The 121,896-nt window shown below is 45.9% G+C and overlaps 4 protein-coding genes across 5 annotated transcripts; 2 read left to right on the top strand and 2 right to left on the bottom strand.

Annotated features, from left to right (window-relative positions):
* Positions 1–205: 205 nt before the first annotated feature.
* On the bottom strand, positions 206–4,350 carry LOC119430961 (nardilysin). Its single transcript, XM_037698430.2, has one exon. It carries the CDS (start codon positions 3,953–3,955, stop codon positions 392–394), a length of 3,564 nt encoding a protein of 1,187 aa, XP_037554358.1. The 5' UTR covers positions 3,956–4,350; the 3' UTR covers positions 206–391.
* Positions 4,351–13,376: 9,026 nt separating this feature from the next.
* Positions 13,377–38,309, top strand: LOC119430997 (protein IMPACT-B). 2 transcript variants are annotated; one of them, XR_007467692.1, is made up of 10 exons: positions 13,377–13,672; positions 13,786–13,908; positions 13,970–14,022; positions 14,296–14,358; positions 16,319–16,482; positions 29,723–29,826; positions 31,582–31,655; positions 31,737–31,830; positions 32,903–33,172; positions 37,935–38,309. XR_007467692.1 is itself a non-coding variant. In XM_037698469.2 (9 exons), the coding sequence occupies exons 1-9, from the start codon at positions 13,634–13,636 to the stop codon at positions 33,098–33,100; spliced, it is 912 nt and encodes a 303-aa protein (XP_037554397.1). In that variant the 5' UTR covers positions 13,377–13,633; the 3' UTR covers positions 33,101–38,309. The 2 variants fall into 2 exon arrangements, 1 of the variants encoding a protein (XP_037554397.1); XM_037698469.2 differs by having other exon boundaries at positions 32,903–38,309.
* Positions 38,310–43,284: 4,975 nt separating this feature from the next.
* LOC119431008 (NAD-dependent protein deacylase sirtuin-5, mitochondrial-like) lies at positions 43,285–62,957 on the bottom strand. The gene is given in 10 exon segments (XM_049670086.1): positions 43,285–44,470; positions 51,672–51,787; positions 52,543–52,660; positions 54,042–54,061; positions 54,063–54,096; positions 56,454–56,541; positions 57,415–57,541; positions 61,542–61,640; positions 62,357–62,591; positions 62,828–62,957. Coding segments are annotated over 9 exon segments (891 nt in total). The 5' UTR covers position 62,591; positions 62,828–62,957; the 3' UTR covers positions 43,285–44,415.
* Positions 62,958–68,390: 5,433 nt separating this feature from the next.
* On the top strand, positions 68,391–114,840 carry LOC119430988 (glutamate receptor ionotropic, delta-2). Its single transcript, XM_049664233.1, has 8 exons — positions 68,391–68,468; positions 106,629–106,729; positions 108,236–108,326; positions 108,411–108,572; positions 108,821–108,974; positions 111,460–111,677; positions 113,329–113,612; positions 114,606–114,840. Exons 1-8 carry the CDS (start codon positions 68,391–68,393, stop codon positions 114,838–114,840), a joined length of 1,323 nt encoding a protein of 440 aa, XP_049520190.1.
* The last annotated feature ends 7,056 nt before the right edge of the window (positions 114,841–121,896 follow it).

Genomic DNA, 121,896 nt, shown 5'->3' with positions numbered 1-121,896 from the left:
GCTAACGCTACAAAATCACCTTCCAAACTCATTTATTATTTTACTATCATAATGTGTCCTCTCAGAGGAATAACAAACCAGGAAATTTCAGACTGAAACACTGAGCCACAGGGTTAAATCTTCAGGACTTCACAAGGCAAAGTCCAGAAGAGCACCACTTTATCATATAGCAGAAGCGACTATATTATGCAATGCTCACAGCCAACATGGTTTAGAAAGTTCAAAGCTTTTATTTAAAAATAACTGCACTGGCAGGCATACATTAATGCAAGAAACGAAGTTTGGAGCATTGCATGGTTGACATTTTAAGGCAATACTTCCACACATTAAGCAACACTTGCAGTACAGAACTGTGCAAGTGGCAGGCCAAGTGGTGTGTAGCAAGTGAGCTTCAGGACCTAACCCTACAAACAGGGTACGCAGGTAGCCCTTGTTTGAAGACTGTTATGTCATTTACATACACCGATTCTTGTTTTTCGACCACTGACTCAAGGAACTGCAAAGCATAGGTCAAATCTTCACTGCTGATTTCTTCAGTGCTGTTCTGATCCCGAGGGCGCTTGGGGTGCTTCCAGGGGTGCACATTGTGCATGTGCTCAATGCATCGTTGGTAGGAAAGTGTTTTGCCCTCAGCAGAGGTGTTGTGGATGTCACCAGTGGTGGACGCTGGAGTTTGAGAGGGTGGATATCCAATAGGCTTGGACTCTGCAATAGCTGCCTCTCCGTAGCCAACAATTTGAATTGAGAGTTTTCGCCGATGTGGCTCTCCAGGGTGCTTGAAAGGGAGGAACAGTTTGCAGCATTCTTTGAATTCCTCCAATGTCAACGCTTTCAGGAAGTCAATTTCTCGCTGTAGACGATCAAACAGGTAGTCAAAGGAAACTATCTCTCCCCAGTATCTGTCAGATTCTTCTTGAAGGTACAGGTCAGAACAGCTTTTCTGTTTCACTAGTGATGAAACTTGCGTAGCAAACTCTTCTTGGGTGAGCTCAGCAATTTTTTTTGCAAACATAGAGAGGAAGAGCTCAATTTGTTCATCGACATATGAGCAAGTAAACTTCTCAGCAGAGCAGCACACACCAACTGTGAATCCAACAATACCATTAGTATTCCTGTTCGAACAGTTAACATCGTATCCAAGCTGTGACTTGGTTCTCAGGATGTCAAAGCAAGGTTCCTCCATGAAATCAATCATAAGCTCTGCAAGTGTATGCTGCTTAACAGTACCAGGCCCAAGTTGGTAGTAGTTCACAATCATCGAATTGTGGTCTGCAATGTTAAAGGAGGCAACTCTGCAATAATGACTGCCAAGTGGAACTTGCATCACTCTAGACTCTGGGATCATGCATGCGGGAAGAGGGGTACAATTAAGTTTTTTCACAACAAGTTCAGCCAGGGCAATGGCTTCAGAAGCCGTAAAGTTTCCATGAGCAAGGCCTTCAACAAAAAGCTGTTTCCTGAACTGCTCCACAAAACTGAGCAGCGAAGACACAGTAACATCCTTGATGATCATTCGCTTCTCTATGTTTGACCAGTGGCACTGCTGAAGAACAGAGAAACGAGTGTCTGTGCAGAGGTGCGATGGCTTCATGAACAAATTGTAGTAACGCTTGTGCAGATGCTTTTTGAGGTTTTCAAAGAGCTGTTGCTTCACTTCAAAGGCAGCTAGATGGTGCAAAATAACATCAAAGAGCACTGGCACTTTCTCATTGAAGCCCACAACTCTTATAATGAGACCATTCTCATTCACTGATATTGTGAAGTCAAGGGATGCACACACAGCAGCATTAGTTTCCTGACTCATGTTCTGGAGCAAAGTGTCACAAAGGATGTCCATAAGGACAGCATTTTCAGCAGACACATACATGACAGGTGATATCAGCTGAAAGTACACACAAGCTTTAGGCACATTGAATTTCGTGTCCTTCTTGTACCACAGGCGAAATCGCCGATCTTCATGTAGCTTGACCGGCAGTTCTGATTGGTGCTCATTCTCTTCCTTCAAGGTGAAGTCAGAGGCAATGTACTTGTTTCGTTGAGGGATCTCAAAATATGGATCAGGTACAAGGTTGGACCATGCTGAAAGCCACTCTAGCGGAACTTCCTGGGTGCAGTACGGTGTCTCAAGGTATGGCTCTTTCTTGGTGCAGATGCCTTGTTTTTGGTAGCGGCAGGAGATGATCATGATGTTGGCCTTGCAGGGGATAAGTTGGTCCAGGCACTTTTGAATTAAGGCAGGGTCATACTCAAACAGGCACGTTTCACCATCTAGATAGTGCTTTGGTGGGTAGAGCTGCATGTTAGCACAAAGTCGTTCAACGTAGTCCAATGGACTTTCCTCTTCACACCAGCGAAAGTTGTTGTCAGCAACTAATTGGATTTCATCAAAGATACTCTTGACAGGGCCTGTTTTCTTCACCATAGCTAAGAAGGAAAAGACAGCTGTGATCACCTCCTCAACATTTTTGAGCCCTTCTTCAGTCAAGGAGATTGTGATGTTAAACAAGGAGCAAATGGTGTTATGATGAAATCCAGTTCCCTCATTTCCTGCAACAAGGCCAAGGGCCCAGGATCTGTCCCTCAGATAGGCCAGAATGCTACCATTTCCTTCATGCCCCACAACGTAAGAAATGTATTCCAGAGGCTTTGTTCTATACTCATGAAGCAGGGATGGCAATGCCCAAGTGAGTGAGACATTGTTCACTTTCTTAACAGGCTGCACCTTATACAGCTTGGCAAACTGCTCCAATGGGAATGGCTCACAAGAGAGAAGGCTTGAGAGTTCAGGCATAGGTTTACGTACTGGAATTGCAGAAAATATCTCTCTGACCATGCGTTCCAGCTCATCCAGGGAATGCCTTGATTGCACAGCAAGGGTCATAAGTGCTGGGCTGTAATGCTGTTCAAAGAATGTGCGCAATGCAGCGTGGACATCTATGCCATCCTTCTCTGGCAGTTTCTTCAAGGAAGCTGTGTTGCCCCACATGAACTTCCTCATAGGGTGTTTTTCGCGGGCAACGCTACCAAGTAACTGCTGAAGACGACAGGAATCGGAAGGAAGCACCAGCTGAAATTCATTGTCAATGGCTTCCAACTCTCTTTCCATGCTCTCCTTCCTCATAAGCGGTGAGACAAAAAAATTGGCAAATATGTCCATAGCTCGGTGCAAATGCTTCTGGTGCACTTCCATCTTGTAAACTGTTCTCTCACATTCGGTGTAAGCATTGTCGCTACCTCCATGCTTGTTCAGAAAAGCATCGAAGAAATTCTCACGTGGGTACTTGTCACTGCCCATGAAGACCATGTGCTCAAGAAAGTGTGCAAGCCCTTGCAGATGCTCCGGTTCATGGAAGCTTCCAACGCCAACGCAGAGGGCGGCCGCTGCCATTTTTTCTTTCCTCACGTTGCCGTGCTGCTTGCTATCCGCACGGGAATGGTGTCCTGTCTCGATATCACTTTCAGGTTCACTCTCGCTTCCACCATGGACACTTATATCGTCCTCACTCATGCTCTCCTCACAAGTGCCGTCTGAAAACGGTCGATCCATCGACTGAGGTCGGCTCGAGGACCCAGAGGCAAGTTCGGTGTTTGTCTCGAGGTGCTCCTCCTGCGGACTTTTCGAGCGTGGAACATCTTCGCATTTGGCAGAGCTGAGGTAGTTTGCTATAGAAGATGCAATGCTGATCTTCGGAAGCGAGGACACATGTGTTTCCTCACCAAAATTCACTTCCGGTAGTTCTTCTGCTCCAGCAAGGCAGTCGTGGCTTCCTTTCTTTGAGCTAGCAGGTGACGACATGGACTGCCGTGACGAAGAAGAATGTCTAGACGAGGAACAGGACAACGGAGACAGTGGATGCGACTTGTGATCGGACACCAGCAGCGCGGTGAGACCATTTTCCAGCGTAATCACCCTGTACTGCCTAGCATCGTTCGGTGACTTGACAATGTCTTCCATCGTAACACGCCCACAGTCTATTTCCGCAAGGTATTCCAAGAAGCAAATATGTCTGCTTGGACGATCTTTTAGCACGCAATGTTCACGCACATATCGAAAGAGCAATGTTGCACGGTCAGCAAGAGTTTTCCAAATGGCACAACGTCGCAGTGCTGTCGAAAAAGCGAGAGACAGTTCCACATCGGGTCATAAGCTTGAACAGCGCATCGATTCTTCACTTACGAATCATGCCCACAATCACAGTTCACGCGTTCATAACACGGTGTTCTCTAGATCGAAGAAAAACTGCATATTCTGCTTTTTGACGAATACATACGGCGAGCCGGCAGTTGAATGGTTGAATGCTACCATAGAACACCACGACCCGCGAGCCAAGCTGGCCGGCTCCTTGGCTCGCGCTATGAATACTTGCGTTGGCTCTTGCTGGATGCTTACCACCTCAGATTGGCTCGAAGCTACGCAGCTGCCATGTCCAAAATCTTTCGGCTCCCGCAACCTTTTCCGCCACATGCAGCCAGCGAAATTATGGCCTTTAAGATTCGCGATTGTTACTCAGAGGGGGCCGTCGCTGTGACGTGGATTTGAAAAACACATGTTGCTGCTAAACTCTAGCAGATGTATTGTCTGTTTCTGTTAATCAAGCACACATTACATGAAACAAATTAATAACGTAGTTTAATGACATCGTCGACAAACCGCACCGGTGCGTCATTTGATCCAATCACCACCAGGTGCCATTTACTTCCAAATCCACAAAGCTATCTAAAAACCAAATCCGTGATGTATGTCCGTGATATATGACCGAACATCATTAGCTGCATTTCTAATTTGCTTTGTCTATCACTCATATTACTGCTATCCGCAACACAGCTAGGCTAGATAGAGGCAACTGAGATGTTCTGTTGCTCAGGTACACCAGTTACTCAGGTACACCAAACGTCTTGGGCAGCTCGATTTCGAAGCATTCAGCGATACACTCGGACTATTACCCGAAATCTATCTCTAACAAAGGACTTTTCTCTAGCAAAATTGTTCATATTAATAAGACAATAATTTCCATCATCAAAAATTCACCGACAATTACGATACTCGATCCCTATTGCGAATTTTGAGCGCAGCTGTTTAGGTGTTTTGAATTCGCGATATAATGTGGCAAATAATTTCATTCTGAACGACAGGGTCCTCTCGGTGGTGGCGCCGAGCTCTGTTAGGGCAGTTCGATCGTTTAGCAGCAGCGGCAGACGAAGCATTTCCACCGGTTGCGTCACCCATTGTGCAGAAATAAAACGTGAACGCGGCAACCTGTGGCTCGCGCGGAGAGCATTCTCTAGCGGCGACGGCACTGGCGAAATGCGTATGCGCAGTGGGTCCATGCCCACGCCAGCCGTTTGTTTCCATATCAGGTGTCGGTGGACGCGCTGGCCGCATGCGTGGAGCACTTCTGCGGCACTCTGCTTTCCTCCTCACCCTTTCGCCATACTCGCCTCCTCCGTTTTCCTCCTCTCCTCCGCTTTCCTCCTCGCGCTCTTATCACAGTCTCTTATCCCCCGCTGCGCTCCGCGTTCGCTCTTTCATGCTTCGCTTTGTTCGTTCGATCAACACCGACGCTCAACGCAGGAACGGGGGCATAAGAGTGTAAAAAAGACATACGACTAATAGCGATGCGAGAACAATTACTACTACATTCGGGTGTTCTTACAAGATCTGAAGGCAAAGCTTGCCATAGGGGGTCTCGAGTCGTGCCAAAACCACGATCTCATTATGAGGCACACCGTAGTGGGGGTCTCCAGATTAATTTTGACCACCTGGAGTTCTTTAACGTGCACCGAATGCACGACCCACGGGCGTTTGTCTCCAGATTAATTTTGACCACCTGGAGTTCTTTAACGTGCACCGAATGCACGACCCACGGGCGTTTTTGCATTTCGCCCCCTTCGAAATGCAGCCGCCACAGCCGGGATATTGATCCCAAGACCTCGTGCTTCGTGCAAAGCCAAAGCTACTAAGCGCCACGTCGGGTTTAATATAGAAGTTCTTACGCTAGAACTGTTCATAATGGCCAGGTGCTAGCGCATCGCAATGTTGGACATATTAGCAAAGGCAACCAGCCAATGGTAAACAGCTCTTATGAAGCATTGTAAATTTGGCACCTGACCACTCCTTCCAGAAACGTCCAGGTGAGCTCCTCAGGCCAATGGACGATCATACCTTGGCATGTGGTTAAAAGATTTGTTACATAACAGCTGCAGTAAGCGTGTTTGTAGTCTGTTGACTAAGTAGGTTTGTAGTTCTATTTATTACGCACATTTAATGAGCGATGCGCTCGTTAAGTGTACAAAAAACCTCGACTTATTTTCGATGCTTTTTTTTTTAATTATAGATTTGGGACACTAAAGGCAGCAATTTCATCTGACAAAGCACTCTTTCAGAACTCTGTTTTCATTTTTTTAATGTTAATAGGTTAACTATTCGAATAGAAAGAGATATGTAGATAGAAAAGCTTTATTGGTGTAGTGAGTATTTTTGATGAGTCACGATGGTTGGGCCGTTGGCCGATGTACGTATTGCTCTCACCGCCCAGTCCGTGAGCCATTTCTGGCAATTCATATCCGGGTTGAGCACGGTGGCCTCCCATTGTGCCGTGGATCTGTTGTTAGGTGTCATATCTTTGAGTTCGAGATTGTGTGTGCAGGACCCCAGCGTGTGGAGTAAATCTCTCATGCGGCTGCAGTGCGGGTATTGTGGTGTTGGATAAATGCCTGGGTAATACGTGTAGGGTTACGGGGACCAAGAGTGTGTTTGTGTGGAGCTGTTGGAGTAAAAGCTGGTGAGTGAGGGGTGAGGAGCCGGGAATCTACTCCTGCCAAGACGAAGCTCGCGCAGGATCTCTCTGTAGGTCGTGCGCAGTGAAGGGGGTGAAGGGGATCGGTGCTCCCCGGGTCCGGGGGGCTAACGCGTGCTATCGCGGGCTAACGTGTACAAAGCGACGTGTTCCCCCCGGTCTGTCCTTCAGCTAGGACCCGGAAACAATATTATCCGCACCGCTTCAGGCGGATGTTTCGCGATTATGCGAAGGGCCTGGCGACATACCCTGCCTCAGATAAAATTTCGGCAAGCCTCTTGGGAATCTTTCATTATTATTGCCCGAGAGGGGCAGAGATGGCTAGGGCGATGGCCACCTCTGCCGCGCAAGTTGGATCAGTGGTTTTGACGGATGCCATTGCTTCTTGTCTAACGTTGGACGAGCAGGAGCTGCTGTGGTTACGCCATTTTGGGGGCCGGCAGCATGCCCACGTAGATTGTGGTGGGGTGGGGGCTCCACGTACGTTCTCGATAGGTATTGGGCTCTACGTGTTCTACGAGCTTGATCATATATTCCAGATGCATGTCTCTGGGGAAGGAACGAACATTGTTGTGTTGTCTTATTTCCTTGAGAATGTCGAGTCGATCTTGCTATGCGGTCAGGGGAGTGATATCCATTAGTCTTAAGATACAGCCTGTTTCCGTTCTCATGAGGTGCACCTGTTACGCGACTCTCGCGCTTCTACGAGTTATCTTGTGGTATTGTGTATTCCCAGGGCCATGAGGCGCTCATTGGATATATGGACAACAGGAGACCCAAGGAAAGCTTGAAGCATTTACGGAGAGCTCGACCTAATCTGTCCTCCTCCTGCAAGGTTGCAAACCGAAGGTTGCTGAGATATTCGCCATTGATTCTCACTCCTAAGCCTTCCCAGTCAAAGAGCTTCAATACTTCTAAGCATGCAGTGAATAGCATTGGAGAGATTGTGTCTCCTTGCCTGACCCCTTTCTTGATAGGTAACTTTCTACTTTTTTTGTGGTGACCCAAGGTTGCTGTGCAATCGTGCAATCCTTGTAGATATTTGCCAATATATTCACGTATGCATCCTGTACTCCTTGGTTGTGTAATGCTTCTATGACTGCTGGTATCTCTACTGAATCAAATGCTTTTTCATAATCTATGAAAGCCATATAGAGAGGTTGATTATACTCTGCAGATTTCTCTATTACCTAGTTGATGACATGCATATGATCCATCGTAGAATATCCCTTTCTGAAGTCAGCCTGTTCTCTTCGTTGGCTGAAGTCAAGTGTTGCCCTGATTCGATTTGAAATTACCTTGGTGAATATTTTATACAGTATTGAAAGCAAGCTAATGGGTCTATAATTCTTCAATTCTTTAACGTCTCCCTTCTTATGGATGAGTATAATGTTGGCATTCTTCCAACTTTCTGGTACACTTGAAGTCGTGAGGCATTGCGTATAAAGGGCTGCAAGCTTTTCAAGTATATCTCCTCCATCCTTGATTAAATCGATTGTTATTCCATCTTCTCCAGCAGCTTTTATTAATATTAGAGTGAAATTAGAGCTAAGTATTAGAGTAAATTAGAGCTAAATATTAGAGTGAAAATAAAATTATATTCCAGCCTCCTTGCAATAAACTGTCTATAAAAAGCAATATATGCTATTTTCTAAAACTCTCCTAGGCCTAGTATGAAGCCCCAGCCTTAAGAGACCATACTTTTCCCACTTTCTGGGGGCAAGGAACAATACCGTGATTGGATATTGAGAAACTGAAAATATATATTGAAAAATAGGAGATTAAACTCTATAATCTGCATACATTTGATCAAGTTAGCTTGATACATGTATTGCATTGTGCTGTATCTTCCTGTGTGTTCACAGGCAGTGACATCACAGAGCTCTACATAAGTGTCTATCAATAAATATAAGGGGCTTTTTGCATGCCTCCAGGAAACGGAGTATATAGACAAGTGGTCATTTTGTACTGGTGGCTTGTGGCAACATGGAATAGCTCTTCCCATATTTCGCAATTAACAAACCAGGCTTGAGTTTTGTAGTCCAAGATTGGTTGTTGCTCGATCAATTCCAGAAATTTTAAGATACCAATTTTAAAATGTCAGCACCGCTTCCTTTCTTCCTGCAACCCTGATTATCAATGCACAAGGTTAGATTTGAAGCATACAGCAACGAAATGATATTATAAATGTTGTGTAATGAATATTTTATACAGTAATTTAAAAGTTAAAATGTCCTGTGATCTGGGGCTGTATTCCCAAAGCTTTTCTCTAGCAATTGTCATATCTGCCATTGGCTGGGCACCTTCACAAATAATATGCATCAAGATTGGCTGAAATATGCTATTAAAAAAAATTCTATCACATTTTGTTTGTGAACAAGGGCCCTGAAATGTAAGGAAAAAAAATTAAATTATGGGGTTTACGTGCCAGAACCACCATCTCATTATGAGGCATGCCGTAGTGGAGGACTCCAGATTAATTTGGACCACATGGGATTCTTTAACGTGCACCTAAATCTAAGTACACAGGCGTTTTCTGCATTTCGCGCCCATTGAAATGTGGCCGCCATGGCCGGACCTCGTGCTTAGCAGCCCAACACCATAGCCACCAGTAGCACTAGAACCCGGAATTCCTCCGCTCCCTTGTCGGTGCGCCACTGATAGCCACTAAGCAACCACGGCGGGTCAGCAAAAAAATTTGTCCCTCACATGCTGACAGGACCGGTCCTCGTTTCTCATAGTGGTTGTTACTGTTTTTACCGATTAACAGCTAGTTCTAAATTTTTGTGATGTGCACTTTGAATGTGGTGTGTGCATTAAGTGCACAGCCAGAAATATATATATTTCCTCACAGGAGAACAAATTGTGTAAGTTAATTGTGCATATGCCGTGGCAATATTTAAACTAAAGCGTCTGCATACTTCTCATTTCAGTCGCGCCGTATATGTAGGAGTCTACCACAAAAAAAAAAAAAAAAAAAAAAAAAAGAGAGAGAGAGAGAGAGAGAATGCTGCCTCTTAACACCTCATCTGCAAATATTACCAGCAACCACTTGTGTCACAGTGATGAGCTGCACCATAAAGCAGGTTACATCAGCAATCTTGACATGCAGCTTGGCGGTAGTGATCCAAAAGCATATAGCCGTAATATTTTCTGGAAACCAGTACTTCAATTACCAATATGGCTACCATGATTTCAAGCATACGGCCAGTCTCATTTGTTATGGTTCTACAATTTGTCCCCCTCGCTTTGGTGCCAGTCAACAAACAGTGAAATGCCTGACAGCGGCGGTTTACCTATCGGCACGCGGGTAAATCATGTATGCTGAGCCTTCAGACTTCACTGACTTGCTACCACAGAACACCCATATTGCTACTTCTTAAACTTCGCGCACTTAAAACAACACGCAAGTTGACTGGGTTCGAGTTAGAGTGTACTAGAATATGGTCGAGTGGGACGAGCGGCTGGGGCGGCGCATGCTTTGCAGTGAGGCGCCCGATGTGGAAAAATACTGTGGCGGCGCTGCGATCGAACTGGATTGGGCCGCATCAAGGTCGCGCCGTTGGAAACTGCTGGCGATACTGCTCGGCAGGGTCAATCGCACTACTTCGCGCACTGGTATTTGCGTTCAGACCTCTCAAATGGTGTTCATAATCGAATATGACATGTATATATGTCTTAAGAACAAATGCCTTTCTTTCTCTTCATTTTATTTTTTAATGCCGCTCGGTGATTGCCCGTGCATTGCGGCCGCAGTGTCGGCTTTCATTCTACGATGTTATTGTACGGTTCCCTTTGGAGAACAAATATTTTTCTCGTTCTTCAAGCAGCATGTATCTCTCGTGTGTATTGTTCCGCATATAGTTTTCCATCAGTAGGTATTGCGGAACGCAAACGGAGAAACATATGTAACCTTTCTGCTTGCCGCTTCAAACAAGTAAAGCATATCTGCCCCATCCGGCACCTTGTACTCAGATTTCTTTCTTCTTTTGGGGGTTTTTTACGTGCCAAAACCAGTTCTGATTATAAGGCATGCCGTAGTGCAGGGCTCCGGATTAATTTTGACCACCTGGGGTTCATTAACTCATTAACGTCCACTACAACGCAAGCACACGGGCTTCTTGCATTTCGCCTCCATCGAAATGCGGCCGCCGCGGCCGGGATTCGATTCCGCGGACTCGTCCTCAGCAGCGCAACGCCTTAGCTAACTGAGCCCCCGCGGCGGGTACTCAGATTTACGGGAAGCATTGTTATTGAAAAAAAAAAAAAAACAGCAGCGCAACATTCTATTCAAGTTTCCGCCTTACTCGCGTAACAGAAGCAATGGGTACGGGGTCATTTATCGCGGTCGGTGTCATTCTTGTGTCATTCTGGAAATTCATTTCAAGTGGATGCGTTTTGCAACCTCACCGGCTACAATTCGTAAATTGCAATATGTGTCGTAAAGTAATTAACTAAGAAGTTCATTAATCAATTTTGTTAATAAGTTGAATAGGTGTTTCGATTCTCGTGCTACTAATGTCCGCCTCTTCGAATAACCCAGCTCATCAATGAGAATTGTGCTAACTGCCACAGGAGATTTTTAAAAATCCCCTAAACCTTAATTTCGAACACTCGGTATAGTGGATATACGGCGTTGCGCTGCTAAACTGGAGCTCGCGGGTTCAATCCGTCGCGGAATTCGATAGGAACAAATGGAAAACACTCGTGTACTTCTATTTAGGTGCACGTTAAAAAGCCCCAGGTGGGGAAATCTAAACCGGGTGCCTCATACTCATATCGTGGTTTTGCCACGTAAAACCCAGAAATTTGTTTGAACTAAAAAAAAAACAAAGACAGGTGGCTGCGTTCTTCGTCTTTCTGCTTGGAGTGTAAACAAAATAAATTATTCTCGAGTCTGATTTCCGAGAAAAACATGTTACGCTTATCCTATATTTCATACATAAATGTAATGCCATTCCCAAATGTCTGTCCGCTCAACTAAGCAGCTTGTATATTATAAACGGCTGCTTTCAGTTATTCGACGCACTATCATAACGACAATAATGAAGCAATTAGAGAAACGGCATACCTCACATATACGTACAGATATGTGTAGATCTGCTGCGTTCGTTCAAGAACATAAGTGTGGTACCACATGGGGCACCCAGTTTTAATGGGTTTCAAAGATGGTGAGACTGTCAAAAAAAAAGTTTTCCTTGCCTGAATCAAGTTAGCAGATTTACAGGCTGCCCCAAAACGGGGCATTTATATTGAATGACAGCTTATTACACTTATTAGCAGGGATTATTAGCAGCTTATTAGCCGGACTTATTAACACCCCTGCGTTAATTTTCTCAGGAACTGCGCCTCTGCGCAACAGCCACAACTCTCCGGCAGCACAATCATTCGGAATAACAGTCTGCACTTGCATCGGTCTCTCACCTTTGAGACTGCAATAGTGCGGTTATGCGTTACATTCGTACGGAAACGACTGTTCGGCGTCGTACAGCATATCAATAACACTTTATATATATATATATATATATATATATATATATATATATACCCGCCGGGGTGGCTTAGTCAGCTAAGGCGTTGCGCTGCTGAGCACGAGATCGCGGGATCGAATCCCGGCCCCGGCGGCCGCATTTCGATGGAGGCGACATGCAAAAACGCCCGTGTGCTTCCGTTGTAGTGCACGTTAAAGAGTTTTATGTGCAGTATTCACTAATACGCGTGTTTCGTATGCAAACGTGCACGGTCGGGAGTTCTCACTGTACCATTTGTACCAGTCTCAATGTACCCTTTGATTTAATTACGTAGAAATACATCGGTCATTCTTCGCGCCACGCAGCTAATAAACCTGGTTTATTTCACTTTATTATTGTTTTCTTCGATCATTGTTCCTGATCAATATCCACCGACAAGAAGCGCGCGTAAAATGACACGCTATCAATAATAAAATTTTCGTACGCAGCTTCATGTTGCAGAGATGCCAGTTGCTTTTAGAAGACAGTGTTAAAAACAATGGTTCACTTGACTGAAACTACCTTTGGTACCCGCCGTCAAGAGTCATGAGCGCACCAAAGCAACTAAAACATAAAAACAAATGTACTACACAGACGTTCTGCGAGAAAAACTGGGCGCCGCCAGCGTCCGCGTAGCGAACGCGCGCTCGCTTGCAGACGACGCGCTTGACAACGACAGCAAAACTGAAGACGACGCGTTGTATAATCCATGCCTCAAATATATATGTTTGGCAAGATGGTGTAAACATAAATTTGCAGTTGAAATAAAGCACTATTTTAAGAGCGTACTATGCGCAATCGGCCTCGGCGCCCGCAGCGAAAGTGCGTTGAATATGCCGCGGAGCGCGTCTCCGCCCCAATCCAGTTCGCTCGCAGCGCCCTCGCAAAATTTTTCCACACGCGGCGCCTCAGCGGGAGAGCGCCGTTCGGCCCACTCGACCATTATCTAGTACACTCTAGTTCGAGTGTGTCACCTCTACGTCTCGCGCATGCGCAGCGACTACAGAGCCTCGGTGGCGATGTCACAGGCGATGTGGCCGGATGTGGCGATGTTCAGAGCAGTTGGTGGTGGGGGGTGTGGGGGTTCAGGCAGTTTAGGTGTTGCTATGCGCTTGCGCACGCACGGCTCAGCGCGGCAACATCTATAGTTTCAGTTTTGTGCTGCGGTGTTCGTGTGTCGAGGTTCACTAGTTCCATCCAAAGCGACAGCTGTATGGACCTCGAGGTATGCAGTAAAAATTGTTGCGAAAGATAACAGCAGTAACAGTGCGTGCTGTCAGTCACTTGTTACATCGGCGCGATTGCTTTCTGGACAAGTCGCACGGCATGGATCATGTGGCCGCAGCAGATAACGTTTCGTCTCAAGTAAGTTGCTTAATGGCAGTATCAAGCGATGCCAACGCATCGCGGTATTCATGCCGAAGCGTTATTATTGAGCAGCTCAAGTGTATATCTTCATTGGTTTTGTGTTACTTCAGGCTGACGAAATAGAGGCGCTGAGTGCAATATATCAAGACGACTGGAAGGTGGAAGATGCTGCAAATCGCGTCTACAAAATTGTATTGTGCAGCGAATCCTCCGGCGACAAGCTGAGTTTTCAGGTAGTTTGCGACCCTAAGCGCATATGGTGGTCATTGTCTTGATAACTCTGACAAATTTCAGGTTACACTGCCACCTGAGTACCCGTCGGAAGCACCGCCGTTTTACGAGATAAGGTAAGTACATGATATTGTACCAAAGCTTCTGACTGTTAATATGTGAACTTGTCGTTGCAGCTAACATTTAGGGTATTGTCAGTTGCTGGCATATGTGCATGTTGCGCGAAAACAATTTGCTGGGAAATGCCTACACTATTCTTAATTTTGAGCAGAGAGTGTATATAGGCACTCCTTTAGCGTGCCCGATGTCATGTAATTATTATCTGTGGATGCCCCCCCCCCCCCCTTTTTTTTTCCTCTTCATTCTTTTTTCTTTTTTTTCTTTTTTAGCGCGCCATGGATGACCCAGGAGAGGAAAGCAAGGCTCTTGGCTGCCCTGGATGACCATTTTTAGTATGTCACACTTGACATACTGTTGTCAAGTGCAGTTACATGGCATCATAAATTCTGAATCAACTGAAATATAGGATGGATAGGTGGGCCAGTTGGTATTGCATTATTAGAAAAGTTACAGTGCAAGAAAGCCACTGGACGAAGGAAAGGAACACACACCACGTGAACTGAATGAACTGTTACTTTTTGAGCATGAGTTGCACAATATTGTGCTGAGAGTGTTCCAAAGCACAGTAAGTTTTGGAATTACATGTATTTATTTGAATTTGTTGAGGTGTACATTCATGTTCATTTTCAAAACAAGACACAACGGGAACCAAGAACCGGCCCCAGTACTTGCATTACTAGAATTATGCACTTGATGTATCAAGGCACTGTTAATTTACTCACAACTCGGGCGTTCTACAGGGTCGTTGAGATAAATCCAGAGCTTTTTCACATTCAACCTGGCAGCATTGTAGTGAAGTTACTGGAGGAAATTTGACTTGTGCTGAAATGTCATTCAACGACGAACCACAGAACAATAAGCAAGTCCTACCTCACTGAACAATAAAGCACAAATACTACAGGAGGGTGGTGATATTTGGATTGGTTCACACCGGGAGGATGTGTAAGCAAATGACCGCATTGTTTGGCTACAAGAAAACTCAAGGGAATTCAACATACAGGAAGATTCTGTGTTTGACTGTGACTGAGTCAAACACAGAAAGTAAATAGATTGCGAAAGAACAGCAGAATTCTGCCAAGAATTGAAGCAAACAATTAACCAAGACCTTGGGCTCAGTACGATGGGGGCGAAATGCAGAAAACACCCATGTACCTAGGTTTAAGTGCACGTTAAAGAAACCAAGGTGGTCCAAATTATTCCGGAGTCCCCCACTATGGCATGCCTCATAATCATATGGTGGTTTTGGCACGTAAAACCCCATAAAAAACAAAAGCAATGGCCATGGCGAGGTCCAGAATAAGTTTAGCAGTGCTTGAAGACCTGCAGTACGCAGCTTTTGTACTGAGAAACTGCCATCTGTTAACCGAGAACGAGCTTGACAGGAAGCTGGAGGTTTAGGTTTTCCTGAATGACCTGAAGGAACACCAGCGTTAGCTTCCCTATGTTCTCGGATGAGAACTGCTGTCAAAGCAGGATGGTGAACCGTCAACATGATTGCTGGGTATGCCAGAATGTGACTTGCGTACCCACAGTCACGTATACCAAGTTTTCCTCCTCTGTGGTGGAGCTGTTTGTGGTGAGCAGTGAGGGTGACTTCTGATGGCTATGCCAATATAGTGGAGACAGTTGTGAAACCCTGGATGGACAAAGTGGCTGCTGAAAGAAATGTGTTCCAGCAGGACTGGGCTCTGGTACACAAAAGCAAGGAAGACACAATTGTGGCTTTGTGACGACGTGCCCTACCACTGGTCTCCCAATTTGTGCCCCCCCCCCCCCCATCCCCCCCTCCTGCACCGACTGCAATCCATTCAACTACTATGTGTAGGGTGTCGTTGAGGCAAAGGTCAATGCAGAATGCCACAATACCAAGAACGCCCTCAAGGCGTCCATAAAGCAGGGGTTGATGAACCTGGACAGAGAGGGGGTGAAGCATATCTGCAGTCGTATATAAGGTCTAGATGTGAGAAGTTTGTGGCAGCTTACGAATATTTCTTACTCTATACAAAATTCTTTATTATCTCATTTATTTTGCCTTTCTAATTTGGATGTTCTTTTTTGCTTAGTAAATATTCCTGATTTACCTCAACGACTGTTGCAAGTTTTATTAGGGTTAGGGTATGTGCCTCTGGCTCACAGCAAGTGCATTTTTTTTGTAAGACTGGCTGTGTGTGCTTTCTGCATGATGAATAGGCTGCTGTTCAATACAATTAATTTTCTATTTATATTTGCTTCCTTAGCATGCATTTGTGATGTTTGGCAAGCATAAATTACAACACACATATCTTATTGCAGTAATCATCTGGGTGAAAACATCCTTTACGACTGGATTGAGATTGCTCGCAAAGCACTTGATGAAGATGCTACAGAGTCCGAATCACTAGCTGTCAGCGATGATGAAGCGCCTGAAGTGGTGGAACCCTTTGACCAGCTGACACTGGAATCTGATCAATCTTCAGGTAAAGTGCAATGTTTTACAAGATGGGGACTACAGATTTTGAACTGGCATTATTGGGGCTAAAACTTACAAAAGAGGGGGAGCAAGCTTGCATGAAATGATAAATCACATTTTTTATATATAACATCTTAGCACTGCACTTAGTTCCACCAATATCTCTGCTATCAGTAAGTCCTTGTTGCAGTACTGAAATGTGTTGGACTGCCGCACTTCTGCGGTGAATAAACCTCTCCCTCCTCCGATGTAAACTCGTGGCACTTCTTACACTTAACGCTTCTTGAAGGTAATCCGGGTGATGTGCTGAAGACATTGGGACTGATGGAGTGGACTGCCTCACTAGTGTGGTAACCAGGTGGCTCCTGCCACTGACATGAACCCGTAACACTTCAGTCTGCATCAACTGCTGGCCAAGCTACAACTGCTGGCACAGCCAAAAATTATCTACCCCTTACTAACACTAGCCACTCGGCGCCAGAAAGTCAACATCTCAGTAGCCGCAAAGGACGTGCGATGGTGCTATGGAGGCGGCAGGAATAAGGGACGGGGGGAAGCAGTAGCACATAAAAGGCAAGGAAATGTGGCTACGGTTGGCTGTCAGGTGCAGCTTCTCAACATTTTGTTTGAGTTTAAGAATAACCACACTTGCTGGACAGTGTCGGTCGGAAAGATTATCGAAAGCAAGTTATCCTGAACATGTGCAGGGCCGGTATTTTGTAGCGATGCCTTTCCAGTGCTAATGCCTTTTCGCGCTTATCGCGCTTTGTCAGTGGTCAGAGCGACGGTCCACTCGCGTTATCAATGGGATCAGCCGGCCGTGAGCGGTGGATGATAAGACTAGTATAGAATAAGTCATAAGGCATCGCTACAAAATACCGGCCCTGGGGCTCCTTAAAAAACTGACGAGACAGCCAGAATCACGCACAGAGACTCTAGTAATAAGAAAGCTGTTATACCATATATTCACGTGGTGTCCCATAATCTAAAGAGAATAGCACAAAGGTAGCGAGTATCAGTTGTTTTCTCTGCCCCCCAAGAACTGTCTTTATTGTGCAGGCTGAGTTAGTCCGACAGTGATTGTAATGACCAAAAAGAATGTTCAAAGAAGCACAGAACTGTTTTTCAAGATTGCATTGAAGGTGTAGTCTACAAGATTCCTTTAAGGTGTGGTAAGCAGTAGGTGGGACAGACTGGGCTGATGTGTCAACGAAGGATTCAGGGAGCATAATAACAACGTAAGAAAGGGCGAGGAAGGCTTTCTTGCATTACACTGTGACAAGTTTGCATGTCAGCCACTATTCAACGAAGCCGAAGTAATCAAACATTAAAGCAAGCATGTGCGTGAAATAATAGAAGCCGAAATTATTCATAGATTAAACGAGCTGTGTGTTAGCTTTATTATCATCATCATCAGCCTATATTTATGTCCACTGCAGGACGAAGGCCTCTCCCTGCGATCTCCAATTACCCCTGTCTTGCACTAGCTGATTCCAATTTGCGCCTGCAAATTTCCAAACTTCATCACCCCACCTAGTTTTCTGCCGTCCTCTACTGTGCTTCCCTTCTCTTGCTATCCATTCTGTAACTCTAATGGTCCACCGGTTAGCCATCCTATGCATTACATGGCCTGCCCAGCTCCATTTCTTCCTCTTCTTTATAAAGAACTTCAATTCCTCAGATCAAGCTCTAGACACTGATGATAATGTGTTAGGCTACAGACATGTGCAGTTTGGATGTTGTTCATGAGCATGTATATGTGTACTGCACTGCCCAGTAAAGTTGTAAGTTCAGTGCCTTGGTGTCATCTTTCTTTGGTTGTTGCTAATGCACTGTTTTATTTTCGTAATCGTGCATTTTGTTTCTGCATTGCTTCTAAAATGTTGTCGTTGTTTCACTTCTAATAATTTGCATTACTTTTTTTGCTGACAGAGAGCGGTAACCAGAATTTAACCATCGGTTCTTTAAAAATATTTGGTTAGTTTCAATGTTCGAAAATACCGAATAGTTCGTTTTCCCATATGAATATTAAATGTGTAATGTTCAGTTCGAATATTCGCCCACCCCCATTAGAGTATTGGTAGAAAAAAATCTGCGAAGAGATCGATAGAGCTGGGGTCGTTACAGGCGTGGGTAACTGTGCAATTTAGAGATACAGCTTTTGTTGAGGAGAGATTGGCAAAAATGCAAGACTGCTAAGATGTAGTAAAACATGATTAGCTCAAGCAGGCTGGATGACTGTTTGTTAAAGGCGATGCCGATAGAAATCGTCTACCTCTTAGAACCGCAGGGTGCGCAAGAATGCCAGATGTTTGTGCAAACCATTCCTGGTTGCCTTACCCACTATTTGTGCTGGGGCCCCTTGAAAGGGAGCAATAGTCTCAACTAGAGCACTGCACGGGCCCGGGCCGGCCCGAAAGCCCGGGCCGGGCCGTCTGAAGCGTTTGTCGGCGGGCTCGGGCCGGGCCCGGGCTTAAAGCCACGGGCCCGGGCCGGGCTCGGGCTTGAGGCCACGGGCCCGGGCCAGACTCGGGCCCCCTCATTGAAGGGCCTAAGTAGGCCTTCGAGCACACGCGACCGTTATGCATTGCATGGTTCAGTGCATTCTGTGCCAAGCTGAAGTGACACGTGCAAGATGACTGTCATCATCATCATCAGCCTATATTTATGTCCACTGTAGGACGAAGGCCTCTCCCTGCGATCTCCAATTAACCCTGCCTTGCGCTAGCTGATTCCAACTTGCACCTGCGAATTTCCTAACTTCATCACCCCATCTAGTTTTCTGCCGTCCTGGACTGTGCTTCCCTTCTCTTGGTATCTATTCTGTAGCTCTAATGGTCCATCGGTTATCCATCCTACGCATTACATGGACGGCCCAGCTCCATTTTTTCCGCTTAATGTCAACTAGAATATAGGTTATCCCCGTTTGTTCTCAGATCCACACCGCTCTCTTGACTGTATATCTTATCACATGACTATATCTTATCAAAGAAAATAGTAAAACAGATGAAGTTCTCGTTTTTAACAGCGGAGCTGTTTCAGCCGGGCCTAATGTGTCCGCCGAATCCAAAAATGTGGGCCGATCCTGGCAGCAGTGCAGAAAGGGTTCAAGCGCAATGGCACATACACCTGTGAACTAGCAAAGCTGAGCCATGATAAGTCTAGCTAAGAATGGTGGGGACTAATTGCCTATAGATAGGCAATTGATAGCCAATCAATAGCTAGTCGATAATCGATCAATAATCAATAAGTTCCCGAAAATGCTGGGGATGACTTGGTAGTGCTTAGCCTAGCCGAAATACGTGGCCAATACCTTACGATAGCCAATCGACAGCCAATCAATAGCTAATTGATAATGAATCAATAATCAATCAATTCGGATAACTTGGTAGTGCTTAACCTATCCCAAATACGTGGCCAATATCTTGCAATAGACAATTGATAGCCAATCAATAGCTAATCGATAATCAATGAATAATAAATAAATTACGGGAAATGCTGGGGATGACTTGGTAGTGCTTAGTCTAGCCCAAAAGCCAGGACTAGCTAGGTGCCCATCATCTCCGCTGTCTCTTTAGCATTGCCCCGCCAGTGCAAGCTACGCTAATTTTTTTTCTTTTCCGCAAAAACAAACATTGTTTCCGCGTAAGGAAAAATAAATTATACAAAGAACCACTCCTCAAACCATTTCCATGTTACCACTTTTGTGATCGCACTATTACCAGTGTCGATACTATGGCATTATTTTAGCGCTAAGGCCAGTTACTTTTGTGCTTCAATGTATAAAACAGCGTTTTCCTCTAAAAGTTAACTGGAACGCCCATGCATTTCGTCGGACACTGAAAATTATAATTTTAAACCTGGTTCAGTCCTGAGAATTCGTTCCAAGTGGATACGCCTTGCGAACTCAGTGGCTATAATTCGTAGATTGAATGATGTGCCGTAAAAATTTAATTAAAAAGTTAATTCGCATAATTATATTAAATATTCAATTAGGCGTTTTGACCATCCATTAGGCCATCCATGTCAGAATTAGCTTGGAACTACATAAAACAATTAGCCTCCTTAGAGCGTCTTCGCAATAATGCGAACACAAGAAATCCTGAGATATGGTCAATTCCATACTTCAGAACACTCTACAGTAAAAGCTCGTTAATTCGAATTTCGCGGGGACGCCCAGTGAGTTCGAATTAAACCGAAGTTCGAACTAACGAAATTCATTGAAAAAACAGCAGGAATTGAGACCGGGTTGTTGGAAAATCACTCAAAATATTTACTTGCGAAAATAATCCGTGATCACTGTCTGTTTCTCTTCTTTGAATGCGATCGCCATAGCCTTGTTTTCCAACGCGCGAACGTGGCAGAAAGCATCCTCTGCGTCTTCCTCGAAGCTGAAGAATAAACGCGCGACACGCATAGCCTCCATTAGTTCCAAAGCTGAGGGCCGCGTGGGTGCATCATTCTCTTCGTCATCCGCACCTACATCGACGACGGGCGCTTCTCCACCAGTCACCTGCACGATGATATCATCGTCGGTGATTGTGCCGCAGACCGCTGCACAGCGATCTGCATCGACGTAGTCGTCGAAGGTCACGTCCTCCAGCGCATCCCGCAATCCGGCAGGAATGACCACGGCCTCGCACTCGTTGGGCTCGCAAGCTGTGCCCTCATTGGTCACACAAAAGCCACTGTGGCGGAAGCAATTGGCAACAGTTGTTGCCGTGACCTGATCCCAGGCCCGCACCAACATATGCAAGGCTGTGAGCAGCGTCACATCGTAGCGACACGGCACCGAACGACTTCGTAGCTCTGACGTACACGAGGCCTAGCGACTGAATGTGCGGCACACAAAGGACACGGAGACTACGCAGACACGTCCGGCACGAACCACCACACGATGCGAAGAGCGAGCGCAATGACGACAGTGGATGGATGGATGGATGGATGGATGAGGCTGAACCCTTTAAATCGGGCGGTGGCATACGCCACCTAGCCATGACTATTAACATAATTTGTACTTTGTGGTGGGTGAAATTTCACCCCTGCCTTGATTTTATCCACCAATCAGATAACCTCTGTTTGGTTATTTCTACCCGCTTAAAGTCTATTTTGCCTTCACTGTCCCTAAACCCCAATGCTTTGAAAAAATCAGCCCCGTTGCCTTGCACTGTAGGGTTAAGCCCTTTACAGAAAAGTATGAGGTGTTCAGCCGTTTCCTCTTCTTCTCCACACGCACAGCACAACGTGTCTATGCCTTGGTACCTGACTCGGTACATCTTAGTCCACAATACTCCCGTCCTGGCTTCAAACAACAAAGAGCTTCCCCTAGAATTATCGTAGATATTTTCTTTGGCAATTTCTTGCTTGAAAGTTCGGTATGTTCCCAGTGCTGATTTCGTCTGCATCCCCGTTTTCCACAGACCCCTCTCTGTTTCCTTAACCTTTTTCTTAACCGCTGTTTCCTGGTTTGCACCCCTCCTGCAGTCCAAATATTTGATTGACAGTTTTCTGGTCAGCTTCCTCCATTTTGTATCAACATTCCTCATGTACAAATAACTGAAAACTCTCCTTGCCCACCGCTTTTCTGCCATCTCTCTCAATCGCTCCTCAAATTCTATCTTGCTGCTGGCTTCCCTGCCCTCGAATGACATCCATCCCATGTCACCCTGTACCCCCTGATTTGGTGTATTTCCGTGTGCTCCCAGAGCCAGTCTACCTACCCCTCGCTGCTTAGCTTCCAACCTTGCTCGAACCTCTGATCTCATGCACAGGACCGCATTGCCGAAAGTCAAACTAGGGACCATCACCCCTTTCCAAATCCCTCTCACCACTTCGTACCTATTGTAATTCCACAGTGCCCTATTTTTCATCACAGCTGCATTTCTGCTACCTTTAGCCGTCACATATTTTTCATGTTCCGTTAGGTACTCAGCCCCATTGTTTATCCACACTCCAAGATATTTGTACTTATCCACCATCTCTAGCGTAACCTCCTGTATCCTATGCTCGCTGCCCTGATTATCATTAAAAGTCATGACTGCCGATTTTTCTTTACTAAACTTCAAACCTAAGCTATCTCCCTCTTTACCACAGATGTCCATTAATCTCTGCAAGTCTTCCTTGCTGTCAGCCATAAGTACAATGCAGTAGCGCACCCAGGATCTCTGCCAGGGGGGGGTTGACAGTTTGCCAATACCATCTAAACAGCACTAATTTCGATTTCTTCACGGGAAATTGTCAAAAAAATGGGCTTTTTGCGAGTGTGCAGACAATTGCGCGTCTTACATCTTAGTTGCAGTACTCAAATGCGTAAGGAAAGAAAAGGGGTTAAACAAAAGGGGGGGTTTAGTCGGCCTCAGGGGGGGGTTCCAACCCCCGAATCCCCCCCCCGTCGGTGCGCCACTGGTACAATGTCATCCGCATACATCAGTCCTGGTAATGACTGTTTAATCCATTCTCCTTGCTTGAAATAGGAAAGGTTGAAGCCAAGTCCGCTCCTCTCTAATTTTTTCTCTAATCCTTGTAAATACAGCATGAACAACAGAGGTGACAGAGGGCACCCCTGCCTAAGCCCCTGCTGTATCTCTATAGGCCCAGATACTTTGTTTTCCCATTTTATAAGCACCTTGTTACTTTTATAGATATCTTTTATAAGATTTCTTACTCCATCTTCCACCTCTAGAGTGCCCAGTATGTCCCACAAATCCTTTTGGATTACACTGTCATAGGCTCCCTTGATATCCAGAAAGGCAAGCCATAGGGGCCTGTGCTCCTTTTCTGCTATTTCAATACACTGTGTCAATGAGAACAGATTATCTTCTAACCTTCTTTGCTTTCATAACCCATTTTGTAGCTCCCCCAGCTCCTCCTCGCTCTCCACCCATGCCTGCAGTCTGTCCTTTATAATCTGCATCACCACCCTGTAAACCACTGACGTCACTGTTATGGGACGGTAGTTGTTTATGTCGACTTTGTCCCCCTTTCCCTTATATATCATGCTCATCCTGCTCAGTCTCCACCCGTCGGGGGCTTTACCGTCCATTATCATTTTGCTCACTGCCTCTCTTAATGCTTTCTTGGTGAAGTGACGCAGTGACGCCGCTGCGCTCGCGCCATCTATCGTTGAGCCTTGAAAGCTTGCGGCGGCAGTATCAAATACCACCACGCAGCGGCGCGCAGTTCGAATTATCGATAGAGGAGCCGATGCGCGCGTGAACTAACGAGTTGGTTAACCCATATACGCCTATACTATATTGTGGCCGGACCATGACCATCAGTTCGAATTAACCCGAAAGTTCGAATTAATGAGGTGCGAATTAATGAGCTTTCGCTGTATAAGCATCAGTCGTTAATACATTACCTACCATTCACTTTGAACAGATACAAAAATGGCGGTAATTTCAGTAAGAAAGAACTCAGCTGACACTCTGGTCGCTTGTAATGTATCTGATGTGATTATTATTCTGCCTTTGTGTATGGTTCTGAGTATATATTGTAAATCCTGTTTCGTTTTCTTAGTAAATGTTTATCTTGTAAAATTCAGTCTCATGCTATGTTGTATAGCTGGTGTTGCATTGTTTTGTATAGCTAGTATTGTTATTGTAGTGTTGTTTAAAATGCATTCTGTTAAAACTTTTTCCAATTCTGTTAACTTGCCGTGACGCAAATATTGTTTGTCTTTCCGTTCATAGCTATTTCGTCTATGAGGAATTCCAGCGATACCTGGAAATATATGTGAATTATTGTGCATGTGTACACACTGTTTGCTGTACTTTTGCCTTGCCTGGTCTTATGGGTCACATCAAGCTACATATGTAGCTTTTAGTCCAAAAAGACCGTCCAGCATGTAAACTGGACAATAAATCGATTTGATTTGATTGATTTCGTCGGACACTTTGAAAATTATTAACTCGAAACTGGTTTAGTCCTGAGAATTCGTTCCAAGTGGATACGCCTTGCGAACTCGGCTGCTATAATTCGTAGATTGAAAGATGTGCCATAAAAGTAATAATTAAAACGTTAATTAGCGTAATTATGGTAATTCTTCAATTAGGCGTTTTGATTTCTCGTGGAAGTAATGGTTGCGACTCATCGAGTAGTTTAGATCAAGGATTATAACTGTGCTATCTGCCACAAGCAATCTTTAAAAATTTGGTTCAGCTAAAATGAAACGCCCTGTATATTTGCAAGCTAAATGACATATCATAGAACCATATCGTACAAATCAAGGTAAGTGCATGCGCACCACCAGAAAAATAGTAGCACAGGCAATAGGCCGGATTACTGATGTTCCCGTGGGAGAAACAAAGATTTCGGCCTTTTATTGCTCATATGCTGCAGCTGATTAAACCTCGAGAAGGTGAGGCTGACAGATACGGTACAATCCGTAAGTAAAAAAAAAAGAATTTTTTTCTTGCAGGCCGGGCCTGGTCATGCACACGCGGGCCCTAGCTAAGCTTAGTAATGAACGCCCGGGCCCGGGCTTGGAACCACGGACCCGGGCCGGTCTCGGTCATGTACGCCCGGGCCGAAAAATCAGGCCCATGCAGTGCTCTAGTCTCAACCTTGTACTCGGGAACTGCTGCCTCGAAGTGCAAAATGCCACGAAGCCACAAAAGCAAAGAAGAAAACAGAAAGCAGCAGGTTTTTACTGTGAGAGCTCCGAGTTTCACATAAGATTGTAGTGTGTGGGCAAGAGTTCTTGGGGTCAGCATAGCTTTGCTGAGAAGCCAACCTAGAGAAGTGTGGAAAAGATCCATTTGGGTCCTTTTGCTATAAATATCAGCCTGTGGCAACAGTCTGCAAAACACCAGACGCAGTAGTGGTGCCCAGATTTGTATGTGCTTAGTGTCCCTGTATATGCTCCCCAAGAATATACAAGGACAGTATACATGCCAGCATAGGCTGGTAAAATGATAGAACTCGTTCAGGCTCTCCAAAATTTTACTCAGCTGGGCTCACTCAGACTAAGAATTATCAAAATTTTACTCAACCGCACTCATTTGTACTCGGGCTCACCATAGTTCTACTCGACCGGGCTTACTCGGACTCACTCATCAGACTCGGGCTAATCTACTTGGCCTGGCTTCCACTCGCTGAGGCTTTCTCGTGAATTCATGCATCAAATTATTGAAGACCTTCATACGAGACTAATATGCGACAGGTTACACATGTGAAAACATTCATGAAGTACGCACAAGAGTCTTAAACATACAAGAAAGATCTTTATTTCCTTTGCATCGCAATGTCTTGTAAGAAACAAGTATGATGCGTGATCTTAGCAATGCTTCAAGTATTTCGTTTAAGGATAGTATGGGCTAGATGGATCTTTAAAAGAATATGGAAATTCTTATTTGTGTGTTTGTGCATGTGGAGCGCCCACGTGCTCTTGTTTGAGTGGCGCGGGTGTGTTTTAGGCAGCTAAGGATAGAAATGTGTCCTTTCTCGTTCTTTGTGGTATGAAGGCCTGCCTCGTGAACAAAAGTGGACGCTGTTGGAATTGTGCACAAAGAAAACTTTACATAATGCCATCTCTTAACTACAATTCATGATATCACTGCAGATGTTCTGGCTCGCTGTTCTGATTTTTGAGTTGTCGGACATCGCGCTGGGCGCTGAGAATTTTGTAAGTTCTGTTCGGTCCTCAGAATCAACAATAGCTTTGTCCATGACACTACGTGCCATAAGTGCAGATGTGCAGTTCCAGCTATCCTACTGCTGACATCCACATGTGCTGTCCATGCTGAACATGCTGTCCACTTGTGCCGTCCATACTGAACGCAAACACCAAACACTGTGGAAGGGAAACGGCTGGGAGGGAGCGTCACGTGACCATCTTGAAGCCTAGTCATAAAAGTATATAGGAAAGGCTCATGGGAAATAAGCCTTCACCATGTGATGTGCAAGCAATAATTCCTAGCCGCTGAGTGCACAGAGTGAACGGGAGAGAGTAGATTGGAGAGCGTGTGGTGAGGGTCGATTGTGATGAAGGTGCCACTAACAGCTACCACGTACCAAACAGTGTCTTGAAAACGTCAGGCAACTTTGGAGGGCCTACAGGGCCTACTCCGCAAGAGTCATGGCGCAGATAGGCCCCGGAGGCAATGTAATGTGGCGGCGACAGAGGAGGCTAAAGTTTCCTTGCCACCATAGTACTTGTAGTTCTCGGCAGATACTTGAACATGGCAGGAAGGCCCTATGCCATGTTTATCCCCTTTGCCTCTTCGCCAACTAAAGTTTTGCGAGAACAGTGGTGGACAACTCGCAGGAGTGGATATTCAGTGACTATACATTCCCCCAGTTTGAGGTGCTGGAGGCATAAAAAGGTTGTCTCAGTGTGAACGGCATGTTTCTTTTTTTTCTTCTTCGTCTTGAAAGCTTGCATTTATTAACACACACCAGGTATGCAAAATTCTGTTATGCATTATTTTTCTGTTCGTGGTGGGAAACATGCAAGGGCATGTATTGTCTCTCCAAAGGTCCCATTAATATGCATTAATATTTGAGCATGACATTCCCAAATTACGACACTTTGCGTAAGAAGCAGCTGTGCTCATGTGTTTACATTACGCCAGTGCCTCAACTGAGAAAATAATCTGTGTGCATATTGCAGTGTGATACACCGTCATGCGCTGAAATTTTCTTAACGATGTTTATTTGCTGGAACGAATATGTTTTTAGAATGGTTAATATCACAGAAGCTACACAGCGCTTGAAGTTGGTAAGCTTTAGGGCATATTCGACTGCTTGTTTCCGAGCGCTCTGATAGTAACAACAAAGATGTATTATGTGGTTTTTGTTACATTGTGCTTGTTTTCATGTTGATTTGTTAAAACAACCTTTAAAGGGCCCCTACACCACCTTGAGGTCAAAATTTGTTATATAGTGGCAGTTGTATACGAGTCTACAACGAACATGCAGTCTCAAAAATGTTTGAAAATTATGCCGTAAAAGCAGAGTTACAGGTATTTAATGGTCAAGAATGCAGACCGCCACTTGGTTCTCCCTCTCCTTCGCGTATCTCCCCTAGAGCTGCCTTTTATCCTCGCCATCTACTCTTCTATATCGCACGTGGACACTACACCATTACCAACATCACGCGCATTTTTTTTTTTTTTTCAATGTTTTTTCTCCTTTCTTTTTTTGTGCTATTGTTTCAAAACACCGTCCGCATCCGGTTACGACGACTCCAACTTAAATTTTTTTGCCTACGCACAATAGACCCTATGTTGTGGATGATATGCGTTCACTGCCTGTTTTGTTTAAAATATGTTGTTAGAGGCCCAACAACCCACTGCACAAATAGAATAGAAGAACTGCAAGCAAACAAGGAGGCCTGCCGGCGCTTTGCCAGACTTGCAACATGATACTGTATCGCCGTGTTTTGCATGTACATCACCGGTTGCCGCATAGCTGTGCTGCGTTCGCCAAAGATGATTGTCATGGCACGGTGTACACGATGCACATGTTTATTTGAAATGTGTAACAAAATTTCAGAGGTTGTTTAGGGGCCCTTTAGGATGCGCAGGAATGTTTGGAAATGACCAGTCGAATGTGAGATTTATGGGGGGGGGGGAACACACACACACACTACTATATATAGCAACAGGCAAATCACAGAAACTGCTCTTTCCTGTCCTGTCGTTTCTTCATATATTTTCTCTTCTTTCACAGCATAACCGAATCCACGGTGGCATAAATGCATCAGTGCCGCATTCCAGTCTTGAAAACTCAGTTGTGCAGTGTAAATGGACAGGACACAAAGGAACATAAATGACGTAGGCGGGTGCTGAATTCCAACTATTTTCTAACTCTATTCAGTTTTCAAGAGCAATGTACAAACTAGCCCATGAACGAATTCTTTTTGCCACATTCCATGCCTTGTTACCTTTCTCTAAATTTTTACAAGATACACTAGTAGCCACAGCAGTCTTTCAATAAGTCGAATAAACCTACAAACATTAATTTCTTGCCTTTCTGTTTGGCTCATTGACTATTACTGAACACACATTCTTGCGGCCGAGTTCGTTTCAATAAACAGCTCCTATCTTAATACATGGGAATGGATAAACAGATTTTCTTGTCAGCCACAGCACCAATTTTGATGAAATATGACGTACTTAAAAAAAAAAAGTAAATATCTAGTGACTGCAGCAAGCAGATTAGGCCGTCCGTTTTTCTAGGAAAGTTCTTGAAAATCACAAAATGTCAAGAAAAAAAAAAAAAACACTAGGAGATTTACAGTTCTAACTCGGCAATCAAAAATATCCCATTTCTCTAAACAGAGCCTAATTACACATCTAAAGCACACCAAATTGATTTATTGTACACTGCTCTCAAATATATCACTATTTGCAAGGACTATTGCAAAACCCTCACAAACATTGTAACAATTTCACGTAAGCTGTAAATTTCAGATGCGCGTGGCACAAAGGCTGGTGTAAGAAAGGGGCTCGAGTGTAACAAAGGGGTCTTGGGTGTAACAAAGGGGCCCAGCACTCAAAACTAGCCATAGTGATGCCCGCGCTATGCAAGAAAGCAGTAGCTTTGCAAATGTGAAGATGGGTAAGTTCCTATTGTACAGGAAGCGTTTGTTTCTACTCATTGCAGCAGGCACCTAGTTTGTTTACTCCACTCTTTAAGCTTGCGAAGCAAGGGTTGTCAGGTCAGGGAGCATGCAGAAGCCTCCTCATACAAGTGTCTCGCCTGCATATGCTTGCTTAGTCACGTTCCACGTTTCACTAGGGGTTTTCCTGAGCTTAACGCAGAACTTAATGTTCACTCTTTGCTCACAATCAGCATCCATTTTGTCACCTTAACTAATGCGACAACAACCCGACCAATGTGTTGCTAAGCGCCGTCATGCCACCTAGTAAGTTTGCGCGGAAACATGGCCAAGGTCATGTCAAGTAAGAAAACATACCAGCTAGCATAAAACAACTTTTGTTCCTTTTTAGTATTGCAAACTCGGAAATAAAAAAAAAAAATTGTCCTGGAACTTTTCTGACAAAGGTTTAACTCGGTTTGGTGTTGAAAGCAGCATGCCTGTTAAATTGCAAAAGCTTTTGCTGCAGCAATCTTGCTAGTGCATTCCACTAAAAAAACAGTAGCTTCAATAATCAAAACTAAGCAGATCAAAGTGATCAAATTGCAGGCTGTTAACATAGCTTATGTTCTTACTGGTGACAGCAGTAAAATGAGATTGTTACCTAAATCTGCATGCTTTTGATCGACTGCTTTGATTTCAGCCTTAGATCTCAGAGATGGCTTGAATATCTTCCACGGTGGAACACTCGAGGATCGTAGAAGTGTATTCCAAGGTCATCTTGCTGAAGTTCACAGCGTGAGAGAGGTGTGTGTTGTGCTAGTTCACAAATTTGTTTGGCATATCTCAATGAAAATTTGCTTCGTGTTGGTTTTAGGGAAAAAATCCTCATAGTTTGTCGCAATTTCTGTTTGTAGTGTGGCTCGTGCTTTGTGTTATGTATGATTTTCCTCAATTTGCTTCATGTTCTACACATGTTATGTATGACTACACGAACAATTTTCCCAAAACTAAAAATTATTATCAGCTTCTGTGCAAGTCAGTGTGCATGGTACTGACACTTTTATATTTTCATTGTTGTTCAGCTGTAACAGTGGGGGTTGACCTAAGTCAGCGATCGCTTATGCTGGTATATTACAGGGTGTTGCAGCTTACGTGGACCAATCTTAAAAAAAAAAAAAGGATCATTTTGCGTGAACGAAACTATGTAAATATTGTTTACAGTTAAGTTGAGAAGCTGCCAGTAATATTTTTGAATTACCTAAGTCATTAATTACTGTGTTAATTCACAAGAATCCAATCAATGACTTGTAGAGAGCTATAAAAACATCAAACTGGCAGCTTTTCAGAAAAATACGACTAGCGTGCTTAATTCTTCCAGCTGAAGAAGTAAGGCCTCAAAATGTGAAAAATACCGTGTGATTATGCACCCGCCTGCATTAAAAAGCAACACCCTCAAACAGACTCACTGGGTTCAGAAGGTATTGCAAAAGATATTGTAACACAAAAGAGAACTGCGCGTGCACTCTTCTATTACATGCCAATTAATAACTGGTGCTCGTTCCGTACCAATACCAAGGCAACATGCTGTCTCGGGAGGGGCGTAACAGATTAAGCTTTAACTCTACCTCTTTTTGTGTGTGTGTGAGAGAGGTTTCGCAGTGAGCCTGCTTGAGTGTGCTGCTTTCTGATGCAGGTGGACGCATTATCAGTCATTGTATTTTTCATGTTTCGAGGGCTAGTTGCACCTTGTTGAAAAGGTGCCAGTTTAATGTTTCTAATAACTGTCTACAACTTCTGAAATAATGTTTTGTCAATTAGGGCAGTAGCTAACCAGTCAGATAATCAATTCTAATTAACCAAACGAATGTAAGCAAAAAAAAAAAAATTGCTAGCGGCTTAACAACTATTTCACAGGCTTTCACTAGTTGCCAGAAAATGTAAACACACAGTGTGTACCTTGCTGGAAACATCTAGCTTACTTTGACCTGTCTTGCAATTCCGTAGAATTACCTAATTTACCACTGTTGGAACAATTAAAATGTTAGATAATTACTTTTAATTAAATAATCGGCTGTCAGACACAAAAATATGGCTGGCAGTTTCTCAACAGCAGTCCAAAAACATCCACTTGGTCTTACTCAGGTATAATAATTTGTGCTTTTTTTAAAACTCTGTACATGATACTTGGGACACCCTGTATGCTTAGGGCTTGTGTGTGCTATAGTTGGCATCGGGATGTTTCTCAGTATACTTCTCGCGGAAGCTTCCTGTAGTACTTTTGTTCCTTTAAAGTACTAACATGCTTTTATGCATGTTGCATACTACTGTCTTGTTCCGGCTGATTTGTTTTCGTCATTTAATTGCTTAGTTAACTGCAGCCTGGTTGCTCAAAAGACTTGAGTCATGCAAGTTGGAGACCAAGTATACTATTTTAAATGTTAATGTTAGGTTGTGTGAAAAAGTTAGTCAACTTGGTTGTTCTTTTTTATTCCCCCACATTGCTTTATTATTTTTCTACCCATAAAAACTTGCAATGGTATGCCTGTTCTTCATTCAAAGGTTGAACAAGTTTTGGATGAGTTGAAGACAAACAAAAAAATTGCAGAAGCCACACACAACATTTGGGCATATCGGTATGCTGATTCATCATTTCACAATATTAGGGAGGACATATGGCTATTCACAAAATGTTATTGCAGCCATTTCTTTTCTAGCCTTCTTCAAACAGAGCCACGCACTGTGCTCTGCAAGGACTCCGAGGATGATGGGGAAACATATGCAGGAAATCGCCTTCTTCATCTTTTAGATGTAAGTTCAGCTTACAGCTCCAGCAAGTAAGGCTTGTGCACAAGGGGAACTAAAAGTAAATGGAACAGTTTCTGATGCTATGGTGCGCTCAATACCCTAGAATTCAGGTGACATATAGCTCATGTGCAAGTGCTCAAGTAATTTAGATTTGTCTATTGCTGTTTCTGTGTTTTGAACAATTCATATGCCATCACAGTTACGTCACTAGAATGCCATGTTTCATTTACTTTTGTTTCCATCTGTGTGGCAGCATGACCTAAAGTGATGCTTGTATGCACTGACATGGAGGTTGAAACTAAGTTTAATGTAAAATCTCATTTGCATTTCTTAAGTGGCTTGGTAAAGCCATTTCACATTCTATGTTCCTGTAGTATGTGCTGTTCCTTGTCTGCACCAAAGCAATGTTCGATTATCCCCATCCAAGCTTACTGTGCACTGTTATTGCAATTAAATGCATATTGCCACATGTGCATCACGTGGTGATGCTGTTCCATTTGACTACTAAAGAATTCCGGCAGAACCCATCTCACAATCGATGTCGACACTAATGTGAATGCCATTAAATCGATATAACGACACACCAAATTGCCAACGCCGAAATGTGTATGCAGCCGGGCTCCTCTCTCGTTTCCCAGAAAACGCTGCGCCATCTAGCGATGTTGTCACAAAGTCCATGCTCGATTCCGTCAAGCACTGGAGAAAGTTTATAAAGTATTTTTTTTTTTTGTCACTGAAGAGCAGCACATGTGTAGTGGCACATACCCAGTTACCTAAATTGTTCTGACGGTTGGTTTCAAACCCTGTTCCCTCAGCACAGCAGCCCGATGCGCTACTCCATTAGACTATGGACTGCCTAGCTAGTGCCCCAAGTTGCTGGGAAAATGATTAGACACAGACAGACGGACGGACGGACACACACACACATACCTGCAAAATTCGTGAAGTACCTTAAGAATGTTAATCACATTAAAACTGTTGCATATAGCTTTGCATCACTGTTGTTGGTCTAGCTTTTTAAAATTCTCCTCCTGCCCGTCCTCAAAAGAGCTAATGCTTGTTCCTGCTCTTTCAGATTCTCGACGTGACAAATGTTCTCATAGTTGTCACTCGCTGGTATGGAGGAATTCACCTCGGTCCAGATCGCTTTAAGCACATCAACAAAGTGGCCAGAGATCTCCTTGAGCGACGGGGCTACATCAAAAAGGTGCCAACACCAGATTCCAAAACCAAAGGAGGAAAGCACAAGAGAACAAAGAGCAAGAAAATGTGACCGGCATACTTGGAACGCAGGCTTCTAATCAGTGCCAGGCACTGCCACTGCCATAGTTTGACACTAGAAAAGGCTAGGTAATTATGTGCCAGTGGTGATTGAAATACTCTAGAGAGATTTTCATTCTAGAGTCCAGTAATGCTTGTGCCCATATCAAAGGCTGCTATAAGCAGTGTTGCTGAGAAGGGCTCAAGACAGATTTCTTGCAATATGCATAAGTAGTGTGACTTGTCCTGTTTTTCTACTTAGCCAGTTTGTAACATACAAGCCGTGGCATTTAATTAGGATTTTATTGGGTACTTTTTACCAAATATTTTAAGGTGTTACCTATCGTAATCATGAAATGAGACGTGTAAGTGCCTGTGTTTTTTGTTAGTTTCATACGTGAGCAATTTACTATGCAGCGCTAGCATCACTGAATCTACATTGTTTTACTGCAATTTCTTTCTGCAAGTAATTTGCAAGTGTAGTCTCAGCCGTTGCCATATTGCACGTGGCGCACAATTTATCTTTGACTGTCAGTCTTTCAGCACATGTGAGCCTCGTATGTGCTGCATAGTGGTATTGAGCACTGCTTCAATTGTGGCAGAGCCACAGCTTGTCACAAGAAAGTTGTGTTGGTGCTGTGAATAAGTTGTGTGCAGTCAATATGTAGATCTCAAATATCTTGGAACAGTGCTATAAGTCTAAATGATTTTAAAATTGAGTGCAGTGAAAAGGCATAGAAGAAAAGCAGTTAATGCAGCAGACTTAAAGTTGGGAAAGGGAAAACTGAAAGCATGTTTTGATAACAGCACATTTGTAGAGTATTTTTGTCTTGTAGAAAGTTAATTTCTCTACAAGGGCTTTCACAACAGTTGCTTGCAGTATTGTCTGTGACCTAGTCCTGTAAGGCATGGTTTCTGAGGTGGTAAACTTCACACTCCACATCACATGGTAATGTGGTATAGTCTGAGAGCCTAGCATTATTATTATGATGCTTGTTGGCGGCAAGTAATTTGCACTGCAAAAGTTCCAAAGTCATTTGTTTAGTTACCGTCAGTAGAGAATAGCGTTTTTATTGATGCAGAGAATATTTTTATTTGTTGCTTTTAAATGTTTCCAAATGAGTCTGTGATGTTACTTGTTGACTGTTTACATTATACAATATTGCAAAGCATTCGTCCCTGTGCTTCAATGCCTAGTTGTCTTGCCCTATGCCACCCTTTCTTGACACTGCAGCTTCAAGTACTCGGGGAGAGAGACAAATATAAACAAACGAAAAGAAATTTATGTAATAGCTTCTTTGTCAGTATGCATTTTGTGGCTAACTTACTGTCTGTACATCTCTATCTTTCATTTAGGCTGTCAGTCCAAAGTGTCAGTAATTAAAAATAGCTTTAACGGCTTATAGCAGTGGCTGTAACTTTCGACCACAAACTACAAATGGCTCACTTTTCCAGTGCGCAGCAGTGGAACATGTACTAGCTCTGAAGAGAGCAACTTACTCCTTTAGTGTGGTTAAAGCTGAGCGAGATATGGGGTCCTATAATGTAAAGCTATTCCATTCCGATGTTATTCTAATTTTGTGACACCCAAATTTACTTTAACAATGCAAGCACTGGGCAGTGACCTGCAGCATTGTTTGAACCCAATCAAACGCTCTCCTCGGTTATAGGAGGGCACGTTTGATTGCTGTTCAAAGCGAATAGCTATCTTGACAGGTTTTTCTTATCTGATTGGCTGACAAGAGGCGAGGAGCATGCAGAAGTAGAGCGGGTTTGGTGGGGGCGAGCTAGTGCAGGTGGAAGTAGATAACCGCTAAGGAGAGTGGTGCAATAGGTTCCCTTTCCCTTGCTTAGCTTGTGGTGGCTGGTAGAAAGTCACGGCGGCATGCAACAGGGAGTTAATAATGATGCTAAAACGGGTACTCAGCACAGAAAAGTTGGCAGCGTGATGTCATATATGTAAAAGGACTTAACATTATATTGCCATGCAAAAGTATTTATTACACGTAAACAAATCCATTCACGTCGGCAGCTCTGCATAGCCAGTGCGACAGCGATCGGTGCATCTTCTGTCCCTTTCGGAGCAGGGCACTCTCCAGCTATTCTGAACAAATTTTAGTTTTCTTCGGCATATTAATGCATCTTTAGTGTGTACATGTAACTTCGATGAGAGTTTTCGTGGTTTTGCAATGTCACGTGGCAGAGCCCGAAAACATTTTGATAGACAGGCGGAGTGGGCGTGGAAAAAAAGTTTGGCCAATTGTGGAGGGCTAATGGCAAAAATGGAATAGAAACAGATTGGAGTAGCTTTACATTATAGTGCCCATGGTATTGTTAGTTTTTAAGGTGTGTATGTTGGCGTTGACTTTGACGAAACTGCGCCGTGACGAAAAATGGCCAATGCCACAAGAAATGCTCGGATTGACGTTGAATTTCTCAGGGAGGTTCCTGCAAACAAAGTAAATTAGTGACTTTGAAAAGAAAATTTGGTACATTTTGTTCTGGATGGGAATCGAACCCGGGCCTCTGGGGTGCAAGACGAGCACGCTTCCCTGAAGCCACGGCTGCTCCAAGGTTCTGGCTTAATAAAGGTGTGCCTAGTGCATGCGTGATTGCACACACCACGTCGCAGCCATCTCGCTGACTAAAGGTGTGGCCTAGTGCTTACACTAACATGCTGCACTTGGGTACTATGTTAAGGGTTCACATATGTGGCGTTCAGGAGGTCGCCTTAGTGCCACACGTGTACTTGCCATTGCGGCTCCTTATGTCTTGCAAGAAGTCTAGCCCCGATTGTATAACTTCATGTATTACCAAATGTACAGCAGACTTTTGCCTTCTTGTGTTATGAGTGTAACACCTGCTGAACTTTGTTTCGGTAGCCTGTCAATCCTATGGTCGGGATTTTTACAGAAGTGGGTGTACAATACAGACAATATACAGGCACAAGCATTGTACTCGATATATAAAGAAAAAAAAGTTATGTTGCAGTGTGCTCAAGTCAAATGACCCAATTTGAAATACATAATCAGTCAGTCTCAACTTTGCTGTAAAACAAAATTTTATTTGCCCAAAATATTTCATTGTGCTGATCTGAACTTATAAAGGGGGCACTTAAATACAATCTTGAAATGTTTATTTACTTACAGTAAAGCACATTCAACATTGTATTTGTGCTCATATAACCATTCCAAGTCCAGCCTAACCTATTCTGCCATGACTGTCAAGACTATATGATGGCTTGGAAGGGGTAACGATGGGCTGATATTTGAGAAGCTCCATCTACAAAGCCACAGGTCCAGTTCCCATGCATGTTCTCTCTTACTTGCCATTCTTATTGTGCTACATACCTCCCCCTCTGCAGCATTCTCCAGACTTCCTTCGTGCTATACTCATGTTGCCTTCTCTACACTGCTTTGAGTAAGTGGATGTTCGGACTGTAAAAAGCGCCGGATCCACAAATTTCGCCGTTAGCACCTTCAGCAAAACAAGTTGTGCTTATAGGTAATCTACCTACCTGTGAGTCCTTCCAATACAAATTATCTGACATCCAACTATGGTAGAGGTACTAAGCTTGTCCTGCCGTATTAGTGAATGGGTACCTATATGTTTAGACTTTTAAACGAGATTAAGGGAAATTAACTATGCGACAGTCAGATACAGTTAAGAAATGGCCACAAAAAATATTGATGGAATTTCTTGTAATTACGTACTGCCTTAAACTCAGCTTGCGTAAAGCCATGGTCTTTGTTGTTGTAGTAACTGCCTGCCTAATGGCCACACACCTACTTGGATTGGGTAAAAGTTATCCAAAAATTCCATAGTGGCGCGGCCACCCCTTCCAAGCTGCATCCAGGATCCCGATTCCCAAGTAGGTATCGTGCAGCGATTTCTCAATCACCATCAAAGCTACAGGAGAGAAGCCAAACTCCTGCATCACCCTCCTCTACCATTTATCTCGCAAGTCATTTGCAGCACTGTGCAAGCTGCACGACTTCTTGCCAATGGGAAGACTGAATGCCCCTCAAGATGTGTTCATCTGCGCCGTGTCGTCTGCTCACCGCCACAGTAATTCGCGGCATACAAAGTGCATACGCAAAGCTGCTAACATCTCGCGTATCGCTACAACATATCATGTACCAAGCAAAAATAAAACTCTCTATCCCACCAATAATTGGACTGTTATGCCTGGAACTATATTCCGCTGCACAAGGATAATACCTGTGCATGCTTCGTACCTTCGGCAGTACTGCAAATGACTTGCAAAATGGAGTATAGGTACCCCACCCTACTTCCCAGTCTCTTCAGGTGGAGGAAAAATACTCCAGAGCAGAAGTATCCTTTGAAAAGACCTAATAAAGACGTTTTCATATACTTGCCCAATGGGTTGAAATTTGTTATTTAAGGCACTACATGCCCACGGTTCTCTTCAGCTGATACAAGTGTTAAGCACTCATCAGTAGTTGTGATGGCAAGCAAATGTCACGACTCTTCCAGCCCTTATAAGGTGAAAGATATTTCAAACTGGTGCATGCACAAAATGGCATGCACCTTTTTGTTAGTAGCACTTGTAGCAATCTCACATTGTACAACTTAAGAGTACACCACCAAATTGTTGCAAGTTTGTTGTGTCTTGCTTAAACTTTCTTCACTTGGTACACTGCTGCAGAGCTAAGACAAGTGCTTATTTTTATTCAGGTACAGTGCACCTTATGCAGCCTCGCATTCCCTATTGCAGAAGTGATTTTGGAAGAGAATTAGATTTCTTGCACATGGATCATATTTCAGTTGAAAGCCTTGCTTTTGAAATTTATATCTCAATTTAACAGTTATTGTGTGCATTGCAGCAAATGCCAGGACACTGGGATGTTGTACCTCCACAGTGGTCATAAGGCCATCAAGTGTTTTGGTGCCATTGGGCAGATAGTCATTCTAATGAAAGCTGCATTTGAGAACCATGAAGCTTGTAGAAAGTTTGTCAGTTTCAATTGCTTGGGGAGAGCATACTTTGGAACACTTTTACTACACCCTGTACTTGGTGTTTTGTAGTAGACTGCACGCTTTTCCTGTTGTGAATTTTCTAACTGTGTGGAGTTCAACTCCTGCGACTTTGTATTGTCCATCATGCTTGTCAAGTCTTGTGGGTTGTGTAATGGTGCTTGTACTTTTAATATGTGCATGTGCCTTTTGAGTATATAAATACACAAAATTGGAACTACCCAGTGATTCCTTGCTTTCTGTGTGTCGCCACTGCAGACTATTGACGTTTGCCACTTTTTAACAATGCTGTAATTTTATAGCGACTGTACTTCCATTGCGAGCCACCCGCACAGGATGGTGTTTGTGTCCATCCTTGCGGTAAGGTTACAAGTGGTGTTCGATTATCAGTTAAAATGAAGGGTATTACACAGCAAACTTCTTCACCCGCCACCAGGTTGCACCATGGTGCATTTAAAGCTCCAGAGTGCCACATAACGGCTTCACTTGTAGCCCATTGTGCAAATTTGAGATGTAAAACCCTGTAAATTAAAATAGGGATGTGCAAATATTTAACAGGCAAAATATATGGCATTTCTCAAGATTTAATCCAAAGTAAGACGAAGGATGTGACAGACAATAATTTGCATACAAAACTACGTAGAAACATGGACTCTGAGAAAAATTTACGCACATTGTGGTTGTCTGCTATCCACTTGCTTGCTGTCTGCTAGCAGATGTACTCAATTATACTGCTGCAAACTTCATATTCCTGCTAAGGCACTAGTTACTAGAGCAGTCCATCCTATGCACAGTAACTTACTTTGACTTGTGAGCAATATGTAATATATACACACACCCCGAGTGCAGTGGAGCATATGCTTTTTTTTCCTTAACCTAGGTATGTAGATACACTTTAGTGTTGTCACATCAAACTTCGGGTTCCATAGAAGTACCATAAAGTTTTGTCAGCTGTAGATGTTACTTGGAGCTTCATGTCCACCTAGGTACAGATAAGGCAACACACTTTCAAGGGAATGTCATTAAGGGGGGACGTGGCTTTGAAAACCAACTTCCCGATTTCTTCATGGATTTTGATGAAAGTTGGCACAAATGTTTAGAATGTCTCCCTGATACTTCCATAAAAGTTTCAGAGTGATACCTTGAGAACATTTTATTGAGCAGAATTTTTCTATATTGAACTTTCTGGAGGGCCTGGGGAGCTTAAAAAACATGATGGAAGGCTCGTTGAGTATTGAATGCATAGCTCAATGCGTGCTGGAGGTCGTGACAGTCTTACTTTTTTTTTTTCGCAACACAAATTTTTTAGATAGTCATTTTTGAAGTTACCTTCGCACCAAGCACACTTTCCGAGTGAACGAATAGCCACACCATAATTTATAAAAGTCAAGATAAAAATGCGAGACTGTCTCGACCTGCACTGTAGTCCAAGGAACCTGACAAAAAAAACAGAATCAAAATAGGCCAAACGGTAACGAAGAAATCAGCTCCAGAAACTGAGCAGAAAGGCGAAAAAACAGTTTTGAGAAAATGGCTCTCAAAGTTTCCCCTTCTCTTCAGGTCTCTAAAATGCACCAAATTTGTAATCTTTGATGTGTTTTGTGATGTGGGGCTTCTTGGACATGTGGCCTCTGGTCTGCTGTGCCTTTGTTCTGTGTTTTTCATGTTTGTATGGCATTCTTTACTGCTGCTCTACAAAGAGCATGGTGTCTGGGTTTCAAACCAAGTGAGGTGCAGAACTATGTGGGCATAAATATACAGTAGTTCTAGTGTTGTACCTGCAGACTGCCTCATTGATAGCAGTCTCTAGTACAGTCAGTGAGGCATTGTTTTCTTTTGGTAGAATCGACCATGTTACTGAATTTTTGGATCATCTTCCATTGACAATGGCTATGGATGTTAGGAGAGCCACTGATAGATAGGCAGCAATGCAGCTGCTAGGTGCTTCCCAGCCTGTACTTTTGTATGATGCCTCACTTCTGCAGCCAGGTGTCTGTGCAAGCCCAAGTGGCCTAGTGAACAGAGCTCATGATGAGGTTCTTTTTATGAAGGGGTGGTATGATTGGTACGAGATATCGTGGCAATACGATAATACAGTCGGCGCGCGATGTGCTAAGTCGCGGGTCTGAGGTGCCGATGTGCGAAATGCCTGGTCGCGGGTCCAAAGAATAGACGCTCGGTGAGCTCAATCTCGCAGTCCGGGGTGCCGACGCGCGAAATGTCTGGCCGCGGGCTCGAGGAGTCGACGCTCGAGGTGCCGATGCGCGAAGTGCCTAGCCGCGGGTCCGAGGAGTCGACACTCGATGAGCGATGTGCCGACGCGCGAAATGCCTAGCCGCGGGCTCGAGGAGTCGACGCTCGATTAGATTAGCCGCGCAGTCCGAGGTGCCGACGCGCGAAATTGCCTGGCCGCGGGTTCGGGGAGTCGACGCTCGCGATGCCGACGCGCGAAGTGCCTAGCCGCGGGTCCGAGGTGTCGACTCTCGATGAGCGATGTGCCGACGCGCGAAATGCGTAGCCGCGGGCTCGAGGAGTCGACGCTCGATGTGCTTATTTGCGCAGTCGGAGGCGCCGATGCACGAAATGCTTAGGCAAGGATCCGAGAAGTCCGCGCGCGATGTGCTTGATCGCCGAGTCGGAGGCGCCTACGCGCGAAAGGCTTAGCCTCGTGTCCGAGGATTCCGTGCCCGAAGCTTGGTCGCGAAGTCCGCGTCGCCGATGCTCGGATTGCCTAGCCGCGGGTCTGAGACGTCCACAAAAAGCGGGATCGGCCACGCTACTGCGATGTCCGCATAGCGCCCGCTTTAACACTCGTCGAGAGTACGGAAACTGTCCGGAGCTCGCGAGGAGACCGCAACAAGCGGAGCAGACGACGCCGTCGCGGAGCGAGCACCGGACCAATGGCGAACCGCGCTGGAGTCACGTGGCGGGCGCGGCCAATCGGTGGCTCCGGCGAGACCTTCAATCATTGGCTTTTTGTGTGCTCGTTTCTGTATGGAGGAGATAGCTGAAGCGGCAAATTTGAAGACGGAGAATGCGCTTTCCAACGAGATAGGTAGCAGGTAAGTTAAGCAGTACTAGTTTGAGAAATTAGCTTAATACTATTTGGTGTAATGTGCCAAGTATAACACCAATTAAAATGCTGTTTACATCAGTCTGGAGAACAAATATTTCAGAATTGTTCATTTTACAATTACTTGAGCCATCTGCAAAAAAAAATATGCAATGAATGTTATAAGGCAAAGAAATCGTTAATATAAATCTGGAATAAAGGTATGGATCCCTGAGGAACACCAGAGTCTACTGTGCCCTCGGGAGAATTGCTGCTGCACTTGTTTTTAAATGTTGATTCTCAATGTAAGCTCATGTTAAAAATGTCCTACCTAGTACAATGAATGGAACTAAATGGTGCTGCCACATTAATGTGTGCAATGATCGCAATGCTTTCCACAGCGGCCGAAATATCATTTTTGCTACATCTCTGAAATTTGCAGCATTGTCACGTTTTCACTGGGCAATTGTAATGTGCCAGTTCATTTTCTCGTATTTAAATCTTTTTATTAAACTTGAATACATGACAATATTTTTTTTGCCATTATTGTACTGGAAAGAGCCGCAGCTTTGTAGCACTTTTTAACTAAACCTTAAGTATTTTTCACAGTCTAACAGAAGCTGCACAGTCAGGTTCCTCTGTATTTGAATGAGCACTAAGTGGTCAACTTCTCTTGAATGAAATGTACAATTTTCCTCAATCCACGCAAGTGACGAAGCACGAGACTTGTACAAATTGGCAAAGTCCACACGTTGCACTGCAAGTGCAAAATGTAAGTATCGTATCCAATTTTAAAACTTTCAATGCTTGCGTAACCACACTGCAAGTGCACAAAACTCAATGGGGCCCCAAACTTTGGAGCGCCTATTCCAAGATTACTTTAATAATGCCCATCTTTATTGGGACAAAAGTAAAATTAAGCTACAGTTAAACCTGGATATAACGAAATTGACAAATTCCCGAAAAACTTCGTTATAAAGAGGATTTCGTTATATGCAGGTTCAGCGTGAAAATTCGAAAAAGAAGCGCTTACTGTATTTACTCGATTCTAACGCACCCTCGATTGTAACGCGCACCCGTTTTCCGTTTTCGTCGAAGCACTCATCCTTGGAATGTCACACCAGGCACTGGATGCGTGAACGCATGTCGTTTCGCACAAGCGCGTGGCGTCGAAAACGAAGAGCGAGCGACACGGTGGCGTCGTAGCGTCGTATAGTGTCACCTAGTGTCAGGTTAGTGAAGTGAAGCGCAGAGACTTGCGCAGTAACCAAAGAGTGGCGCTGCCAGCACGTTGAAATTTCCTTTGGCAACATCAACTGGAAAAGGAGAGTGCCGGCTTGGCAGGCTAGGCCAGCTGCAGCAAGCGGTGGGATCAGGTTTGAATGAAGGGAGGGGGGAAAGGTCACGGCCGCGGCGGCAAGATCGCCGGCTCGAGGGATGCAGGCCTGCGCGCGCACGCACGCACACGTGCGCTCGCTCTCGCCTCACAGTCGCTGTCAATTCAAGCGCACCAAGCGCGACGCTGCCGCTTCGCATTCCATCGCGGCGGAGAAGGTGCTTCTGGTTGCTGCTCGCGCAAAAATGTCAAAATTTGGGGCGAAATCTCTAGGTTGTCGGCAGGGAAAATTTGTTATTTCGAGGGGGTCTCCCGCTGCCACTTCGTTACATAGAGGTCTCAAATACATGTGCTTCTATGGAGTAACGGCGGGGAATAGAAAAACTTCGTTATATCCAGGAATTCGTTATATGGAGGTTTGTTATAAGCAGGTTTAACTGTATTACCACATTATCTATGCATGAAAGGTTTTTAAAGCATACCTAAAAGAAAAATAACAAATCAGAGAACAAGTTTTACAAAGAGTACTATATTTTATTTCGACAATTGGTGACAAAGAGTAGGCAACACTTTCATCTGCATCTGTTGGCAGACGAAATTTAGTGAAAAAAAATACTTCAGCATTCTTAAAAAAAAAAATAATTATCTGAACATTATCTGTATATGTGACAAAGAATGACACCAGCATGTTTGGAGGACAGACAATGCCTAAAAGAAAATACAAAGAGACCATGTCTACATATACCCAGTTTATGAATAGTAATTTTTTTTCGACTACTGCAGATAACATCTACATGTTTCAAGGACAGATGATGTCTGAATAAAAAATGCCACGAGAAAGCTGCAATCATGTTTACTTCATCTCCACATGGCTGTAAAAAGTACAGGTATCAAAAGCATTACATGTCTCATTCATTTTATACCCACTTTCATAAAACATTTCACAATCTTGTACATGTTCAATGGTGATATTACACTCCATTAGCTTCATTAACCTGGAATGAGTGCTGAGATTGCACTGCTTTTGACAATAGCATAGGCTGTATTAGCCTACTTGCCAAAGAATCCAGTACTAACTTTCAAAAACATAATGAAGACATACTATAACTTGCAGCAATGCCTCTGCCACGCTTATGCTATGTAACAAGTTCTGTTTGCTCATGTGTGCAAGACATGCACTAGTGAAGTGCACCGTGGCTATCCCAGTTAAAAAGGGGAAAAACAAAATAGGGTCTACTGGGAAAGTTAAAATGGCGCAATTTCTTTGTATTCCAAGTGAGGACAGTGATACCACTGCAAGAAGTAATGTGTAGAAAAATAAGTATCAGCATTAACTGCAGTGCACATAAAATAAAAGCTAGAAATGTCAATATGACTAAGTTTGGCCCGTTAGATGAAACAACAGAGAGAGACTAGGTACAAAAGTAAGATTAGCCGAGCATTACAATGCCCTCTCCTGCTATATGGAAATGTATCTTAACAAATGCAATCTATTGTGTACCACACCAACAGGCATTGCAAATTGAATGCTTCCAACATATTGACACAAAAGTGTGTGTGTTGCATAAGCCTGGCCTACAAGTAAGGATATGCCAGCAACACAAAGCTGTATGACCTTACTTGCAAACAATCTGTGAGACATCATAGCAGCTCTGAGCACTAGTATTAATGTAAAATAAACATGCAAAGACCTTCAGGTGTACACTTCTCAAGCTCTAACTTGCCACACAAATCTTAACCACTGCTTTACCTCACTAGAGTAGCTGCCATTCTGAAAACCACAAGTCCTTAACAAGCGTCACAGTAAACTTGCAACTTCCACCTTCAAGCTTCGTTCATGTGCTCATGCGTGAACTTCACAGTACAGACAGTCCAGCACCATGTGTGCTTGCATTAGCTTTGAGAGTGCTGTGTCCATCTCCTGTAAAGACTTAAATAAACTTTACAAAGCCAGAGCCTTGGGTAGTGTAGTGCCACAGGGCCCATCAAAATGAAACCTGGAAGAGAAGACAAATCATTGAATAAAAAACTAGGCAGTAGCCTTGCAAAAGCTCCCTACTGATTGGAGGTCATAACCCGATATTATGTTAGTCACAATATGTTTTTTAGCTTTTTACAGCAAAGTCTATTATGAAACACTTCTTTAAACTGACATGGCCAACAGTACATGCCTTATTTAAAGGGGCCCTGAACCACTTTTTATTGAACTGGAGAAAGACATTTGAAGTGGAAATAGGCTATTTCAGAAATACTTTGCCACAAAAAATACTTCAATGCGTTCAGCAGAAGCGGAGTTATTGGCAATCAAACACTGCCTCCGCTGTGCTCCCGTTCCTTCTTCAATGCCTTGCACTGCGAAGGCTACGGCGAGGTGGGGCGTGGCCACAATGCTCCGCCTTCTAAATGTCACCGTGGCATGCAGTTCAAATTTCATTTTGGATGTTAACATAGAGGGCACGACAAGTGCACAGAAAAGGGTAAGGATCGTGGCTTCTGTTGAAACGAGAGCGTTTGAGAGAAAGATGACTTCGCGCTCCGCTTGCAAGCTCCACGCACTGTGTACAACAGCACAACTTGGCTGAGATGTTCACAGCAGCGTATGCTACTCACGGACTCTGTTATTTCACCAAGCCCGAGGGGTGGTTCAGGGCCCCTTTAAGTGAACTATTATAAAATGGCAACCATGGGTAATCATCCATAGACGACACTTGCTCATGTTAAGTTTGCAGAATCAGGAGCTAGCATGAGTATACAAAAAAAAAAAAAAAACATTTAAAGAAATAATTTTGGGCTTTAGAACATTAGAAAAATTGGCAATTTTACCTGAAGGCAAAGCATTGAAAGCGATAGCAAGGTTTAGCGTTGCGCTCTCACTCCCTCGCACGGTGCACTAACAATATCCAGAAGTGGCACTGAAAGATGCAGTACGCAAGAAAACTACTGCTGCACAGCAGTAACGGCACCCTTCTAGAAACCAGGCGTGTCACAACACTGGCACGATAATGAATGTGGAGAGTGACGTTACAAGCATAGCATCTTTATGGTGTACAAGTTGAAGAAAAACCATTGGCATTTAGTATCAGTGCCCAATGAAAGCATCACACAGATTTAGCTCGATGTTCACCTATCTGTTCTGTTCCGACCAGTGTATGCACCACAGTGTGGTATGCCAGCAGTGGAAGCCAGGAAATTCCGACTTTATGCGCCGCGAGCACGTGCCCGCCCTCCCGGTGTTTTTGCAGCTAAGAGCACGTTGACGCGAGCACCGGCACGAAGCTGAATTCACTCGGTGCTGCTGCCGCGCTGACTCACTCCAGCGTTTTGACAGCGAGTTTCCAGTCTCGAGTAAGATGCGCTCATGCTTGCTTGTGCGCGCGTGACACCATACTTGTTAATTTAGTCAGTGTACCTATGTTTACAAGTTTATACGGCTGATAAAACTACTATCCTTACTTTATATAGCTGTCCACTAATTTGCTATTGCAATCGATGTTTCACCTCTCGGGCAAAACTGCGACTTTTTTTGTTTCCATCCTTTGTATCCAATTTGCCATCTCTGTTTCTCTCACTTTCTCTTTGATGACTCCAGGTTGTCTATTTACACTTTTAATTGCCCTGTACTTGGTTTTCAACTTTCTTGACCTCTTCCTCCAGTCTGTATCCACACTTTTGAGGTGGAGATGTTTGTGCGCTTTATCCGTCCATTTGTTTCATCCATAACCCCCCCGAGTCTTTCTTCAAAACTAATTCTGCTCTGCATATACAGTCGCTCAGCGCCACATGACCGCCTTATCACGCTCCACGCTGGGTATGTGTGTCCGCTTATGCCAATATTTGCCCGTGCTGTGTTGGTTGGTGTTGCATCATACATCTGTTTTGCCAGTTAATGATAAAATATCTCCTTCAAAGTAGACAAAAATCAACATCACAGCTAGAGGTAAGAACGACAATAGCGCAGCAGCAGCAGCGCTATGTTAATGAGCCCAGAACATCCACAGCATGTCGTTCATTTGGCAAGATCTCTTGCGCTGCAGAACGATCATAAGTCATGTTAATGCTAATGCTTCACATGCTAATGTGAAGATAACTTGTAATTGAAATCGAAACACCCCATCACGTCAGCAGTTGCAAGTATCACTCATCGCAGTGTCATAGAAGTGGTTTCTCATATTACCAAGTTTTTATTGCGATTACAGATACACTCCAAGTGAATTTCCACCATTGCCGTTATGTTCTGTGTAAAGTCCAAGTGCAATAAGATCTTATCGCATACCTGCCAAGTTCGGAGAAACTGCATGTGGGAGATCTTCCGACCAGGGGGGGGGGGAGGTCAGTTGGTTACACCCCCCCCCTTTTCCACCGTCGCTATTTTCAAGTACTGCCAGCAGAACTTCCAGCAGAATGCCACCACAATGAGCACAGGAACATCAAGGTCTCACTTTTGTAAGCATTTCGTTGTTGCTAATGAAATTCTCGGGTCTTACGTCCCACAACCACCACCTGATTATGAGGCACGCCGTACTGGGGAACTCCGGATTAATTTTGACCACCTGGGGTTTTACAACGTGCACCCAATGGACGGCACACGGCCATTTTTGCATTTCACCGCCAAAGAAATGCGGCCGCCATGGCCTAGATTTGATCCCGCGAACTCGTGCTTAGCAGCGCAATGCTAAAGCCACTAAGCAACCACGGCGGGTGTTCAACAATTCTTTAGATAATCTTTGATTGTAAGAAATTAAATTTCTTTCACATTTTGCGAGGATGGCATTTCCCAGCGTCTTAGACGAGTGACACGTGGACAAGCGGCACTGCGTCCTCGTATGTTTCACGATGTTAAATTGCCACTCGCACTCTGCATTGCTCTGTGGTATCGACAAAATACCCAGCATCACTTCGGCTGAGCACTACATAAAAAGCACCTTAAGATACTTTTTTTGCGCTAGCGCTCCTTGCTTTTAAAGCCATGACTGACCATAGGCCTACGCAATGCCAGGGCAGCTGACACCGAGAACGATGGAGAGTCTAGTGTTGCTAGTTGCGGAAGGCTGTATTCGCTGGCTAGCTTAATGGGACTAGGGCTACTATGGCACCCAACAACCCCGTCAGCGTAAGGAGCGGCTCTGCGGTTAACGAAATAGCGCATGTATAGGGTTTCCCTACTACTTTCTTAACAATGTTTTGCGCGATTAACTTCTAACTGGGTGAGACTGGATTGGTTTTTTTTTTTACCAATGTGGCCTGACAAAGCGTTGGACGTGGGAATGGGACACAACAGCAATTTCTGGGAGATTTTCCTGTCAACCGTACAACCGGAAGAAATGGTCCAAATCCGGGAGTCTCCCGGGTAATCCGGGAAACTTGGCAGGTATGTTATCGTGACCCACATACCATACGCTGCAGGTGCGAGAGAAAGCGTGCCAGGGTGAACCAAGAAGGATGGTGACTTGATGTGCAGTCTTCCCACTTGCCCAGTATTGTGCACACAAGGAGGGCGAGAGAAGCGAGCATGCGGTAACATGGTAGAGCATGCGCTAGCGTCTCCTCTTCTAGCCTAGCCGTTTCTGCACATGGCGCACCTGAGTGCACCCTACCTTAGAGGTAATCTGCAGCAAGAGCAAAAGTTGGTGAGCCGAGATGACTGGTCGCTTTGTGTGCGCTGTGTTCTCGCGCTGGAGATCGCGTAAACTGAAGTTTTGGAGACAAGCTGAAGCTAGAGGCAGCACAAAGCGTTTGCTCATCACTGCTGCTGCTCTTCATCATGCTAGCGTTGCGATCGCAAGCGTCTGTAGTCATCGAGCGAGATCTGTTCATGTTTGCCTGTGTGTGCATAACACCATGCTTGTTGATTTAATTAGTAAGTGAATGTTTACTGCAATTTATATGGCCGATAGAACTACGACCTTTACTTCATGTAGATGTATAATACAGTAGAAACCCGCTGTTACATTACCGGGTGCTGCGTTTTCCCGGCTGTTATGTCGTTTTCGGCCGGTCCCAGCACAGCTCCCATAGAACCCAATGCATTGGTAACCCCGCTGTTACGTCGCAACTGTGGGACCGTTCCCGCATCATACATTGCGAACTGCCACCCCGCGCTGGCCCGAGCGGCCATTTTGACTTTTCATGTCGCTTGGCTTGGTTGCTTGACGATGGCATTGGCAGCCCAAAGTGCCGGGGGCGACACTTGTGACATATTTTGGTTTCCGCCAGCAAAAGTATGGCCCTTGAAATCCGTATTTGCTATCTAAAGAAGGTGTCTATGACACGTTGCGGCCCTAAAATTGGTTTTCGCTCATAGATGTTCCGTATAAGTCCAAGGGCGATAACGCCGTCGCCGTGCGCCGTATGCTGTATATGCGAGTGAAAGCGTGCGAGTGAAAGCGTGCGAGGGAGGAAGCGTGCCTTCTTCCGTTGCGCTCGAGGCACCAGCAAGGGATAGCGGGCAGCGTTGTGCTCTGGCATCAACTTAAAGCCTCTATATATGAAAAGTAGCGCCATTCTTAGATCTTACTGCCACCGCGCTCACCCCGACGTTTCCTCCTCACCGCCTCCTGTCGCCCCAGCCTCCTCCGCTCCCCCATTGGCCAATCTGTATCACGTGGAAGCACGCATTGCGCTTTTGTATATTTTTTTCTTTCCAGTGCACTCCGACCGTCATTCTCGGGCCTGTGCGACGAAAGTGCTGCACGCACAAACGGATCAAACATGTTAGGGACAAGAACTTCGTTGTGATGGCATGCAGCTGCGCCTTCAGTTGCCGCAACCGACAAGGCGAGGGCAAAAGGCTTTTTTGTTTACCATCTGGCGAGCGCAAACGCTGGCTGCACACTTGGTATTTGCGATCGTGTCAGATCGTCGCGTTGCTACTTCCAAAACGGCATTATTAAGGCCAGTTACTGAATGACAAAGCAAAATCACGCCTCATAAACTGCTCTGCAGGGCGCGATCGAAGTTTTCCGTGGATTTCCTCTGGTAGCGCGTTAGCTGTCGTCTGCCACGGCAGGCCCGACGTAGGCGGCGCCACTGTCAATATCTCGCGTCGATCGAGCGGGCCGCGCTGAGTGCGACAGTGGAACGAAGGAGGAGGGAAGTGGTTGGTGCTACTTTTTATATACAGTGGAATCTCGATGATACGATCACGGCTAATACGAATTTCCGGATGATACAAATTTTTCTGTGGTCCCGGCAATGCCCCGTTAGTTTGCAACGTGCTAGAGACCGGTTGTTACGAATCGATTTTCGACCCGCATCGGTTGATACGAATAAACGCCGCCCCACCGACGGCCGCGAAAGAGAACAGCACGCAGGCACGCGCTTTCTCCTTTTCTCTTTTGGTGCGGAGGCGCGGACGCGGCGCCGGACAGCGCGGAGGCTGCGACTGGGCGCGAAGAGTTTGAAGCGGTGGCGCTTTTGTGGTTTTTCCTCCTTTTCCGCATGCCATCGGCCGGACGGAGTGGCTGCTGTGCTTCGGGCCGCGTTCTTTGTGTTTGCGCCATTTTGCCTAGTCGCAGCGAGCTATGTCTACCGAGATACGATCTCGGCTGATTCACGCGGCCGTACGCCGAGGCGCGGGAGCCTCCGTTGGCGCGTCTTCCGTCGACTGCGTTATCGGTGCCGATGGCACAGGGCGATTGTCTGTTTCGTTGCCGGAGTCACACGGTGCAAGATAGCGTGGCATGTAATCCACGGTGCAAGGTAGAGCGGCACGTTCAGTTCGGTGCTCCTCCGCTTCTCCCGCTAATCGTGGTATTTTTCTTGCCGTAAGAGGCTTGTGCTTCTGTATTCTGAAGAGTGCTTCGTCCAAAATTTCTTCTCCAACGAGCGACGATCCATCACTAACCTGGGAGCTCTCAGTAATCCGACTTCTGCGTGTCAGGTGAAGACGCCGGTGTGGTTTACGAAGCAGACAACTGCGGTTGCCACCTTGCCCCTGTCACAGCATGGCAGCCAATCGGAGGCCCCGCTTTTATCGGAGGACCCGTGTGACTTCCTATCGCAGACCCGCGCTTTTTTTGTGTTTGTGCGTTTGTTACAAGATGGCGACGATGGACGAATTGAGAAGCGGAACGGCGAAACTTTGAGCTTTCAAACGATACCAAGATGGCGGCGCTCGGTGGCGGGAAATACAAGATATGTCTGCGTGAACTGCGGTGATTTTGCGAGATTTAAAGCTGTTTTCTCACCCTGCGCACTGACGAATCAATCTTTTTCGGGCACTTTCAGTGCGTTTTCAGCCAAACCATTTTGATACAGCGTAGATTAGGCGTTGCAGATACTGAAACGCATGGTTTTCAAAAATCAATTTTTCTCGCGATTTTCGCGATCTGATCCCCGCGTCCCCCCTTAATTTGGCTAGTTTTATTTGCGTTTCGATGATACGAATTTCGGCTAATACGAATATTTTTCGTGACCCCGTGAGATTCGTATCATCGAGACTCCACTGCATAGGGGCTTTACATCAACTGCGTACTGCGCGGCGGCACGCCGGCCGTATCTTGAAAGCGATCTGCGTTGGGGGCAGAGTCTACGCAGTGTAGGTGCGTCGGCGGCTTGTAGCTTTGTGCGTGTTGTGTGTTCGCAGCGCTCAGTTTGCGTTGAAGCAATAGACAACAGCACGAAGGTCACTTCGCTCGCTTCTGCAGCGGCGCTTAAATTCCTCACGCCAGCGTTTGACAGCGCGTGTCCCCGCTCATCGAGTGTGATGTGTTCATGTTTGCCTGTGGGCGCTGACACCATGCTTGTTAATATAGTTAATAAGCGAACGTTTACAAGTTTATACGGACGACAAAACTACTATTCTTACTTTGTATAGCTGTCTACTAATTTGCTATCGCAATCGATACTTCGGCTGTCGGGCGAAACTACAACTTTTTTTCACACGTAAGAATTAAAATAATATTCTGTGCAGTTCAACACTACTGCCATTTCTCAATTTGTCCTGTTTCCCGGCTCTTACGTTTTTTTTTTTTTTTACCGTCCCGTGAAAAACGTATCAGCGGGGTTTTTACTCTACCTTGCTACTGCAATCAATATTTTGCCCTTCGAGCGAAACTGAATTTTCTTTCCTCCATTTCATAGCTCTTTCCCTAGATTCGGACAAATCTCCCTTTTCCCCTAAACAAAGCCTAAGATCGCTGGATCGACTAAAAATTCTCTACGTTTGGCAGCACTGAGGCTATATGACAATTTGCTCACCCGAAGTTTTCAGTGCCAGGAGTAGATTCCAGATTAAACTCCGCAACAGGAACACCCCGAGCAGCAACTTCAGGAGCAAACATTGCTGCCGGGTATACTACAGATGAAGTGCCAATCTGAAATATAATAAAATTGGCAAATAAATTACATGCCTCCATCATTTCCTAAAGTCATAACTGCCAGATAAGCATGCACATATAATATGCTTCACATGCTTTTCACACATTAATATGGTTCACAAATTTGGAAGCATAAAAGTCTGTTAAATTTTCTGATATTCAATTCGATATTCAGCTTTTTTTTTTTCTTGATTCAAGTCGATATTCGATTCAAAATTTACTATTGAGTATTCTGACACCCCTACTTTTTTTTTAAATTCTTTTTTTAATAAAAAAAATTAATTATGGGGTTTTATGTGCCAAAACCACAATCTGATTACGCCGTAGTGGGGAACTCCAGAAAATTTTCACCAGCTGGGGTTCTTTAACGTGCACCTAAATCTAAGTACAAGGGTGTTTTCGCATTTTACCCTCATCGAAATGTGGCCGCCGTGGCAGGGATTCAATTCCACGACCTCGTGCTTAGCAGCCCAACACGAAAAAAGTCAGCTGGGCTTATTATAGAGCAATTTTAAAATCTACATCTACACATACCTGAAACTTGCTGCCACAAATGCAGTGCCATTTTAAATGTTGCACATGTATACATATGTGCAGGAATAGGTGTTTCATGTGCTCACTGTCTGCACTTACACCATAAGTAGTTGCCCCCCCCCCCCTTTTTTTTTTTTTCCGCCACAGCAACTAAGCTGCTTTTTTTTGCACTTGAAGGATAAAGAAGGTCAGAATGCAGTTTGTGCTCATCCACTCACCACTAGGCAGAGGTCACACCGCTCAAGTTCAACATTTGCCTTGGCAAGAACGTCTGGCTCTAATGACTCTCCAAACCAAACAACATGCGGCCTCAGCAGTCCAGTGCATTTCTTGCACCTGTTTTAATATACAAGCAAGTACATCAGCACGAATTCCACAATAAACCTTGCAATAAGATACTTGTGAACACATATATGCATGTTAACACATCACAAATTTTAAATTGTTTACTTAATTGAAATAAGCAGCCAGAATCTTAACAAGGATAGAACAAAATTGTGTGGGATTCTCCATCTTTGTCTGTCACCAGTATCATTACCTCATGCAGGAAGGAGAAAGAATAATCAAAAAAACAATCTATCAGATTTAATAGCACACAGACGCAGAACATACTGGGTTATCTGTTTAATGGAAACAATTTAATTATTCATTTTTTTGGGGGGGTGGAGCAGCAATTCTGTCACATCAATAGGGTTATATGAGGAGGTTGACACTACTTTTAAGACAAATTGCAAAGTAGTGTTAGTCAATTAACAAAATTTTAGTAATTAACTCATAGCACATGTCCCATTTGCGGGATTGAAGCTGAGCAGTAATGATGTAATATCTATTTAGCATGAATAATGTGCTTGGCACCAGTTTGAGAAATATGTCAAATATTTGTGGCGAAATGCACTAATGTTCCTGCTGACACTTTAGCAGCATTCCATTTCCCCACTGTCTTTCTTTTTTCACTGGAGTTTCTTAGCAATGTCCAAGAGATTCCAGGTGTTCTACCTATGGTACTGGAGTTGTCTATTTTTCCAAGTATACCAAAGGGTTCTTAAGATTGTGCAGGATTCTCTAAACATGTCAAGGAGTTGAGAGCTCATGACTGCTGTTCACAGTAAATTAATGAATTGAACAAGTCTTTGGAGTCTGGCACTTTTGTATACAAGTTGTCCCACGTGGTACAAGTATACTCAAGCTTTAGCCTGTTAGAGTGATGATGTGGGCTTGTTGGCTGTTAATCTTGAAACGAACGAGTTATAGCGCAGACAAGGCACAAGGACACAAGTAGGCACTGCATGTGTGTAATCTATGTGTGTCTGCTCCTGTCCTTGTGCCTTGTCTACGCTACAACTTGCTCGTTTGGCCTGTTGACTGATGTGCAGGCAAGTAGTTTCACTTCAGTGGGCACGTAATATGTGCTTTAGAAAGCAGGGCCCGTCTATTTCACTATGCAAGTTTTGAAGAGTTGCTGCATGTATAAAAAAATGCAGTGGCGATTTAGTGGTAAACACGAGAGAAATGCGATAGGGCATTACGTCGCACCTCTCCGAGGTCCCGGATCTACGATTTAAACCGTGTTCACTACACATTGCAGAACTCACGCGACACACGTCCTGCGAGACAGGACGAACGGATGCGTGCACGCACACACGCACACGCACGCACACACACATACACACACACACTTTGACGCTTCTAATGCTAACACGTGAAATATAATACGCACCTCGGCAATTCACCCAGCGGGTATGGCAGCCTCAGGAGCATCAGGATCGGGAGCCCTGAATGAACGCCATACATAAAACATTTGGCAAGGCAGAGCTTTGATGTGGCTAACGGAGGGGGGGGGGGGGGGGGGGGCTGGAGGCATTGGCTGTGAACAATTTGCAACATGAAATCTTGTTTGATATTGGCAGTTACTCTTTTGTGAACATGACATAGACAAGAGGGATTTTGCAAGACCAAGTATAATAATTAAGTTTTGATACTTTGAAGCAACTGAGTAACCCAGCATGTTTGTATCCTGCCGCACTATTCCTCCAGCATGTACTCTTAAATAACATGGCTTTCAATGACAGCAACGCAAGTCGACGAGAAAGCTTACACTAGTGCACAGCATCTTTCCCTATCCTTTACTTACTTTTATTTTACTTTTGTCACATGCAAAAATTGTCCCATGCAAAACTACGATCCGATTATGAGGCATGCCGCAGTGGGGAAAATTTCGACCACCTGGGGTTCTTTAACATGCACCTAAATCTAAGTACACGGGTGTTTTTGTATTTCGCCCACAACTTCACCGATGAACAGTTATCTAAGCCCAAGCAGTCCCTGTCAAAATCAATGATGTGAACTCCAAGGCAGGGTGGTCACCACCAGTCTTTTGCTTTTGAGTCTTTTCTGGCTTACCAAGTCTCTCCTCACCGTATGAGGGGCTCTTTTGTTATTTTGATCTGTAATTTACTATTCCGGGCAAAATAATTTTTCTTTTTAGTCTGTCTTTAGGAAGGACCGCTTCGTAGGCTTAATAATCTGCACATTCCGAATTTTGTTTTATGAAGCATAATCACCAGTGTGAGTACATAATGTTCTTTATTCCGCCATTGATATGCACTCGCAGGATAAGGCACATAGGACTAAGCCATTTGCTCCATTGGTAAAGCTCGTGGTAAAAAAGTTTAACACAAAGACATAGTTGACAAAGAGCATAAACCGAGGTTTGATACCAGATCACCATGTGTGTGGTCATAATGCCCGACGCTAAATTCAACGACCTCAAGTTTTCTGAAGAAAAGTAATACGGTGCAATAAATAAAGTTGCAAGCAAGCAACAGGAATAAGTACAGTGGACACTGATTACCTATCTGTCTACAGATGCTATCGCGCATCAGCCCTTGATGCACAAACTATTGCATTGACCATGCAGTCGTGAAGCCAGCATAGTCACCCAACTCACTGTAGTATAGCGTATGCCTCATGGTTGACACGTAAATGTAACAATCAATTCGATCCTGTCGGCTGTCACAACGGCATTCTCGCTGGCTGTAACGCCAGGAACGAATGTGGCCAATGAATGCAGGGGTGCCCCGCTTTGTATTGTATTGGGTGGTAGCTTCCCAATTTTTACAGTGCCGAAACTATGTCGTGATGCAGCAGTGGTGCAATTTAGGCAAAAAAAGACCATCTTGGAACAGTATGGAGCAACGAGCTCCAGTCGGTGCAGACTGACGCAATTAGTGCAGCATTCCCACCACTGCATTCTTGAGTGGTATGGAAAAGTTGGAAAAGTGTATGTGGGCTAGGCCGGCTGATGTTTGAATGCGTGCTTAAAGGCTAACTGCAACGAAACATCCGTTAAGCTAAATTTGTTATACATGCATAGTATATACCACTGAAGTAGTCTCGGCAAAGCAGCGGAGCTAGTAATTGTATTGTTTTTTCGTTTAGCAGCCTTTAAACAGCACCTAAGCAGACAATGTATGCACCTGGTGGTTGTCGGTATGACACAAGTCCCAGCACACCACAACAGAGATTGCTCAGCGCATCGCAGGAAGCCGCGAGCGCCGCCTTATCTCGGAGGTCATGCCGAGGAGCTGCGGTTCTAGATCATGTCACTTCCAGTGAATCTTGGTATGGTTTTTCTTGCAAGCTTTTCACGATGCCACTGCTCATATCTTAAACACCAGATTGCACCAATGCTCCTCTATATCTACACTATCTTAACGAGGCTTTTTACCCGATCAAAAATTGTTGCAGTTAGCCTTTAAGAGAGCATTATCCGTCTTTGAAAAGAGCAGAGAATTCAAACATGGCAATTCATTGTTGTAAGAGCGTCTCTTTTCCTGTGCTCAAGGACATCAACAGGAATCAGTACAATGGATGTTTTGCTTTGTTTGGCAACACAAGTTAACAGAGTCATTGTTAACAGCCCATAAGAAGCAGTTTAGCTAAGCACACACACAAGTGTATATAACACGGCAATGAACACATTAAAATGCCAGTGTTGTAGTACACAATACTTTTACTATATAGAATATGTACTAGTATTTACTTTCATGCCAGAATTCTCAGATATCAACCCTAAGACAAAATGCTGTGTACTCGTGGCAAAAGCATCATGTGAAACAGATTCACCTACCCTTTGCCGGCAAGGGCAGGAGTGATGGGATTGTCCTTGTTGACGTCTACGTACCCACACTTTGTGCACCTGGTCTTGAACAAAGTCCCTTTTTTATAAAGCAGACAAAAACAACACATGTAAGTAGCACCAACCTTTCCCTGTGGCTACAACAATGACTGCGATTAAGGGTTTGTGGATTATTCAAGACACCATCTGTGGCTTTTTCCTTACACATCTGCATTCCTTTAAAATGGAAAACAAAAACAACCTATGAAATCATAAGCCTTCTTACATGAAGTCTTGCTTTAAAATAAAAAATTGGGAGTATGCTTGAGCTTCGCCTTCAAGAGTGGAATGCGATAGCATTCAAAGATCCCCAGCTGCTTATCAGGCTTCCCGGCAACTGCAGCTTTCTTTTTTCTCCAACTTCGCCTCCGCATGCGGCTGCCGAGGAGGCGAGCGCCATCTGGATAATATTTTTGCAAGGAGCAAACCGCGGCGCGTCGCTGTATGAGTGGTAGAAATGCTGGAAAAAGGGCTTATGTTTGAGTTTCCGTGTAAGAGAATTATGTTTTCTCGTATATTCAAATTACAATCTGACGCTATCACGTCTGTGGGTTGTGGTTACGTCGTACTGTGCGATTTTTCTGATGCATTTTGCTTTGAGAAATTCGATTAGTTCACCAGCACCTCTGCGCCACACAGAGGGCCTGAGAAGTCGGGGTGGTTTGGGACGATTTTCTCCACCACGGACGCCGGCGCTTACGCCGACACCAAGGCCGGATTTTCTGCGACACGGGGTCCTTAACACTATCGCGTTAAAAGTAACGTTATCAGAATCACTATTGCCGAACCGAGCTGCCTATTTGCCCATTCAATATCACTGCACTGCAGAACCACAACACTGGAGCATCAGTGTATAAGGAAAGTGGAGTTACTAAATATTCAACGATTGTCAATATATCTTTCAAAAACGTACCATGCAGTTCCAACAAGTTTTTGGTTCCAGCTGCCCTGTGCAGTTCATCAATGTTTTGAGTGATCACAACAAATGTCCGTCCTGCTTTCTCAAAGTGACTTTCAGCTTCTGCTAAAGCTTTGTGTGCCTGTGGAAAAACGAAAATATAGAAGTGACATTTCATCATGTCTATGAAAGCCAATGTGCCATAATAATAACCATTATTTTTCCAACAATTTTTCATAAGAACACATGGGGAACAAATTCTCACAGACTTAGACAAATGAACAAACACATCATAATGTTAGGCTTCATTAAGGAAACACAGGAAATAAACATACTACATTAAGAAGTATACCACTGACATCTAGCAGAAAACAAAGCACAACATGACCAATAAAGTCATTGCATTGTAAGTTTTGTATGAAGTGTATCACTGCTTTAGTTGACAACAATTCAATATGCAAGTAATCAATCATGCTTGTCTGCCTGCAGAAGTCATGGCACATGCCATATGTTCAAGCTCACAGTGACACTTGTACTGAGAGGTGAGTCAAAAACTTGTCAGCACATGTCAAACTAACTTGCTGGCAAGTATACAATGTAAAACAGACCATGTAAATAAAATATTCCTTCAGCTATTTCTATCAGATGTCAAAATCCTGATTTGAGCGGGTTGCTTTGTTTGTAGCTGCTATGACCACAGAAACAACACAAAAAAGGATGACACAGTTACACAGGTAGTCACCACAAATGAAAATGTGAGCAGTAACTACCTTACTGATTTACTTTTAAAACAAAACAAAAAATGTGAACACAGCAGCTGCTGTGGAAAACAGAGAGAGGGGAAAGAGAAATAATAAATTTGGCTGGGGGTGACGCAGAGTATTAAGGGTGATAAATTGTTTCATTAATAAGCAAGTTGGCAAATTATGCAGATGAGCAATGATAAAAAGCAGGATGGATGTTTAGTCAAACGTGACAAAGCAACACCCATGCACGGAAGCTAATATAAAGAAACAGAGGTATAGAAAAATGCATTGTCAAGGCAATATTGGGAGTAAGTGCAGCAAGAGTAGTTCCCAAGCATGGAAAACTAAAAAAAATTATGCACATGCTGCATTTGGGACTAGGTCTAAGCATGCAATGCTTCTTGTTACATCATTAGCACTGGAGAATTATGTTCACTCAGTTTTGCTCACAAGCTGAAACATGACTGCAGTCAACACGTTATCTTTCCCCATTTCTAGCAAACATGCTTCCTTGTCCATGGATTGTCATCATTGCCAATTTTCTTGAAAGTGCTCTGGGCCGGTATTTTGTAGCGATGCCTTTCCGGTAATAATGCCTTTTCGCGCTTATCGCGCTTTGTCAGTGGTCAGAGCGATGGTCCGCTCGTGTTATCAACGGAATCAGCCGGCCATGAGCGGTGGATGATAAGACTAGTATAGAATAAGTCATAAGGCATCGCTACAAAATCACGGCCCTGGTCAGGGACAAATTGTGGTGTTGAGCATTCACGGTCTATCCTTAACTTATGTTGTCACAGACATGGTTCTAACCAAAAAAATATTTTCTCAAAATGATTCACTGTGTGTAAATATGTGTGCAGCTACAAGTGCTGGTCCATGGAAGCATAGATAGATCCCCCAATTCTCAAATCAAGAACAGTGATAACAAAAGCCAGGAATGTTGTTTTCTGTTGTACACAAAGCATAGCAAACTTGCATCGCGTTTTTGAGCAAGGCTTTTAAACTGGCTTCCTAAGAATGCAAAAGTTAAAACAGGCAGTATTCTTGGGTTGTATAAGCACCTAGTTCATTGCACATGCACTCTTCCAACTCAACTACAGCACTTTTTACACTAGACGCAACAGTGACAGGCTACTTCTTTCTGCCAAAATGTACACTTGCAACCAGAAATTCTCATTTCATGCCTGTACAGTGGTGCCTCAGCGAGCAAACATTTCGCATAGCAAACTGGGCTCACTAGCAATATTTAACTCGCAGAACCTGGTTCCTCCGAAGAAACCAGATGCATATGTGCATTCGTGATGCTGTGCTGTTCCCAGTCCTTCATATTTTTATTCGCCCAGCCTTCATCCAGAAATATGCTAAAGAAAAGGAGGAGGCAGGTTATTTTAGATAAGTTCTTCCATCTTGGATGTTTAAAAAAAAAAAAGGCCAGGACATACACAGGAGAAAAGTCATCACAGCACTGTCTTTTGTCTCGTCTAGCTGAAGGAGGCCGACTCAGACTGAACTAAGAAGTAGTCAACGCCTTCATAACGAAGCGCCTGGGACCTCCAAAAACCTGCGTTATACAGTCACTTCGTTGTAAAGACCGCACACTGTACCACTCACCATAAAGCAGCCTAAGCATATTCGGCAAAAGAAAATGTTTATTTAACATGAATTTTAGAGATGCCTAGTGAATTAAGTTGCTGATTTCCTTCGGCACATTTCGTTCGATGGAATGTGCGACTGTAACCAATGTTATGGCAATGAGGTTGGTGGCATGCTGAGTGGCTAAATCCAGGAGTGACAGAAGGTACAGCTGCAGAGCGTCGAATGCTGCCAGTGCCTGCCTTGTCAAAATTTTTGGTTAGTCTACAGGCTCTGCTGCCTTCGTTGACCTCCATCCCGTCCTTGATGGCCTCGACTATGTTTCTGAGCAGATCATTACGTTGCTTGTGAGAAGGGGCTACCATAGCTACTGCAGAGTCCAGACTTTCCCACACGGTGCCACTTCCAGTACGCACCACTGCTCTGTGGCGGCTACGGAAAAAAGTGGTGGCGCTGCTACTTGCGTTCATTGTAAAGAAACAAATAAGTTCTCGGGGATGCCTTATATTCCTTTGTTGAACAGGAAAAATTGTATTGGTATACGCTGTAGAGGCATTCACAAACACATGGCAGATAGCAATTTGGCCAGCACTTACGAAATCCTTCGTTATACACATCATTTCGTTGTAGAGGCGTTGGACTGTAATTCTAAAACTGCAGATGCGTGTAAACACTAGTGTAAATGGTCCCTCTTCCTCCACCTCTTCTCTCTGGATCTTGAACAATGTCCTTCCTTGGTAAATACATTGACAATTTGTTTATAATGTGTAACATTTCTCATTTTTGAATGATTAAACGAGGTACGGGAACGAATGGATTGGTTTCCCATAGTAAACAATGGGAAAGCATGTTCAGCAGATCGAATGTCTCACAGCACAAACCTCTGCACAGAATGAATTAAGTTCGTTATACGAAGCACCACTGTACACACATTAAGCACCAAAACTAGTTGCATATAGCGCTGTCAACTTGAGACTGGCTCCATGTAACGGAACCATGCACTGAGTCTGTTTAAAGATCCAATAAACTATGCTTTAAACAGTATACAGAGTTGCCAAGAAATGAACCACAACATTTTAGCACACACTCAATTCACTTTTACACTGTGATAAGCAGGCTCTATGCAAATGTCAAAACATGTAGACACCGCGCAGCACAGAATTTGTCGAGATTGTATGCTTGCATTACTGTGTTTCTTTCACTGCCTACTGTGCATGGTGTGACCGATTCTCAATGAAAATGTTGCAGCAGCATGACTGCACTGCTACTATCCAGAAGCAACACTCGTCACAGGTTACTTATCTGCACTTGCACATCAACTCGCAAGAGCCGGTATTAAATGTAAAATGTCAGTACATAGTCACTTACAGAATATTTAAGAAATTTTGTGCACAAGACCATCTTCCCTCCATTTTCATTAAATAATGCTCCGTGCTCATTATGCATGCATCATTATCTGCATCTCCTCACTCCACCCTCCTATCTTTTCCAACACATTCAAAATGTGTTTTCCTAAGCTTTGAGCATTATTTCTTATTCTCAGTCTTTCCGTGAACAACAGTACTGCTCCCATACAGAGGGACACAGCACACTACGATTTTTAAGAGGAGGGCACTTTTCACCAAGACTTAATGTGAGCATCACTGAACAGACAATAGATTCCCATATGAAAGAAGCTACCGCCAGCTACACAAACTGTGGCTTTATCAGACACACTTACAAGGTCAGTGCAGATACTTTGAAACATATGCATGCTACAAACACAGCAAATGAGAATTTATATAGAAGCAGCGTAAACCTCACCGCATTTGGCTTTTTATGTAGCACTAGATCTCGTCGGTAGTGGTAGAACTCCCAAACCAGAGATGGATTAGCCAAGAAAGCAGTTGGTGTAGCAAGATCCTTGTATGGAAGGAAGTCACCAGAAGTTATAGTCACATGGAGTGGGGGTGCGTTGTGACAATACAGTCACACACTACGAGATATGCGAACAGTATAACGAGCAAACAAGAACGACAGAACTGCACATAATTTGGACGTGTCTATATATATATATATATATATATATATATATTGTAAAGACGAAGTGAACTTGGCCGCGGGCGCTTGCAAGGCGGGCGCTGGAAGAGGAGGACGAAGAAAGAGAATAGAACAGCCGGCCCAGGAACGGGTGCTGTGTCTGTCTTCTTCATTCATTACAATATATATATATATATATATATATATATATATATATATGTATGTGTGTGTGTGTGTGTGTGCCCCACCTGCGGCCAGTTGTTTTTTCATCTATTTTCATTTCCATTAATTTATCATTTCTATAATTCAATTATTAAGTACAAGTAATTTCCCCTGTGTTGTCCTTGGTGTCATTGTTTGTTGGCTTCTTATGATATGATGAATAAAAATTGGGCTCCTCGGTTTCCTTTCTTCTAGTTCACATATAATATTTATATATAGACCAATAAATAGACTTTACATCACATTTCATGGCTGTTTGATACCAAGCGACTTAAAATAACAGCCAGCAATTATACAATGCAATTATAAATTACATGAAAAGCACCCCAAAACCTGTGTTTCTTCATGTGCAAAACACTACAAGCGAGTGAACTCACCTGCGCATTATACTTTCGCCAGAGGCCTCCAGCACCACGGAACGTAGGCACGCCGCTCTCGGCACTAATACCGGCTCCTGTAAGTGCGACTACGTGCCGGGCCGATTTAAACACTTCGCGAAATGCTGCCATGTCTGAACTGGGTTGCCTGCGTGCCTTCGCCATGGTGTTGGCTCGAGACATCAATCCGCCCGTGAAGCTCAGAGCTCGTCTTAGCATCACACGTGACGCCATCCTGTTGTAAAGAAAGAAGTCGCGCAGTCAAACACTTTAGCTGCAATGATTTCGCCCACTTATGAGTAACAAGAAATTCGCTCAGTAGCATTCTACGCTTCTTGTCACGATGACGAAGCAGCAATCGAGAGAAGAGGACTGCGACGACAGATAACAGCTTAGCGGAAACGTAGCACAAATCCAGTCATTCAACAGTACAAATCATGCAGGATCGTCGCAGACTACACCGATACATACCGCAAGACGACGACACCAAATAGTCTATCACCTAGCGATACATGCAATTCGTACGCTGCATACAACTCCGCGTCAGGAATATTTGCATAATCTGCATACCGTGACAGTGGCAAGGGAGCGAGCTTTGTTAATCTATGAGACTGCTTCTAAACACGAACTTCAACTCAAAGTCACCTCCGAGCACAAGCGAATGCACTAAGATAAGTACGATAAATACTCGCATACGCCTTACCAAGTGTGCACAGGCAGTGAGGGTCGAAAAAAAAATATAAACATACTGTAACACAGTGCCGCTATTCTCATAGATGGCAGCACACGGCTGTTGGCCCGAGTCTTCCTTCAGTTAAAAGCTCCTTTCCGCGCGTCTGCTCTTGTCTGCATGTGTGCTGCAAAGCCCGTCCGTTGTGTTGTCCCATGTTGTCACTTCTTCGTTCCAGTGTACGGGGGAACACTGCGCGATCCACATATCGAGCTTTGCTCCCAATTCGACGGAGCTGCATGTTCCACACAGCGATTTCGTAAATGCGTTCTTCTTGTCAAGGAACACTATACCAAATGCGAGCTACGTTCTCATTCGCTGAAAAACTTAAATATCCGTCTTTATTGCACAGTTTCATTCTGCAGTTTCATTTTGTGCCCCGTCTACTCCAGCGCCCACTGGCTGTCTTGGAGCAAGCGACTGTTGCGACAGCTGGCGGAGCATGCGGATGCGACCAAAAAGTGCGCGAATATTAAAAACGACCAGTCGCAAGTAGTCGCAAATGGTCGCTTTTCTCGAAATGCGACCGTTTCGGGCCAGTCGCTCACTGCTCGATTTTTCAGTTGCGCGACCACAGTCGCAGAACAGCTGAACCAATCTGATGCGAAGGAACAGGACGTCCGTATACGCAGACGCTTATTTTACGCGGCGATGACATTTCAAGCAGACGTGAACGGCATATCGTGATACATTTCGGTTTAGCGACTCGTCGGTCGCATTTGTAAGTGTGAACATCGTTCGTCTTGAGTAGTTTTCTGGTCGCGCGACCTCGCCTAGTCGCAAGTGTGAATGGGCCTTAAAAAAGACGGATGTCGTATGGGCCTCTTCTAGAGGGCCCGGCCATCGTGACTCATCAATAAGAATCATTGCACCAATAAAGCTTCTCTCTCTCTCAATAAAAAGCAGAATAGGCAATATCATGGACATCACCTTAATAATGCTATTCGAATAAGTGCTTGAAACATACGCACGACCTTGTGCGCTACCGCCTGCATCGTCGAACATGGAAAGCGAGCGCGCTCTGCTTCGACAAACCGCGTCGAAAGCAGGGTGACCTGACGATTACGCTGAGCAGCGCGCGGTTATTGTTGCTTGGTAAATTGTCATGAACATGAGGGTCGTAATCCTGATGTGTGGTTCTCTCGGTTCCCCAGAAAGCCGTATGAAGCGGAGCGACGGGAGCGCTGGATACGTGCTGTTCGACGCGTGAAGTAAGTACGCGCAAGAGAAACGCTGTCTGCTACGTATACATGTAAGGTACTTAAAATTTATACATCTAGGGGAAGCAACGCGGCTCGTTCACCTGCCGAGTGCCGCGAACGAATTAATGAGGTTAACCAGGCAAGGTTAACAAAGGGCTCCTTGAAGGTCAGCGAATACCAACCCAAAGTAGTTTCTGAGCGTGCTGCGAACACAGCTGGGCAGATGGCAAAACCACAGCTGTCAGCATGCGAATTTGCGAACTGCCACCACACAGATACACAATTTTAAGAATTTTGTGGAGACAAATGTTGAAAATTACGCGTAACTGCAGTGCATACTGCAAAAGGGCTTGCACGATTGACTGTGCTGCAGAAACGGCATAGACCCACGGTGGCCCGAATTCGGGCCGCCGACGGGCGCGGCCAGCAATCGTCAGTGGACCTTTCATGATTCCGTTTCTTCGTTTAATGCAGATAATTTGGGGTTTCTTAAGAGCAATCTCTACGTCCATTCATTGTCGCTAATCGCGCGAACATGCCTCATAGAACTTTTCTGTATTTCAATGTCGAATGTCATTCGCTGAACTTGCGAGTGGAAGCGTGCTGAAATAGTCCCTGCGATCTTCTGCACGTCGTAAACGTACTGGGCGTTGAATATCTTCCTGCCTTTCCGAAGAGTGCTTGGCCTGAAGAATTCTTGCACGCCTATCGGTAGGCCGGTTGGCTTTGGGAGCCCACGGTAATACCACAAATGAGGCAGTGCAGGGTGACATGGGTTGGGCCTCTTTTGAAGTCAAAAGAAGCACAGAACAAAATCAGTTTTGAAGAAAGGCTCAGGAACATGGATAAAAATAAATGGGCGGCTAAAGTGCACAAGTATCTCTACATGAAAAGCGTGGACACAGAATAGAGGAAGAGGTCAAGGAAGTTGGCAACCAAGTACAGGATAATCGAAACTGTAAATAGACAACCAGGAGTCATCAGAAAGAAAGTGAGAGAAATAGAGACCGTGAATTGGTTGCAAAGAATGTAAACAAAAATGACAATAAAGATTTACACGAATGAGAAGAAAGAAATTAGAAGGGAAAATCTGTACGATAACACAAAGGGCAGTGCCTTGCTATTTGAGGCTCGAGATGGTTGCCTAAGGACCAAAACATACCGGAGCAAATATTCGGAACTAGATTAGGCATGTGTATGCTGCAGTAAAGATCCTGAGACCACTCAGCACATCCTAATGGAATGCGACGGGATCCACCCAGCGAGAACCGTACTTAACGTGCAACTCCCAGTAGCGCTTGGGTTTAAAGTGGAAGGAAACATCAACAGATCAGCCGTAGAGATAAGCAAGAGACGATTAGAGTACTGGTGAAAAAAAAAAAAAAAAAGCAGGGAAAAGGCCAAAGTCGCTCGAGATCAAGATCCTTCTCGTCGATAAGAAGACGGAGCCGAAGTCGTAACAGACGTAAGAGCAGAAGTCGAAGCCGGAGTCAGAGTGGAAGCCGCAACCGGAACCGAAACCGCCCCCTGCCAGACGGCGTGCGGGCCACATACGGCGAGACACAGACAGGGCCGCGCAGTCACCTAGTCCGACATAGTCGCGGGAAGAAATGAATGCTCTGTAGAGAGCACCCCCGTCACTGGCAGCACGAGGGGAGCCCCCGACCCCATCCTGGCGGCAAAGATGGAGAAAATGGAGCGAGAGAATAAGGAACTTCGAGAAGAGCTGAGCAGGGCCAGAAAGCAAGACGAACAATCAGCGAGGAAAATCGACGAGCTACAGCAGACGCTGAACGAAATCTTGAAGAACACGAGAGGATCCTCTCATGAGAGGATCTCCTCCCCCACCTTCCGCGAGGCCGCCGAGTGAGGTGATGCGACCCCGACAGGAGGCGAAGTAGGGGAGATGGACACCTGTTGCGGCGAAGAAGCGCCGGCGACGGCGGGCTCCAAGCGCAAGGGCACGAGCGATGCGCCACCTACGGAAGACGCTGTGGACCACGCACAAGCGCCGAAGAGACCCAGGTCAGGAGCCAGAAAGATAGACGCGATCGAAGAGATGGTGAACAAACTGACGGACAAGACGGAGCGAATGTTTGACATGCTCCTGACAAGGCTGAATGAATCCGACGCGGGACGGAACGCGCAGTACACCCAACTCGCGGCCATGAATAAGCGAATCGAAGATCTGGAACGCGGGACGATGCAGCTGCAGCAACAGCAACATCACCACCACCTGCCCATAAGGGCCGGGGTACCGTCACCACAAGATGTACCGGCCATCCTCACCAGCGGCAACAACGCCAACACCACCCGCACCGAGGAAGGAGGGACGCACGGACAGTTGTGTCCCCCCAACAACTCTGCATAACAATCATGGCTGTGTCCCGCAAGTCCGACAACAGACGCATAGTCTGGCAGTGGAACTGAAGGGGCTTCAAAAAAAAAAAAGAAAAAAAAAAGCAACGATGGTGCAATACATGAAAACGCTTTCGAATAACAAACTTCCTGTCGTGATTGCCTTGCAAGAACCTTTCGACCGGGCCCAGCTCCCGGGCTATGTTACGTGTGGTACCCCCTACGAATGTATGGGGATCCCCATGCATCCCCACGGCCTTCATCGAACACGAACTTGTGCTCCACGAAGAGTCGGACATAGACCACGTCCTGATCGAAGTCGTGCCGTGTAGTGGAAGAAGGAAGACCGGCCTCTTCGTGCTCAACGTATATAGCCCCCCCCCCCCCCCCCCCTTCGCGAGTAAGCAAAAACTCAACAAGAAGACACGCAAGAAGATCGCCGAAATCAACCGGGGGATCGAGACGCATTGCGGCCGCCTGTGCGAGCAAGAATGGCAGGAGCTGTGTGACACGATGAACGGAAACATGAGCGCGGGACGCACCTGGAAGATTCTCAGGCACCTGATCGACCCGGGAAGCACCAGAACGGCGACCCGTACAAAGATAGCCAAGCTGCGACAAAAGTACAAGGACGACCCGGAAGCCTTCGCGGAGGAGATCGTGCAGATGCACCTCGCTCGAACAGAAGGGAAGAGTCACACCGAGTACCGCGGGGCTCCCAACGAGGAGCTGGACGCGTACTTTTCCGTGCAGGAAATTAGAGCGGTCCTCCAGCTATTGAAGACCAAATCGGCGCCCGGTCCTGACAGGATCACCAACAAAATCCCGAGGAACCTGAACGACGACGCCATCGAGAAGCTCTGCGAGTACATCAACTCGTGCTGCAAGGAGGGCCGAATTCCACAAGAGTGGAAGTCCGCGGACGTTATACTCATACCGAAGCCGGGCAAACCGCTAGAGGTCCGAAACATGAGGCCGATCTCCCTCACGCCCTGCGTCGGGAAAGTGATGGAGCATGCCTGCCTCAACAGGGTGACGACGCTCATTGAGAAGCAGGACGCCTTCGGCACCCACATCGGTTTCCGGAAGGGACTTTCCACGCAGGACGCCATGCTGCAGATCAAGGAACAGGTCGTGAACGTTCCGAGCACGCACGTGCGCGCCTTGCTCGGGCTAGACCTCAAGAGCGCCTTCGACACTGTGAAGCACATGGCCATATTGGACAAGATCAGCTGACTCGATCTCGAGATGAGGTTCCACCGATATGTCAGCAGCTTCCTGAATGGGCGCGAAGCGACGGTCAAGATCGACGGGGCCACGCCGCGAACGGTCCGAATGGGCGGTGCGGGAACGCCGCAGGGCTCCGTACTCTCCCCCATGCTTTTCAACCTCGTCATGATCGGCCTGCCGGAGCGTCTCGACGCGATAGAGGGCATCGATCACAGATCTATGTGTGATTGATGCGATCGAATCACAGATGACGTGACAGTGTGGATCACGGAGAACACGAGCGTCGGCGAAATGCAAGACCGGCTGCAGCGGGCCGTCCAAGAGGTGGAGCGGCACCTTGAAGACATGGGACTCGTCTGTTTACCCGACAAGTCAGAGATCCTACTTCACAGACCGCGCAAGAAAGGACCCCTCCCGCAGGGCGTGGTCGATGCCCGTCGTTTGGGCGTCCACGTACGTCACGACGAGGGAGGGGACCCGAATACCGACGGTATCCAAGTTGCGTGTGCTCGGCATGTGGCTCGAAGAGAACGGTGCCAACCGCGAGCTGGTTGCCCGACTACAGAAGAAAGTGGCCACCGCCACGCACCTCGTGCGGCGGGTCGCGAACAAGAGGAAAGGAAGGAAGGAACACAACGTGACGAGGCTGATACAGGCGTACGCGCTGAGCCACATATCGTACGTCGCCGCGTATGCCGACTGGAACAGGAGCGAAACCGACAAGCTGAACGTGGCGATCCGCAAGGCGTTCAAGACCGCCCTGGGGGTACCCCAGTACACGCCAACCCACAGGCTCCTCGAGCTGGGTGTACACAACACGCTCGAGGAGGTCGCCGAGGCGCAGAGAATAGCGCAGCTGGAGAGGCTGTCGGGCACCAGAACGGGAAGAAGAATCCTCGACCTACTCGGGATTCGATATCATGAGGCGCGGGGACTGAAGGAAACACTGCTACCGGAACTCAGGAACGCCATACAGACGGAAAACACGCCGAGGAACATGCGCCCGGTGCACGACATGCAAGGACGTCAACGCAGGGCGGTAGCAATCCTCAAGGAGCACGGAAGACGAGAAAGCGTCCTCTTCGTCGATGCAGCCAGGTACCCGCGGCCCGCCGGTATATCGTTGATGGCGACGAGGGACGACGACCACCACCGACACTACAACGAAATGTGCGAGACGAACCGGGGATGCCAACACCACCATCACTACTAGTGCTACGACAAAAACGGCAGCAGCAAGAGCGGCAACATCAACGACACGGCAGGCCGACAGCGGCGGCGCCCACCTTCTCCATCCGGTTCTGTATCCGGTTCAACACTATTTCGATTGAAAGTAGCTTGGCTGTTTTGGGAACCGTACAGGTCAGTATAGAATTCTTCCGCTGCCTTTACAATGCCATCTAAATTGCTGATGATATTACCATGCTTATCTTTCAGTGCATTCATCTTGCCTTGTCCTATGCCTAGTTTTCTTCTTACTGATTTCATGCTGCGTCCATATTTTACGGCTTCCTCAATCTTTCCCACGTTATAATAAGCCAAAGTATATTAAGTCTTTAATCTCGTATACCAGTTGTTCGTGAGCTCCGCGCCGCAGGGCTGATAGTAAAGACTGCAGTGTTGCCTTCGAGTCACTGAATATGGACCACCTCCGATGTTGTTCTTGGCTGACGAGATGAAGTGCAGCGCGAAGAGCTGCAAGTTCCGCAGCCGTCGATGTCGTTGGGTGACTTGTCTTGAAACTTATGGTGGTGGCTTTCGCTGGAAAAACAACGGCAATAGAGGAACACTCGAGAGTTGCTGATCCATCTGTATAGATATGTAAGTGGTCGGCGTACTTCTCGTGCAAAAGGAGCAGCGTTAGCTGTTTAACTCTTTCCCTACCATGAGGAAAATGGGTGTTTTTTGTATGTTACTGTAGATGTTTTTTTTTTCTGAAGGAACTACGACACTCAATATTTAATGTAATACATAAACAAAAAGAAAAATGAATACAATTTTAAGCATAAAAGTTTGATTAACGAGATGTATGTCATAAAAAATATATAAATTGTCAAAATCAAGATTGTGTGATAAAATTGAACAAAGTTTGTAAAGACACGCTTGTATTTACTAAGAAAAAAAAATGTTACAAAAATCGGCCGAAAAAAATCAATATTTTTCATTCAACAGGTATTTCGCTACAAAAATTTAACTGCAAGCACTACGGCTGGGCGTGCCGGGCTGCGGCCGCCGATGTTCCGGGCTGGTTTGCGTCGTCGTCGCTTTCAGACTCGAAGTCCGACTAAAGTCCCTATATAAGAAAAGTACCGCCATCCTTTGATAAACGCCGCTTTTCTCTCTCCTGTATCTCCGATTGGACGATGATAGCGCGCGCTTTTCACTTCTTTATATTTTCTTTTTTTCCGCCTCAGAGCCATGTTGAAAGTCCTCTGCGCAGCCGCAGTCGTCGGTGGCGGCGGCGGCGCGCGCCCGGCCTGAAAACTTCAACGTGGACTTTCTAGGTGCGCCACCGTCGACTTGGCTTTCGCAAGCAAAAAGTAAAGAAAAAAGCAAGCGCTTTAGGAGAGGAGGCGGTGGAGGAAAGAGTAGATGGCGGTACTTTTCTTATATAGGGATTTTAATCCGACGAAACGTCAGCGCCCTCTGACTCGCTGCTATTCGAAGTATCGATAAGATCAGCCGCAGAGGCAGCGGAATCGCGATATCTGCGATCTCCCGAAGCGCGCGCGCCGTTTCCGCAGCCGGGCATTTTTGCGTTCTGCTTTGACGATCGCGAAACTTCGGAGCGCGTTTAAACATCACCGCTTGGCGGGAAAAAAGCGAACTGCTTAGAAAACAAAAATATAGTTTCTCCTCTTTCACGTCCGATGGCGCAGTGTGTCCGTGAGCGGCGCGGAAGGTCTCGAAAGCGGCGTTTCAAACTTTTCAAACCATCGATAGCGGGCGGCCATTTTTTCGTTCTCCTTTGACGATCGCGAAACTTTGGAGTACAGTCGCTAGAATGGGGAATTGTGATGAGCGGCACGCAGCGCGTATACGGGCGCATTGGAGCCGCCGGTAGGGAGCTGCGAGGGAGCGCGCGCCGCGCGCTGTCGTTGACACGTCGCCCGATGCGAGTGGCGCCGGCTCAGCTGCTTCAGTGACACCTATGGAAAGTTACACTCGTTTCTTTTTGTGCTGCAGCAAGTCTATATGTGTATTCATGGCGCGAAAAGATTGTTTCGTGCTTGGATGCTACTATCGTACTGCTGCCCAATTTTTGCTCACCTTGAACTGCCTTAGTTTCTACGATTTGGTCGAAGCTTCCATCAGTGGCAACTGTGAAGGGGGCGATCTGACACTTCTATTCAGCAGTGAGGATGTAAACCATGAACTGTACGCACTGCTGGTTAGTGGGAAGGTTGAAGAAGCTTCTCACATGATAAAGAAATCCACAATGCTTTATTTACGCAGTAGCGCAGAAGCACACGGACGGCGTAAGAAGCAGATGGAACACAGCGCTAACTAATTGAGTGTTTATTGCGCGAGAACAGACATATATATATATATATATATATATATATATATATATATATCGCCGCACAAAAGGAGGGGAGAAGGAAGACACACGAACAAATCAACCCAGCAAGTGTAACTGACACAGGCGCCTAACGCGACAAACACTCAGTTGTTCGCGCTGTGTCCCGTTTGTTTGTTTCGCCGTCCGTGTGCTTCTGCTCTACTATGTAAATAATGCCATACCAACTAGCGGGCACCAATCTGTCCTTTTGAATCCGCAATGCTCTCCGACCATGATTACCCTGAAAAGATGAGCCACTCGCGGATATAGTCTTCTGCGGGACAGGGTATGTCGCACGCAAAAACAATCCTGAAGTCTTTGTGCTAAGAATGCTTTGACGAGCTCCTTGTTGCCGCTGGTGAAGCCAACGTGTAACAGGTGGCGATGTCCACGAAGTTCGGCGTCAATGAGGGCTTCATTTACCCTTCGGAGAAGCTCTTCTCATTTGTATAGACGGTCTTGAAACCACTTTTTCCGATGTGGTTCAGTTACAACGAGCTGCTCAGTGACATCTTGCAAGAGCTTGTCTCCTGCCTGCACAAGAACGACGTCATACTGGGCTGTGCGCCGCATGGCCCCAGCCTTACCAACCAGGTTACAAAATTCTTTTGGTCACCCGTTTGCACTCCTACACGAAGGCACTCAACAAAGAGAGAGCGTCTTCCCTTGAAAAGAAGCACCTGAAGCTCAGGCGCGAGCTTCAGGTGCGTCACTAAGCAGATAATCATATAAAGCTGACAACGTTCTGTTTGAACTGTTTGTGAACCAATTTAAACAATTTTTTTTCTCGTCAGAAAAAAGCACCAGCTCAGGTCCGTCGCGTAGCAAAACGTCATCGATGACTGAGAATGGTTTGTTTTAAACGGATTGTGAGCCACTCTTCAAAAATGAGTTGTTTGCGTAAACAGTCTGTCAAAATAAACTGTTTGCTTCCGAGTTACCACTGGGAATTTTTTTGCTTTGCGTTCGATAAGGTGTCAGCGGGAGTAAATCGGCTAATACCCCAGTCACACGGGCATACCGAAGGTCCTTTGATGTTAAGGAGCATAGAGCTCTCAAAGGAACATTAGTTCAAGGGATATGTATCAGTGCTACACGCTAGCCAGGTGGTCTCCGCTGAAGCTTTTGGCAGAAACCGCAACGTACTCTAAAACGCAAAAGTGACGAAAACACACACACACACACACACACACACACACACACACACACACACACACACACACACACACACACACACACACACACACACACACACACACACACACACACACACACACACACACACACACACACACACACACACACACACACACACGCACACACGCACACACGCACACGCACACACGCACACACGCACACACGCACACGCACACACGCACACGCACACACACGCACACACGCACACGCACACACACACACACACACACACACACACACACACACACACACACACACACACACACACACACACACACACACACACACACACACACACACACACACACACACACACACACACACCACGCACACGCACACGAGGACACTTCGATGCGTAGCCGATAACCAAATCGCACATGGCGCCCATTTTGCTCACGAGGGTTGCAATGTGGGCTTGTTGGTAATGCGTCTTGGAGGGTTAACGGCAGCGCAATTAAAAGTACGAACTGAACTTCGATAACAAACACTGTTGGAAGTTAGCGCCGTGTCTTTTAATCGCGCTACTGTAAACCCTCCCAAGACCCATTTTGCGTCGGTGTTGCTGATTGTGACAATCCGTGCCGGCGCTGTTGTACCGGCGCATTCATCATTGAGACTGCGGGTGTCACGAAAGTGTTTAGTGCTTATAAACTTCTATAATATAGTGAAACTTGTTTTAACAGGCAAAAATTGAACTTTCGTATTTATAAAGAATTTTGTTTTCTTCTGTCGGACGCCCTCTGGGCTCAAAAGTATTCCTTTGAGATTTCAAAGGACAAACGCGGACTCCTTTGGCTCAAAGCTCCCTTCAACTAGGCCTCCTTTGATGCGCCCGTGTGACAGCGCGCGTCTTCCCTTGAAGTAAAGAATCTTTGATTCAAAGCACTTTGAAAGTGCCCGTGTGATTGGGGTATAAAGTAAGCTACATTCTACCATCGACGCGCGCTTAATCGGATTATTACCTTGTCGCCTTTTAATTACAAAATGGCTAGCATAGTCACTCTATCGTCATCTGCCGCCATGCACGAGCGAGTATATTACGAAGCTTTTTTTTTCTTTTTCTTATTGCATATTGAGCTGCGCGCGCGGATGATCGCATTCCACGCAGCGCCCTTGCACTGCAACTGCTAGCCGCCGTCGCGGCTGACGTGATGATGATGATGATTTATTGGCATCCCCTTTGAAACGGGGCGGCGACAAATAGTCACCTAGCCTGCTTGATTTAATCAGGTATACTATACATGTTCTTTATACATATACATGTGTAAGCGTGTGGCAGCGTCACCTGGCGGTTGCCTCCCAAAAAGCCACGCGCGAGCCGGCGCGTTCAACACACGTGACACTTCTCCATTCTAGCCACTGTACAGTCTGTACTTCGGAGCGCGCTTAAAGATCACCGCCTCGCGGGAAAAAAGCGAACTGCTTAGAAAACTAAAATATACTTCTCCTCCACGTTCGACAGCGCAGTATGTCCGTGAGCGGCGCGGAAGGTCTCGAAAGTGGCATTTCAAACCATCGATACCATGCCCAATGGGCGTGGTACGGAAAGAGTTAAGAGCAGGCGATGACAGCTCCGATTTTTTGCTGATTCCTGGTACGGTGAGGTGAACTGCCGGTCGAGCCAAACACCATGGAGGAATCGATGGCTTAGTTGCGGGGGTGAAGCCTGATGGAAGGCGGGTGTAATAATCCGCGAAATCGTAGTACAAAATGATGCCTGCGGCCTTTCTGACGGTAGTGTTGCAAGATGATGGGAACGGGGACGGGCAAAGTGCCTAATGTGCATTCTCAGCACTTCCACCGCAATGTGTATTGGTATGGGATGGCCTGAAATTTGCTCTTACGAACAATTATAGCGTAAAAGCTTTTTGTGAATACGGGCCCAGGGCCGAATTCACATACATTTTAGTTCGTATAAGTGCTCTTTGTCATTGGCGCCTTCGCTAATGTTATGTCCAGAATCGAGTTTGGCTAGAATTTGTGCTTACGAACAATTCAAGTGAAGAACTTTTTGCGAATACTGGTCCTGGCACCTTATTCACAATGTTTTTATTCACGCCAGAAACAAAGCCAGCTGCAACTGAACACACGCAAAAACACACTTTATATAACAAAAATCAAACAGTGCCGAGTGGCATGATTGTAGTAAGCTGACAGAACTTCAACAGTAATTCACTAAGGGAGTAACAAAGTTCAAGTACAAACACTGTGCACGCCCCAAACTGCATGTTGATAAATTCTAAGTGCTAATAACGAGGTCCGGGACTACGGGTTGTTGTCAAGCAAGCTTGGGGGAAAAATAAGGCATGAGCAGCGACGTTAGCAGACGCTCTAGAATGTCCTGCCGCGTTTGGTCGTCGAAACGTCGCCACGTTTCCTCACAGCCAGGGGAGATTCCTCATGTCGTCGGGAAGCTACGTTGCGGCAGGCTGGAGACCCTGCGAACCCGGGTCCAGGCGTCCCTAAAGCCCCCACCTTCGCACCCCAGCTCGCGCGGCGCTCCGTTCTTGTAGTTTTCTTCGACCATGTATGCGGCTATGACCAGGGACCAGGGTGATTTCGTGCGCATTATCACATTGTCGTTGCCGGGCAGCTTCGCTAATGAAATGTGAAATGGCTGGCATATGCTCTTATACCAACCAGAACCTGTATTCAGACAAAAAAAAAAAAAAAAAAAAAGATCTTGCGCTACATCTTTTCAGAGAGTAAATTTCAACCAATCTTGATGTTGGGTATAATATTAGCGAACACGGCCGGCCGATGGCAAGCAGCACGTATACGAGCGAAAAGCTTTGTGAATCCGTCTCCAGAGCCCGAATTCACAAAGCTTTTTGTTCAGAAGTGCTTTTTAACGCGACAGCGTTAAGGGCCCCGTGTCGCACAAAATCCGGCGTCGGCGGCGTTGTCCGTTCGAGAAACATCATTGCGAACCACGCAGGCGTGGCGCATAGGCGTTACTGAACTAATTGAATTAAAAAAAAGTAAAATGCGTCAGAAAATTTGTAGAGTACGACTTACACACAACCTACAGACAAGATAGCGTCGGTCTGTAATTTGAACATACATGAAAACATATTTTTGTTACGTGGAGCGGAGACTCAAACACTTTTCCAGCTGCCGTTTGAGGTATGTCTTAGTGGGAGTGACGCGCCCGCTCGGTTTCTTGCAACACCATCCAGATGGCGCTCGCCTCTGCACATCCGCGGCGGCGGCGGCGCCCACCGTGCGGAGGAAAAAAGAACCAGAACGCTCGCCTTCGTGTATAGCGCTCGCCGCCAGCGTTTGCAGGTAAACATTACGGTTACATAAGCTGCAGTTGCCGGGAAGCGTGAGAAGCAGTCAGGTATCTTTGAATACTATCACGTTCCACTCTAAAAGGCGAAGCTTACGCATCGTCCAAGTTTCTTCCATTGGCCGGCCGCTTTCGCTAACAATATACCCAACATGGATTTGTACTGAAATTTAACGTGAAATTTAACCTAGAATTTAACGTTTAAAAAATTCTAGGTTAAGAGCTTTTTGTGAATACGCGCCCAGTTCTCTAGCGTAGAACTCCTTTAGGTGATATGGGCCCAGGGGTGCTATGGATGATGCCCCCAGTTTCTCGCTCGTCTGAGTTTGCTCGACGGTAGTCAGTGAACAAGGGTAGCGCGAAACGGGCGAATGCAGCAGGCAATAAAATGTCCAGATAAAGCCACATATGTCAACACGAGCGCACCATGCGCCACGGCGCTTCCTCGTTTCAAATACAGAAGACTAGGCAATGTTACGCGCCAGCGCCGCCTATTGTTATCAACGCAGTATCGCAATACCGTGACTGTCCCGCTTTCTATCTGCACTCGGTGGTAGCCGCTTGCCACGCCTTTCTGGGATGAGTCACGGGCGTGTCTCCTATTTCGGACATTATCTGTACATCCAGCGTCGAATGCGAACAGTCCAGACGTGGCGCATTCTCACGCCAACCCTTTCCTTTCTTTCGAATACGTTAAAAGATAACATTTATTTCTCTAACTTACTTGCACAGATAATGCACTCGGTGGAACAATAAACAAATGAAAGAAGGCACCGCCGGTTTGATTACGTGACACCTTCTTTATCGGTTGCCCATGAGGTAACAGCCAAGTGATGATAACCCAAGAGTGAATCTATAGATATGCCATTGAAACTGAAGGCATGCCGAGGGTTGAATTTTATCTCTTGATACCGTTAGCGAATTCATCCGTAGCGTCGCCAGAGCTCGCGGAGATCCCAAACTTTGCTAAAGACTTTGCCAAACTCGGGCCTTCCTGCATAGATCACCACGGCCCCGTATGCACAAAACTTCTCCTACCTATAACTGCTATATCGAGGGTTGGCCTTCGCTGCGGCGATCCTCTCGTTATCAAGCCAATCGCTCTTATGAGTGCGGGGCGCCCGGGCATCAACCAATGAGAAAAGGCGCTTACAAAAGAGCTAGGGCCCGTATTTAAACAAGAAAAGAAAATCTACGCTAGAATTGTTCGTAAGAGCAGGTGTCAGAAAATCGTATAGCCAGCCAGAAACAGCTGAATAAAGCGTTCAATTTATTTTTATGTCTTTAAGGGCCCGTATATTCACAAAAGCTCTTATGCTAGAATTGTTCCCAAGAGCAAATTCTAGCCAATCCCGATGCGGGACGTATTAAAGCATGCGTACGAACGAGAAGCTTTGTGAATTCGGCCCAAGATGTTCTTTCGTTGTCCACTGCTTGCAGTAAATTCGATGACCCTATAGGCAAGCAAGGAGCTGAAAAGAATGACCAAGAAAGCGTTGAAAAAATGCTGAAACGCCTGCTAGAATCAATGCGCGTGATTCTCTGTGGTCTGCAGACTCCGGCCGCTAAAAGCGCCGTGCATGTCCTCGCCGTACTGGAGCAGCTGATCGCTGCTCTTCACATAATTTAATTACCTTGCTTGACACCTGTGCTGTTCACGCAGGAGAAGCCCATACACAAGCTTCTTCGCGGCGAGTTTTTGTGAACTTTCAATTGTATTCGTGACTCCGTCCATGCTCTGGAAGGTGGATGACACGTTTGAAGGACCTTTTTGGACTTTGTTGATAGCCATGAGGATGCTGAACTTGCCTTTACCGTTGTACATCCTTCTTCTATGTCATCATCACCCCTCATCCAGCCTTTATGTCCCTGTTCCCCCCTCCCCCTGTGCAGAGTAGCAGGCTAGAGCATGCTAGCTCAGGCCGACCTCTCTGCCTTCCTTCAAATAAATTATCTCTCTCTCTCACTGCTTGCATGCCTTATTCTTTTGCTTGTGCACTTATTTATGCAGGAAACATTTTCCATGCGCTGATATTTGTCACTGCGTCGTCTGCGCACAATCAAAGCGGCGCAGCTTAGAGATGAAATGAGTCAGCGCAAGTAAAGACACTTGGCAACGACAAGTAAATGTTGGCCTGTGAACTCGTTCAGTGCGTCAAATGGATGGACTGGACGGACGCATTGAATTTAATGAATGAATGAATGAATGAATGAATGAATGAATGAATGAATGAATGAATGAATGAATGAATGGATGAATGAATGAATGAATGAATGATGAATGATTGTTTTTAAAGCATTTTTGACATCCACATGCGTACGAAACTATATGACTCAGTATTTTCATAATTCAACATAGTGCACTGCAGACAAAAACTGATTTCATCTAATGTACATTTTCAGAGCAACCCACAAAAAATGTGATGCTTTTCGCGCCTGCACTCTGTTGCAGCAGCCGACAGAGAGCTTAGCTTTAAAAAAGAGTAATTCGTGTTGCGCGACAGGAACAAAATCCGCGACTTATAGCGGTCGCTCAGTGGGGTTCTGCTGTGAGAGCGAGCTCGCGGCGCCCGCATTCCGTTTAGCGTGCCTTGGTTTGCATGCGCTCTAGGCGATCGAAAATTAACCTGGAGCCCTCCACTGCGGCGTCACAGCCCACGGTACATCTTTGGGGCCTTCCAGATAAAGATAATATTCAATAGCCTGGCAAGGGAACAATAATTCATGATCGCAGGTCAGCCTCTATAGTCGGTGCAGGAGTATGTTTATCTAGATCAATTACTCACAGGGGACCCTGATCATGAAAAATAAATTTACAGAAGAATAAAAACGGGTTGGAGTGCATACGGCAGGCATTTCCAAACCATGACTGGGAGCTTACCACTGTCGTTGAAAAGAAAAGTGTACAATCATTGAATTCTGCCGAAGCTAACATATAGGGCATAGACTTGGAGGTTCACAAAGAAACTCGAGAACAAGTTGAAAACCGCGCAAAGGGCGATGGGACGAAAAATGTTAGGCGTGATGTTAAGAGACAGGAAGAGAGCGTGGTAGATCAGAGAGCAAACGGCGATAGCCGATATTCTAGATGACATTATGACAAAAAAAAAAAAAAAATGCAGCTGGGCAGCCCATGTAATGCGTAGGCCTGATAACCGGTGGACCATTCGAGTTACAGAATGGGTGCCCAGGGAAGGTAAGCGCAGTCGAGGACGGCAGGAAATAATGTGGGGTGCTGAAATTAGGAAATTTGCAGGCGCAAGTTGGAATCATCTTGCGCAATACAGGGGTAATTGGAGATTGCTGGGTGAGGCCTTCGTCCTGCAGTGGACATAAAAATTGGCCGCCATCCCGCCCTGCGAACGTGAATGTACAGCGAAGCTGTATGAAACACCACACATGGTCGAGCATTGTATTCACGCTGTTCTTCAGGTCTCTAATTTTCGTGGTCTACCCATGGCAGTCTTAGAATGAACTGAATGAGTTGCCAGACGGGTCTTGCTTTGATATATATGAAAGCGTGGTGACGTCACTAAGTGTATATATATATATATATATATATATATATATATATATATATATAAATGAGAAGCACAACTTCGCGGTTATCTTACGTTTATTTACCGAACAGTCTCGGTGGGTGAATTAACCTAAGATAACCCCGAAGTTGTGCTTCTGATTTGTCTAAATACGCTTGGCCCATTGAAAAATCCAGTTACTACTGTATATATATATATATATATATATATATATATATATATATATATATATATATATATATATATATATATATATGCTGCATGCCGTATTGCAAAGAAAGATATGCCGTTTGCCTTCAATTGTTAACCTGGCGTTTTGTGTTTACGCCACGAAATTTTCCGACCAACGCTGTACAATAGCCTGCTGTTTCTGCTGCTCCTGCTGCTGCTGATGATGATGGGGATGAAGATGATATTCTTATTACAAAGCTCGAGTCTCCGATAGTGTAATTTCGGCAATTCCTAAAAACTTGGAAGGCGATTGAACCTCCAGTTGAAGTCGCTGAAAGACGAAGTCTTCCTGAGTGAGTCGGGGTGACATAGAGGCGGAGTCACTGCACACGGCACCCTACCGCGTCACCGCTCTCGCGAGGGGAGTAGGAGTAGCGTCGGACTTTTAAGTTATTATATTGCGCCATCGGATCGGCCCCATTTTTAGACCGCACTATGTTCGGGATCGGCATGGCAGTTTTAGTCAGCACTATTTGTAGGATCGGCGCACATGCTGACGTATGATGACGTGTTAATAAGTTTTAAATCATTTTCATGCTAGAACTACGATCTCATTATGAGGCACGCCGTTGTCGTTGCAGTGTCGGGCTTCTGTGCTAGATGTCATCTGTTCAAAATCCGGCCATCAGATAACTTTATTGATTGACTTATTTAAAAAAGTGGCAGCTTCGCCTGAAGCGCGAATCACCGATAGCGGCAGATTTAGTTCAGCGTTGTGCTTGAACTCCTTGGACGGTATTCAAAGTATAGTCTGAACGGGTGCGACATTCTGCCCGCTACGAAATGCCTGTCAACGCTGGCATGATCAAGAGCGCCGCCAGCGATGTCGCATGCGTCGCACATCGACGTTGCGCGAGGTGAGACCGACGGGAAACTGTTGGCGTTAGGAAAACGAGCCAAAGCGTCTCCACCCGCTGACTTGCATGCGGAATATTCTTAAGGATGTTCTATTGTGCCTCTTGAGGCACGCCTGAGTGGCGCCATGGTTAGAGTAACGGGCTTTTGTGCTGGCGGTACCGTGATGAACCTTGCTGGTGGACATTTTTATTTATTGAAACATATATAATAGGATAATAGAGTATGCGCCCTTGCGACCCGTGGTCCCAAAGGCGCACACCCTGTAGCACATATCAGCCCACATTTTTAGGCTGCACTAGCTCCTGGATCGGCCCACGAAAGAGGCTAGAAGCATACCCGATACGGAAAAGTGGTGGTGACTCGCTATATGAAAGACCGTAGCCAGCAGGCGAGCGAACAGCTTTTCTGTACATTTAAAATCACCGCGTCAGTCGCTGACATCCGAGCCCGACAAGTGGCGCCGCGGCGGCGCATATCGCACTTAGGTGCCCTCACTCCTTTTTTCAGCGGCAGGCCGCACCATTCATTTCTCTCCCTCTCTCTTTGTCTCTATATTTTTTTTTCTTTTGTGATAGCAGCGCGTCCGCGTTGTTCATTCGCAAGCGGCACAGTTGCAGCATCCTCTGACGGCATCCTACATGTTTCCAAAAACACGTTTCTCCTCCCCTCTTCTCCATGATCTCTGTCTATCTCTGCTTGTGCGTCTTCGCTCGACCTTATCTCAGCCGCCCCCCGAGGCGCACGTTCTTTTTTCTCGGCCTCACCTCGTACACCCCTTCATCCCATTCAGTGATGCTCTGTTCCGCGCTTGTGCACCCGACCGTGCCAGGGAGGTCCGTCGTTCTTTTCCCGTACGAGGGCGAAGGGTGTGGACCCGGTCGCGCGAGCTAGCCCAATAACATTTCGGCTGTTCTCGGAGCGAAGATAAAGCGAGATTCAAACGGTTCGCCGCCCGTCTCGAAAGCCTCAACTATATGTAGTGTCCAAACAAAAACCCACTTCCCAATGGGTGCCAGTCAGCGCGGGTATGCAACGGGCGCCCAAAAAGGCGAAGCCAAATTATCTCATGTTCAGCGCATCGCTTCTGCAGTGCTGCGCTCGCAGAATGATTTATGAACGAGAAAGGTACTCGAATGGCCGTGAGGCGAGTGTGCGTGCGATGCAGGCTCGCGCGGCCGCATAATGGCGCGCGTCCACGCGTCCCTCTTCTCTCTGCGCCGCGGGATGGAGCATGAAAACGCGAGATGAGGGACAAGATCCGCGGCCGTAACGGTGATGAATGAATCTAATCGCTCTTCCACGTAGACAGACTTGAGCTTGTATATACGCGTCATATGCGCACACGCCAGGAACAAGCATTTATACAGAAGCGTGTGTAGAGGATCCTAGCGCGCTGGTATACTTTCTGCGGTGTATGGTTATGAAACTTTTAGTTTTTGTCGTTTGCACCCCTTAGAAAGCTTTGCAGAGTACGTTACATGTTAATGCGATGGGCGAAGCATATGTGCTGTTTTTTTATTTGTTTTACTTTATTTTACAATACTGCTGACTCCAGCGGGAGTCATTGGAGTCTCTTAACCAGAGACTCCAATGACAAAAAAAAAAAAAAAGGGGGGGGGGGGAGGGCACATCATGATGACATATATACAAATGGGAGAAAGAACGCGTAAATGATCGATCAGCTGGCAATGAATTTCTGAAAATGTTTCGATGCCATCTTTTGAAAGTGCATGCGAGTCTAAGTTTTTCCACTTTATTATCGTTCGCGGGAGGAAAGAATTCTGAAACACATCATTTATGGCTGAAATTGAACTATTGAAGGACTATGGCGTCTTCTAGTAGTATAAGTTAATTAAATGAGGTTTAGTGGCGCAAAAGCGACTAAGGCTATGCTGCGCCAAACACAATCTAGTAGCATAACCTGTAGAAAATTGTACATAGTTAGATGTGTCACTCTTAAGTGCCCTTTAATGATTTTAATCATAAAGCGTAATCGTACAATTTTACTCCTCTCCGAGGTGGGGTTTAGACCAGCTTTCGCCACCAATCCCGAAACCGATACCCTGCCATAGCGATTAACAATAAATCTCACCGCTTTATTTTGAAATATTTCTAATCTGTTGATATTAACCTGAGTAAAAGAGTCCCAAATAATATAAGCGTACTCAAGAACGGGTAAAATAAAAGTCATGTATGCGGTAAGCTTTGTTTCACATGAAGAATTGTGAAGGGAACGTTTCATGTAATGTTGTTTCAACTTTACTTTGTTAGTGATTTGGGTTATATGATCGTTTCCACGCAGATTATTACAAATACGAAGACCTAGATATTTGTAATAATCGATGCGTGATAGCATGTTTCCATCCAGTTTGTTGTCAAATAACAGGAGACGCGCCTTATTTGTTACAGACATGACAACACTTTTCTTAATGTTTACTAACATTTGCCAAGTGTTGCACCACTGAACAGTGTGTTTAGTTGAAGCTGATCCTCAGTTGAGTTAATAACAGAATATAATACACAGTCGTCCGCGTAAAGTCTGATTTTAATATTATGTCCGTCAACATGTCGTTTATGTACAGAATTAAGGAACAACAACGGGCCTAACACGGAACCTTAGGGAACACCTGAGACAACTGGAAGCAAATATGAAGAGACTTTGTTAAAAATGACATACCGATACCTAGATAAGTAACACTGGATATAATTACAAATCATACTGTTTTTAAAGTGCGCGATAGTTTAAGAAGTAGTTGTACGTGTGATAGCTTATCGAATGCCTTGGAAAAATTCATAAATATAGTGTTGACTTGACAAAGATTATTTATAACTAAAGCAAAATCATGAATTACTTCAACTATAGCTGTGTAACCGTGAAAAAAACACCGATGAACCCATGCTGCGTTGGTGATAAGATAATGTTAACGTCCAAGCTAGAATTCACTTGCATGCTTGTATATGGTGTGTTCCAGTACTTTGCAACATGTACAAGTCAGAGTTATCGGCCTATAGTTAGTTATCTGATGTTTGTCACCTCTCTTTATGTTGAGGTTTTACTTTTGACACTTTCCAGCCATCTGGCTAGAAGACCACTAGAAAAACCACTAGACCACTAGAAAGACCACTAGAAAGCGATCCATGAAAAATTATTACAAGATATTTAGAACACCATTCCGCGTATACCGCTTTAAAAATACGTTAGGTATTTCATCCGGACCATGATATTTCTTGTCGCACAAACTTAAAAGTAAATTAAGTACCCCAGCTTCCGATACTGTCACGGAGCGGCATATTTTCGAATGGTTTGGACGCTGATTAACGACACGCCGAATTACGAGCGTCAAAAACGTGGGCTCCTGACTGTGCAGCGTATAATTTACTCGACATCGACACGCCGAATTACGGGCGTCAAAAGCGTCGTGGCCGCTCGGGGTGCCATCTCGATTCCAGACGCGACACGCCGATTACGGACCCAGAAGTGTGCGTGTACGTCTGCGTGGTATGCTGGGTTCGACCTTGGCCCTTGACATTGGGAGAGAGGGGAATCTGTGGTTCTTCGTCCATGGTGAAAGGGACGCGGCCAAGACTGTTGGGAGCTAAGAGCCGTGAATTCGGAGAACTCTACATAGCGGCAGTTTCCCTACATAGGGAACTAGGGAAAGGAGAGGCTATTTAAGCGCAGGTTTTGGGCCCTGCTGATGAGTCCAGAAGCTGAACCTATGCGCTGCTGAGAAGCCGTTGGGGGGCTAGCGCCGTCCAGTATCGCCTGGGCCGCCTGGCCACGTCGGAACTCCGAGGAACTTGTTGACGAACGAGACGTCAAACCAGCGTCTGCAACGAAGCTCACGGTAGTTCGCCTCAAGTTAGCTCAACCTGCTTGAGAGAAGACGTCAAATCTAGACTCCCGGGAAACCCAGCTCAGCAATTCGCATCCACCTCGACAAGATCGGACCGCCAGCATTCTTCGGGAAAGCTTTGTGCACCGACTTCCACGGTTTATGGACTTGCTGCTGCTGCCCGGCCATGCGTATGACACCATTCGTTTTCTTTTGAACTTTGATTTCTTTTGGACGTTGTTTTAGCGAAATGCTGTTAAGTGTATTGTGTATTTGATCCTCGCACTGATTCATTTGTATATCTACTGTTAATTGCTCGTATTTATTTGTCTTCATCATTGTGTTATATTAAGTTCAGGTGTGTTAGTTTGTCTAGTGTTTTTTTTTTTATTTGCGCATATTTATCAGCCGATAAATATCTTGTTTTTTTTTGTTTACTCCCGACTCTGGCTCTTTTCACTGTGCTCGCTTGCGTACGGAACGACCAACCAGCTTGTCTACCCCGTCGATCGACTTCGCGCCGACGATGAATCGGGGACAGCTGTGACAGATACTTACAACTTTTCAATAGGAGGCAGATCTTTAAATCTGTCAGAGAGATGTGAATTTCCATTGTCGGTTATAAACACTGATCTAAAATGCATTTGCATTTGTTAAATGCATTGGTAATTACAATAGCACCAGAAGTAGAAGCGTTGTTTACAGTGAGGGTATCAGTATATTAGACAGGATGGGTTTTATAAATCTCCAAAAGGTCGCTGGAGACTCTCGAATCATTCGGCTGAGACGGATATTATAAAGATTGTACTTTTCTTCTGGCATCTTATTCTTAAGTTCACGAGACATGCTTGCAGTCTGACTTTGTGTGATTGTGCTATGGCGGCGTGTTTTCTACAGTTTTGTTTTTAAATGTTTGACTTTTCTTTTTAGGTGAATGGTATCTCTTGTGATCCAAGGATTGGACATATTAGTTTTTTTAGTTCTATCTAGAACTGTTAGAACTTTTAGTTCTAACACATAGTTGTATACAAGCTTGAACTGCATTCTTAAACTTCAACCACAGCTAGAGAACCGACATCTCTTTATCCGGCGCGACGCGAGCATTCCCAGTACGGGTTCTGGAATTGATCGGTCTCGTGACTTGCGCAAGCCACGAGGCCTCAGTAGACAACACTAAACGTGCAGGAATTCATGGCATCAGACTGGCACAAACCATACTTTAAGTAAAGAATTCAGTGAACCGACTCACCAATGTGTTGTGTGTGCAATGTTTCCGAGGACTTGTAACATGTTCTATGTGACTGCAGTAGACAATCTCGGAAGGCCGCATTACACTTGCACCGAGGCTCGAGCTTGGAGCTCTAGAACATCCTCGGTTCGTGGCCTAGTGGTAGAACTCCCGCCTCGACTGCGGGAGGCTGTGGGTTCGATTCCCACCGCCGCCGGGCACCCACTGGTTCAAAAGGGTACAAGCGAACCCCGGCCTGGCGTTCGGCTTCCTTCAGGGGTGATACGCTTGGGAAAGGAGCCTGCGCCCTGAATTCCCGTCGAGGCTCGAGCTTGGAGCTCTAGAACATCCTCGGTCCATATATAGAGAAACACCGTGCTTGCGCGTTGCGCACAGCGAGAGAGAGAGATGAGAGGCAAGGCAGGAGATTAGCCAGACGACTTTCCGGTTTGCTACCCTGTTTGTAGGCTCCATGCGTACTTTCAAGTGTGCGCGAAACTGTGTTCTCTCTCCTTCTTTTCATCCTTCTATCCCCTTCCTCCGAAAATGAAAGGACTTATTCTGTTCTTGGGAGCTGATCTTAATCAGACTTCGTCAATAGCTTCATAGTGTGTATGAGCGTGACTATGAGTGTCAGCACCGTTTGCGTGTTCGTGTGATCACCGTGTATAATCATGCAACAGAACGCCATGCTGTCAACCAGGCTAACAACTCCAGCTCCTTTATCAAAGTCAGCACCTCTCTTTCTGGTCAACAGTCACAATGTGCCTTTACTATTGTGACTAAAATACAAAGAACTGGTTTTAAAAATCGGCGGATTCCATGCATATATGTGTGAATCGGCGATAAACGAAACTTAAAATGTCTTGCTGTTTACTGAATTGTCTTCACTACTATGTATCTCAACGCTCTTAGCGCAATGCACGCTCTTGTCCCGTTTTGTTCCCTTCACTTTCTACAAACTCGGCTGCTTCTGTTACCAACTTCTTCATTTCTCTGTAGTCGACTTCAATTTTATGCTGCCGACTTCTTTACTTCTTGCCTCTTGTTCTGCTTGTCCATTTGGGCACCTGCCAGTGAAGAAAGCAGTACTTGGTCGCTTACGTCTGGGCTGTTACATTTACGAATGCATACTCATAGGCTTGATCGGAATGATCGATAGCACCGAATTCAATGCCTGTGGTGGCGAAGAAGGTATAGAACACCTTCTGTGCTGCTGTCCATCCTTCGAAAATAAAAGGCTTGCCCTCCACACCACTCTAAATCTGCTAGACGGAAGACCTTGCCTGTTGAACAATATTTTGGGACTACGATGGTCTCGCATATCACAGCTGCAGAAGGCCACAAAAGAGCTGCTGCTATTACTGAAAGCAAATGGAGTGAGCGACTGACTGTGATACAGATCCGAGGACTTTCACTCAATACTGGATTGATGTCGGTGACATCAGTACTGGACTTTCTCTCCGTCTACTAATTTTTCTTCCCCTTTTTTCGTTCCCCCAGTACAGGGTAGCCCACCGGGCTCAGTCCTGGTTCACATCCCTGCAGCCTGTCATTTATCCTTCTTTCTACCCAGTGGCATATATATACCCATTCTGGGGGATTGGCTAAGAATGACCAAATACCCATGCAGTGGCACATGCCCAACTGCACATACCCAGTGGTCTAAGTTGTCTGGACGTATATCCAGTGGCACTTAGTGGCCCAACTTGTTGTACACTCGGCAAGACAGCAGCGGCCAGCACGTGCAAAGTGGGTGGAAGAGGCCAAAGAAAGCTTCGCTTTAAATTAAGATTCACCGCTAGTTTTAGTGTAAAGTATTTTTTTTTTTTTTGCGTCTTCCCCAGGGTTTGTCGTTCGTCGTCGCTTCCTCGCCAACTAGACAACAAATTGTGCTGCGTGGTATGTGTCACTGGGTACAAGTTGGAGCACGGCATATATCTGCCCATTCTTGTCCAATATTCCAGAATGGGTATGTATGACTGGGACACGTACAGTGGGCATACAATGACACAATCGTATAGAAACCCAAAATATGTGTGAATATCTGTCGTAAATCTCTGTGCATACACTTCTCGTCAACATTCTACCCTCGACAAGTATCATGCATTGTCTCCATCCTCGTGACACACAGACAGCTATCGCTATCGACAACAGCTATCGACAGGCGACGAGGCCGTGCGTGTGTCAGCCACTATCGCTGCTACTTCGCTAACTCAAAGCTTCGCTTCATTTAAATTCCAACATTGCGTTGGATGTGCGTTTTTCTTTCTTTCTTTGTTTTGCAGTTTTTTGAAGTTTGTGATGCGTCACAATATGCTCAACATAACGTTTAGAGTGAATGAGCCTATAGCTTGACATCATCACGCACGCAGCAATAGGGTAATTTTCGCGCTCACTAGCCCATGAGGGCACTTTAATATGTCACGTCATTGCTGAGGTCTGTTAGGTCGTGGCATGTTTAAATTGTTAATATGTCGACACGACATATTAAGTGCACTCGTGTCCCAGTGAACGCGAAAGTTACCATATTGCTGCGTCATGGTTGGAAGGACTGTAAGTCATTGCAGCCAATATGCGCAATACTGGACAGCAGCCGGGGCAACGGCGGTCGTGCCGCCGTTGGGTTGGGCCGCCGTGCCGGGGCAACGGCGGCCCAGCGGCGGCCCAATGGCGGCCCCAGCAGCCGGGGCAACGGCGGGAACGAGCGAGCTCGAGGCTTCCTTTAATCTAGTAACGCCTGACGTTATGGGCGCGTCGCGAACGGCGGCGGTTTCAGTACCGTTGTTGCCGGCACATTCGCAGAGCATGTGTCGCAGCATTGCTCTGTGTCCACACGCTTTACACGCATCAGTCGGATATAAGCTAGGGTAACAGTGGCATATAACTGCCGGACTTGGCTAACTGTGTGTTTGTAGTAAGCGTATGTTTACGGCCTCTTTCCTGTTTAATTTAACGTGCGGTGGCGGGAATTTGCGTCTTTCGAGTCTGTAGTGTTGTGTTAGGTCTCTGAACGTGGTCAGGCGATCGCCCCACAGCCATTGTGATTGTTGTTGCAGCGTGTCTGTCGTAGTGTCTCGATCCGGCAGATCCGACGCCCCGCACTCGGGGGCGGAGGCGGCGGCCACGTAGTCTGCCACGGCTCGGCGAGTGAGACCTCGAGCCGCGACGTGGGCCGCCTCGTTGCCCGCGAGCGGGACGTCGGTGTGTGCCGCGGTGCAGAGGAGGAAGACCGTAGAATTTGTGACGTCGAGTCCCGTCCTCACAAATTTGGAGTATGCGGGCCGCTTCCCGCGAGACGCGGCCGCGCGCGAAGCTTCGGACTGCCGCCTGCGAGTCGCTGATCACGATCGCAGCGTTCGGCACCATGGCGAGTGCTAAGACTATCGCAACTTCTTCTGCCGCCTCCGTGTGTCCCGTGGTCATTGTGGCACTCGCGAGGCATTTGCCCGTGCTGTCTACAACCGCGATCACGAGTGCGCTTCTTGCTTCGCCATATCGCGCGGCGTCTACGTGCACCGCCTCGTTACTCTTACCAAATTTTTTTTGAAGGTATCTCTCGGATTTCTTCGCTACGGTCTTCCAGTCTTGTCGAACACATGCAAGACTAATCTTCTTGCACTACAGAGCGTACAAGCCCAAGCACTTCGGACATGTCTTGGCCTCCCGAGATGTTCTTCGACAGCTGCGACGATTGTCATTGCACAGGAGCACCCGATAACCACCCATATCGTCGCAGAGACGCTAAGAGCGCACATTCGACACCTTTCACGACTACCATCCCACCATTTAGCCAGTTTGCCAGCGCGACGACCACAGGCTACATACTGTAGTATTGTGACGAGACAACACGAGTCGATACCTTCTGGCTTCAAGCCTGCAAAACGCCCAACATCGGCATTGTGGTGTCTCCGGCAAATTCGCGTGTGCCTCTCAGTTCCTGGGATTGCTAAGAAATCAGACCTGTCACCCTTAGCCCTGAAGCAGTTGTCCCTGCTTTGCCTACACGAGTCTTATCTTGACCGAATACATATTTACACGGACGGTTCCACTAATTCCAACAGTTCAACCGGAGCAGTGGTTGTTCCATCGGACGCCGTCTCTTTGCAATTTAAGTACTCTCACAACACCACGTCGACAGCAGCAGAACTTGCGGCTCTTCAAGGTGCAATCCATTACGTGCTCCAGCAACCACCAAATCACTGGGCCATTTTCTGCGATTCGAAAGCAGCCCTACAAACTCTGCAGTGTGCCCTACGTCACGGGTTACACGAACAGCTAGTGTACGAAATCAGACAAGCTCATCACCATGCGATTGAGAAAGGACACGACATCGTATTTCAGTGGTTGCCGAGCCACTGAGGAATTGTTGGCAACGACAGCGCCGATGAAGCCGCTCGCTCGGCTCATCAAAGAAATCAGTGAGTGCCTATACCACTCTCAAGAACGGACGCTGCGCGGCAACTTCAATCACTTGCTCGCCACATCACACTTCAAAGATGGAATTCACCAGGTTTCAGCAACTCACGCTTGCATTCTCTCGACCCTAAATTGCGACTTCGCCTGCCACCTGGACTCTCCCGTGGTGAAGCAACTTTACTGTGTCGCGTGTGGTTGGGCGTCGCATTTACAAACAAATTCCTATTCATTCCTAATAGGAATGGCTAACAGTGCGGCATGCAATTTGTGCGGCTGCGATGAGACGCTAGAGCACCTTCTGTGTCATTGCCCAGCTTTTGACGCTCAACGACGGATTCTTCAAACTCAACTCAGCATGTTAGATAGCAGAGTGCTGTCAGAGGAAAAGATTCTGGGACCATGGCCTACGCATTCCTGCATGCGAAAGGCCACAAAAGCTCTTCTTCAGTTCTCGAAGGAGACTGGACTATATGAGCGCTTGTGACAGTGGACCTTCCTCTGCGATTGACTGTGTGAATAACTGACTCTTTATGTGTTTTTTTTATCGTATTCTCGCTCCTTATCTATTCTTCCCCTTTCCCTCTCACCAAGCGTAGGGTAGCCAACCGGGCACGTCCTTGGTTAACCTCCCTATATTTCCCTTCTCGTTTCTCTCGCTCTCTCTCTCTTTTGAAGGTCGCTGCAATACCGTCACTGTCCCGCTGTCTATCTGCACACTTGCCGTGAGCCGTTTGCCACGCCTTTCTCGGGCGCGTCAAGGGCGTGCCTCCTGTTTCGGGCATTATATGTCTATCCTCCTTCGAATGCGAACGGGGCACATGCGGTGCATTCTTGCGCCTACACTTTCCCTCAATCGAATACTTTAAAATACAACAAATAAAATAACGAAGATTTTATTTCTTAAAGTATCGGTTTTTCGTTTTGAATGCTATAAATGTGTGATGACAAACGGAGATCGAGCGAATTATTAAATTTTGCACTTTTTTTGCCGCGAGTGGCGACAGTGAGGTGAAAGCTCACAAGCGGTTACATTTTAGAGGATCGCACGCACGAGGGAGTTCATACGGGGAGCAGTCGCCAGGGGCGCTGCAGCGCTATGTTCGATTAAGTCAGTCATGACAATGATCTGTAGAATTTGTCTATTCCCTGTCTATTAGGGGAATGGCAACGCAGCGCTGCGGCATGACTGTTCACCGCAGGTGTTTCACTGAGGCGGCTATTAAGGCCGCCGCTTTACCAACTGAAACGTCACTAGCCATAGAGACGGGAGCAACGGCTGTAGCCTGTCGCTTCAAAATGGCTGTGCGGTATTCTAGGGTCCGTAGTGACGCAGCACAGTGAAAATGCGCCAGTTTGTCTGCGTGCGCGAAGCCTCCGCGATGGATTGCGAGGAAGAGAGTGCTGCCCAGCGACACAATACATTGCTTGTTATCGCTTGCCCAGTGAAGGTGCCTCCGTGCGCATGTACGCAGAATTTGAGTGTTTGTTCACTCCAATGTGCCTGCCGATTGCCTCTGCTGCTGAGCTAACAGCGATCGCAGATGGATATCGCAACGACAGCGCAGCAGTCGCATTTTGGCGGGTGAGGGCTCTTGTGTGGAGTTAGGAAATTAGACTTGAACGCAGGAAGGTGTTGCAACTGTTTAGTGTGCCGTGCTTGTGATGAAGAAATGCCATCGCACTGGGTCTAGAAAAGCGAGCGTTTCTCGAAGCTGACCGTGTTTGTGACACTGCTGCTCTGATACCACCGATGACAGAGCAGCCATCTCAAACGACAGCTGCGATACGTTGTTGTTGGAAAAGACTACGCACTGCTCAGCATCGTCGTCCACCACGGCGCATCGACGCTTTGCAAGCAGTTACAGTGGCGTGCTGATAATTATTTCCTATGCGCTACATCGCCACAATGCAAGCAATGAAACAGTGTTGTGGGGCCATGACAGCGCAAGAAGAAGTATGCATAAGCCAGCGAACGTCGACGTTTTGTTTTTGATTGTGGTGCTCAGTACATCACCGATAACAGTGCGTTTTGCGTGTGTTATTTCGGCGGTCAAGATTGTTGATGCCTCTCCGTTCCGCACCACGTCGCTGTTGCCGAAAAATAAGTTTCAAAGGGGATGCCAATAAATCATCATCATAATCATCATCATCAAGTTGGGCGTGGCCCAAACGTGGTGGGCGCACGCACAAGTTACATGCCTCGCGTGGGGCGTGAACTATGGTATTGATTGACAGGCGAACTCGTGCGAAACCGTACATCGCGAAAGCCCCCTCGAGTTGAACTCGGGAACATGGCGGCGGCAGCAGCAGCCTGTGTCATCGCATCCAGCGGCAACAAGCGTCGATATGACCGTCTGGACCCGTTCACCTACATGACCGACGTAAAGTTTCAGCGTCATTTTTGCCTTTCCAAAACGTCAGTGCACTGGCTCTGTGACGAATTAGGCGAAGGCCCTCGTCTTCGCCTATGCTTTCCGAGCACAGACATGGTGTGACTAGACTGCGGAGGAAAAGTTCGTGCGATCGCTTCTGCTCTCTCCGGCTTCAAGCGCTGTTCGTCCACCGCGCCCCAGCCCCAGGCCAGGTCCGGCGGCGTCATCGGAGTACTGGGGCACCGGCGAGCACCTGGGGTTCAACCCGGACCAACCAACCTGCGAAGACGAAGTGGTCACATTATATAGGAAGACTCAGAATAGACGCCGGACTGCCTTTCGGTGAAACAGGTGCCGAAAGCAGTTTTCGCAGTTACACGATACCGCTGCACGGCACGGGCAGAGAGGTGAAGGAAGTTACTTCGCCAACACGGACCGCCTCGGCCGTCCAAACGACCACCTCTCCAGGCGGCCAATTATTTCTCTCACGTACTACGTGAGCAAAAGCATAGACATACGGCTGTTGAAGGAGATGACTGGCGACTTCTTTGCTCTATCGGAACACGCCAACGCCGACTGCCTCCAGTCGGCGTTGGCGTTGCGACCTCACTACACCCGTGAGGTCGCAAGAAACGAGCTGCTGGCGCGACCTCCACTCAGTGGCCCCAGGAAGATAGCGCAAATTGACGAGTGCCTTTTTCGCGTCGAGCAAAAGTACAATGGAGGCCGCCTAATGACGGGCGACAACGTTCCGCTGAGCCACCAACATTACGGTGGTGTTAAAGATGGTGGTCCATGGGTCTTCGGCATGTTCTGCGCGACCGAAGGGGTGCTGCGACTTTTCAAGGTCGACCGACGAAAGGCGGCGACACTAGGCGCCATTATTGCAGCCAATGTTCAACCGGGGACCATTAATATTGACGAATTGGCCGCATACAACTGTATCCCAAATTTAGTGGATGCTAATGGGGCTATGCATCAATCTGTATTGGGAGACAGTCAACCACAGCGTGAACTTTGTGAACCCCATCACGGGCGTTCACACGCAAAGAATATAAAGTTATTGTAAAAGAAAAAAAAAAAAAGTGAAGCGCCACCTCGTCAGCGGTGAGCACAGGGCAACTGCACCGAAGCTGGAGTCCCACCTGAGATGGATGTGGTGGCACTCAACGGCCACGTGCACTGCAAAGACCCTTTCTTGCGTTTGTTAGAAGGCCACGGATCGCTCGGGATACCCAGTATAAAAATTCTTTCATTCCTGCGGTTGTTAGAAGCCATCGCTCGGCGCTATCCAGTATAAAGGTGCATCATAAAGTAAAAGAAAATAAAGCGTATTTTTCTGACCCTTGTATGAGTGTTTTCCGGCATTCCTGACTGCTTACACGGTAAGCGCGCGGCAAACCACTTCTGCGCTAGCCGACGCTCACTTCGTCTCGCAGCCTTACTTTGGCGCGAGCAGCGAGCGATCTGTTTAAAGCCTAGTGTGAAAACCAGGCGCACACCAATCTGTGCTCGGAAATGCTAGCGCAAGCACGTAGCGAGCCGCGCCAATCCAATCCAGAGGAAGAAAAAAAAAAAAGAGAGAGGGCGAGCGTCCCCTCGTGGTATAACTACGAATTAGTCTAATACACATTCAGTGTACACCTTGTAATCTTTAAAATGCTTATAACCCACGTTAATGTGACTAATAATATTGTACTGAACGCATTTATTTCATAATTTGCTTTCGCCTATAATGCACTCGTTGGAACGACAGACAAGTGAAAGAAGGCACGACCATGCACCGACTGTATCATCACGTGAGCTGAGCTCCAGTTTGTCGACCGCCCATATGGCAACGCCCAAGGGATGATAGCCACCCAGAGAGAATCTAGATAAACCAATGAAACTGGAGGCGTGCCGACGGACAAACTTTGTCTTGTTACCATTAGTTCTTTCATCTTGGGGCGTCGCCAGAGCTCGTGAAGATCCCGAGTTTCGTCAAACTCGGCGCATCCTGCATAGCACCCCTGACGTCAAATTTACGTAACCACCGACGCAAGCATCGGGCGGTGACCCGCAGCGTTGTCTGAACAACCCAATCAAACACTCTCCTCGTTTATAGGAGGTCACCTTTGTTCGCTTTCAAAACCAATAACATTGTCTACACTCAGCGGTTTTTCTTATCTAATTGGCGGACAAGAGGCGAGGAGCACGCTCTAGTGGAGAGGGTTTCGATGGGGCCGAGCCAACACAGTGAAAATAATTAACCGCACGAAGAGGGTGGTGCCGGCTTCTCTGATTGGTCCGCTTCGCCTTACTTAGCTTACGGTGGCTGGTCGAAAATTGCGGCGGCGTGCAACGGAAGGATAAGAATGCCGCTAAAACGGATCCTCAGCAAGCAAGAGTTGGCAGAACGATGTCGTATACGTGCGGAAAGGGCTCAATAACGTTTTACTGCCACGCAAAAAAGGTTTATCATTCGCAAATAAATACATGCTCACCGGCAGGTGCGAGTAGCGAGGGCCTGAGCGATCGGCGGGCAGCCATCTTCTATTCCTTTCGGAACGGGGTAGTCTGTGGCTATTCAGAAAAAAATTTCAGTTTTGTTCGGCATACTAATGCATTATTTTCGCGTACACGTCACTTTGACGTGGTGAGTTTTCGCGGTTTTGTGAGGTCGCGTGACAGACAGGCGAAGTGGGCGCAGCCCGAAAACATTGGACCAATAGCAGAGGGCTAATGGTGAAAAGGCGTTGAATCAGCAATGATTATTTTTCTTTTGTGCGGTTTATTCATGCATAATCAGAGTGTACACGTTATATCAGATGAGGAGCTATCGTGGTTTTCGTGACGTCGCGTGACAAACAGGCGAAGTTGGGAGTGGCCCGAAAATGTTTTGACCAATCGTGGAGGCTGATTGCAGAAATTGGAGTCAAAACAGTTTGGAATCATTTTACGTTATAGCGCCCCAAGGTAGACGAAGAGTGTTAAACGCCATGAAAGCACGCAACTACGTGCGTCGCTGACCAGCCACGGTGTCTTAGCGGCAATGCTGTTGCGCTGCTAAGCACGAGGCCGCGGGATCAAATCCCGGCCGCGGCGGCCGCATTTCGATGGGGGCAAAATGCAAGAACGCCAGTGTCCCGTGCATTGGGGGCACGTTAACGATCCCCCGGTGCTCAACATTAATCCGGAGTCCCCCACTGCCACGCGCCTCATAATCAAATCGGGGTTTTGGCACGTAAAACCCAGAATTCAATACGTGCGTCGCTCTTGTCTTCTCGCCTCTCAAAAACTGCTTGTACGCAGTTACGCGGCACCTAGTACACGTCTATATTATGCCTGTGTCTTCAACGAAATGTTAAATGCCTTCAATGCTTTTTCGCTGTGCTGTTTTCGATGGCCAAGTGTTGAGCAGTTTTTACGAGCGCTAAAGGTCGGTGGGAATCGGCGTGTCGTTCTTGTTCTAGCTGCCGTCTATGCTAGCGTGTCCTGGGCAATCGAGGAGCAGATGGCGAACAAGCTCGTCGTCGTTGCCAAAGGATCAAACCGGAGACGACGCTCATTTTATGCGGTATAGGTAAATGTTTTGTGTATGATACGTGTACCAAGGCGCAGTCGATGAATTAGTGTCTCGGTACTTCCTGAAAGGTCTACACCCAAGTGGTTCTCCGGTCCTTTTCATTACCCCTTCTACCTTCCTTATTGCTCGTTCTGAGCTGCGCTACAAGCTTACAAGTCATGGTAAAGAAACGTTTATCCTCATACTCCATGCGACCCGAGTTGCGTTGGTTTGTAGCGGCCAGGTGCAACCTGATCTATACTGTTCGTACAAATGCAGATTGATCGCCTACTTTTCTTCAACAATATGTAGAATGGGTGTCTCAGTATGTGTGTTTAATTTTCTACAAATCGTTAGCGTCTTGTTCTGGTCCAATTGAATGGAAGATAGCTAAAATAACTCCAGTCTACAAATTTCGTAATAGGTCCGACGTCTCTAATTACAGGCCAATTTCTTTTACTTGTGCTGTCTGTAAGCTCCTTGAACATACATTTTTGATGCACATGACCACATACCTGGAACAAAATCCCATTTTGTCTTCGCCTCAACATGGATTTCGTAGAGGACGGTCCACCGTAAAGCAGCTATTACAAATGTTACATGAAATATACCTTACTATAGGTAGACAGAAATAGAGATCTCTTACTGCTAGATTTCTCGAAGGAATTTGATCGCGTTTCCTAGAACAAGTTAATTCATTCACATTCATTGGACACTCGGTGATGTTCCCATTGTACAATGGATAAAGGGTTACTTATCTAACCGATGGCAGTTTGCTCAGGTAGGTAGCGAAAAATCCTCATTAGAACCTGTCACGTCAGGATTACCCAAAGTAGCGTTTTGGAGAATAGATTACTTCTCATCTACATAAAAATAATTTACCCTCTACATGTCAAGTAAAATGCCGTTGTTTGCGGGTGACTGTATCTTTATCACGAGATCAGCTAGGCAAGCTATCACGGAATAGTTAATAATGCACTGAAGTCTGTTTATACATGGCACAATAATTGGCAAATATCCTTGAACCTAAAAAAATCTGTCTGATTAGCAATAACATGAAAAAAAAAATCAAAAAAAAAAAAACATCACAGCCCCTTTCTTAAAGAAAGATGGTTGAACGCGAAGCTTTCTCCCATGCAAACTGAATCAAAGTCAAAGTTCAAAGCCAACGACCACGCAATGAACCTAAGAAATGCTGAGCGACCCGATGCGATGCATATGGGATTTGATTGCTTGTTTAGGATTGCATTTTTTGAACGTTGAAGTTGAATGAAGACACATTTCGTTAAGTTGCATAGCCTTTATTTTAGATCATGTAGCCGTTGATTACGCGCATACACTCACAATTTAACGGACGACTCTATGCACTTGCACAGTATTGCCTTGTGAACGCTGTGGTAGACGGTCAGATGCTCTGCCGTTGCCGATACACGGGATCGGCCTTACAGGCACGATCGCGCTCGCGCTTACGTTCGCGTACGGTAGCCTCTTCTGCCGTGCGCTGCACCCGCGGCCTACCCATGGTGACGGCCGGGAATGCATTGCGTGACGCGCGTAACGCAATACAGATATATACAGTTCGTCTGGGTAGCGTGGCGTTGCAGTTCCCATTGTTCTTATCGGTACAACTGCGAATGCCAACTGTAGTGTTCGACGATACGTATGTCGTGCGCCGTTCTTCTATTGTGTGCGCAGATGCGCAGATAGTTCCATTGCGTAAGTTGGCTTTCCTGCAGTGCGTTTTCGGTGCTCACGGACGAATCAGTGAGGCATAGAAAGCTTCGCTTTAAAAGAAACGCCTCTCCCCCGTACCTACACCGTTGACAATACCCCGGCCTTCACTTTATTTAATAGGCACAAACTGGGATACGCGATCATTTTCTGGTTTCCTTATAACAAGCTACTCATATCAAAATTAGAAAGCATACAATGTAAGGCAATTAGGTTTATGCAGTCGAACCCGGATATATCAAATCTGAAGTGGATCACAAAAAAGTTCGGTATATAGGTAATTTGATATATAAAAAAATTATACAAACATTTTCAAGGAGATTTTACTTCTGTTCGTTATACACAATCATTCGTTATATATGGGTTCGATATATCCGGGTTCGACTGTATTTAATAAGCGCCAGCGAACTAATTCTTCGACAGACCTACTCAACTCAGCCGGTATGCTAACTATGCAAAATACAGCAAAGTTATTACAATTAAAGTTATTGTTTTAATTATTGCATGGTCAGATTAACGGTGATACGTCCAGGTTTATTTCATATGCTAACACAAGACCTACAAGCCATAACCACTCACTCATTTAGCTTACTTTTTGAAAATGTACTTAAGCACATAACACCAATTAGTGCTTAATTTTTTTTTCTTTTCCATTTTTTTCTTGCTCTGTATCCTTGACATGTCTTTGCGTGCTTTTGGCGTACGTGATGGTATGTTTGTTGTTCGTGGAGCTGCGAAATTTCCTTCTTTAGTAATAATGTTGCTGCACAGGCACACTGACTGTCATGTTACATATACACTTTATACGATGTATACCGCTCAAGTATTACCTCTTAAGTGTTTAACGTATTTGTGATATGAATATTTTTTTTCCTTCTCGCAATTTCCTGTAGTACAATATTTATGCACGTGACCTTCCTGCTATGATATTACATGAAATCGTCAGTATTGTGAAATGAAGAAATGAATGAATGAATGAATTCATTAATTAATGAATATCTCCTAAACCCAGGAACTTTTGCGTGGTGTGGTTATTCGCGTGAGACAAGCGCCTAAAATCACAAATGAACTAGAAGGGGTGTACACCTGCACTCTGCAAAACCGTACTGCGGAGCTGGTCAGTGTACCATATCTTCTCCGTACCTGAGGGCAATCGACAACGGTACACGGTACTGCGGAACCTCGGCGCAGGAATGGCAAAGTTTCTGAAACGATATCCTGCCTCGATTTTGTAATATCACATAGATATTGCGGGTATTTTCAGCAAAGCTTCCGTCATATATCTTCCGCTGCCCTGATGCAAGGCTAATAAAACTTACCACTTTGTTTCAAGAACATCAAGCGTACATGGACTTTTGGCGACGGTGCTTTACGCACACACAATTTACCGTTTTAGTAGGCGAAAGGAAGAAGAAAAACAAATAGTTCACGCGGGGAACAAAGCATTCCTGAATATATATAGTTAGCGCGACAAAATTGAGATCACGAGCGCTAGAATGGCTTTGCCTTGCCGAGCTGTGAGCCTTCTTTTCCCGGGGTTAATAGGCATGCAGTGGTGCCGCCTGCTAATATTATTCCCGTCGCCGAGGCGAACGTCCGAGGCAAAACAAGCTCGCGCGGAAGAGCGCCGCGCCCGCCCTCGGGTCGCCACCGTGACAAGAAGGGAACCGTGCATGCGAGCGGGTAAACATTGTCCAGGCGGGCCGCGAAGGGACTGCTTCGAATCAAAATTGGGGCCGGTCATTAAAGTTCAAAGTGGCGCGGTCGGGCCCAATAGAGACGCATTGATCGATTAACGGCGCACTAAAGAGGAGACAGGCTGCGTCAGTGGCCATCCGCTCGGAGGCGGCGGCGGCGGCATGCATATGAAGTTGTACGCGCTCTTTTCTCCGGATGCATGCGACCTGCGGCAGCCATCCATTTTTGGCATGACTAGAAATGAGGCATTTGCAGGATCCCGCGCGCCGTGCGTGCGCAGCCTGTTTCTCTGGCGGTGCTCCCGCGCGCGCGCGGCCAAATTGATGGAGCCTTCCGCGCGCACGCGGGCCGCCGCCGCCGCCGCCACAAATGAACGCATCTGACAGTGACGCATCGCCGCCGCCGCGCCGGACGTCTGAATGACCAATGGCCCGGTCGCCTGATATTTATCTCGGCAAAGATACAAAGAAAAGCAAACAGCCCCGGCGCTGCGCTCGGCAAGGTGTCGCGTGCGGAGCCCGCAGACACGTGTACGGCCGGCGTCGGGCGAGCGGCTCTCCTTTGGGTCTTCGCTGCGCGGAGGCGCACGGCTCGGACGCCTGCGATATCGCTTCGCACTTGGTGGGGAGCTGTCGTGGGCTGTTGTTCGACACCGCGTTCGCGCTCCTGCATATTTCGCGGGCGACGACAGGACGGAGTTATAGCGCGGCCGCATATGCATGCTCCAGCTGAACTAACTTGTTCGCCCATTCGTACCAATTCCGCGTGCGCGGGTCGTCTCCAAGATGCTGTGACCGCGACAAGCATTGTGCACTGGCTTCCTTCCGCTCCGCGTAGGCACCCCGCAAACGGGCGTCCCCTGTGCGAAAGCTCCGGAGAAAGCGAAGCTATAGGAGAAGAAGAGCGCGTCAGTGGGATAAATGACATAATACTTATAGAAATATCGCCCTCAAGGCTGCTTAAGTGGGGTCAAGAAATATTATAGCATCAGAGACAACGCACACGCGCAGTGCACAGACTCGGGTTCTTCTCTCTAGACGCAGCTATAGGGCAGATCTGGGTCCACTATTTCCAAAGCTCTTTGTATTTTCGAGCATCGATTACATTGTTGGCGTCGCGCCATACGATGTGGCCCGCCAAACCATCTGAGCGCAGGTGTTGGCGTTGAGCAAGCAGCGCAACAAGAGGCGCAGCTGCATGCCGTCTATAACGCCACATTACGTCACGTGAGCTGAACGTGGAAGGTATGTTTGAGAAATTAGTGGTAGATTCTGACAGGGCGCACGAACAGGCATAACCCGTGCACTTAGATGTAGGTGCACGTTAAAGAACCCCAGGTGGTCCAAATATACATTGTGTAACTAAATTTCGGAAAGAGTATTTTTACCAGAGTGCTTAATATGTCCTATAAGTATTCCGGCTGCCCCTTGAGTTGATACAATGTTTATTCAAAATCGTGCATGACCTTTAAGAATTTCTGTTGGGCATAAGTTTTGTCTGAACAAAAAAAAAAAAGTTCTCTCGCTCTTGCGCCTCACACTTGGATCCGTCGCGGTATTGCAATGGCTCCCCACGACGGTTTACCTATATACGTTACGCACACATGGTTTCAATGTAGCCTTGATTTCAATCTGAGGCTAATCGCAAACAACGAAGACAGAAGGCACGGCTTATGTACGGGCCATCTCAACACTGAAGTGAACAATGACTGTAAGCTCCGCGACAAGGATCTACGGGACGCTCGCGCACAACCTGAGCAGCATACAGCCCTATACGGAAAGACGCTTCCATCTTCGCGACATGCCATGGAACCCAAGGCAATCGCACTGCTCATCTGTTGTCATGCTCGAGTTGCTCTTGCCGCTCGAAAACCCACCCACGTGCGCGCACACAAAAATTGTGCCGATCCATTTCTATCGTAATCGTAGTGCCTGACGCGTGTTTATGCTTTCCGTTTATGACTGCATGCAGCGATGAGCACGGGTTGCTGTTGACCCCTTGAATGCGATAAAGGATAATGAAAAAAAAAAAAAAAAACGAAACAGAAGAAGAACAAGCCGGGTGGTACGGGGGCTTTGCTATGCAGACAACACAGCTCGCCTGTTTGCACTGTTGAGCAGATGTCTGGATCTCCGAGGAAGGCATTCGTGCCCTTGCAATCGCTAGCGGCCATCTTGAGCGCGTGAATAACCGTCGCCGTCTTTGCTATTCGAACGGCTGCGTCCAAAGCAAACACGCGCGGCCTGCAAGCTTCTGTAGAGAACAATGGAGAGGCGGCGCTCCGTCGTTCCGTAACGACGATGTCGTCTCATGGATCCCAATATAAAATAAGGAATCGCAGCTGAAGACCGACGTTACTGGAGCAGCGAGTGTGCAGCCGCACTGGCTTAGCACTGGGCTGCTGGCGTAGAGCGCTAATTCTGACCTTGTCGGAGCTGCAATAGAGAGGAGGACGCTTCGGTTATAGGCAGCTGCTATTCTCCGTGAGCCAAGCGATATGGGACGGTACGACAACGTAACGCTAACGGTTTCCTCTCTTCCGGTAAGACTGGCTGTTAAGGCATGAGGGCTGGACAATTCTAGAATACCAACCGAGAGTCAATGAGAAACGTGCGAAATGCATTGGTGTGCCAGTTTCCAAACGCCTCCAGCTAGCAGTTGGGGATGATATTGACGGCAATGCCAGTGCCTTTGTTACAAGAATTTGGGGACGGATATCTTAAAAGTGGTGATATAGTCTTAAGATTTCTGGCTGAGCAGACGTGACTTGTTTACTGCTTGGCTTCAATTTCTCAATTGCCACATGTGCCCTACAGTGAATAATTAAAAATGTAATGAGTGTATCTTTTTTTTTCTTAGCTGCCTTGACATAGCGATTTGTCGTGCGAGTAACGTTCGCCTCGTCAGGTAATCCATCTGAACAGGTTGAATTGCACTATATATGCCCCATGCGGTTTGTTAAAGATCTGTTAGATGTTTTATGAAAAGAACAGTTAGTGACGCTTGTGTTTTTTATATACTTCACAGGGGCAATCCTGTTGTCTTAAGAGAGTGTCATACGTGCGCTGCAGTGACGCAATAGCCCCACCCGCTGTTCTTGGCCTAACTAGTCGGCTCGCAGTAAGAATTTAGTTCGGATGGATATTTGGGACATTAGTGGCATTTTTGGGTTTCATGTCGCACAAATGTTTACAATACCTGCATGCTCTTCGCCCGACATGTCAGCATTCCTGGCGCACTGTGAAGTGAGTGCATGTGGTGAAAATGTAATAAATCCTTCATCTGAATTCCCGATGCGTTCGTAATAGTCCCATGCCACTGAACGGTAATCACATCGTTTCGTCAACTGTTCGTCACGTACGAACAATTCGTTTCTTACGATCAATTTTTGCGTACGAAGGGCTCTATACGAATTCGGCACCTTGTTTCAAAAATTTTGCCATTTTGTTTCACTCAAGCGTTTTCAACCCTGTTCACGTTGAAAAGTGACATCGTACACTTGTGCGAATATAGTAGTTGTCAGAGAAAATTATATAATTCTTGTCAGTACTATACTTTAGTAGTTGCGTCAGCAGGCTTCGCCTCATTACTGGGTTGTGCTGCCAGAATGCACTCTTTACGTCAGGACATTGCTTTACTATACTTCAGGGTTAATTTCCCATTTGTTTTCCTTGGCTTCAATGTCTACCCGATTCGATATCAGATTTAATATCGAACAATTCAAATTCTCTAATTCTTAACGCGTATCCTAGAGTGTTCTCTACAAGCCATTTGCTACAATTTTCAAGTTTGTCAGATTGTCAACAGATTGTCAACAAGAGATTTCACCAGCTACCGCTTTGGTGCAAATCACGGACTGGCGCCAGCTGACTCGCATACTACTTAAACCTGCGCACAATAAGGCCTGTGAGTAACGCATTGGCGAAATGCATACCCTGCAGGACATTGCTTTTCCCCCTTTTTAACACCGATAATCAATAACTGGAAAGGTCACTCCTTCTTATGTACTTGCTTTATTAACTTTGTAATGCGACTGCGTTCCAAAGTTGCAAACACACTGATATTGCAATGTCAGCACACACTGCGTAAATTAGAAGTCGTGCATAAGTTGCTATATAAAAAGCAAGTAACGGAAAACATTAAGAACCCTGCAAAACAAATGTATACATCAGAGATTCAGAATAAATGAGAACTCGGTCAACTGCACAAGAAGCGGTTTACAACAAAAACAACAAAAGAGAAAAACGACAGGCACAATCGCATATACAAATCAGGAACCAGACGCTCAGTACAAATGTAAAGGCAAGTGCGGAAGAATTCACAGATGTCTGTTTATCGGGGGGGGGGGGGGGGGACTACTGAGCAATAGCGCTTCAAACCGAAGTAAGAAGACCAATTGTACTTCAACGCTTATCTTAAGTGCCAAAAAAATACAATGAAAAGAATACATAACCGGCGCTGAACTTGTCTTCTTGTTTTCTATTTCCGTTTCTTCAGCGCCGTAATATGCCAAAACATTCAAGACAACTAGCTCAACTTTATGCCATAATTAAGTAGAATCTTTCATTGTTATGGGGATGTGTGATCGCCATAACAGATTTATTCACGGCATTATGGGCATATGTGTTCTGTATGGTTACCTGTAAGCGACCACCATTGTAAGTGGAGCTCTACACTTAAAATTAAATGGATTCCTATTTATCAAATAATGCAGTTTTGAACACACTAGCTCAGTCCTATCAGAAAGTAAAGTCAAATTAAGTTCGGCCAACGTATCACTCAGCCAGTCCTTTAGTCTATTTCTCGATAAAATAAACCTGACTACTCTCCTTTCGTCATATCCTAACTTACCAACCTAAGTAACTCCGGTTGGTCTCCCAAAAAGCTTCCGTATCTTTATGATGTAGGCCAAACGAGAGTTAAATGTGTTGCTAATTTGTATTTTGAAGGTGGTATACTTCCATCTTGTTCTTAACATGCATACTTTTTTCTTCTGCGCTTCAGAAGATTATTAATATGAGCTTTGGCTAAGAATATCCAATGCTGTAACACCTAAGTATTCAAGATGCCGTGCATGTGTTGACGCATATATGTATTTATATTTCGTAATGAAAGGAGAATATGTCCTTAGGTTTCGTTGCTGGTCTAACATGGTAAATTTTCCTGTAGTTGATATTCGTGTCCCACTAATTGCAACGGTCGCTCACCGTACGCAGCGCCGAATTAAGTGCGTCGTGAGATTCGAGACTCGCTACTTTTGAATACATCAGATAGTCGTATGCGAAAAAGCCAACTGTTATGTTGCGCGAAACCATATCTGCAACGTCATCATCATATCACTAAAATAGAACAGGGAACAAGCACAAAGCCACGCGGAACACCTGACATTACGATTAGACTCTGTAATTTTGTGCTCTTGATGTCAACAAACTGCATTCTGTTAGAGACGTATGATTTAATCCATTTGACTATGCAGTCCTGTCGGAGCCGAGATACATAAGCCTTTCTATCAGCTCATCATGTACTATTTGTTGCAGAAGATGCTTGCAAGCGCGGTCACAGAAGTAGAAGACGTGCAGCATATTATAGTAGTGCTGTTATTATCAGCGCTGGATTGATTTCGAAGTAGAGATAGAAGTGAAACCTTCTATACGCATAAATCAGATCATGTGCTAGCCAGCGCAGCATTTTAAAACGAATTTATGCGTAATCTAATGGCAGGCTACTTGACCTGCTGGATATTGTGGAAACTAATTATTTGGAGTTGCTTAATCGAAAGCGTTGCAGCACATGCAAAACTACTGTGCGACACAAGCAAATTTCAGAAAGAACATGAAATTTCATGTATAGCCCCTAAAAATGAATTCGGAAAGCGCAAGACGTGGTGATTTTTAGGCTTTCTTTTTTCTTCATCACCTAGATTGAAGCGAGCTTGAACATGATAAAATGTTAAAAAACTACTATCACAGATGTAATCTGATATGTATCAGCGAATTCCATTGGCCAGGGAAGGAGAGGCGGCACGTATCAAAATCAAACGCCGTAATTATTTGAGAACTTTAAGCACACGCACGCCCGCACCCACACCCACACACACAACGCGCGCATGTATGTATGTATGTATGTATGTATGTATGTATGTATGTATGTATGTATGTATGTATGTATGTATGTATGTATGTATGTATGTATGTATGTATGTATGTATGTATGTATGTATGTATGTATGTATGTATGTATGTATGTATGTATGTATGTATGTATGTATGTATGTATGTATGTATGTATGTATGTAATGTATGTATGTATGTATGTATGTATGTATGTATGTATGTATGTATGTATGTATGTATGTATGTATGTATGTATCGGTTTTCTCAGCAGCTGCAGTTCTTTAAGAGTCTCGATTTTCCGAAAGTTGCCGTACTTTCAGGCGTGCTATGCACCTTCACACCTCTGTATAGAGGTGAACAGACGGTCTACGCTGCACTAAAAGCTTGTAGGTGTGTTTAGTTATAAAATGATCCTGTCCTACGTCACTCGCCGCTTACGTCTTACGTCTGTCTTAAGTCACTCGACTTTGAGCTGAGTCCGGCCAGGACGGGGGTAGTCATGCTTTGCAAATCCCGAGACGCCAACTCCAGAGAGTTTGACTCGTGAACTGTCGTCTTCATAATGGAAGTCACCTTATTCGCGCGATGCTGCTCGTGAATGCTAGCTTCCCGTGCACACCACTTTCACATGCACATACTTTCAATATAGGGATGGTTGCTTTCTTTGTTTTAAATTTCTCTCTGGCGCTTCGCTCTCTGTTGCTTGATCACACGCCGGTGTAATGGGCCTTTCGATCATCATCCAAAATCGAAGCACTTAAATTGGCGCCGCGCAAGACGGAGCTGTTGGCACCGCGTGATGAAGCCGTGGTGTGTACCGGTAGGCGTCTGCGGCTACGGTATTACATTTTGCTTCGACTCGACTAGGCTGTCTGCCGTCTCCGTTACCGCTGTTTCTTAATTTTTTACATTCGTGATAAAATGGATCTCTTCTCGTCTCCTGAGCGGTTAGCTCATTTAAGCCGTTCGTTCAACTCTCACTTGCCGTGGCGGAATTTGTGCGTCAGAATAAAGCGTCCGGCTGGTATAACTGCATAGTCTTAGTTGTATCTTGTACAGCCATGCAGCTCTCATGCCCACCAGTGCTAACTGTTTTTGTGACTCACTTTCGTTACACTGCCGTCCCCTGCAGTTTCCCCCCTTTATCATGTACTACGAGAGGAACGGCAAAACTCGCATCTACGGATTGTCGGCCTCGGTCATGGACAATGTTACGGCCTCCCTAAATATCAGGTGAGTTTGTCGACAGTTTGCTCGAATCAGTTGGTCTCTATAGCCTCAGCAACAGGAGCCTGCTTGTTAATACTCCAGGAGCAGCAGTGTTAACGCATTGCAGCAGAGCACGATCAGGTTACAAGCGGCTAAGCTACTTATAAGCCTGGACTAAATGCATGGAGCGAACTTTCACGACGGACTTCGCTGTTGAGAAAAAGAACCGGCGGTACGACGCTCAGTGTTGCGCTACCTGAAGCGAAATAGAGGCGGGTGCAGCCGGGCGTTCGCCGCGTCGCTGTCAGTGTGAACAGAAAGGGTACAAGCATTTTGGTATTGAAGTTTAGAGACAGCGAAACACGTGTTACTTGAATTGTTTTAAACGTCTCACGCTCCACTAACGTTTCGTGGCATCTTAGGTCCTATGCCTTGCCCATGAAAACAGCGGCGGCCCATGGATTATTGCTCCAATACCTCTCAGCAATTGGTCTTCTCGGAAAGCTTTAAAGAAGGTCTACTTTTAGAGATATCGAAAATCTTGAATTTTTAGCCCTTGTCTCAGCGGTAAATATCATGATTAGGTTTACTAGTCTCGTATTATATTTATTTTTATTTCCCTTTCTTCCACTCTACTCTGAAATATTTTAATTCCCTTCCCCCTCCGTATTCAGAGTAGCGTGTCAGCGGTCAATGCACGCCGACAAAAGTATGTATGCCTTCTAAAAAAAGAACTTCTGACTCTCTCTCTGGTATCAACGCAATGAACAAAGTAAATAAATAAAAACAATATGTTACCCTGACAGCCCTGCTAGTGTTGTCACTTTCAGCAAATATTTCGAATGGTACTAAAACATTTTATAACGTTGTCCCTGTTAAAAAAAAATCAGAAGAGATTCCACCACCTAAGTACGACGTCGAGCTTGAAGCTCTCCGGACAGCATTGAACCGGCTGGACTCTAGACCACTTTCGGAAATGGAGATCCTAGCTTTTCCAAGCTTGGACCATGGCCGTACGCGTCAGTGGCACAGAAAGCCGCGAAAGCGCTGTTGCAGTAGCTCAAGTCGACTGGTCTTGGCGACCGTGTGTAGACTCGGTGCGAACCTTAAAATATGCGCGAAACTGTGCTCTCTCTCTCTCTCTCTCTCTCTCTCTTTTCATCCCTATACGCCCTTCTACAAGTCAGCGTAGCAAACCGGACGTGCGTCTGGTTAACCTCCCTGCCTTTCCTCTCTTTTATTTCTCTCACTCTCTCTTTCCGCACACAGTTCTGCGCTAGATGTGGAAGTGTAAAAGGGAAGTTTTCCGGGCAATAATATGTGTCATCGAATGTATCTGAGACGACGTTGATATCTGTGTGTTCATAATGATCATTGGCATGGGTAAACAGAAAGAGACAGGAAGAACGTGAAGAGAGAAAGGGTGGTTGACCGAACGTGAATCAGTTCACGGGGTGGAAATCAGAACAACTCACACCGACGCTCAAACGTTGGGACGGAAAGTATGCAGTATGTGCTGGATACTTTCAGCTACGACATCGTGAAGCCTGTAGACATGTTGTGGGGTTCCAAGAGTCCGGAAGGCGTGTACGCGGGCATGCTGAGGGATACGGTTCTAAAAGTAAGTCGTTGAGGCTTTTATTGCCACCTCGTTGCCACATTATTCAGCTTTCCGGGCTAAATGCATAAATGGGCTTTCTTTCAGAGAGCGAACATTGGATTTGGCCCGTTCAATATGGAAGACTTCTTTTTTGGAGACGATCTTCTCATCTCGGACATATTCGACTACCCTGAAATAGGAATCACGAGTGGAGTTGAAGACATTGCCACTGGAAACTTCGGCATTCTCAGCGCATTTGATTTAACCGTGAGTGGACATTGCTCTCATGGAAGTCGGCAGAAAACGTTCCTTAATGACCCCGTTTTAACCTGTTCACTAAGTTATGCTTAGCGTTTGTCTATAGCGTTTAAAATGGCGTTACATTTGCGCGACTGTGTTCATAGCTGTAATATCGACAACGCGCTAACCGTGGTTTATTTCGAGGCTAGATACTTGGTGAGCAAGGCTATCGAATGATGTTCACAAATTTCACAAGCCTGATGGGTCGGTTACAGACGTGGGTCTGCCTATTGATCTCGATGATTGCACTGAGCCTCATAATACCTGCGCTGAAGCACACTTCTGCCAAGGCCGACGGTGAGGTTCAAAAGCAAGCGGGCAAGGTTGCTTCCATCTTCTGGGCCTTGATCAGCAGCCTCTTGGGACAAGGTAGGTGGCTCGTTCTTGCTTGCATTCAACAGCCAAATCAAGATTGCTTCGCACGACCTGTGACTCAACGATTGCATTAACTTTTCGCTCCTTCCTCCACCAGTGGAACGCACACATGTATACTCGATCACTCACGCGCACACACGTATCCATTCATGTATGCCAGGTATATTTTACCTGCACGAAATTATTATTTACTATGAAATTTCCTCCACGAAGAAATGACAGTGCCCAGATTGCTAACAAAAATTAATTATAAACTTTTTAATTATCAACAATAGGGCTCATGTTGCAATTCCGAAATTAAAGCCGAGTAGTATAGTCCAATCACGTCTGCTTAGCAGAAATTGTATCATAAGAAGCCAACAAACAAACACACCAAGGACAGCATAGGGAAAATTACTTGCACTTATTAATTTAATTAGAGAAATGATTAATTATTGGAAATGAAAGTGGATGAAAAAACAACTGGCCGCAGCTAGGGCACGAACCCACCGTCTTTGCATTACGCGTGCGATGCTCTTACTGTTGTAGCCAGGAAGGAAGAGCGAGACGGCCAGACGAGGAGTCACATACGCACACGTTTAACAGTCTCCCAGACGTGTTCTATCTCAAGAAGAAGAAGAACACGCTCTGCCAGATCACCGACCACGCGCAGTCACGGGGAACTATGTCTCCCCGCTTTTGCTAGATGACAGCATGTACAAGATCTCCTCAACAGAGCAAACGAAGTTCGCTGCAGCAGGCGGCTTCACGCACCTCCCACTTCTAGTATGCATGTGGGAAGTATCTTGGCAACACGAATGGGCGTCTGCTACACCGTCACTTATACAGACACTTTCTGCGTTGGTTTTAGCAGGGGAATAGCCAACTAGCTGGGTCCTGTTCTTGCGTACAGCACCATGGGTTACAGCACCAGTAGGACCGAGGCTCATTGGCTGGGGCTTGTACTGTCGCTTTGCGCTTGAGGTCTGTCAACCAGACGTTGTGTCGGTAGAATAGCTCCGGCAGGTAGCGGACTCCGTGACGTCTGTCGAAGTCTTCTCTTTGACGTTTTCGGTATTGTTCTCCGAAGTTCCAATTGAGCTAACGCGGCCCCGTTTTCCCGTCGACTTTCTGGGGTATTTATGTTTATCTACGAGAACTAAACCTGGGAGTGTTAGCCAGCGCCACCACTGCCTAGCTTGACGGCGGATGTGGAACATCCTTTCTTCCGCAGGCATCACGTGCACGTGATCTTTTTGTGTGAAGGCAAAGAATACAGCGCAACTTTCAACATATCTGTCCCCGAATCTGCCAAAATATACATTGGCGTTCTAGTTAAGATTGCCCCGAACTGCTACAGGAAGGCTTATTGGAACCTGTTAACTAGAAGACCAATGTATCGTAGGGAAGATTAAGGAGTGATGTCTAGAAAGTGGTGCGATTCTTTGCACTTCTGATAAGCAGACATGACTTCACTGTAGCTCGGTTTCAATTTCGCAGTTGCAAGATGTGCCCTAAAGTGGAGATTTAAAAAGTTGATTAATGAATCTTTTTAACTAGCCACCTGGACATTGTGATTTCTTACCAGGGAATTTTCCGATCTTCCAGAATTGCATCTGTAAAGGTGGTACAGCGTTGTCGCAAGCGTCTTTGTAAAAACCAGCGCCACCACTCACGTGAGTGGTGGCGTTGGTTATAGCAGGGTGGGTAAAAAAAGAAATAAACAGTTTCACAAAACAGGCAAAACGTAAACAAAAATAAACAAGGGAGCAGGTTGAAGCTCTGCAGCCAGCACCAGGAATACAACATTTGAACAAGATATCAAGCAGTAAAAATAAAATATACAATAGAACAGTAAAGAGACGAAATGCAGTAACACACACTAGGTAATATTGTTACGCGCGAAGCGTTTACTTAAAATATGCAAGGCAGATCAGTCGGAACGGTTGGCGTTTTCCGGTACCGGTACAAAGGTAGCCAGCCGAACGTCGTCTTTATTTTCTCTACCGGTCTCCATGGTTGGCAGACTCCGTTGGCAGACGAAGCCCGCCGGGCTAGTCAGTCAGTCGTTCGTGGATTGTAAGGCTTCAGGCGGGCAACGTGGGTGACCTCGGTTTTAGCCGAGTGTCGTCCACTGTTTGTGAGGCGTGCAATGCGATAGTTTACCTCTCTGAGGCGTTCGAGTAGGACGTAGGGCCCAACACAGTGGGCCAAGAACTTCTGGCACAAGCCACTCTTCCGTAAAGGCGTCCAGAGCCACACAAGGTCGCCAGGATCAAAATATACATGTTGGCGACGACCGTCGTAGCGGATCTTTGACCGGTCCTGCGAAGCCAGGGTGTCACGCTTCTTCTGCTCGACAGAGGATCTTGGTAATAGAGTCAGTTGTCATGAGCGAAGTAAGGAAACATGGTGTCGAGCGTGTACCGAGTCTGACAAGTTTCTCACTTCCTCACAACGTCCACCCGTAGCTGGAACCCCACTCACCGCCGACTCGCAGGTACAACTACGTTCGATGGCCGCCGTATCTCGCGTTACGTGATCGGTGCGTGGCTTTTGGCCAGCCTGGTGATCAGCACGTACTTCACCACCCTCATCGTGGCCGCCCTGACGGTGCACGCTTCATTCGCCCGGATCGATTCTGCCGAGGACCTCGTCAAGCATCCCCACCTCAAGCCTCTCGTTCCCGCTGGAACGCAGGTCGCCACCATCCTGCAGGTTACGAAGGTTTCTTGTTGGACTAGTCGGGGCGTTTGATTGAATCATCGCGTTCTCTTAATATGTGATTTTTTTTTCGTTTCTGCATACTAGTCATGCCCAAGCAAGAACGCACAGGCTATAAAAAAACAACAAAAACCAACGTACGTAACCACTATCACAACATAAGAGATGCTCGCAGTCAGACTGACATGCCGCAGAGGCAAAACTGCAGATGGGAATATGTAGGCATACTAAAACCAGAAGTTGACGTCCTGTACATTGACATCGACTTCAAAGATTGATCTAGGTAGAGGAAACAGCATATGCTTCCGACAGATTGTTCCCACAGGCGAATGTGCATAGAAGAACAGACTACTCGTGCTCGTTATGTGACTAACGGTGGTCTAATCATTTATTGTGAGAAGGCAGTAATAAACGTTTGAAAGCGCCGTGTCAAAAAAAGACAACCATGTATTTTAAACAGAACTTGGTACGGTAACTTCAAGTTGATAGAACTCAAGTACAAAAACTGATTCATAAAGTTTAAGCTGGATAGAATTCTACGATGAGCTAGTGACTGACTATGAAATCTGGGTGAGCTATATTTACCCGCCGCTCACACCTCCTCCTCGTAGTCACTGAAGTTCGGTGTAAATAATAAATGTTAATAATAAACGACTAACACTAACCATTTCGAAACGAAAGGGAGAAAACATTTATGTGAGAAGAGCGGAAAAGTTAGTCGGAGAACTTTTGTGCCTGGCCTGCTACTCTGCTTTGGGGCAAGACTGAATGGGAGGGAAGAGGAAAAGAAAGAGAGTGTGTGTATTTAGGTGACAATGATGCGGTGCAGCAAGCTATCTGGTACATGGGATATATTGGTCTGGTGGTCATATATAGTATACATGACCAGTGCACTGGCACACCACATTAGTGTGGGCACACTGTGAACTAACAAGAGCGAATAAAAAGTGTAACTGCGCTTTTTGTATTCTCTGATATTTCAGTATAGCGCGCACACACACACACACACACACACACACACACACACACACACACACACACACACACACACACACACACACACACACACACACACACACACACACACACACGCACACGCACACGCACGCACACGCACACACACACACACACCACACACACACACACACACACACACACACACACACACACACACACACACACACACACACACACACACACACACACACACACACACACACACACACCTTGTGTCACAGTGGCGGATACTCAATCTTGGTGATTGGCCAATTAAGATAGGGCACATCATACCAAATGGTCCAAGAATGGGGGGGGGGGGGCAACCCAAAGATACGAAGAAGAAAGAAATCAAAGAAAAATCGTTGGCCCTTCCACTCCGTGACGTGTGTGTGTGTGTGTGTGTGTGTGTGTGTGTGTGTGTGTGTGTGTGTGTGTGTGTGTGTGTGTGTGTGTGTGTGTGTGTGTGTGTGTGTGTGTGTGTGTGCGTGCGTGCGTGCGTGCGTGCGTGCGTGCGTGCGTGCGTGCGTGTGAACGTGCGCTTTCACAAAGACGAATCCGCTCAGGAAAGCGAACGACCACAACTAAATAAATTCATTCTTGAAGCGGCAGCTGCTATATATATAGTAAGTGTACTCTCTATGCGCAGTATTCGAAGTCTGGAGTCTACCGTCAGATACAGGAAATGGTGGAACGACACCAAGGCGTGAGAGCTGTCCCCGTACTGTACAACCAGAACGACGTCGAGGATATACTGCGGAACAAAGCAGTCTTGCTGGTTGGGAAACATGCGTCCAAGTACGAGCTGAAGCGTTACTGCTCTATCCTGCGGGGTCGCTTCTACATAAGCCAGGGATCGCTCTTTATCTGGAAGAGCGTTTGGGTCGCCAACAAGGACTTTCCCTTGGACCTATTCCAGGAGTTGAACAAAAGGTAACTGTACGTACAGCACGCTGGGAGATGCCAGATACTTGTATAGGACACGGGCAGGTTTCCTCCTACAGGACGTGCATGTTTGTCAGCATCATGGTTGCGCGCTTGCCTCGTATGTGCGCTCTGAAACTTGTCCTGCTGTGTTCCTAAGGCCTAAAAAGCAGTGCATGCGCATGCTTTCTTTTGATCTCTTCTTGTTTAGCATCGCATGCACCTTGCAGCCTTTCCTCCATTAAACACACGCGTGCATGCAGACCCATAGAGGAAGTCGGCGTTATGGGCCCGTGGAAGAAAATATTGATGGAAAAGCGTCAAATGGCTCATTGAGCGAAAAAGCCTCGCGTCTGTCGTCCGTAGCAGCGAAACAGCACCTAAGCTCACATTGCCATTGTTTCTGACGACTCGTCCCGAGAGCGCCTCGACGGAGCAGAGCGGGCGAAAGGAATCACCTGCTGCTGCATTAGGGCGCCAGGCGTTGCGTGAGGGGAGAAGGCATCGCCGCGACGCCACGTCACCCTCGCTTTTCGCTCTCGGAAGACTGTGTTATCTGCGCGTTCCTTATCCACGCAAGCTCTCGCCTGCGTTCTAACTGCGCCTCGGTAAAGGCCAAATCAAAACGCGTCAAGCGTCTCAACGCGCTCGCTTGCCCACGAGGAGTTCATAACTCGAAGGACCGCTCAGCGGCGTAGTGCTTAGGTGTCCTCGGATTTTTTAAAATATATGCAAAATCACCATCGTGGACTGCTGAATTACTTTGTTAAACGCGGCGCTTCAAGAGAGAGAGAGAGAGAGAGAGAGAGAGAGAGAGAGAGAGAGAGAGAAAGCGACACGGTCCAACAACTGTGCTTCTCTTGCTCTCCGTAATTCACTGATGCAACGCTATACTGCAGTGAGTTTTGACATGCAGCCACCTGCTAGAAGTCCGCTTCTAGCAGGTGGCTAGACGCGTGCCCCGCAGCCACCAATAGACTGCGCCCGTCTCTCCGCATGCAGGGTCAAGTGGTGGATGGAGGCCGGTGTGCCGGCGCTGCAGTCCCACGTACTAGAGCCACCTGGAGGCGCCTGCTTCGCCGGAAACCAGCGCTCGAGCATCTACCAGTTTGACACCCTGCGCTTCCAGGATCTCACCGGGTTGTTCTTCGCTCACCTGGCCTCCTCGGCGATCGCGATGGCTGTCTGCGCGCTCGAGCTCTGTCTGGGCCGATGGGCTTGCGTCCGATCAGAGTAAAGCGGCTCGACCGAAAAGTCCCGCCGATGCCACGCGCCTTTCCAGCCATAAAGAAAAAAGAAAAAAAGAAAAGAAACCAGAGAGGAACGAAAGAGAACAGGGGCTGGTCCTTACCCCCAACTGTGGTCTGCGACATAACAAGTGACCAGTCGACACTCCGAAGCACGCGTCAGCAGCCACCGAGCTTCCTGTAACCGCTGTACCTATTAGGAAGGTTTTCGAAGCACATGTCACGGCCAAACAGTGGCGTCGGCGGATGTTGGGCTGGTGAGGTTGGCGCCAAGCGGAAATCACACTCAAGATACTCCTTCAGCACGAGTGTAACATTATAGTTCGTCATTCTTAGCAATAAAGACACTAATTACATGCACATACGAATGTCATATTGTTCAAATAAATCTGAAGCAAACAAAAAGTGTAAGCAGAGTTTGAAACTAAAGCTACCAACGCGAATCAAAGTTGAATTAATAGTGTTGCTCTACGCAAAGAGATTCCGTTGGACAATTGAAGCACACCTCGGTTTAGCGGGGCAAAGCCGTCGACCAAGTACGTCCGCTAAAAAAAAAAAAAAGAAAAGAAAAAAAAATCACGGCTGCGCAACTGGTTCAACTTCTTGCGTGAATGGAATCGTTGTTCATGATGTTGCGGACAGTCCATAATATAGCGCTCAACAGAAGCGGTCCGGGTGTCAGAGTAGATGCAGCTAAAAGGTTGTTTTGTTTCTCACGCAGCGCAAAAAGCGAGGTGTATCGGCAACGTCCAGTCGTAAATGGTGCGCGATGGCATCAAATGTACGGCCAGTTTTCACATTTACTGACAACTGCAGAAAAGGGTGTACTCCATACAACAGTGATCTTGGTTCGCTCGTCGAATCATGCACAGGCCTTCAGACAATTTCCTGCGTAGCTTACGGAGTTTGTTTTTAGCATCCAATGGAATGAATTTGCCGGTGGGTCGTCCCATTCTAGCACTGATCAACAGCCGCCAGGCAGTCAGCTACCTCGTTTTCAATTATACCGATGTAACTAGGGATATATTGAAATTGAACTGGCTGACCGGATAATATGTAGTCAATGTATCTACAACTGATATGACCCAGAGTATACTATACCCACTTAAAACATGATTCATTGGCTTGCAACAGAATGCAACAGCTTCGTGGCTTGAACAATTCCAAACAGTTCTGCAGAAGTAGATGAGGCCCTGTGCGACAAACGGTTACTCCATTGGGCGCCGGGACGTGAAAAGCCGATCTGGAACTACTCTTTGTTGCAGATACATCAGTAAACGCGAAGGTGCTACGGCTCATGTGTAGGAGTGTTGGTAATTTCGCGTCTATAGTTGATGCATTAATATTTTTTTTCCTCCCTGTAATGGCCTGAGCCACAGAGGCTATTACAAACCACCACGGCGCAAGAACTTAAGGCTTAGTCAAGTTTCAGTGTGCATATTGGAGTCGCTCTTGAATCAAAACAAAACTTGCTGCCCAACACGACTTCAAATCAAATCAAATTTATTTAATATCACAAATATGTTAGGAGCGCAGACACAAAACCTCTACAAGGGCTTGACTTCAAAAGCAAGGGCACCCCTTGCTTTTGAAGTGCCTCAGTGCCCTAATACGTGCCATCAAAGTGTCTCTCATTGTTTGTCCAGGTGCAAGCACTCATCAGACGCTGAAGGACGGCTGCAGTGAATAATCCTTCACGAATGTCTTTCCGGGGGCATTTTCGACTTTCTGGGTCCGTGCACTTGTGGTGTTATACCGGGCGTTCAAAATTAAGCTTTACGGGATTTTTAAAAATCGCCTGTTGCAGGTAGCATAATTCTTATCGTTGAGCTGGGTTATTCGAAGAGGCGGAAATTAGTAGCAGGATAAATCTAAACACACATTCAACTAATTAACAAAAATGACTAATGAACTTCTCAGTTAATTACTTTACGACACATATCGCAATTTACGAATTGTAGCCGGTGAGTTTGCAAGACGCATCCACTTGAAGTGAATTTCCAGGATGACACCAGTTTCGAGATATCCCCAATGTGTGGGACGAAATACATGGGCGTTCCATTTACTTTTGTGCTTCAATGTATGAAACAGCATTTTGGTAAAAAAGTAAGCGGAACAAGAGTGCATCTTTACGGCGAGTTTGATGGCGCATATCTCCAAACTGGTGTCATTCTGGAAATTCATTCCAAGTGGATATGCCTGACAAGCTCACCGGCTACAATTCGTAAATTGCAATATGTGTCGTAAAGTAATTAACTAAGAAGTTAATTAGTACATTTTTTGTCAATTAGTTGAATACTAATGCTACTAATGTTCGCCTCATTGAATAACCGAGCTCACTGATAAGAATTATTCTACCTGCCACAGGCGATATTTAAAAATTCCGTAAAGCCTAATTTTGAACATCCTCTACTGTTAGGCTAGCACGCATGAACTCGGTCCTGGATCATTGACACCCCTCTCTCCTTTCGTCGCCGTTGTCTCTTTCACAAGTGCACTTTTCCAAGAATCTTTGATGCTTGAAGTCAGGGAGAAGCACTCAAACTTGTATATAGAAACTTGTATATTTCGTTCTCTTCTTTTGAGCCTGTAACAATATATAGTGTTACGTGCTTCAAAGAAGAGAACGATCCGTTCGGAGAATCGAGAGATTCAAATGAAAAATGTAACGAAGAGTAAAAAAAAAAAAGAATCTAAAGCAAGAAAATCCAATAGTATGAATAATGAACCTAGGTTTTATCCACGAGTAGCGTGCCCTGTTAGATTACTGTGCATTCTTTCCATAGTATTCGTGGTTGCGTAATAGTTACAAAACATATACCAATCATCAGCATCAGTTTTCTGTTTGCAGTAGCAATAATTCGCATCCGAAGGGTGTGGTGTTGGACGTACATAGACTACAATGTAGGCCTCACCTGTAGTGGCAGTGACTTCGTGAATTTCTATTAACTACATTGTGAGCAGAAAACAAGCCACTGATTCATAAAATCTACGTTTGACAATCATGCTATGGTCTTTGAAAGGGAAGTATCACCCTAAAATTCGAATTTTATTTGCACGAATTTCCACTTGGTTCGTACTTTACTATGCCGATAGGAGAAGCACATTCAACGTAAACAACTAGAATAGCTTCTGTCCGACCTAGCTTGCTTACTAAGTTATATGACTCAGCGGACATATTTACTGCCGACAAATTATTGAAGGCACGCACAGCTAGGGCTCTCAGCATACGTAGAGAAATGTGTTGTGTCTTCTGTCCTTACGCTATCGTCGAGCACAAAGTCGGGTTTCGGTTCCCAGCCATCGGCTGCATTCCGATGAAAGCCGGATGAAAAAGAAATAATAAAACGTTGTCGCAGTTTCACCCGAAAGGCGGAGCATCAATTGCGATAGCAAATTTGTAGAGAGCTATACGGAGTAATGATAGTAGCTTTATCAGCTGTATAAACTTGGACATGCAGCAGCACCGGCAACACGGAGAACTGTTGTCGACGCCGTCGGCGTTTTGCCCGCGTTCGCACAAAACGCGTGCGGCGTTGATGACTGTTGCCGGAGCCTCTGGGGGCGGCTCGGAGGTTTTCGACCACATCAGAACGGGACACTCGTCGCGAGCAGCGTCGGAAGTCTTTACCACTTTCTCGCCTCACAACGTTTTTATATAAATAGGCACTTTGTGCCGCAGCTAAACGTCGCCCCCCCCCCCCCCCCCCCCCCCTACGGCCTTTCGCGCGTCGGAAGAAGGCGCGTTTGCTCTACACATATGGTGATTGTAAAGGAGGAAAGAGACGCCTACTTCTGCAGCCCTTAAGAGAGCACGGCGCAAAACGCGCGTTTGTTCTCCACCGTGGGTTCACTCCCCGTGAAAGCGCGCGTCCCTCGCGCCCTTTCACTCGCACATACAGTGTTCGGCGCGCGGCGACGATTTCATCTACATTGACGTCATACGGAACCTCACGGCGACGGCGACGGCAGAAATCTGCCTTGGAGTGTCCATATAATTGTTATCGCAATAATAAAGATGCCTATATCTACTGAGATTTCGGTCAGAGAACGTTAGAGAAGCCACGGGTGGTCGAAACTAATCAGGAGCTTCCCACTGCGGCATCCTTCGAGGTCAAGTCGTATATTATGTATCTTTGGGGCGAAAAGTTCGATAATTTATATTACGCCATCGTCCACCTTTCTGCCGAGCCCCCAACACAACAGACAGGCCACTTAGCGGCCGGATAAAATAGGCGAGCATGTGAGTGCAGCGTTGGCGGCGAATTAAAAGCCGGCCAGCGCGGAATCTTTCACCCGGCCCTATACGCTTTTGTCATTGCCTTTCTATCGCTTAGGCCCCCTTCTCTTTGACGATTGTGCCAACGCAGCGTGCGGTCCGAACTCGCGTCTTGCGAGGAACACAAAGCTCACGGCTATGAGCCGCGCGTAATGTAGGCAACAGCGAGCCTCCCGAGGCACGAGGAAGAGTGCGGCGGCAAGTGGCGCGGCCCGTCTAATATGCGCCGAGCCGGAACACGCACTGCAAGCCGGGCCCCGGGGCGAGCGGCCCTCGAGACATGCGCCACGGCTCCTCCTAAGAGGATTAGCGCACGTCCTCGCGTACAGGGAGTGCGTCTGCGTGTGGGCTCGCTCGCTCACTGCAGTTACTGCTGGCCATTTTAATTAGGCTCACACAAGCGAGGTGGCTTCATCGCGCCACCGCGCCCCTTTTCCAGCCCCTCTCCCCCGCTGCTAGTCTTCTCGCCTGGCGCGCCAGTATTTTGCGGTATACGGTGCCACGAAACGGGAATGAAATATCTCTGGGATTTGTTTCGCCAAACCTACGGTGGCACTCTCTTCTTGTCCCTCGTTCTTGCCTTCTTCAGAATTCTGTTTCTTTTCTTTTTTTTTTTTTTTGTCGCTGTTCTTCATTACCCTCCCGTCTACGACACCTGGGGCTCATGGAGCTTTTCTTGTTTTGCTTTCAGATCCATTTCCACCCTGCAACGACTGTTTGATGTGGCTTCTGGCGTTTTGTTCTCTCTCTTCTTTCATTTTTGTTCCCAGAATTTGTCTCTCGCTCTATTCTTTCCCCGGGAAAGGCGTATTCTCTCCGCACACATGGTTCTCGGACTTGTAATTGGTGCTTTTATCCGATGTCGGAAGTCGCTTGTGCGGATCACATACAAGGAACACGTGGACGGGTCGGATTATGTCCGTCTGCAATGGAGCCACATCTTGATATTCGCCTGGAACGACAATGTCGAGAGATGTGTGGTCGTCTAACGCTCTTGCGCAGTAAGTCAAAACAAGGGGAGAAGGAGGTTTGGGGGGAGGGGGGGGCTATTAGGCGCTAGCTCCGCCATTAGAGAGGCCGGCACTGCCATCTTTATTGCATAGAAAGATGCATCACGTGACACCGCCGACTCCGTGCTGAAATCAGGTTGTACAACCGTGTAATTTCGCCCATGTTGCCATTTTGTCATTGCTATCCGACATTTGCGTAGCGACTGGCGTGTTTATTCTTGCACCTTTAAAAGAAGATTCCACGATTACGAATGCTTTGCTTTCCCGTAAGTTTTTCGCAAAACTGAGACATCGGCATTTGCGAAGCGGTATATTCTTAAGGAGCAGAAGAACCTCTGGTCTTTCCCACTCGAACACTATGAATTTTTGTACTACATTGACTCTGAATTTCAATAAAAGCTCCCAAAACAGCTACTCCTGGATTTAGAGACACGTACCATCGGCTACGACTTAACATGGTCTACACAAACAGCCTCCTCTATCCACCTTGGACAAACTACAAGCCCCTGTTGCGACAACTCTGGCTCTCTGGAATCGATCGAACATGTTCTACTAGAATGTAGAGCGTACAGTGACGACAGACGACAGGCCCATACACAGGACAACTATGACACCAATCTGTCAAGACCTCTTGACACTAAAGAGCCATATTAGGTACCTGACGCTCCCCATCAATGCAACGTCAAGCACTCGATTTCATGTTTGATTACCTTGAAACAACTGACTTCCTCTAAATACTTCGGCTGTTTTTCGGACTATGTACATCGTATAGTACAGCCACTAGCGAAGTGGAGAATAATCTTGTATTCAGACAAGTAGGACTCAAAAACGAAATCAAGGGATCGAGATGTGTTATTTTGTTTTGGTTTTTTAACCTTCTTCTAGGGAATTTCTCACTTCTCTACCCCTCCCTTCTTGAGTGGCATGTAAGCGAGTACTTCTACGCCGGCAAACCTCTCTGCATTTAAATAAAGAGCTGTCTCTCTCTGTCCTAAATTTTGCAATATAATTGTATTTCTTGGTCCGCATTGCTCATTAAAACAGTTGGCATTGTTTTTGTTTTTTAACTTTCTTCTAGGGCCTTTCTCACCCCTCTACCCCTTCCGTTTAGAGTGGCATGTAAGCGAGTACTACGCCGGCAAACCGCTCTGCATTTATATAAAGAGCTCTCTCTCTCTCTCTTTTAACTTTTGCAATATAATTGTATTTCTTGGTCCGCATCGCTCAATAAAACAGTTGGCATTATTGTCTGCCTGTTTGATCCGGATTTTTATTCGCCAGCAGGCAGCGAAACCACTCCCTGTCTCTGCAGAAGCACACTTCTCCGATGGCGAAGTGGGCATACGACGGCAGTTTTTCATTTTTTCCTGAGACGATCGAACGACGCAAGCAAAGATGTCAGTTAATGATGTAGACTAAAATATACAATCTTAAAGCAAAATAATGAGTGAAAAAAGTTAAGAAAAGGCACCGTTCAGTCCCCTATCTTCTGTTGGCATTTGGGCATGATTTTTTTTTTGTTTATTCCCAGTTTTTTCTTTTTCTTTTCTTGTCTGCATCTTGTTATGACAAATATCTCATGTAAAGTAAAAAGCCACGAATTTAGCATGCCTAATATCTTCAGCTTCCATAACACTCTATCTTGCTCGCTCTCTTTCTTTCCTTTAAACTTGTTAGAATAAAAAAAAAATTCGTTGGTCCTTCCACTCCGTGAAGATGGTTATATGCCCACAGTCCGCCGTTGTCGCCTGCGTTCG

The sequence above is a fragment of the Dermacentor silvarum genome, chromosome 1 (assembly GCF_013339745.2).
Source record: "Dermacentor silvarum isolate Dsil-2018 chromosome 1, BIME_Dsil_1.4, whole genome shotgun sequence".
Lineage (NCBI taxonomy): Eukaryota > Metazoa > Arthropoda > Arachnida > Ixodida > Ixodidae > Dermacentor > Dermacentor silvarum.
The sequence above is the reverse complement of the archived record's forward strand: the minus strand, read 5'-3'. Positions and strand labels throughout refer to the sequence as shown.

What these genes read in the sequence shown, in the direction of transcription:
- LOC119430997 (XM_037698469.2), top strand. Translation starts at nt 13,634, where the DNA reads ATGGATCATGTGGCCGCAGCAGATAACGTTTCGTCTCAA. An exon ending in CCGCCGTTTTACGAGATAAG is followed by an intron (nt 14,023 to 14,295) that starts GTAAGTACATGA and finishes TTTCTTTTTTAG; the next exon opens with CGCGCCATGGATGACCCAGG. An exon ending in GCCTTCTTCATCTTTTAGAT is followed by an intron (nt 31,831 to 32,902) that starts GTAAGTTCAGCT and finishes CTGCTCTTTCAG; the next exon opens with ATTCTCGACGTGACAAATGT.
- LOC119430988 (XM_049664233.1), top strand. Translation starts at nt 68,391, where the DNA reads ATGTGGCTCGAAGAGAACGGTGCCAACCGCGAGCTGGTTGCCCGACTA. An exon ending in TGAGGGATACGGTTCTAAAA is followed by an intron (nt 108,327 to 108,410) that starts GTAAGTCGTTGA and finishes GCTTTCTTTCAG; the next exon opens with AGAGCGAACATTGGATTTGG. An exon ending in AGGTCGCCACCATCCTGCAG is followed by an intron (nt 111,678 to 113,328) that starts GTTACGAAGGTT and finishes CTCTATGCGCAG; the next exon opens with TATTCGAAGTCTGGAGTCTA.
- LOC119430961 (XM_037698430.2), bottom strand. Translation starts at nt 3,955, where the DNA reads ATGGAAGACATTGTCAAGTCACCGAACGATGCTAGGCAGTACAGGGTG.